At 39.9% G+C, this 144,179-nt stretch overlaps 2 protein-coding genes across 3 annotated transcripts in view; both read right to left on the reverse strand.

The window, feature by feature from the left end:
* Window positions 1–3,306: 3,306 nt before the first annotated feature.
* Window positions 3,307–52,243, reverse strand: LOC114668647 (leucine-rich repeat-containing protein 43-like). Its single transcript, XM_028824520.2, has 12 exons — window positions 52,011–52,243; window positions 46,925–47,176; window positions 45,236–45,346; window positions 44,682–44,818; window positions 37,919–38,157; window positions 33,323–33,525; window positions 17,790–18,021; window positions 13,467–13,606; window positions 10,985–11,071; window positions 7,079–7,282; window positions 5,718–5,823; window positions 3,307–5,377 (listed from the first exon to the last, which is right to left on the reverse strand). The coding sequence occupies exons 1-12, from the start codon at window positions 52,095–52,097 to the stop codon at window positions 5,235–5,237; spliced, it is 1,941 nt and encodes a 646-aa protein (XP_028680353.1). The 5' UTR covers window positions 52,098–52,243; the 3' UTR covers window positions 3,307–5,234.
* A 45,889-nt stretch (window positions 52,244–98,132) lies between these two features.
* mlxip (MLX interacting protein) overlaps window positions 98,133–144,179 on the reverse strand; it is a 59,046-nt gene continuing 12,999 nt past the window's right edge. The window contains exons 2-17 of one of the 2 annotated variants that reach the window (XM_028823956.2): window positions 132,929–133,035; window positions 131,975–132,060; window positions 128,025–128,114; window positions 125,818–125,859; window positions 123,749–123,920; window positions 121,643–121,729; window positions 119,769–119,860; window positions 118,452–119,067; window positions 117,589–117,698; window positions 114,857–114,974; window positions 111,961–112,085; window positions 111,108–111,224; window positions 104,765–104,892; window positions 103,686–103,809; window positions 101,589–101,718; window positions 98,133–101,257 (exon numbers count right to left, since the gene is read on the reverse strand). In XM_028823956.2, the coding sequence (XP_028679789.1) occupies window positions 101,145–101,257; window positions 101,589–101,718; window positions 103,686–103,809; window positions 104,765–104,892; window positions 111,108–111,224; window positions 111,961–112,085; window positions 114,857–114,974; window positions 117,589–117,698; window positions 118,452–119,067; window positions 119,769–119,860; window positions 121,643–121,729; window positions 123,749–123,920; window positions 125,818–125,859; window positions 128,025–128,114; window positions 131,975–132,060; window positions 132,929–133,035 (2,257 nt within the window). In that variant the 3' untranslated portion in view covers window positions 98,133–101,144. Of the gene's footprint in view, window positions 101,258–101,588; window positions 101,719–103,685; window positions 103,810–104,764; window positions 104,893–111,107; window positions 111,225–111,960; window positions 112,086–114,856; window positions 114,975–117,588; window positions 117,699–118,451; window positions 119,068–119,768; window positions 119,861–121,642; window positions 121,730–123,748; window positions 123,987–125,817; window positions 125,860–128,024; window positions 128,115–131,974; window positions 132,061–132,928; window positions 133,036–144,179 lie in introns of both variants that reach the window. The other variant, XM_028823954.2, reaches the window with a different exon arrangement.

The following is a 144,179-nucleotide window of genomic DNA, read 5'->3' on the forward strand; positions in this document are numbered from 1 at the left end:
TCGGCCATCACAACAAACCACGTGGGGTAAGTAAAATAAAAAACAAATAATTTGTTGGTGGAGTATTTCTTTTACATGTCACAAAGAGACCAAAACTGTTAACAAATTAAATTTAAAAAGTATATGGACAAAGGTCTGTTTTTTGAATATAGTTTTTCCATTGGTGCAGTACAAAAATTATTGAATTTTACACAATTTGAAAATTTTTTATCATAGAAAAGCAAAGCTGACCCCTGCTTTGTTCAAGCTCAGGTTTATCGTCCCATCAACAGAATACAATGAAAGTACAGGCCTGATTAGGCAAATGGCGGACAGCTGTGCGTTTATAAACTAAATTAAATTTAAATAAATTTTACAGGTCAAAATTGTACAGTTTTCATTTAAAGATTCTAAATTTTCACTTTCAGCGTTTCAGTGCGCTAGAGGCAAATCTATGTTTAACCCAATTGGTTTTTGCTGATTTTTTTTACAATTTTTGCTCTTTAATTATCATTGAATGGATGCGTGTTGTAATTAACACCTGAAGGTCTTATAAAACATACAAAACTCAAAAAAAGTTTGCAAAGAAAACAGAATAATTAAAATGAAGATATTGAATAATAAAATCAACAACAAATACAGAAGTCACAAAAGGTAATCCAAAGGCACTTCTTACTAAATAATTAAAGAAAACTGAGAAAATAAGTTAGAAAATACAGAAAAGGGGGTAGCAACCAAAAAAACGAAAAGGGCATAAAGAAACAAAAAGGCACACAAAGATCCAAACAACTCTAGAGAAAAAGTCGCAAAGAAAAAAAAAAACACAACAACGGGGAGAGTAAACGCTGGTGCCAGACAAGAACGACATTGTGGTGACTTTCAGACGCGAGTCTTCATTTACATAATCTTAGCGTGTCGTGAAAACGTTCACTCATGATGGATACTTGTATAATTCAGCACGGGATTCTGCAACCAGCCATGACAAAGACATCGTTGATCTTGTCTTAAGTCGTGAGACGGGATTGTGTGTGTAATAATCCAAGAACCGCCGAGCGCTCTGCTGGATGTACAGGGCATACAATGCGGACTCAAGTTAAGAAGAAAAAACAAACAGGAGACCGCCTTGTGTTTGTGGTAATACGACAGAACAGAAATAAGGGAGAGATGGGCCATGAGATCTCACCATACCTGGAAAACACTGGAACAGCCACCGGCAGCATGTTAATTGGAGGTGAAGATGTGGCAAGCTCTTCGGAAATCTAAAACTGTGGTGATAAGTTGGAAATGAATGATGTTAGCAGTCATTCCTCACGATTCTTCATGGAGAGGAGATCCAGAAGCTCAAGTCCGAGATGCTCTGCGACTTTTGTGGTTGTGTGGTGTGCTGTTCGCTTTAGTCTCAAAACAGAACACTAACTTTTATAACTAAAGTAAAACCAACCAGTGCTAGATGTGGGGAACACCACACCTAGTCCTGCTAAAGCCATAACAGCAGGTAGACATCTTAAACGGACCTCTCAAGTGACTGCAGCCTCAGTGTCAACAGAAGCTGAAAGTTGTCAGAAAACACACATGGGTTGGGAAAACATGAGAAACACTCCAGAAAATGTCGACAAGACAACTGTGAGGGAACAGGGAAGATTGACAAACCCAAGACAAAAGAGGGACACCGTGAGGCTCTAATATGATAAGACTTTTTAATTATTTCTAAAAATATTTTGTAGAGAAAAGCCAAGCAAAATGACACCTTTTATTGGCTAACTAAAAAGATTACAATATGCAAGCTTTCGAGGCAACTCAGGCCCCTTCTTCAGGCGAGATGTAACAAGGGGCCTGAGTTGCCTCGAAAGCTTGCATATTGTAATCTTTTTAGTTAGCCAATAAAAGGTGTAATTTTGCTTGGCTTTTCTATACATTCATAATGGCTAACACGGTACACCACCCTAGTACTACTCAAAATATTTTGAAATTCTTCCCAGACAGGTTGCTCATGAAATCAACAAAGGGAGGATAACAGGAAAATGCACAAAAACAAAAAAGATTATAGTTTTTGACATTCCCATCCAAATCCCAAACTTCTGAGGTCAGGGCTGTTCAGGGGCTCTTGGAGGTTAAAAAAGAGGGACGGAGCTGCCGCTCTTGTTTATAAACATACAAAGGAGGCTCCAAAGAGACGCAGCTCTGGTGGGCCTCGCACCTTTGAGGACCTCAGCTCTGCTGATACCCTCTTGCACTCTCTCTGAGCTGCCCACCCAGTCTGTCCCTACAGATGAACGGCTGACAGCCAGTTAGTAACCTGGATGGCGTCCATCAGAGGAGGTCCGAATGAGCAGGTGAGTTAAATGAGGGAATGCCTTGGGAGTGCGGACTGGCGAGTCACAGCAAATCCAGGCCAAGAAATGCCAGCTTTGTGTGTCTGCACAGATTTGCCCAACGACGCGCTTTTTTTTTCTCCCCTCCCTCAGTATTATGAAACCACCACTGGTGTTTACCACTTTCAACTTTTATCTTACATCTGCGTTGTTTTCTCTAAGCCTTCCTCCATGTTGTGTCCTTAAAAGGCCACATCAGAGTGCATTGTTATGCATGCCATTGAGTGAAAAGCTGATCATTGTCTTCTGGTGGTAATGATGGAGAGCCTCACCCATTTCCCAGCAGTATCTTCATTCATTTTGGGTTGAAACAGGACACCGAACATCAAGGGGACTTGTAATTTGTTGAATTAGGGACAATTGTACTGACATTAGTAAGATTGGTATGCAGTATGAAACATACTGGAGCCTCCGTTCAGGCCAAATGGCAGCCGCGATGACACACCTGCAACCAGAGCCAAAGTGAGGAACAAACCACACCGCAGTGAGACCAGCGAGTCAAGGCCACGGAGAAGAGTTCAGCAGGCACATACCTCAAATTCTCAGGAAAATCCTGAAAAACCTGACAGGCGGGGAGAACGAAACACATGCTGGCAGCAGCTCACAGGGCAGAGAGGGGACACAAGTGGGGCAGTTAATATGGACAGCAACTGCCCTCAGTTTGTAATAAAATAAAACTCCCCAACTCTCTTCATCCAATTTTTATAATTTGTAATATTCAAGTAGATTATAAACGGCATTCATTAGAGAAATGGCTCTAGCAAAACGTAACACCTCTGCCACGCACAGAACTTCTTGCTGGAAATTGTGAAAAACTCAGAATACATGAGACCCCCAAACCCAAGAGGAGTCCCTGCCCAATTAGCACAAACTGCGCAGGTCACTTCACTGTGCTACTTGTGGTCCATGTTCAAGTCTGCCACCTTTAATCGTTGAAAGGTGACAAAGACACACAACATGCAGCAACCTAATATGGGTGGTCGCTAAAGGACATCAAATGTCTTGTGAAGTCTTCTTGGCCGTGGCACCTCAATGGTGGGAGTGCACCTCAGGATGGTCAGACTTTAACAAAGAGCTTCAGCACATTTTCCAAAATGACCGAGGGTCCACTTGTTCAGATCCCTACTTACATCTTCAAGGCCTGACCCTAGGCACCTACATCTGATGAACACCTAGTGTGCCCTTTTGACAACCACAGACTAACTTAGTCATTTTTTTGTGAGCTGCTGATTCAGTGTAGGCGTCACTACGTGCTTTGATTGCTATTTAAACTGGCTAAGTTATCAACTAAATAAACACAAAAGTCGCTCTTCAAGTTTCCAGGAAAACTGGCAGGTCAATGTGGAGAGAAAAAAGGCACAAAGACGTCAAGCCCAGGGGATCACATCAGGGACACGTGTCACAACTGCTGCAGGAACACAAAGGAGGTCCCAAAGAAAAGAAAAAAAAGACCACCACCCACTCTATCAGGGGTCTGAAGGTTACAGACAGGTGGGGGGAGTTGCTAAAGGAAGTACTGAGCCTGTGTCACGTCGAGAGCAGCAAAAGGGTCCTATCTATTTATCAGTACTGCGTATATAGCTCCTTTCACATTTGTCTATCCATTATATGGTGCCTTTCGTGTCTCCCATGAACTATCAGTTGTATAGAGCCTTTAATGTCCGCCTATCTAGCCACTATATAGTGTCTTTCATTCATGTTGATTATTATACAGAACCTTTTGTGATTGTCTGTTGATTCACTGGTGCCTCTCATTAGCTCTCTATTTACCTTTTGTATAGCGCCTTTCATGCCTGTCTGTCTGTCTGTGTGTCTGTCTTTTCAGCAGTGCCTTTGGTGAACTCCATGTCTTTCTCTTGACTGCTGCCTTTCATGCCTGCCTATTCTACAGCGACTTTCCTGTCTCCCTATAGGTCTTAATATTGTAGACGGTTTTTCCATCAACTTGCTATCCATTGTATAGTGCCTTTCACCTCATACACTGTATACACTCTACTTTCACATGCCATTCCTGACCCCCTCATGTTGGTTGATCTTTTTATTAACAAAAGTCAAACATTTACAGGAATAGCAACTTCTCACAAGTGTCCACCTCCACAAAATCAGCATTTACACAATTTGAAGGCGACAATGTCCCCCCCCCCCATCGTGGCACACCGCAGCCCGGATGTGACGTGTATGTTCCGCAGTCACTTGTGGCTGAGCCGAGTCACCTGTGTGAAAGGCACTTTATAAATAAACATAAAGCCTCGGGGCGACTCAGGCAGCCGCATGCCAACAGGAGCTGCCTGCCCGCACATGGAGGGCTTTTCTGTGCCATGTCAAACTGCTGCATACGCAACACACTGCACCCCCAGTTTCACTACTGAGTCCCAGGGAGTGGGCACCTGTGCTGGCGCCACTGTATTGGAGACAAGGAATTGACACAAAGAATCACCTGTAAGTCCTAGTGAACCTAAACTGCATGCCAGCTTACTGTGGAAGTAAACAGGAGGAAACCCACAGAGCCACAGGGAGAACATGCAAACATGACACATAAGACACCTGAACCCAGGAGCCATGGTCTAGATGGCTGAGGGTGGCAGTGCTAAACACTGCGCCTGCCAATGCATTTGTTTCTGTTTCAGATTAACAAATGATGCCCCAGGAATGCAGAGACGCACAATGTTTAGCACTCCTACCTCTGGAGCACCAGGATCAACTTCTGGTCCAGGGCAATGTGTGTGGACCTTTCTCTTGCTCTTCTACATTCCTCTCATGTTCCAAGGATTTGGATGTCTGGATTCCAGTTGTGTGTGCCTGTGCCCAGTGCCTGTACAGATGTGGTGCTAGGATGTACACAGAGAAAGACAAAGCTGCCTCATGTAAGCCATGGTGCCCCCTTCATATTTTTCCTGACTCCACATCTGCTGCTGTCTGCCACTGGAAGAGCTGCATGTGAAATGGCACGCTGAGAGGAACAGGTGGGCTGGCAAGCGGCTCTTCTTCCAGTTCTGGCATACTGCTCTCCTTCGCCTTTCTCTTCGCTGAAATATAAAAAAATACCAAGATGGCATCAGCCAAGTCCGTATCAAATGCTCATGGCTTCCAGCACTGGTTACTGCACCCTGTCTACAGGAAAGGTGATGCGAGCACCACCGAGAAATGGCACAGTTGGCAGTGCTGGGCTACACACCAACAATGGAGGCTTTGATTACAGCCAGAGCTCAGCTCCCGGGGGGCCCCGAGACACACCTGCCATCTGTGCAGCCTGCCGTCTAATTGGCAAAGGCAACAGCGCAGGAGACGATTAACACAGGGTGGCAGCCCAAGGGGCAAAAGGTGGCAGGCGAGTGTCAGCAGGGCAGACACAACACAATCACTTACCCTTAGCTGAGCCTGAGCCCTTCGAACTCCCAGGACTGCCCCGTCCAGCCTTTGGCGTCTTTTTGTCATCCTTTTTCTTCTCCTCCTTCACTTTCTTTCCTTCCTGCTAATAGATTTTAAAGAGGATTTCAAATCACACGGTGAAAAATGCAAGGGACCACTCTCAAGCAGACCACTCAAGTACCCAACATATCATAGCATGGAGGAGCTGCACCTCAGGCCACCAACACACACGCCATCTGAGAGCAGATGAGAGACCACCAAAAGGATGAATGAGCCACCCAAAAGTCTCAAACTGGTGACAAGATTGTCATTGTGTTAAAGAGACCTAAAGGACAGTCCACCCTCCTAATAAAGTGGCCAGTCATGTTTGTCCACCTTATATTGGGCTCTGGGGGCGGAGCCTCTGCTGGGGTGTCTACGAGCCTGGAAAGGACACCCGGCCACCAGAGGGCGCCTTCACCAGGCCAGTTTAATGGAACATCTATCTGTCATACAGTGCCTTTCTATTTATTAATCTATCCTGTATATTGTGCCTTACACATCTGTCTGTCTTAAACAGATAGGACTGGCATTGCATATCTATCAACCATATGGGGTTTTTTCTGTATATTATATGGTGCCTTCTCCTTATTTCATACAGTACCTGATGGACGTTTTATACAGCATCTGTCAGACTTATTGGACCTATGAGAGATAGAGAAACCAACAGACAGACTGACAGACAGTGTAACGCCACATTCTTGATCCTTAATTAATTCCTTTCCTTATGTTTCCTCTGTCTCTTATTATTAATTTACAGTCTATTATTATCTTTTCACTCCTATGTCATTATTTTATACTGTGCCTTTCTATTAATGACTTCATTTCATATTCTACTGTCGTTATCACTTTACTCTTCTCCCTCTCTTTATTTTACGCAGTGCTTGTTTTTCTATTTTCATCCATTTCAGGGTCACGAGGGGTGGCAGTACCGGGCACAAGGCAGAGAACAGCGCCTGAGGTCCATGATGGGCGTGTTGAGTTGTATTTTATGTTTACTGTATATAGTGCCTTTGCTCTCATGCGCTGTATAGCTCTGCCACATGCATTCTGTCCGTATGGCTACCCTACAAGCGCACACCAATGCAGAAGTAGACAGAAAGACTGCCATCATGGACACCCTTTCGGCCCATCAATGGTATATAGTGCCTTTTCTGTTCTTCACTCCCTGTCTGAAGTTTTGCCAGGATCTGCTCAGCTTGTTACTGTCTCATCAAAGTGACCAGGCCCTGGTGACACAGTGCGGCTCGTTCTTTAAATCTGAAGGCGTCCAGACGTCACTCCGCTCCCCTCGCCCTCCTTGTCCCCATCCCTGGTACCTTGATGTCCTTCACGGCTGGTGGCTCCACGGGTGGCTCACTCATCAGGATGCCCATGTCACAGACGACATCAAGGTGCTGCTCGCCCGTCAGAACCCTGTCCAGCTTGATGGTGACTGAGCCCAAGGTCTGCAGGATGGGAGGGTCATAGCGAAGCTGTAAGGGGGGCTCTTTCTTTTTGTCCTTTTGTTTGCCCCTTGCAGACTGAAAGAGGAGAGATGAGGGGGAAAAAAACTATGAGTGGAGAGCTTCAGGAAACCATAAATTGAAGGACGTGATGTGCTGAGGAGAGCCATGGAGGGATAGCAGGGCAGGGGGGGGGGGGATACTGGAAGGCCACTTTGTCCCAAACTGGGTTGTGTGATGCAGGGACAGGTGAGTCTAAAGCAGCCCTTATTTGGAGCAGTTGTGGGCGAGTAGGTTCAGGGACACTAAAAGGGGGGACATCACTGGTGTCCATGACAGAAGTCAAGAGGGGGAGCTCAGCACTGCCACCTGGTGTTGAAACTAAATAACGATGAATAGAAGGGAAAGCGGTGGTGTAGGGGACCATGGTGGGTGGGTTAACACCGTCTACCACTATTAAGGTGGAGGTCTGTGAGTGGAAGGAGGGCAGAGATTGAGATCAGTCTTGTGTGAGGTTACCACCACCCCATCCTGGAGATGAAGAGGAGTTGAGCTGTAGGGGATCAGAAGTTGAAATCAGACTGGTTGGTCTGTGGTGAGGGAAACCCAAGTTTTAAGATCAGCCCGTGCTGCCCCCTGGAGGAGAAGTGTATGGCACAGGAGACCCAAGTTTTAAGATCGGACTGTTGTGGAAGCTCAGTGCTGCCCCTCCTGTAAGTGGTGCAGGAGAGCCAAGGTTAAATTCAGTGTTTTGGTGGTGATCAGTGCTGCCCCCTTGCTGTTGAGGCAATAAAAAAAACTTTTAAAATCAGGTTGGGCTGCCCTCTTGTGTTGGGGTTGTGGAATTTTAACTGGAACAGAGTTTCACACTCAGATTGGCCTGGAAGCTCAGTGCTGCCCTCTGGAGTAGATGTTGAACTGTAACTTTCCAGATCAGTGTGGTGCAGCAGCTCAGGGCTGCCCTCTTCTGCCCAGGCAGTGGAACTGTAAGTGGTGTAAGACCAGATCAGTGAGGTGGCTCAGTACAGCCCCCCTCCTGTTGAGGTTTAGAATTGTAAGTGGTGCAGAAGACGCCAGTTTAAGGTCAGTGTTTTATCGAGGCTCAGTGCTGCCCTCTCCTGCTGAAGTGGAGACACTCTGAGTTGCACTGTAACTGCAGGCTGTCCTGCCACCTCTGAATCCTTCCACAAGTTTGCACTTGTAAAATTCATTCCAGTAACAGCCAGTTAATAACAATCTTGCATGCAGGGTGTTTCTTGCCAAGGACATACAAGTCATCAGCCCAGGCTGGTTGGCACTATTTGCATGGTCCTCTTCAGTTTTTGCATACTGCTCCACTTCCTCTTGTAGTCCAATGAATCCACTCATTTATCTTAATCTGTGCCATGACTGTGGCACCTAATAAATAAACAGATGGTAACATCCCGGTATGAATTAAAGTAGGTGCTGCATGGAAGAAAATGGGGGAGCTCACTTACCTACCGGAAGATCACAATTCACTTGAACAATGTGCATTTCATATAGTGCCTTCAGTGGTTAAACAATAAAACGTACACCACAAAGGGAGGCCGCCAAGGCCAAGTGGTTTACCAAAAGGCAAAGGTGCTTGTGGTGGATGAAGCTTCATTTTGGACAGAAGTGTTAGGGTACTTTGTGGCTATTGAAAAGTAGGCACCCAGAGGGTAGGGTACTGGCACTGGAGCGGGTTCAGTAAATAATAAATAAATGGAAAACTAATTTTATGTTATGAAGCCACACTCTAAAGTGAGCACCATCGTCTTTCAAGCCAGTGCTGGAACACAGAGACAGGATGGTCAATGCTAGTCCAAGCTGAATGAGTTAAATAACCGAGGAGCTTCATTGGTGAAATGCTTGTAAACATCAACACCACAGGACTGGCAGAGAGCTAGAAGCAGCCAGCATTCTGTGTGCACAAGTCAAAGTCCACAACGCAGTAAAATGACTTGCTTCTTCTCCGCTTCTGGAACATTCACAAGGCCGCCTTGTTTTATAAAATGTTAAACTTGACTTGGACTTTGTAATGTTACCCCCACCGCCAAAAGTGCCAAGTAATTTTTATTGCTGGCCCACATAATGGCATTGGGTGAATACAGTCACTGCTGTACTATACCAATGTCAGTTTTTTTTGGGCATCTCCCACCAGGGATGGCTTGTCATTTTGAATTGGGTATAAGTCACATTTGGTTCAGAAGGTGCCGAAAATCAGGAGGGAACAGCAAATGCAGCTGTTTCACAAAATCGATCCCATAAAGCGCTTTTCTAGAATGAATCCAAGTCATTTAAGGGTGAAGCCGTATTCTGCCCTCATTTCTACCATGTACTGAACCGATTCTGGGGTGCAATGGCATCCAAATGCTTTCACCACTTGAGGGCCCCTCTGTTGACCTTGCAATGGTTATTCTATATAGTGCCTTTCCATTCTTACAACCTGAATGGCTGCTGTGCACACATTTCTAGCACGCCAGGATACCATACATTTGACCACTAGAGGGCCCCACTGTTGAACCTACAATGTGCATTCTATATAATGCCTTTCACCATTGTTACAGCCTTTATGGCTACAGTACACACATTCAGTGGTGCCACAGTGAGTCGGAGTGCAAGACATTTGACCACTAGAGAGCAACACTGTCAATTTCTCAATTGCCATTTCCTTATTAGGTAGAACACTCACATTTCTACAATGTGGACACTCAGGGGTCTCAGAGAGTGAGAGTCAGGGGGGCATTGCAGCTAATCATTTGACCAAAGGCCCCACTGTCGACCTTACAATGTTGATTTTATATAACGCTTTTCCATGCTGAATACAATTGTTACGGCCTTTATGTGTGTGCCGTACACACTTTCCTACAGTGGGAGCATTTAGGGGGTCACATGGTGATCAGGAGTGCATTGTAGCCCAACTCATTTGACCACTAGAGGGCCCCGCTGTCGACCAAGCAATGTTTTCTCTATATAGTGCCTTTCCTTTTTAGCTGCAGTACACACTTGTCTACAAAGCGAGCACACAAGGGTCACATAAGGAATCTAGGGAGCATTACATCCCTCAACATTTGACCACTAGATGGCCCCACTGCCTGCCTTTCCCACTTTAATGCTGCATTACTGGATAAAAAGGAAGCTAAATTAAAAATAAAAACAAAAATCACACAAGCCGGGGACACAGAAACATTTGTAAACATTTCCCTCGAGGCCATGTTTCCTTAGCATCTGATGACAATTGCTGCTGTTCTCCTTTCAGAAGGCTCAGCCGTGGCCTTCTTCAGGTCTATCACATTCCAGCAGCTTTCAAAAGGTCACCTAATAAGACATGCAGACTGAAATTACAGGAGAGGCAGCAAAGCAGTGGCAGCCTTTGTGACCAGAACCTGTTGGCAGAAGATCAGCGGTCATACAGTGTCACCACCTTCGGTGACTCAACACGTCACACTGCCAACAACGCACCCTTCGGGGAAAAAAGCCAAGATGGTGATAGCAGCGAGAAATTTGAAGCCATTATCTCTGGCTTTTGTTTCAATTTAGATAAAAACAGAAATACAACCTGACCTAACTGGCTACACTGATTTGAGGTTCCGTGCTGTTTGTGCTCCCTGCCCAGTACCACCATCCCTGTGTCCACTTGCTCAATGTGCTTTGTGATAGCGGAGACACTCCACCCTCAGCCATTACACAATGCTGGCACTCTCCTCTGCCAATTGTAACTGTGCCACCCCATTGGAGGCCGAGGTCCCGGAATAGAGTGGGAAGGCTTTGGCCTACCTTGTCCCTGTCACCTCCCTTCTTGGCAGATGATGTCTTCAGAGGTGTGCTCTCGGCAGCAGCAGGAGAAACCGGCCAGGCAAGGACCTGCAAGAGAGGAAGAAGGGGAAAAAAATTCAACAGCGGACTTGTGATCAGATAGGGACGCTTACACGAGTGGCAAAGACATGGCACATACACAGCTTGGATTTGGCTGTGTGCCAATGGCCTTGTACTTTTATAAATATAAGAAGATAACACATGTTCTAATTTGCCTAATCCAATTTAGTGTCATGAGGGACTGTTGCCAATCCTATAGCCGGGTGCCAGTTCACTGTAGGTCCTTCACACACTCACAGGCGGTCATGTCAGGGTGAGAACTTGGAAATTCCACAGGGTGTGGGATTCACGAGGAGGCAGTGCTGCCTACTACGCCTCCATGCAGCTACCATATGGGCACTGAAGTATTACAACATCAAAGGGATTGTGCAACCACCATTCTGTGGCAGCTTGGGCAATCATGATGATGATGGATGTCAAACAGTGCTGGGATTCTTCAAAGGGCTTTGAGTCACTCCTTTTTTCCTTTTCACACTTTTTCTTGTTCAAATATTCTCATCAGAACAGCATGTGACGGATGGTGCTCCTGAAGGGTAGGCCACCTGCAGGCTTCTTAGGAGTCTCCTCGATTTCATTACACTTGCGGGACATTTAGAGCAAATGTAATGAGAACAGGCCAGTCGGCCCATTCGGCTTGTCCAAAATAACATTTCAGAGCATTTGAACACTAATTATTATGACCCACCCATCCATCCCTCATTCTAACCCATCATCTGGGCCACCTTGCCTGTCTCAACAAGCATCAGATGCGGGGCAGGAAGAACATTTGCATGGAGTGTGAGTCCTTCACGTGCTAACTACGATGTGACATTAAACCTTTATTAGGCAGGCGGCACAGTGGGCAGCACTACTACTTCATGGATTCCTGTTGTCCAGGCCTTTAATCCTGTTCTTTCTCGTTGTGTGTATTGAGGTTGCACATTCTCTCCATGTCAGTTTTCCTCTCACATCCCTAAAGACGTGCAGATTAGGCTGACTGGTGATTCCAAATTGTGGGGGGTGTGAGTGTGTCATACCATGTTTCCCGCTTTGTACCCTACTGCTGCTTGAATAGCTTCAAGGCCCACCCCCCTGATTTGCCTCAAGTGGGTCTTACTCACCAGATGAGCCTGAAAGAACCTGTTGAGGTGAAGCCAAAGGACAGCTGGGCAGGAGACACAAGTGGCCTAAAGCCACACAGGCCGGAGGAGATGCCTGGTCATTTGGGTTAACTCGGTTTATTTCTGTATAGCGCCCTGCACAGAGTGAAGGCTCAGAACATTGTAACAAGTACCCAGGGAAACTTTACCAATTAACAATGAGGACATAAAGACACAGATTGGTTTATACAGACAGGAAACAAAGTGGCTAAAAACCGATTAACAGAAAAGAACTGAACAAACTCCCATTCACGGTAGGAAGGTGACGGCCACTAGGGGGCAGCAGACCTCGCTATGCAGGGTGCCTTGGATGCGATTGCAGGGATTCAGCAAATCTAAAACAGTACTGATGTGGTCAAACTTGAGCTGAGGTCGCATTCTAGTTATGAGCACCATAGCAACTTCTAAAATGGCGGCACCCGTAAGAAAAACAACATTGACATAGAGGAATAACACTGTCATCCTGCAAATGAGAAAGACATGCCAGATTCAAAACCCAAAATATACACAACTAACTATAAAAACACCCCAGGAAATGGGGAAATTAAACAAAGATGCCAATCTCAGTGAAGTTTATGACACATCCTGTATGACACAGCTGGACAGGCACGCTTTGAGCTCAGACAGCTTTGTACCACACCGGGGTTTTCTAACTACTTTGTGAGCAACAGCCTTGCTGGTGTACTGACTGCATGTGGCAGCAGTTGACTTATTAATGGAATCAGGAGATGGAGCAAAGTCGGGGAAAGCCATAACCAGGTGATCAAGAACGCAAGACAAAGTGAAAGATGGAAACAAACGCTGGAATAATGAATTTAACTGGACGAAGATCGTAGTCAGGGACGGCAATGATTTTTCAAAACCAAAGAACCTTGCAAGTCAAAAAAACAGAATGCGGAGTCTTTCTAGTGAATCCAAACTTGGACATCCAGGAAGTCCAAGAGGTCTCGATCAGTCACACCATCCATGCCCCCTGATGTCGCCCCTAAGAACCAAACAACACACAAGTCGCAAAATAGCATTGCAGGATAATGGAAAAAATAGGACGTGCTGAAACAAAACACATATGTGACCATGTGGAAAACCCTAAAAAATGATATAAAAATTATATTTAGAGCCCCAGGAACCACTAAGAACTAAAAATGAGAGTGAAATTATAACAACCCTGGCTCTAGGCAAAAAGGATTGTGGGAATCAGGAAGAAATGAGCACCCTCTTCTGCCGTGGCCATGCACTGCGTTTACCTTTTCCTCCACGAGTGACACCTGAAGGCTTCCAGAGAAGAACTTCTTCAGAGCGGCGAGGTCTTGTATGACATGCTCCCTCCTGTAGTTGGTGTCGATTACTGTCGCCCATTGCAGAGCTTCGGTACTATGAACGTCCACTGGTTCAGGAGATATGGGACCACCGGAGCATGAACAAAGGAGAGTGAGAGAAAGGCAAAGTAAGCAGAAGCCAAAGTGTGCGTAACTGATTCCGCTGACGGCAGTCGTTCACAATGTCTCTTCACCACTCTGTGAATGGTAGCAGAATGTCTCTCAGAAACAACTCTCGGGTGAACCTGGACTACTACTACGACTTCTGCATTACACAAGTGAGGACTGTAAGGGAGAGGCTAGAGCTCAGTCAACTTCAGATCTGAGAGGAAAAACAACTCGGGTCTTAATTTGGTTTTTGACTTATGATTCTATTAAGTATTTGGTTTTCGGTAGAAGGTGTGGTATCGGCTCTTGGTACGAATCTGGTGATCCTCTAGTCAGTACCCGTACAGGAAATGGTCGTGCCACTTTCTTATTTTAAATCTCATCCAACTAGACTCGGACGCAACACTTCCAAAGACAGCTGTAGAATCGGGACGACTGCCTGGTATGTGTGAGCACTTCATGACGCGATTAGATTTTCAGTCTGCAAGGACATACGGGTGGATGGAAACTTTTACTTTTATACCGTGTTTAATTTTAACGAGTGCCCTTGGGATCTCCTTTACGTTTGCTAAGCAACATACGTCTGGTCAACAACGATTTTGTCTCAAGGATTGTGGTGGATGGCCATACTTTATGATGGTGAACCCAAATATGAAGACAGAAGCTCAGTTTCCTTGTAACCCAACCTCTATATTTTCATCACTTAGATAAAAATATTTTTTAAATATATTTTTTAACACATTAATTCAGTTATGGAGACTCTTGCCCATGAAGACAGAGTGGATTGAGTGGCGCTTGTTCACGGACTCCTCAAAAGTCAGCTTGAAAATTGTCCTCTTCCGTAACAGAAATACATTCTCTGCTGCACCGACAGCACACTCTACTCACATGATCGAGTCATATGAAAAACTGAAGTTACTTCGAGAAGACATATCTGTAGGGAGGAATTGACTGCATTTTTGCTTGGCTTGCAGCTTGATGACACCTGATCCTGTTGTTTTTTTTGTGTTAGTGGAGCAGGAAGGTGACCTTCCTCCTCGGCAAATCAAACCTGGACTTGGGAAAAACTTTGTTTAAGCGATGGACGAAACACAAACGGGACTCATGAACTTGGGAAATACATTTCACCGGATCAGTGATTCCAACATTACCGAAGGCATTTTTGTACATCCTCACATCAGAGGTTTGAAGAAGAGTTGAATGAAGCGGAGACAGCAGTTTGACAGACCTTCAAAAGTGTCTGCACATACCCTTTGGGATACCCTAAAATAATGAGGGACCTCAAACAATAAGGTGCAATATGTCACTGGGGAATCAATTTCTGGACTCCAACTTAGGACGTTGTCACTTTGTTGATAAATACAGCAAGCCATTCCATTAGGACAAGAAAAACAAGGAAAAGCCTTAGTAAGCCAAGTTGACTCCCAGCATGTCAGTTGGCTACTGCTGGACTCTTAACAGAGACATTCCTCAGGAGAAGTAACAGCAGAAAAATCTAAAATGGTCAAGTCATTTCAGTAGGCCCGTAAAGATACAATATTTTCAAATTTAAGTTGCCTGTCACTCAAGAAACTTGCCTGGCAGATAAATTCTAAATACATATTTGGATTCGGTACACGTGATACGTCCAGTTGTTTTTGTTGACCAGTGCATTATGGGATACACTTAAGTACTCGAATTTCCAGAACCGTCAATGTTGTGGTTGGAGGAGATTGTGTAAGAAGAGAATCGCTTGCACCAACGGACCAAATTTTCATAGAAACACCAGAGTATCTATAATAATAAAAGGCAAAGTCCTCACTGACTGACTGACTCACTCACTCACTCACTGACTGACTCATCACTAATTCTCCAACTTCCCATGTAGGTGGAAGGCTGAAATTTGGCAGGCTCATTCCTTACAGCTTACTTACAAAAGTTAGGCAGGTTTCATTTCGAAATTCAAAGCGTAATGGTCATAACTGGAACATATTTTTTGTCCATACACTGTAATGGAGGAGGCGGAGTCACGTATCGCGTCATCATGCCTCCTACGTAATCATGTGAACTAAAAACAAGGAAGAGATTTACAGCACGAGTCACACGCAGGAACGAAGGTAAATGACGTTAATTTTTGACTGTCTTTTAATACTGTGTAAGCATACATATTAACACATGTGCAATTAAACGTGTGCATTTACGGGGTGATTTCTCAGGCTTAAAAGCTCACCTTTTATCAAACGCGGGAACAAAGGTAACTGACGTTGTTCACTGTCTTTTAATACTGTGTAACCATACATATTAACACATGTCCAATTAAACGTGTGCATTTACGCTGTGATTTCTCAGGCTTAAAAGCTCGCCTTTTACTAAAAAGGTAAATGCAAAACTATTTTCAATCAGTTTATTGAAACGCTCCCGTTAAGGATTGCAATAACATATTCGCGAGATAAAAGAACGAAGTAGGGGGAAATGGAGGAACAGCCGCAAACAGTGAAGAGCAAAAAATTTATTAAACAATTGAGAACGGAGCGAGTTAAGCATACAAGCATGTTCATAAGGGAAACAAAGCACGGTGTAAAACGTAAGTTTAAATTAAGTTTATAGAAACGCTCCCGCTGCGGATTGCAATAACATATTCGCGAGATAAAAGTTTAATGAGAAGACACGAGGTATAAACGAACCACACGCCGTGGCGCAACGTTAGGGGCAACAGTTTCAACCATTCTATGATCTGCTTCTCGCAACTGAAAGACGGCACATGGCGGATGTTAGCCGACTTGCTGACCGCAACGTTAGGGGCTTCAACTATGGCGCTGACGCCACATCTCAGTGCCAACACTTTGCAGACTGTACTTAAAAGACACGCCCTCCTCACTGGACAGTTAAAAACACCAATCAAACTAACGATGACATCAAGTATTACCCAATCAAAACTAGGAAAGGAGGCTTCTTCATAAAATGCGTGTGGGATGATTTGCATGAGACGCTGCTTTAAAAAAAAAATGATAAAAAAAATACGGGATAAATCCCGTCCAGTATTGATTCAAAACGGGACGCGCAATTTCATTCTCAAACGCGGCACGATTCCGTATTTTAAAGGACGGGTGGCAACCCTACAGTGCCAGGTAACCACCCATACAATCAGATTGTGATTCAGACTAGGAATGCAATGAATGTAATTACCCCGATCTACATACAAGGCGAAAGTCTTGCAACATTCAAAGATGATGGTTTGGGATAAGTACACCATACAACATAAAAGAGCTTATGAAGCCTTGAACCGAAAAAAGCAAGATCTCAGAGATCGTAAAAAAAAAAATAGGAGGTAATGTTGTTTTACTCGCTGTAGATTTTAGTCAAACATTACCAGTTATTCCACGAGGGAGACCAGCAGATGAACTCAACGCGTGTTTAAAATCCATGCTTCTCCCACGCTCTGTTATATGTCGCGTGTTCTCGGGTAGGTGCACCAAAAAATGTATACATTTAAGCATGTAATGGGCAAACAAAAAATGAGGTATACCCGAAGGCACTGCAGTAGTACTTAATGTAACTTTACTTCTTAAATGTTAATGTTTTACTGTTTAATAATTTATACGCTTCTTATATGTTGTTCAAATTCTTTTATCAAAATACCACTGACAGCGCAATGCACGATAACATGGCGTGAATACACCATACGCATCCGCCCACGGCCGCCCTGCTGTGCGCAGATAGGAGTTGATTCTACAATAAAATAAAATAAACATAAAAAGAGTAAAACAATCATCACCCATAAACCGTGTGTGTGTGTATATATGTGTATATATATATGTTGATATGTGGATGTGAATATGTATATATATATATATATATATATATATATATATATATATATATATATATATATATATATATATATATATATATATATATATATATATGTAGATATGTATATATATGTGTATATGTATATGTATATATATGTTTATATGTGTGTGTGTGTATTTTATATATATAAAACACAGCAACACTCATAACAATGACAACACAATTACATTGACAATCATGTTACGTTATTTTTAAAATGTTTCCTTTTTTTTTCATAACCTCTTTAACACACTACTTCTCCGCTGCGAAGCGCGGGTATTTTGCTAGTCAATTAATAAATAACACATTCACCTGGGACAGGAGTAGGGCCTCGATGCTCAGGGCCTTTCCCATTCTTTTCAGTGTCCCATTCCTGTTCAGGAACATTTTGGTTCTTCCCAGTCCCTACTTGATGTTCAGGTCCTTTTCCATTCTCCTCAAACTCTGTTTGCCGTTCGGGTTCTTTCCCATTCTTCTCGACCACTGCCACTATGTTCTCTGCTTGAACAGTTGCCACTTCTGCCATCTTACTGGTGTCGAGGGCCTGCAATAGAAGAGAACATGAGGCATTGGGTGACATGATGCCACCAGAAGCCAATACATTGCTAACAAACATTAAAACGTCTTTTCAATTGAACACCCTTTTTTCCACTCCTTATAAGGTCATTTGGAAGATTTAAGTTAGCCTTTTAGTTATATATGAATGAATATATATTGTCATAAGCACGACTAAAGAGTCACAAAAAGGTTTGGGGCAGCCACCCGTATATTATTCTTGGCTGCAAATTGGATATTATCAAAGTACAGATGTGTACAGACTGGAGTCCACAGTAGAACTAGTTTGATAGCACAAAGATGGCAGCTTTAAGGGAGAGCGGAGGAAGTGACGCCACCGAGCCTGGAACTGGAATTGACGTCATTGGGGCCAGGCGGGATTTCCTGTAACTGGTCTGCAGAGAAGCGAGAGAAAGAGTCCATGCACTATGTCTACTCTTGGTCTGGCATGGAATTGCTCTCATTCAGGCCCTTTAGCTGCCTCCCATGCGCATGTGTGTGACAATACATAAAATGAGCTTGCTAAGTGAACACCACCGGAGACACAATCCATCTCCAATGAATACATCAGCCTCGTCTGTACCATCATCCCGAACACATCTACCACACCACCACCAATGCCATCTCCTCTCTAGGGAGTCCTCCATCTTCTGCAGACTCTGCCATGAAGGTGCCATCATAAGAGTACCAGGAGAGGAAGTTACTAGAGCATCTAAAGGAGGAAGGCAGAACTGGTTGAGGCCATCTCAGTTACATCAAGACCAGCCATGAAGGAAATCGTTGAGGAATTCTATAGTCCCCTGTTCTCCCCTGTACAGTCCTCTGTTGACTTTCGAAGGATTGAAGAGCCAGAAGAAATACTGCCAACCCTAAAGTCAGACATTAGAAGTGCCATTGTATCAATCAAGAGTGACAAGGCACCAGGATGGCACGACAATATCACCACTGACATCCTGAAGACCAGTGACTCTATCTCGAACCCCCTGTTGGCACACCTATTCACCTGAGATCAATTAAAAACTTTTTCTTCTTACTCAAGGGTAAGATGGGCTATTCATGAAGTAATACCCCATTTGTCTCCTTCCATGCATCTCCAAGATCTTTGCAAAGGTGATCTTCAACTATATTCAGACCCAAGCAGGATGCTCCAAAAAATATCTGCTGCACTGACCACATCCAGACAGCCGCAGATCGAGACCAGCCAGGAGTACCAATTTCCACTGGTACTCACATTTATCGACTTCAAGAAGGCTTTTGAAAACGGCAGAGAATGGAATGCCCAGGCACTCCAAAGGCAACGAGTCAGGTCCATCTATGTTCTGGCACAGTGCTACTGTGACACCAGCACCACCATCCAGCTGTTCACACAACCTGTCACAGTACACATCCAAAAGCAGGGTAATGCCAGGTGGATACCATCAGCCTCCAACTCTTCTTGGGATGCCAGGTTTATGACGGAGATGACTTCAGAGTCAACATTGACAGGTTTGAGCTGAACCTTCTCCACTTAGGTGACAACATAGTCCTAATCTCAAGCACATCTATAGAGGCCTCAACAATACTCTCCCTAGTTCTGCCAGGCAAGCTCCCTTCGAGGACTGCACATTGACTGCTCCAAGATGAAAAAGATGAGAAACTGCTCTGCAGATGCCAATGTAGTGACAATGACAACACTGCAAACAGATCTGTCTTGATCAGTGCCTCGTGATGCTCAAAGAACTTGATGGAAAGATTAGCAGATGTGCGCTGGTGATTTGGACATCCATTATAACCACTGAGGACAGCCTGAAGAAGATGAAGAACCCCAGACTATTGACACCAGGAGGACCTGTGCAGTGACAACAAGCTTCTCTCCATCAATTGCAAACTGGAACACCAATTGATAAGTTCCATCACCAGAAGGCAGAACACAAAAGGCCTGAGCAGGAAGACGTCTCTACTGGCAGACCCCATTGTCTATGCAAAGAATTATAAGTACCAATGCGCTGGCCATGTCATGCGTCACACCGATGAAAGAGGAGCAGCTATGAACCCCATCCAATCTCCATCCTGCCACCAGATACCGTCCACATTGGATGAGTTATGCTAGGAATCTGGTGGTCTGGAGGACCACAGTGGGAATCGTACACTTGATCTGAATAGTGGATCATCTAACTAAGTGCGTGTAGATATTTTTTTAACTGTAATGAGGCATGCATTGGTGACACTGTTAATACCCCTTTGTGAAGGGAGGTTGCTAGGCTGGCACGTGATGCCCGATGTTGCGCATTCCCTCCAAGTGTCCATCATATTTAAGGTCAAGAGGACTTTTCAATTATCATCGGACTTTGCCGTTTCTAAACAAAAGATCTGTGGCTAGAGAAATCTACAAGGAGACATATGAAAAAGTAACCCAAGGTACAGTATGGGGGCTCCACAGTAAACGTAGTCAGGTGAAGGTAGCAGGAAGCCCCCTATGCCCACTTTCTGTTGTTAGCTCTAGGGTCTGAGAGTGTGTTGGAGAGAATACATGCTAGACTCAATGAAAGGGCGCAGTTCAATTGTGCAGCTGTGTGTCTGTCCAGCTCATGAGGGTTTTGTAGAAAATCATGCCGTCATGAATACTCCTGCAATGCGTACAATTCAGCGATTAATGGAGAAGTGGTGGCCTACTGGCTCTGCGATTTGTGCCATCGAAACCAATAAGACCCCAGAGATGGTTGCACACATTGCATATCATCTTGGCAACTCGATGTGGTTGTCATCACATGGCAGCAGTTACTCCATGGTGTGAGGTTATCTATCAGTGCCACCCCAAAGCTTCCCTGACAGGAAACTTAGAGAGCAGATAAGATCTTTGCCTGTCTAGACGTTTGAGTTGGCCTGTCAGCCCTCCATTAAGTGTTCCCTACAACCTCTGACTCCAGTCATCGGACGTCACCCCTTCCCTAATTTGATGGTTCTTTCATATTGAATAATTCAACTATAAGACAGGAACCCATTTCTGAATCACCAGCTATCTTAATCTGAAGATCACTACAAAGTCTCATAGTCCCTGTGGCAATTACTGGTCTATTCAAAACCAGTTTGGAGTGCAAGACCACCTGCTTCTGCTCCAGGCAGCTAGTTTTGACAGTTATCTGCCCAAAGCTGTGGGTGAAGGCTAAGGAAAAACATAAGCGACGAGCTTGGTGGTCAGCATTTTTCTGGTTGGCAAAGGAGCATATTACAGATTCCTAAAAAGTGGGAAAACCAGAATGACGAGAATAAGAAGTGAAAACAAATCTCTACGTGAAGGAGGAAGAAATTCCTTTACTGGAAAATCTGAGAAAGAACAAGAACTCAATGACACTCTGGACTTGCAGGTTTAACTCTAACAAGACTGGTGATATGTTGAAAAGGGGGTGTGCACACCAGGGCTGCTGTAAGCCGGGGGTCTCAATGAGGAAGTCACAAATAGATCGGTACTTTTCACTGCCACACGCAGATGTGAGGTCCTATGATGACTGGTTAGGCGGAGTGGCAGACACATTCATAAAAGTGACCCCGTTAGCAAAAGTGGAAATGTGTCGCTCTAGTAATTCCTAATGAAGCCGGCGTGAATGCTGATGCAGTTTTTTCCGTGCTGGGTAACAATGAGCTGGCTGCACGGAATAGGGAGTTAGAAATTTAAACCTGCTGTTTAGTTGGACCTTCCCCCAGAAATAAAAAAAAAAAACAAGGAAATGTCACCTCAGGCTTTTCTTCAAGATCTGCCTGCTAGACTCACAGAAAAGAGGGGAATGAACGTGCCAACCCAATAAATATTTTACACTCACATCTTATTTACAGGCATCCGATCGTCACAGCAGTGCTCACCTGTGGACTCCTCTGGGCCTCAAAGACGACTTCCTTACCTTTCATGAGGCTAAAACTCCGCTGCCTCATTCCATGAGGTGGATGCTGCGGTTAGGTGGGGCGCCAGTGAGTGTTAGTGGCTCTACTTGGCTGTGCCTTACATCTCTTAAAGCGAATAGGAAAAGACCCTCAGGAACTCCGGAAACTGACATGTACTGTATGATGAGGCAACATTATGAAATAAACGCGTCCAGACATTTACATCACACACACAACCGGCGGATTCAAACGTGACAACATTACGGGATAGCAGGGCTCTGCTCCAGGCTTCTGGTGGAGGTTTATTTATACGTTTTGCTATTCTTTGTTGGTTAGCTTTGGTTATTTTGCGATGTTAATGTTTTTCCCTTTATTATTTTATAATGTATTAAGTGTTTTCAGTTCTGTGTGTCATGTTCCTTGTCTGTTGAACTTAGGGGGGTGGCGCCCCCTTTGCTATTTAAAACCCAGCACTGCAAGTAATGGCTGCTGCCTCAGCACTATAGTAAAACTTGTTCTCTGCAATTCAACTTCTGTTTACTTTAAGTGCTTTTTCTGATTATTCTTTGTTTAATGGACTTTGTGGTTTTGTTTGTTTTTTAATTTAGATTTCTTGGATTTCCAATTTCAGGTTTGCCTTCTGGTCACACCGGATTTTTGATATCGGTGCTGCACATGAAGAGGAATGCAACTAGAAGTTCCATTCATTGGATTTCTAAAAATTCATGTGGTTCAGGGCAATTAGTGTGGGTCGATGACGCATATGTAAATGATTCTACCGTTCGAGGATCTTTGTTTCAAAAGTTTTAGTTTAAAATTCAAAGCAAGAGAGTTTACACAAAAATCAAGGGAATTTGTGATAATACAAAAGTTCTTATAGACGATGTTTCTGCTGTTAAATTTCTTCCAGTTACTGTTATACGTTCTTTAGAGTCAGAGGTTCACATGTCAAACATGCAGACGTGATATATGAACAGTCAGAAGACGGCATGCCCTTGTTATGCTGTCGAAGAAAAGGCAAATCAGCCAGTTCTGTTTCTAGTGTGACTAAAACTCAATTCCTGCAGATCAGATAAAGCCGAGCAATAAAGAAGTTCCATGACAAGTTAGCTCGAGGGGTTAAACAGAATCGTCCTTTATCTCTGCAGCTATCAGAATCTCACATTTTAAACAAATTAAGCAAACACCCGTGTGAATTTCCACATTATCATTAAAACATTCTAAGACTGGCGCTTACACTACTTTGGCTATTTCTGGGCCAGAGGTTTCACGGTTCCTCTCTCTCAACTCTTGAGGTTTTGATCTTGAAAAATCTTAGCCCCATTGTTGGCTCTGTGCTGGCACACTGGTCTTTCTTCTTTGCTTAGTTGTTGACGTGCCATCTAACATTTTTAAGAGCTGGGAGTGCCCTGAAGACAGCAACTCCGTAACCTTCGCCCTAGGTCAACCCTCTTTCTGGTTCAAAACATATAAATTCCTCTGTTATATCGAGGCCTTGTCATGGCAGAAGGGCTTGCGTGGTCTAGTGATCCTCGGAGCTATGTTGTCGGGAGCTACATGCTCCTGGTAGGGCTTCCCAAGGCAAACAGGTCTGAGGTGAAGATCCAGACTAACTCGACCCTGAGACCCCATATGGATTTAAAACAAGGATTGGCGTTTCCCTTGCCTAGGAAAGGGTACCCGGGGTCCCACCATGGAGCCAGGCCCGGTGGAGGGGCTCGCTGGCAAGCACCTAGTGGCTGGACCTTCGACCACGGGGCCCAGCCAGGCTCTGCCCGAAGGAGCAACGTGGTTCCGCTCTCTTGTGGGCCCACCACCTGCCAGAGAGGCCATAGGGGTCGGGTGCAATGTGATATGGGTGGTAGCCGAAGGAGGGAACTCTGGCGTTCCGACCCTCAGTTGCCGAAACTGGCTTTTGGTCGGGGCCCTCCCAGAGGAGCTGAAGGAGGTGGCCGGGGAGAGGGAGGTCTGGGCTTCCCTTCTTAGGCTGCTGCCCCCGTGACCTGACTTCAGCTAAGCGGTGGATAATTGGATGGATGGATAGATGGATGTTAGACGAACTCGGTTGTCAATTGTTTTCATTCATGTGCCTGACCGTTTTTTCAGTGCATACTGAACCATTTTTTGGTACAAGAGTACATGGGGACGGTTCTCTAAACCTTGATCTGTTTGCTTCTTGCATTTATTTCTTCACTATATATATATATCATATATACAGGTGCTGGTCATAAAATTAGAATATCATGACAAAGTTGATTTATTTTAGTAATTCCATTCAAAAAGCGAAACTTGTATATTAGATTCATTCATTACACACAGACTGATGTATTTCAAATGTTTATTTCTTTTAATGTTGATGATTCTAACTGACAACTAATGAAAGTCCCAAATTCAGCATCTCGGAAAATTAGAATATCAATTAACACCAATGCAAAAAAAGGAGTTTTAGAAATGTTGGCCAACTGAAAGGTATGAACATGAAAGTATGAGCATGTACAGCACTCAATATTTAGTTGGGGCTCCTTTGGCCTGGATTACTGCAGCAATGTGCCGTGGCATGGAGTCAATCAGTCTGTGGCACTGCTCAGGTGTTATGAGAGCCCATGTTGCTCTGATGGTGGCCTTCAGCTCTTCTGAATTGTTGGGTCTGGCGTATTGCATCTTCCTCTTCACAATACCCCATAGATTTTCTATGGGGTTAAGGTCAGGCGAGTTTGCTGGCCAATCAAGAACAGGGATACCATGGTCCTTAAACCAGGTACTGGTAGCTTTGGCACTGTGTGCAGGTGCCAGGTCCTGTTGGAAAATGAAATCTTCATCTCCATAAAGTTTATCAGCAGCAGGAAGCATGAAGTGCTCTAAAACTTCTTTCAAGACGGCTGCGTTTGACCTTGGACCTCAGAAAACACAATGGACCAACACCAGCAGATGACATGGCACCCCAAACCATCACTGACTGTGGAAACGTTACACTGGACCTCACGCAACGTGGATTCTGTGCCTCTCCTCTCTTCCTCCAGACTCTGGGACCTTGATTTCCAAAGGAAATGCAAAATTTACTTTCATCAGAGAACATAACTTTGGACCACTCAGCAGCAGTCCAAAGGCGAGACGCTTCTGACTCTGTCTCTTGTTCAAGAGTGGCTTGACACAAGGAATGCGACAGCTGAAACCCATGTCTTGCATACGTCTGTGTGTGGTGGTTCTTGAAGCACTGACTCCAGCTGCAGTCCACTCTTTGTGAATCTCCCCCACATTTTTGAATGGGTTTTGTTTCACAATCCTCTCCAGGGTGCGGTTATCCCTATTGCTTGTCCACTTTTTTCTACCACATCTTGTCCTTCCCTTTGCCTCTCTATTAATGTGCTTGGACACAGAGCTCTGTGAACAGCCAGCCTCTTTAGCAATGACCTTTTGTGTCTTGTCCTCCTTGTGCAAGGTGTCAATGGTCGTCTTTTGGACAACTGTCAAGTCAGCAGTCTTCCCCATGATTGTGTAGCCTACAGAACTAGACTGAGAGACCATTTAAAGGCTTTTGAGTTAATTAGCTGATTAGAGTGTGGCACCAGGTGTCTTCAATATTGAACCTTTTCACAATATTCGAATTTTCCGAGATACTGAATTTGGGACTTTCATTAGTTGTCAGTTATAATCATCAAAATTAAAAGAAATAAACATTTGAAATACATCAGTCTGCGTGTAATGAATGAATCTAATATACAAGTTTCACTTTTTGAATGGAATTACTGAAATAAATCAACTTTGTCATGATATTCCAATTTTATGACCAGCACCTGTATATGTGGCAGGTAGCAGGTAGACGGATAATTCCAGGTATGCAGGTGGGTTGAGTTGCAACATTGTTTTAATTCCATGTTTGTGAAGGGGCTTAAAACTCTGCGGGTCAGGTGGGCAGGAACACATTCTGTGCATTCCATTGTTTAAGTAGCAGAGTAAAGCCACTCAGCTGAACACAAAGAAAGGCATCAAGGAGAAGAAAAAACTGGGAGCGTTGCTGGCTTTAGCACTTATTAGGGTCTTAGTTCCCCCAGTGATGATGCCGTTACTCGATCAAACACGTTTGAATGAAAAGCAGTGGTGAGTTTTCGTGCAGTCAAAGAGCTGGGTTTCCCACGTGGAGTTTTCATGCGGTCTTTCACGAATGTCACAACAAAGAAATTGGGGAAAGGGGGCGCTTGGCTCTTGAAGATCAGGAGCTCTGAAAGCCCTTCCAAATAACACCACTGGTAAAATCCTTTGGGGTCCGGGGGTTATTACTGACTTAACGTTGCTTTCAGTAATATGGCAGGTGCCACTTCAGCGTGTGAACGTAGAGCGCCTTTCAAACAACTATAAAAAGAGACGAGCTGCACAGACAGTTCTTGACTGCGAGATGATCTTAACGCCGACTTTCATTTGTACGCTTGCTCGCTTTCTTTAAAAAGCAAAAGCAGGACAACACATCACTAACCCTGGACCAGCAGTGTGGCTCAGTGGCTCCGGACCCTGGCTTTTACCGCAACACTGTGGGTTCAGTGCCAACGTCTCAATCACCGTGTGACTCCCGGTCAACCACCCGTTAAAAATACGTCTTGATCGGTGACGCCCCTCCGCCACAGAGTTCCAGGTTCAAATTCTGCCATTTCTCCTGCCTGTGTGAAATCCCTGCCTGCTCCATGTCTTATAACTATGGGTGGGGTCCTGAGTGCTCCCCGTGATCGACTGGCAGCCCACCCCGGAGCTCCTTCAAGCTCAGCACTCAGGAAAGGCTGCAGCCCTCTGAGACCCTAAATTTGGACTCAACAGCTTCTGAAAAACAGGGGGATTGAGGACTTTTGGGTGTGGAATTGAACATAACAGTGGCGGCTACCTGTCACCAAAGGGAGTTTAACGCTGTGTGTGAATAAGAAACAAATAATGCAAACGAGGGCAGCACGTCAAAGACGAGGTCTGGAATACTGATGATCAGGACTCCAATTTTGAGAAGAAAAATAAAACTGAATTTAGTTATTAGTTAAAGGTGAACAATGACTTGAAGGATCTTTAGTTCAAAATTTCATTTAGATTTTTGTGGATTGACACAAAACAGACCCCACTGTAAAACCTTTTTTTTTTTTTAAATTATGAATGCTGTTTGTTGTTAGTCTGGTTAGCTACGATGGGCAACAACCACACCGACCAGCCAAACTTCTCAAGCCACATACCATTAAGTTGCTGTGGACGCTGCGTCTTTTAAAAGGTTACAAGTTAAAGTTTCCATACGACACGTCTTTTTCCGTCTTTACAGCGTGGATATAACCTTTAACTTTTCCTCTTTTGCAGCCTGCACTCGCTCCATTACAACATGGATGTGTCAGAGAAAACATAACTAGAAGGGCCGACAGTGTGAATTTCCCATTGGGATTAATAAAGTATCTATCTATCTATCTAAAGTCCAGACAGAGTTTTACCCCAAATTTGTGAGTCACGGGGGAGCTGAAGCCCCCAGGAGCATCAGGCATAAAGACAGAACCAGCCCTGGACCACTGCAGGGCCAATGGAGAACCGCCAACTAAACTAATACACTGGGAGAATACGTGAACGGCGCACCCAGGGCCGGCTCGGCCATTTAGGCGAAGTAGGTGGTCACCTAGGGTGGCACTTTTACTAAACAATACCTGACTTATGACTTCTCAGATTCAACACAAGTGTCCGACTGCTTTGTTTTCTATTTTTCTCATATGTTTGATCTTAGTGTCTGACAACTTATATGCAGTTTTCCAAATTCCAGGATGCACAGATTCTGATGCTCTGCTCCTCGGCCTCTGTACATTTCTTTATTGGCAGATTTGTGGCTTTAGTTTTGTTTTCTTGAACGCCAATAACATAAATAATAATCTGACAATTACGTGCACAACAACAATAATGATAATAATAATCCTCAAAGTGCGCCAGGCGAGCACCTACCATTAGGGTGTTCTAGATAACGGCAAGGGACCTTTTCACCAGTACATGTGGGGGGTGTTAAGGACCACAGAGGCCTTGGCAGTGCCCTCAGATCCAAAGGGTGTTGACATCCATACTATAACACCCTAAGCAACAACTACTCGATCGATCTACCGTATCTAAATGACATTAAAGGGATCACGTGAAATCCAAAAATATCTTAATCTGTTTTATAAAGAAAGTTGTGACAGACGTTGACATGGAAGGTTTATTATTAATTGTCATTTCAAACAGAGTCACAAAATCCTTGAAGTGACCCCGAGCCCAGGCATTGTGTCTTAGTGGTTAAAACTTAAAACTTGGACTTCAGACAATGAGGTTTCAAACAAATCCCACCACTGACACCATTCCACCTGTCTGTGCTCCAAATGGAAAAACAAAAGAAACGTAACCAATTGTTTTGTAAGTTAGACAAATAATCTACTGTATAATAAAATACTATGGTCTGTGTGTCCAGTCCCTCAGAGCATTCTGATTGGTCAGTTTGATTTTGGTAACACAAAGTAAAAGGAAGAGCAAGTGTGACATGCAGGAGGAGGAGGAGGAGGAGTAAAGGTGCACGCTGAGGGAGTCACCTTGAAAGAACCAGAGAGGAGGTGAGAAGCAGGCTTTAAGAGAACCTGCTCGCCCATCAAGAGAGGTTCAGACATGCGGATACCAGGAAAGGCGCTGAAGGGACAAGCTGGGCATGACAGTGCAAAAATGTTTAAATAATTCTGTTAATCGTCTTTGACAGCTAGCGTGGTAATAAAATGATAAAAACGTCAGAAAAATACTTTAGTAATACCAGCCATTAGTTAGTTAGACTGAAACAGGAGGGGGGGCGGCGGTGCAAATGCAAACAGACACGAGGAGAATGAGCAAAGACCCCCACAGAGAATGGCCGTTTTGAAACTTGCATCTTGCCTGAAAAGGGATCTGAGTTGCCTCGAAAGTTTGCATCTTGTAATCTTTTTAGTTAGCCAATAAAAGGTGTTATTTTGCTTGTGTTCTAACAATAGTGTTTAATAATAAAAGCTATTATGAAATAAACCGATCAGTTCGGTGCGTTCATTTGTGTCCAACCTCATTATGAAAGGCGCAATAAAATGAACTGCTTTGCGGTTTATGCTATCGAAGCCCTTCTTAAAAACATGTCACGCTGTTTCCGGTTTGGCTTATTCTTTCATTTAAATGTGAATCGTCCTGTCGCACTGGCCACGAGGCAGTTTGGTATACCAAGCACGGCGTGCGTGTCTCCCACTCATTCTCTACGGCCTTCTAAATCTGGAGGAGCACTGCTAGCCGGGCGTGAAACTGACGGAAAAAAAGGAGACTGTGGAGGCGTTACGAGCTCAGTGAGAGAGAATAATGACAAAGAGGATAATTAAGATCAGCTTTCATCATTTGATACTCTTCACCAAAAGAGTAAATTCGCCTCCGTGAACGCGAGAGTCTCGGCGTCGACTGGCGGGCGTGCGCGCACTTCGCTGGACAAGTGCTGCCCTCAGGTGGCCACCGACCACTATGACACTCCAGCGGCGTCTCCAGGATTGCGCAAGCAGCAAACGGCTTCATCCACCAGCCAACTGGAGTAAACTGGCTTAATAAAAAGGACTGGAGGGTCACAGTCCAGAGATGTGGTCTTGGTTTTATTTTATTTTATGGTATTTGGACTTTTCTTTTAAAATGTCAAAGATGTGACAGGAAATGCAGTGCAATGCTACCTCGATACTTCTGTGATCCTGACTTTGTCCAGCCTGTTAGGGTAGCGCTGCTGCCTCGCAGTTGGGAGTTCTGGGGACCTGGGTTCGCTTCCCGGGTCCTCCCTGCGTGGAGTTTGCATGTTCTCCCCGTGTCTGCGTGGGTTTCCTCCGGGTGCTCCGGTTTCCTCCCACAGTCCAAAGACATGCTGGTTAGGTGGATTGGCGATTCTAAATTGGCCCTAGTGTGTGCTTGGTGTGTGGATGTGTTTGTGTGTGTCCTGCGGTGGGTTGGCACCCTGCCCGGGATTGGTTCCTGCCTTGTGCCCTGTGTTGGCTGGGATTGGCTCCAGCAGACCCCCGTGACCCTGTGTTCGGATTCAGCGGGTTGGAAAATGGATGAATGGATGTTAGAAAAAGAGGGTGGCGCAATGGTGGCGCTGCTTCATCGAACGAAGTGACAATGCATGTTCTCCCCGTGCTCGCGTGGCTTTTCTTTCACAGTCCAAAGACGTATTGGTTTGGTGGACTGGAGGTGCTAAATTGGCCTTTCAGTGTGTGTGTGTCGCCCTGGCCAGGTGGTACTCCTGCTTTGCGGCCACAGGATCTGGATAAGGGAGTTAAGAAAACGGATGGATAAACAAATTCAAGCAATGGAGAAGTGACTGTATGTGTCTAATCAAATGGTCTGAGCTATGCGTATAAAAAAACCTGGGGGTTGGTGGCAGAACTGGCACTGTAGACACCATAAAAAAACCTCACACTGGTTCCATTCCATGTGAACTAGTGTGGTGCTGAGATATCACCTGTTGCATGGCTGCACTTGGGTCCTAATCTGGGATCCTGAGGTGGTTTGTTATGTGGCGGTTGCGGCAAGGCGTTGTATCAGCCAGCGTGTGCTCCTAACCTCCTCCTCTAAAATGTTATTAAACGGAATCGCCCCCATTACATCAGATATGCCATCTCTTACGGCGACTCGAAAAGAAAAAGAAAAGCTCAGGTTGTGATTTGAGGGGGTGTGACGAATTCGGTAATTCATCAACAACACATTAAATAAATAATAGAAATGAGCTTCCGTCGGCCCTTACTCTAGTCCAAAAATGGTAAAGGGATCATGGTGTGATAAAATCTTAAACATTCAAAAAGTGACACACCCGACAGCAGGGCTGGCACGATAAATAACAGAGAAGCAAGCCGACCTTCCGCCATTGAGCGCCACGATCAAGACTTCCCGGGGTAAGGGGCATTTTGGTGCCCCCTTATATCCTTATTAGATATGAGACGATAGCACATAATTCACATATAATAAGCATTGCTGTACAGGCTTCGCAAAACAGTTCATTCCCTGAACATCGGTCAAATATAAATAAACAAAAATATTTCTGAAAATTTTAAAGCAACAAAAATACTTAAAACTTATAAGACTGGTATTAATACACTACAAATGTATACCGTGAAGCCGACTGTGAAATGGAACTCGCGCTCGCACGCTGTGAGAACTTTAAACAGACTTCGTGACTGGCACCTTCAACAGAATGGGATAAGCCTGCCATCTGCCGGCGGCTCGATGCTACTACAGCTCCCTCTTTTTCCTTTTCTGTTAAATGAAAGTTGTAGCAATTTGGACGAAATCAATTCTATTCGCCGGATTTTCCACAAAAAAATCAAAGTCGAGTTTTAAAAGTTATGAAAAAATGTACAATATATACAATAAGTTAGGAAATATACAGATGACATAACATTCAGATGCCTTCAGAGAGTTGGTTAACTGAATTAATTAAAAGCATGTCTCACAAAAAAATGTTAACTAAAAAGTTACTTTATCCAAAAGCGAGTTATCACATTTTTACTTATTGCATATTTTTGTAATAGTTAGTTATATTCAAAAATAATCGATAATAAAACGTAACTACAGGTAAACTCTTCCGATTCGCAGGGGTTTGGGCTCGGGATCCCCGCGAAAGCAAAAATCCACGAATACGTTTTGGACCCACGATTACTGTACACTCCAAGTGTATTGCACTAAATTAGACGCCAAAACTTTTGCGTGAAAAGCGAAGTGGACGATCACACGGCGCAAAAAGATCACGTGGGTGGGGCGGGCTGATGAGACAAAGTGAGCAGATCTTTAGTGAACTGTCACTTCTTACAAAACGTAACCTATTACAATAAATCTGCGTGTATATTAATGGCGATAACTCATTTACGTTTAATGGGAATGATACATTTTACATATGCAAAAAAAAAAAAAAAAAATCCAACACAACACTACGCACAAAATGATAAACACTCGCGACATGGTCCATTTTCGAAGATGCAGATGCAGGCGGTGTAGTTATGAAATGAATTCCCCCGTGTGCAGCCCCCTGAACGTTAAGTAAAGTTTCCTCCTACCGTGATGCCGATGTAGGTGAAGATTTGTAGAAGTTGACGAAATCCCACTAGTGGTGGACACAGAAACATAAATGGCGAGAAAACTGTAATCCAATGGTGCAATGATGTGCGACTGCGATCCAAACGGGCTTTTTCTGGCTTACTTTTAAAACTTGCGCCCGCATCTTGTTACACCCAGCAGCCCTCGCGGTACTCCCGGGGTTGCTGGGATTTGCAGTCCATTTAAGTAGAAGCTGCGACAGCGGCGTCTGTGCCTTTCCGAAACGGGTCGCAAAACTGGCAAAACAATTTCAGTGTAATTACTGATGGCAACCTCGTGATTAGGCGGACCCGCAAACTGTAAACCTGCGAATGGCAAGGGCCGACCTGTGTATGTGTTTAAATGCATGCTTTTTAACATCCATCCATCCATTATCTAACCCGCTATAGCCTAACTACAGGGTCACGGGGTTCTACTGGAGCCAATCCCAGCCAACACAGGGCGCAAGCCCACCGCAGAGCTTTTTAACAGCTCTTTACAATAACTTCTAGTTGAGAATGTAACCCAAATATGCTCAACAGAGTCCTATACAAGTGATGTAAAAAATGGCATCGATTGATGTGCTGCTGTTACTTTTTGAGCGTATATGAAAACTGTGCTTCAAATTATTGAACTATAACATTTTTGAAAGTTATAGACAGTTATCATTGGAAAGCAGGTCTGGGGCTCTGCTGAAAAACTGTAACAAAAGAGAAATATCAAACTCTTATCTTATGTAAAGATTTCTGTTTAAAAATAGACAAGTTTGTTTTGTTTTTCAATAACAAAAGGGACCCCAAAAAGACACAAATCTTAATAATCACTCACTGCAGTAAATGTAACCCAGCCTTGGCCCTTTTTTGTTTGTTTTTATTCAAATTATTCCAATTAAAATCAAAGGAGATCCTTTCTAGGAAAGACGTTACATTAAATAAAGGTCAGTAACGCACTTATATGCAGGCTTCCTTATCTGGGCAGAAGTCACTAAAAGCCAAAATGGCCGCCATTGCTCTAGGAAGCACTTGGTGATGGTGGCGGATATCAAACCAATCATAAAAAATCATGGGAGCAACTCAAGTGCTTTAGCAAACTGAAAGTCTGGGTCAGTGCATTGTACACCAAGAGGTGCCAAACACCTCTGAGCAGCACCCGGGTGGCCGCCTTTTGTTTTTCTAGCCACATTTCCTCAGATGTCCCTCAGAAAACATAGATGGTACTACACCTCACAACTCCAGTGGACCACTCGTCTTTTCTTGTGATCCTCCAACGCAGCACACAATGGCAGGAATCAGCTGGTCAATTTCATGTGTGTGTCAGAGACGGAGATGAAAGGCATTTTAATAAAAGTAGCTTACCGTGCCATCATGTGACTCGTCGGTCTTCTGCTCACACTCGGACGGCGGTGGACGACTGCAGAGGAGCTCATAGGTGACTCTGTAGCTGTAGCTCACCAATGGAAAGGCACTGGCACTGTCGGCATCTGCCTGGCACACTGGGTTGGGCAGGCCTTTAATGCTCCCCATTTTGATGATCATTACTGCTTCAGCCAAGGGCAGATCTGAAATTCAAAAGGGGCATCAGCCATGAGCCGGACACTGTTGGCATGTCAATTTACAATGCAGAAGAGGTGGGTGAATTTACTTCATTAATACATCCATAAAACAGTGCTGGGAAGTGTGGCTCACAGGAAGGGTTTCACTTTTTTCTCTGGATGGTCTTTCTTTAACTATTTTGAATGATCTTTACTTCAAGTTGATTTAATTCTGCACGTCTTTGGTGTTTTGTGGTCGGTGAATCAGTGGCTCCACTGTGCCAAGGCATTAGAGCCTGGGACCTGAGATGGAGCTCAATGGCGTTTGTGTGAAGGAGCAGTCAGAGTGCTGCGAGGACACAGGACACATAAACCCTCCGACATGAAATGCAGTGACCAGCAACAGAAGCCAGAAACTCGCACATCCAAACAAATTCAAGCACTTTGCCACTCTCTGCTTCCACGACAGACAAGAATGTTGTGAAAGGTGCGTGTGGTTGTCTGAGCATGTGCATTCTGGACAGACGGACTGGCATCCGTCACGGATGGACAGAGCAGGTGGGTGGGCATGGGCTGTGATAGTTCTCATTCCCAATGCCAGTTGGGAAGGTAGTGTAATAGAAGGACGGGGGAAGACCACCTCCAGGGGCCACATTTTCTCCAGAAGAAAAGATTCGGCAGCACCACTCTGGAGTTGCTCCTATTTGGAGACCAGGAAGTTGTAGTTCTGGTGGGCAGGTGCCATTGAATAGACACTTGCTCAGAAGAGGTCAGCTGGAGGTCCTAACTGACCTAGTGGCTGCTGGATCTGCCCCAGGGTCCAACTTGAAGAAGAACCGTCCACCTCACCCAGGTGAGTCCGAGTCGGGGAGATGGAAGGAAGGAAGGTACGGGTTACTGCAGTGCTGCCCATTAGGATTCAGGAGTGTGCTGGCCGTAAATAAGGAAATGTGTGGAATTAAAGGTTCCATTTGGACCAAATCCCGAGTGGTGGTCTGGCGTTTGGAGTGCAAAGGACCCTCTTACAGCCTCAATGTGCAGACGTGCTTTGTGAATATTTACTTTTCTGCATGGACACTTGATGTGTCGCACAAATATTTAAGAGAATCGAGATGTGTATTGTCAAACACGTGAGCTTAGGGAGCATTTTTTGGGTTTATGCTGGATGAATACAGGGAAGGAAATGAGTGTGACGCCACTGCTAGCTGCTGTCCCATCTACTTCCATATGAGTGTAGGAAGTGTAGAAAATGCCGGAAGAGTCTTGAAGTCCTGTGAAGTGTCTCCCCCCACCAGTATTTAAGGGAAATCTCCACCAAAAGTCAGCGCTCATATTCAGATTAACTTCACAAGAACACTGTGCCTCTGAAAAATGTTTTCTTTCCACGACATTGTGCCGGTCCCTTCATCCTTCAAACGTTTCAAATAAATGAGACCCCAAAGCTTTGTCTGTTTTGGAGTTAATGTTCTTCAATGATTTGTTTTATTTCATTTTGTTTCCAGGACTAAGGACACTCCTTACGATTAATTCTGTTTGGTTGCAACTCATCATGTAGCCCCTCACGCTACTCCACTCTTCGCTTGCCCCGCTGACGGCTGCTCGTCTTCTGGTCCTGCCCAGCTCTCTTCTTGTTTTTCTTGGTAAAACTAAATTTTTGGTTTGGGGTCTTTAGGGATTTTGTTCTTTTGGCTGACAGGCCCCACATTAAGGGTTGGTGTAAATGAGTTGGTTTTGAAGTTAATATTTCAATTTCATTCTTCTTTTGGCTGCTCCCATTATGGGTTGCCACAGCGGATCATGTTTTTCCTTATTTCGTACAGTAGTTTAGTTTTCTTTTGGAAATTTTATTTTTTCTAATTTGGTTTTGGTTAAATTGCAATGGCTCTCTTTGCAACTAACCAAACTCTTTCATTTAATGAATAAATTCTTTAAAAACAGAGGGTCCCGTGATTGTATTTTTTTGGGTAGCTGATCATGACGACGTTAAGGTGTATGCGTGCAGACGTACGGGTAGACGTGTGTGTCTGAGGTGTCCCCTTTCAACTTTCGAGGAACTTTCGTTCTCGATGTGCCACTCCTGTTCCCTTGCTCAACAGACCACACAGGATGCCAGCTCACCGACGCCGGATTTTCCACCTCCACATAGCGCCAACTCTGAAGGGAGAAGAAGAGCAAAAGAACCTGCGCCTGCCGAATGTCTACATGACAGATCATCTTTCCCTCAGTTTCTCTCAGCAGAAAGGAAGTGATAAATTCTTTTCCAAGTAAGCTGCAAAGATGACTGATTGATGGACTTGGGGGGAGGTGGGGGTTTGAAGGGGGATTTCTAAACATTTTGCCCAGTGAAATCAAATTTTTGATTTTTTTTCCTCTAGTGGAAATTTTTTGCCCACATCAGAATTCTTGTCCATTACCATCACCTACATGAATCAATCAAGTAAGCTTTATCGGGATTTAAATCAACAGTTCAAACATGGGGGAGCCTGAAGTCTTCAGGGGATTACAGCCATGCCTGAGCAATTCAGGCCGACTCTTCCTTCCACGCATGCTGAGTATGTTCGCTCATGGGCACATTGACTGGCATCATCTGGGAGACACGGTGGTCAGCACTCGTGCCCCACAGCGACAGCTGCGTTCTGGTCCAGTCATCGTAATTGGCTTTCAACGTGCTATTCGGGTGCATTTGGGTGTTTTAATTAGTTTTGTTTAACCCTTTAATCACCATATACAACTTCTTGTATTAGGAATTTGTCGTTTCTCGTATACCCCAGCTTACTCTCGTCACACACCTGCGAATAGGAGACAGTTTACGGGCTCAAATAATTGTAATTGCTCACCAGACCAGGGGTTGGCGCTGTACTTTAACTCTCTCTCCTCCTTTCCCCTGCAGAACAACTGAAAAAAATCACCCCAATGATGATCACTTCTGGGTTATGATATCACTTCCGGGTTCCAACCCTCAAAGTTTCACATCCACCTCCGGTTCCCAGAATGCCACCTGCTTAATACGTCACCTCCTGCTGTTTCATTATATAAATGTCCGCCGTTCTTATTTTGGTCAGTTGTGTGCTAAACCTTCACGAAACAGGAACGGTCCCCAACACTTTGACTTTGTTTTGTGTCTTTTGTTACACTCTCCAGAGACACACACAAAAGAGTTTTTGGAGTCAGAGCACAGGGTCGGCTATTTGTGGAGCACCCCAGAGTAACTGCAGATTAAGGGGTCTAGCTCAAGGGCCCAACGGAGTAGCAGTCCTTTTGTCACTGGCAACCTTCGAATTACCAACCCTTTAACCGGGTGAACCACCATAGGTACATCATCACCATGGAAAAAGAAAGACCTGACTTAAGACTTAGCTTGGGCTATGTGGTGTGGAGATGGCACGGTCCATATGTGGACTTTCTCCAAGTGCTCCCACACCCTGAAGGTGGCGGTGCTGGGCTACCAGTTTGTGCAATCAAAGTGGGCCTCAGACACGAAACAGTTGTTTCTTTTCAAAGGCCAGTTCAGCTCCCATGAAAATACAATGTTAAAGGTGGGGGGTTTAGCCACTGTAATCTGTGAAGTTGACTTCAAAACCATTAACAGAAAGATGGGACATAAACAGGTGGGAGATGACTCAGGCAGGCTAGTTGTCCTAGTTGATCATAACAGCCACCAGGGACCCCTCTCTTCTATTCAAAGTTCTAACTATGAACAATCCCAGGGTTAGTTATTTTCAGGACAAGGCCATGAGTGATTCGAACAGGGGGAGGTGTTATATGGGCACAGTCAGAAATAACAGACACCTCAGTGGGACAGTTGCCCATACCTAGCAAGGTTCATAAAAAAAATCTATGAATATGAAAATAAGTGAGAGTGTTTATTAACGGTGAGGATTCATCACGAAGCCAGAAGCCAACCCATGGTGCCCCCCACCCTGCCGGACCGGACTTGTATAGTGGTCAGCATTCCCATTGAAGAACTGAATGGTGACTGTACGTTCCATTGGCTTCTCTCGGGTCTGGATGTGTGTTGTATTTTGAGGGTGGACCCCACATTTTAAAGCAAGTTAAATACACATATCTCTTGTTGTACCATATTTCTCTCGTCTGATTATTCCCGCCATGGTTACTAAAGGGATGTGTATAGCATGAGTCTGTTTTGCACAATTCTAGGGAGCAAGTGCCCCCCGGCTGGAGTCAGTAAAAAGGAGAACACGGAAACACAATTAGACGGGATTACACACTGAAACACAGAGATCGCCACCTGCATTTCACAAAACAGCAAGGAGCTCAGTACAAGAGGGAAGATGAATAACTAAATCGGTGAATTGAAACAGAGATTAGATCTTTATATGTCATACTGGCAAAGACCAAAGGAGCAAAGGCCAACCATCAGTGAGGTGTAAGGCCTAACCACACACACACAAACACACACCTTGTCTTCTGATGAGCCCCGTGAAGCGGTTCCTCTCCTCTGGTGTGATCCGCATGTCATCAAGAGCGGTCAGGTTCGGCAGGCTGTCCACGAGGAATCCACGGTAGCAGGCACAGAGCGCTAGAGGGTTTCCCTGCAGGACCAGACACCTCAGCTGCCCTATGGTCCGAAGGGACGATACGAGTGCAGGCAGGCAGTCCAAGTCGTTGAAGCTCAGGTCAAGAGACAGCAGGTTGGGCCTGAAGAGCAAAAGGCAGAATAAAACATTAGAGAAGCCCTGGCTGCTCCACTGTTTAGCGGATTTTGACCCTATTTGCTCCTCATCATGGTGTGAATTTTTCCCTGTTTGTCTCCTCTTACTTTTCAATTTGCAACTCTCCTTACGTCAGCTTTACTGGAACAAACGGAGATATTTCTTTACACCACAGTCACATTCACTTGTCCATTCTTTGCTCTTTTCTGTCCAGCCTTCATTTCAAAAAAATGCAGAAATTAGTCTCCATTTTCACTATTCATCCACACTACCCTCCGAAAAATGGAGACTCTTGAAAATTCTCTCTAGAGCCGCATACACCTGAAAACGGCAGCTTGGCACTGATGTGGATGGGAGAAAACGCAGACGGCAATCACGCTCTGATCTGTATGTGCATATCATGTAACTCTTCCCTGCCTACTCCAACATCACATTCCAGGACTGCTCAACCTTCATAGAAAAGAACCACATTTGAACAAAGCTGACGTAGACGAGTTGCTTTCTGTGTCGCTTACTTGTATACATCTGAAGGGCGGTTTGTCAGAATTCTTGTACAAAAAGCAAATAATTTAGTGGTTGCTACAATTTTGTGATAAATCTCGTGGCCCACAGCATTACCACCACTATAACGTTTTTTCCGTGAATGCTCAATTTAGGCAAACATCTACGTCATATGCGTTTTCAGTTGTTTTTGAGTGGACAAAGTAAGCAATGTGAAAACATTAAGACGGACCGGGTCACGTATTGCACCTGGGGACCACCTTCCTGGTTCTGACGATTTAAGAATGCCACTCCAGGACACCAGAGGGCGCCGTCGCTAACAGAATCTTAGTTCCGACCAGGAGATTAACAAGGATGTCTAGCTCTGCCCACATTACCCTGAGTTGGCCCAGTCCCTTCCACAGTGAACGGCATAAAATCGGCGAGGGCAAGATGGTGTTCATTTAGACGTGAGCGGACTTCCCGTTTGATGGATCTTTCAACTCACAAAAGCAAGGCCGCACAAAGCCAATTTTTCTACAAAGGTTTTTGCTGTTTTTGAGTTGCTGACTAAACAGGGTACCCTGTTGGTGCCCCAACATTTCATTTTGCTACCCTCCGTCACAACAAAAATCTTTTTCTGTTTTTTAAACGTCATTTATAAAAGAAAACAAAAGTGTGGACGTAGCCGAGTGTGTGTCTAGTGCCGCTTTCGTGGTTCCAGTCAGTTTCAGGCATTTGTTTTCCTGATTTCCTCCCCACCAAATCCCATACTTTACCGCATTTCCTATGTTACATTTAGTCCATGGAGGATATCATCTAGTTATCAAAAACTCCTTCCCGTCTCCCCTTTACCGAGTTCCACACTTTACTTTACAGATGTCCACATGGCGCCATCACACACGGCACTCCTGGGGTAGCACTATGGCTGCAGGTTTCTGCTCCTACCAGTTCCACAAATCAGCGGGTCACTCTGCCTGCCCTTTTTTTGTTTTACAGGCCAATGCTCTAGTACGATATTTACATTTAGAAGACGTTAAGAAATGTCTGTTTTTTCCTGTCGCTTACAATGATTAACTTATTATTGTTGTTTTTTAACCATTTTCTTTTTAATTCACCTTTGCTCTCTAAATGTGTACCCAAATACTAACATTTAGACATGGGTACAAATAACCCTAAAGACAGGGACTACCTGGGTGTCGGGCTCAGCTGTGTGCTAAATGGTAAAAAAAAAAAAAAAAGCATAACTCCGTCGTGTGGCCCACCGTAACTGCAGCCCCTCCTGCTTTTAGCTGGCCTCCTGTTATCATTAAACTGTTCTCGTTTCCCGAATTCTGAATTTTTATGTCAATCCAGAAATTACGGTTTCCTTGCACACATGTGTTACGCAGGGGTTGAATTATTTTTCGTTTTAGGGTTTTGCTCTTGGTTGTTGGCGCCTTTTCTTACTAATTACAATGCACAATTTGCAAGCCTTTCTGAAGACCTGTTTTCACAAAGTCGTTACGGGCTATTGAGTGTAGACTGATGGACAAAGATGGGCCAATGTATCCATTTTAAAATGAAATCGAAAATACTATAAAGAGCTGGGGTCTCAGTACTTGCAGAGTCTGATGTGTAAGCAGTGGTTCATGTTAGGGAGAGTGTTAGTGAAGTTTATTTATTTATTTGAAAAGGAAGGAGGAGGAATTAGTGAGGTGAGTGCTAGAAGTGAAGAGAAGTTGTTTGGTGTATCTCAGCATTGTTTGCTCACTGTTGTGTCATTAAAAGAATTGGCAAATAGTCCACAAACTGGGGTGACTATCTCTGTGTGGTTTACTACGCAGTGAGGACTCCTCTGCGACACGACGAGGTCACTCAAGAGCCAAGAAGAACCAACACCGGATTCCAGTAAAGTGAAATTAGCGGACTCCACTCACCTGCTCTTACAGCACCACGTCCAGAACATGCAGATTTTCCAGCACCATGAGCACACAGAGCTCCTCTTTATGTGTGAAAGGTCATCAAGGTTGCACTCTGAAACATCATTGCAGTGGATTGCATCACCTTAAGTGACTGTCCCCTTCTATTTTAACTAAGGAAAAATCTCACTAAAACGAGAACGGGGTGTGGACCACTCATCTTATGGTGACAAGGACGCGGCCTTTCCTGTCTGATTCTGGAATTTCCCTTGAAGTTCATTAAAGGGGTCTGTGCTAACGTCAGTCATTCCAGACTATATCTGACTGAAATATCGACAGTGAAAATGAAGAGTCATAACCAGATGATGCCCCCACACCTCCTTCAGATATCAGATCAATCAAACTTCCTTCCTTGTATTACTAGAGCGTGCTTGTCAGAGCAACAGAAAATCAGCTCAAGCACCATTATGGTCATACCATCCATAACCCTTATTGTAGCATACAATGGTCTGAAATAACGTTCCCCAGGATTGCAGTGCAACATATAAATAAAAACAGGACAAGAACAAAGGGCAGCATGTGTGAATAAATGCTACGGGTTATTAGCTTACGATACTTTATTTTATATGCGTCACTAACTAACTGTTTGACAAAGCTTGACCATTATGGGATGGTGGTGTATGCTGCTGTCTAACAGCTCCATGCATTCCCTGTCCTATCATTGCCTGAGTAGATATGCCATGTTCCTCCCGAATCTGCATGGCTTTCCACTGAAATTCTGGCTCCATTGCACATTTCTAAAAGTTAACCTTAAATTGTAAGCGAGTGAGTTAGTTTGCAAGCTGCATGATGGCGAATCATCCTGCCCTGGTGCACTCCATACCGAAGTAGGTTCTGTCTCCCGGTGTCGAAATGATGGAAAATGATGGATGGATTAAAAGCCAGAAGTCTGTATAACCATCAGCATCAAGTGACTCCGTGAGAACCCTAACTACAAAGAGGACTATTTCATTTATGTTAGGTAGAATGCCCAAAGGGGACTGGGCGGTCTCGTGGCCTGGAACCCCTACAGATTTTATTTTTTTCTCCAGCCTTCTGGAGTTTTTTTTTGTTTTTTCTGTCCACCCTGGCCATCGGACCTTACTCCTTTTTATGTTAACTAAGGTTGTCTTATTTTAATTTCTTATTTGTCTTTTATTCTTCTTTTCTTCATTATGTAAAGCACTTTGAGCTACTTTTTGTATGAAAATGTGCTATATAAATAAATGTTGTTGTTGTTGTTGAAGAGGAAGGATGAATGTAAGTAAGCAGGAATAGATCAAGGCCTGCCGCACACATAGCCCTTCATAACATGAAGCTATTAAGAGCCTTGTGCATGACTGACGCCACCTTGAACGTGGAGTTTGCATATTGTCTTCTTAAGAATTATATGTGAATGCCTTGAAATCACTTCAGTTTTTTTTTGTCCAGCACCTTCTGACTCACCAGTAAAAGAAATCCCCCCCACATATGATATATTGTTCAACTCGGCTTGATGTCTGGTTATGGAAGATTATTGAGGTTCCCTCCTATTTTTGGCCTGAAACAACCTCATTTGCAGTCCACTTTTGGACTATATTTTGTGCAAGAAATTACTGTAAACTTTTATGATAAAGAGTAAACCAGTAGGTGTCTTCAGTAAAAATGAGCCGAGGAGGCCACATCAACCGACCCTCCCAAATTGGATATGAGGGATCAAAGTTACTCCTTTTCACAAAACTTCAAAAAAATAAATACAAAAAAATGGGGGTCAGTGATATAGGGGTGTCGCTTTATGCTATTTCAAGGTCAGTGACCACAAATATGATCATATTTTTGATATCTGATTCTTTACCGGTGGTCTCCTGACCCACTTAGAGCTTCTCTTAGAAGGTTAAAAACGACAAATTTCACACATTCACATGTGGGGTATCGTTGTAGACTATTTCAAGATCAATGATTACGGAAATGATGTGATTTTTGATCCTATTTTTGATATAGCCCTTTATATCAGAAGGTGAAAAATGACAAAATTTTTATTTCAATCAAGAACATTTAGACATCAAACATTTCAATTGAAACACACACTTTGATATTTCAAATATTTGACACAGCTATTCTTGTTTATAAAATACTTCGACCTCATGAAGTAAAACGTTGCATTTCGTTGGAACGCCCTGAACTGGGGTGTCTTACGCTAATTTGCTAAGCTTGCACAGGTTTTTGCGACTTCCTTTCTAAGTACAAAGTAAATGTTTTAGGTTGATTAGCAACTCAGAAGTACCCTGCTACAGCACATGGCCCTTGTGATCAGACGCCATCATGCGGACGGCTCACTGGTTCTAGTGCCCGACTCTAAGAAAAGGAGCAGTCTTCCTGCAGCTCGGTACTGGATAGAGCAAGATCAGCAGGACAGGACATCGTGTGATCAGTGGCCAATCAAAATTTTCTCCATAAAAAAGCTTTACAGCTCAAATAACATGGTTGAAAAAGTCAAGTCTGGTTCTGGCCAATCAAAATGTGTTAAATGTGGTGCCTTACGAAGCTTTATGGAACAACTGCCATATCTAGCAAGAGCAGTGAGAAACACTTGAATGTCACTTCAATGTAGAAAAAGGCCGATAAGAGCAAAATAAAAATATCAAAGTAGTGTTCAAAATTTTATTATATTGACAATACAAAATAAGTAAAATAGAAGAAAAAAACACTTAAGCTTCACAGCTTCCAACAAACCGGGTCTTTTCAAGTTGCAGGTTTATTTGCCACGGGTAACCTGTACTCTAAATTCTAAACCTCTGGATATTCTTTCCGGAATAAAGCAACTAGAAAAGGATGAACACACAACCTGAGAGGACACATCCAGTTTATCGATCCCCCTGTCCATGAAGTGGGGCAACTCAGACACCTCCTCACCTTCAAGGTGCCGTTCTTCATGCTTTATCATCTACAGTTCTGAACCTGTGGTGCCTCCTTCCTCAGTTCATCTTCTAATGCTTTATTTAACCAAATATCCCACCCAAAAAAAATCACATTTTTGTTTATAGGTTACTTACTAAGTGCAGTTTGTGGTGATAGCCGAGAAAAAAAATTCTAATCTCACATTTTCATGGAGAACGAACATAAAAGTTTGTGACAGAACGAGACCCAATGACAACCAACAAAGCAAACAGTATCAAATACGTCCTTGAAATGTCTCGTCACTCATGTCACATAATCCACACCTCAAGTCATCCAGTTGTATGCTCAACAACATATAAAATGTGTGTATTTTTGATAGACTATTGTTAAATTGAAATGAAAGTAGTCCACAAACAGGAAATTCTCTCACATGGGGGTCACACGTCTCTGCCCCTCATTCATTGGTCAAGAATCTCATCTTCAATACAGAAGACACAATCCCACGGCAAGACTAGTTTAACAATATTTTTGCAAAATAATTCCACGCTTTATACACATCGTGAGCACGCAAAGACATGAGTTGATGTGTGGCTTGGGCAAGATTTTTGTTTGCAGTTGCTCAGTGTTGGTCACCATTATGTCCCATTCTATCAGAACCTTTGCTATGTCTGTTCTCCATGAAAACGTGAAGTTAAAAATTTTTGTCAGCCATCACTACATACCTACATGGCCTATGGAAAACAGTTAAAAATAAAAGTAATTTTTGGGTGGAGCATTTCTTTTAGTGGTCCTGAGAGTGAACAGGTCTTTAAATCCACCCCAGGGTTACCACACTTCGAGTTACTGGTGGGTCTACACGGTCTTGAGCCTCCAGAGCCCCCTCCAGCACAGGTCTCTTCCTATAAGAACCAAGCACTCATGGTCTATTTTGGGGCTCACTTTGGCAGGATTCAAAGAATCCTTCTGCCCGGGCTCTGCTTAATGTGGATTCTATTCTGGGACACCTTGTCCCTAGACAGAGTTTGCTGTCCCCTTGGTCATGTCTGTCTGCCATAATGGCGTACATCTGCTCATTTCCTCCCTCTCTTTCTAGGTTATGCCACCCCTTGTCACTCTGCCAGCCTATTACAAATGATGGCGTTTACTGAAATCTGAACAAAGAGAACAACAGCTTCAAATTAAATACATAAAGAGACCACAGAGGTTTACTTGCCAGTAGGAAGACGTGAGGTAGCTGTACTCGCCAGGAGAAGAGAGCCGGTTGTATCCCAGGCCCAGATGGAACAAGGCTGGAGGGCCCTGGCACAGAGCTTCAAGGCTGGTGATGTGGTTGGCACACAACTCGAGGACCTGTCACAGGGTGAGACAAAGGTATCACGTCATCAGGATCAGTGCCCTCCATGCACTACAATGCCTTTTGGGCTGCAGGAAAGAGTGAGTCAGACGTTAAGTGGACACATCAACAGTGGAATTAATCAGGTGAGAAGAACCAGAGTCCCATCACAGGCTGGAACATCACGTTTGAGAATGCAATGGGCTCCATTAGCAAACCTGAAGATTGAAGAAGCGTCACGTGCCTAAAGCACCTTGCACTTGGGAAAGGTACTATATTAAATAAAATGTATTAGATAGATAGATAGATAGATAGATAGATAGATAGAAATGTATTATGACTATGATTATTAGATGAATGTCGGCGCAGAGATGCCACAAGAGCCCATAAAAAACTTGGGAGTGATATAAATGACATCTCAAAGATCTGATTACCTTCAGGGACCTTGGCAGATGAGCAGCGTTGACTTCGCTGATGTAGTTTACACTCAACGTGAGCTCCTCCAGCTTGCAGAACTTCAACAAACTTTCATCCACAATGGTCACCTGCATGGAGAAAATAAAGAAAAGCAGAAAGTGCAGTAGCGCCATCAGTGGACAACGTGTGTGAAACAAACATGGAATAGTCAACCGCTCCACAGCGGTCAAAACAGAAAATGTATGAGATCGATCTGAACATCCTGCAACCCATAGGCCCACCCATCACCTGAAGCTGCTTGAACAAGCCTATGGTGAACGAAACTGGGATGGAAGCCCCCCAATTTAAATGACTGAAAAGATAATTAGCTAATTTAATAATTAAGGGATCACATTAATTTGTTATAATAAAAGCAATTAATCACAACTCACATTGATTTGTTGATTATTTGTATAACATTTATTGAGTTATTAGTCAATTGATTGGACTTATTAATTAGCTGATTGCATGTTTTAAATTAAAACTGATTATGGGCTGGTGAATTTACACATTAAATGTGATTTGCAGTGGTAGACTGCATTTTCTTCGTCATAGTAAGTTGCAGGCACTTGCTACATAATTCCTGAGACCCTCCTGTTCAAGTAGTCCGACATACCCAGCGACTTCAGTCTACAACACGCCAAGACAAAACTTCACACAGATTTGCTTTTGTCTTTAGTCGTAGCGGTGGGCTGTGTGTGTGGGAGAGACAAGCACCCACCTGGTAGCTCAATGCAGTGATAAGGAACAAGGAATGGGAAGATATGGGGCCTCGCAAAGTAGAAAACCAGCTCCAGTGTTGGTAGAAAGAAAAACGTGCCGAGATTTTGACTGAATTTGACATACCTGTCGGTCAGGCAGCACGTGATTGGCTGTGAGTAACGGTGGTGAGCTTGTGCTGGAGAGTCGTCACGCCAGTGTGTTGTCCCCAGCGATTTCTAGTTCAGGCGACGAGATCGGCAAGTGCGGTCGTCAAGTTCGACATCCCCTCCGACTTGAAGTCGTGTCGTGTGACGCTGGCTTAAGTGGATTGGTCGGGTGCCCTTTGTAATTAACGAATCGACAGACTCCATCACTTGGTCAATGATGTACTCTGTTCATAGGCTGCCTATGTAATTAGCTAGTAATTCTTGGAGTATTGATTGGATGTTTTGCTTATTGATTCGACTGTCTATATTAAACGAAATTCACTTATTTCTCGATTATTGTACTTATTGATTTGGCCATCAATCGACGGCTTATGGTACAATTATTTAATGAACTGACTGACTGAGTGACCAGATGGGTAACTCATTGATGGACAGCTTGAAATACAATTAATTTTTGAACTGATTGATTACGAAGACCAGGATTTTTGGTCCGGTAAGTCATGAATTACTTCATTTGCTTAGAAATGTATGTCGGGGGTCCTGCCCTTGGATCAGGCTGATGGAGATGAGCTCCTGCATTTCGGTTTGCGCTCCTAACTCTCTTCTGAATTAGCCGAAAATTTAGAAACAGCCTGTGTTGCGGCCATGCATTACAAAAGTGTAGAAGCAAAGCAAATTTCTAATTTATATGACTCTAAGGAAAGTGTGTGTGGTCCAACACCCAAGGTCTGTTCCTGCCCTGCGCCCTGACCCTGCTCAGGACATAGTGGGTTTGGAGTGCCATGCTTTTTTACTTACTCCTTTATCCACAAAGCGCAGTGACTTGAAGTAGGAGAACACAAAGCTGTCTTCAATGGCTTCTGGACTGCGCACTGCCAGCTCCTTGAGCTGCCTCTCCTCCAAGCTCCAGTCATCCTCATGGTGCCACGGGGACTGCGCCGTCCTCAGCAGCTCGGTCAGGGTGTTGGGCAGCAGCTCCTTCTCGTCCTTTTCTTCCCAGTCGGGGTTGCTCTTCTTTTTAATTTCCCCCGAATCAAAACGTGACTTGTTCTGGAAGGAGAAAGGAGCAGGAATGAAGGAGGTGAATGTTCTCGAGATGGGTCTAGCTGCAGAGAGACGCCATTGCTGTGCTTGGGCACAAAAGGAAGCCCCCAAGCGAGGCCAATTTGCACCTTCTGTCTAAAGCTGTGTAGATAGGCATGGCCCCCTACAAGACCCTCTAATTGGAGTAAGGGGAGTTTGGGAAAGGATAGATGGGTCGATTAATAATGTAGTAGTATTCATGTTATCACCAGTGAAGAAATCCTCAACGGCATATTTGATCAAAATGCAACACCTTGGCACTCTCCAGCGGCGCGATAAACAAGAACGTAATGATTAGAAAGTCGCCTCACAGTCAACAAGAGGAAACTACTCTAAATCTCATGGTAGAAAGAAAACGGTGCCGAGATTGTGACTGAACTTGACATACATGAGATCAGGTACAGCGGCTGGGTTGTTTACTTCTGAGGCTTTCATCAAACCTGCAGGATTTCCTCAGTGCGCTTTACACGTACAGCCCCTTCTTCTCTTCCTGGGAAAGAGAATTGCGATAAATGACGCGCAGACAAGCACTTTGATCTCTGCGGTGACCCACAGCCGGTCAAATTGTGGCATCTGAACTCGCGGATTTGTGGTTTTCCCCTGGAAACCCTTAGCTAATTGGTTAGGTTGTCCATTGCTTTAGGGGAGCACCTGTGAATGGGGGTTTGGAAAATACCACCAAACCAGGATGATAAGAGAAATCAATAATAGCACCTTTCAACAAACTGCCAAGAACTTTAAAGGCACAAACTACGCAAGTTTCAATTGTATGCATTTCTAAATGGAGTGGATTAGACAGATAGACAGACATACAGAAGGTCGTGAAAGGCACTATATAACAGACAGATGTGAAAGGCACTATATAACAGATAGATATGCAGACATGAAAGGCACTATATGACAGACAGACAGATTATATACAGACAGACGTGAAAGGCATTATATGACAGACAGACAGATGTGAAAGGCACTATATAACAGATAGATATGCAGACATGAAAGGCACTATATGACAGACAGACAGATTATATACAGACAGACGTGAAAGGCATTATATGACAGACAGACAGATGTGAAAGGCACTATATAACAGATAGATATGCAGACATGAAAGGCACTATATGACAGACAGACAGATTATATACAGACAGACGTGAAAGGCATTATATGACAGACAGAGATGTGAAAGGCACTATATAACACATAGATATGCAGACATGAAAGGCACTATATGACAGACAGACTATATACAGACAGACATGAAAGGCACTATATGACAGACAGACAGACTATATACAGACAGACGTGAAAGGCATTATATGGCAGGCAGTGTGGCACAGTGCCTAAGGCTTTGGACTTCAAACCCTGAGGCTGTGGGTTTAAATCCCACCATTGACACAGTGTGACCCTGAACACATCACTTCACCTGCCTGTGCTCCATTTGGAAAAAGAAAAGAAATGTCACCAGTTGTAAGTCGCTTTGGATAAAAGCGTTGGCCAAATAAATGAATGCAAATGTAATCTATATAACATAGACAGACAGCTGTGAAAGGCACTATACTGCAAATACATAGAAATGAAGCACACTATATAAGAGACAGATGTGAAAGGCACTATATAATAGATACAGGGATAGACAGACAGATGTAAAAGGCACTATATGATTGATAGAACTATATATTATGTATATGCATATGACTTGATGCTACTTTGGAGGAATTAGGCGGATAGGACTGGTGAGCTTTGTTGGGCTAAACTGCCTGTTGTCATCTAAATCTTTATGTTCTAATGATAAATAAATGTGAAAGGCACTATTAGATAGATAGATAGATAGATAGATAGACAGACAGACAGACAGACAGACAAATTTATTAATCCCAAGGGGAAATTCACTTTGCACCTGTTGGGATTGAAGTAGAGTTTTCTTTATTTTTAATCCTCTTCTGAAAATCTTGTATTGACTGGATTGTGTGTATATATTGTAATACGAGCTTCATGTTCAACAGAGTTATAATGAAGAAAAAGAAAAAGAAGAGATAGTAGTAGTAGTCATTTTCCAACTGTATGTGGTAATCACTCTTAAAAGTAAAAGGTGTCAAAGTGGTTCTTTAGCGTGATAGCATAGGGGAACCATTTTTGGCTCCCAAAAGACACACCCAAATGAAGGCTCCACAAGGAGTCTCTGTTTACATAGGTCTGTAACCGGTAACTCAAACAGCCATTAAGAGATGATAACAGAATTGTGAATTAGAATTAGCAGATTTCTAATTTTAAAGGGGCTCTCCTGCTGTATACAGTCACACAGGAGAAGTTCAGGTTTTTCTAATCGGTTGTATTCTGCTAGGTGGCCCGCTATACATTAAAGATGTCTGTTTTGTCCATTAATTAAGAACCTCTTCAAAGCCCAACGGTTCTTTCCCAGAATGAAATTGTCGTTTGACAGTCAATGGTTCTATAAGGAACCGCGCACGCCATTGATTTTATTTATTGAGTGTATGTTGCTCTTAGTATCCTGGATTTCATTAATGTTTCTGTCATTTTATCATCATAACAATGAAGATACCTCCACTCTCCAGCCTACAAATAAAATGTTGCATTCTGAGAATTGAGCGCTGAGTTGGGTACCCCCCAGCAGGGGCGGCCTTAGGCAAGTGCAATCTGTGCACCTGCACAGGGCCGCCATGCCAATATATCTATAATAATAAAAGGCAAAGCCTTCACTGACTCACTCATCACTAATTCTCCAACTTACCATATAGATAAAGGCTGAAATTTGGCAGGCTCATTCCTTACAGCTTACTTACAAAAGTTAAGCAGGCTTCATTTTGAAATTCTACGCGTAACGGTCATAATGGTCGACAATGTCCGCTATGTTAAACTTTCTTATTTATGGCCCCATCTTCACGAAATTTGGTAGGCGGCTTCCCTGCGCTAACCGAAACTGATGTACGTACTTATTTTGGTGGTATGACGCCACTGTCTGCCGCCATATTGAACTTTCCAACGGTCTTTGTTACTTATGGGCCCATCTTCAAGAAATTTGGGTACGCGGGTTCCCAACGCTAACTGAATCCTACTTACGTACATATATACGTCCATAGCCTGCAGCTCGGTCGCCGTGTGAGGTGGCGTTGGGTTCCCCATCCCCACGCCTCCCACATAGTTGGCTGCCTGCCTATATAAGGCCGTCTGTCGCTCCAGTCTCTTCATTCCCTTCCTTGCTTCGCCACGGTATTCACGTCTCCCTGCTGATAACTGCTGCCTTTTTATTTAATCCATGGCTTCTCCGCTGTTTTATTGTTCGTTTATTACGATTATAGTTATTGTGTAGGTATTTTAGTCTTAGTTTACATTGTTCAGGTACCCATTTCCTTTATCGTTCCAACCGTACCCCCATTAACATGTCTATCGAGGTGATCACCATCGATCAAAGAACTGTCACTTACCGAGTGGTTTCCATGCCCGGAGATGGCGACTGCCTTTTCCATTCTCTGTGTTACATATTGCACGGCCATATCAGGCTCACTCTTGATATCCGGAGGAACATTGTGTCTTATGTATTGAATGACCGGGCCAGGTTCAAGGTGTGGACTGATGACGGTACAGGAGATAATTATACTACACAGGAGCACTAGAAGAGTGAAATGCTTAAACCCTTCACCTATGGTTCTGCATGTGAGTTGATGGCTGCCGCTGAATTGTTCGATTGTCGCTTTCAAGTGTACCGAACTGACCAAGTATTTTACACCTTTGGACAACCGCCAATGCCTCTTAAACATCTTAGATTCACAGGTGACGATTTGAGTAGTGGACACTTTGATGTTTATGAATGTTTAAACTCTCAAAAACTGGATGTGAAGTTATTGATGAAACCCATTTCAATTCAAACGCCTCCAATTTCCAGTAAGGCTCTGCTTCGTAATGACAATTAATAAGTCTCAGGGACAGACCACACAAAAGGTTGGCATTGATTTGAGGCAAGATTGCTTTTCACATGGCCAACTATACGTTGCATGCTCAGGAATAAGCTCAGTGCACAGCTTGGTCATATTACAACCGGAGGGCCGAACTGACAACGTGGTATACAAAGAGATCCTTAACAAATAATTATTGGTATATTTTCCCTCAGTTTAAAAAGGTTTACTTTTCTTCTTAATAAACATTTTAAAGAAGTACTTCGCCGCTGCGAAGCGCGGGTATTTTGCTAGTATTGAATATAAAACAGAAAGAGAAAATAACGACACAGCTGACGGCAATGTGGCCGAAAAACATAGTGTTTCTTGTTAATCAGTGCGCTGTATTTACTAATGTCGCTAGAGTCGGAGCAGTAGGCTATATGTCATGTACGCTTGTGTCATGAGCACGAGGCGGCTATGCAGTGTCCACAACGGCCGTGGCCATCCGCCGTGCATAAGGTACCATATTGACATTGGCGGGCGAAGGGGCCACTGATTCTTTCTCTGCCCAGGGCCGCCACGAGCCTAGAGCCGCCCCTGTCCCCAGATCAATGCCACCCGAGTCACTGAATGCCCTGCGCCCACACGTCCAGTTGGTGATAATGCCGTACGTCTTATTGTTTAACTGAATTATTTGAAAAAGCTGACATATTCTGCCGGGTCGCCGCGTGCTTAGAATGTGTAGGACCGACACGCCACACAGCATCTGGGCAGCGGTGTCTCTTTTTGCTCCTTTGGTGGTGTTGCTTTCTGGTCAAATTCATTAAAAGTCACTTTGCACCCCACCCCCACCCCCAGCCCGACCAGCAAGGAGATCAAGGCGCCGGATCTTTTAAGACATTTACCCAGGTTCCGATGCCACACGGGAATTCGGTGAGGCCCAGCGCCTTCAGACGTTCGTGAAAGGCTGCAGAAAGCGAGTGTTCGCTCATGGCTCAAGATGGCCCTTCCAGGTTAAGGCACCTTTGAAGTTCATTCAATAAACTGATAAAAAGTCTTTTCGAGATCAGTCGGTCTCCTCGCGCTTTTTTGTGCGACAGTCCGCACGAGCCGAAGAGTTAATATTGTTTACCTGGTTGCTTGGTAACCGACGACGAAAGGCACGTGACGCGCGGCTGACCAGCTGATCACACCGAAGAAGAATCCGAAGTAGGACAGAGCCGCGTCGATAGCCGAAGCCACTCGCGCTTACACCGTCTCAGCCAATATATTACACAACAGATTACACAGAGCTCAACACAACCGTTCATCATAAAAGCAGCCCGGGGGACACACCAGCTCGCCTCCGCCAAACACCGGCCATGGCGCAAGGCAAACAACTGAAAAGGGTTCAACTGGACACTCTTGGCATACTGTGTGGACTGGGCCGACTGAACATTTGATTTCGCTATTAGTAATACACGCTGGGACATGCTTGCAGATTACGGTGACCGAAAGTAAATTATTCTCAGTCCCAGTCCATAATATCAAGTTACTCCTAAATTATAAGAAATCAGTCGTAATAAGTAATAATAATAAGTCAAGTTACTCCTAACATTGTCAGGTATTTTGTTTCGCTCGTTTACACTCTCATTGATGTTCGCCCTCTGCACGTAACTGGACCTGCGCGTCCTGGGTGGTGGCTGTTGCTAGGAGACGCTTGGGTGTTCGTTTAAATGAGAGCATCACGGCAGACGGGGCAACAACGACAGCAAACGGCAACGAACATTTACAGGTGTGCTGAAAATTGTGTGTGTGTGTGTGTGGTCGGGGCTCGCGATGTAAAATCTCGTCTTCATCTCACAAAGCACAAAACTACAGCTGGGGGGCGCTCATCAGCACAACTCACTTACTACACAAGGATGACGTAACTGCGGCCGAGGGGGCTTTAGCATTTCACAGTGGCTACTGATCAATGGACCATACCTTTAGAGTTACTTTATGTTTACATCTGGTTGTTTTGTTGACACTTTTGTCCAAAGCAACTTACAAAAGAGGTCAACATAACTAAGTGACATCAGTCGGGGGGACTGTTTTGGAACAAGTGTGACAGGAGAAGGGGGCAAAATTGATTTCTAGCTCGACACAAAATAGAAGTGAGTTACAAAACCTAACCAAACTAGACAGAAAAGTACCAAACAAGAGAGTCTGCAGACAATTCTTAAAAAATGAAGAGGTCAGACTTTCAAATGGAGGTGGGCAGCTAGTTAATGCAGGAAAAGGGCCTGGATTGAGATCTGGCACCACGACAGTGCCGCTCACCAGCAGACCTGAGTGATCGTGAAGGAGCAGAGGACCTCACAAGCGTCTCCACATAGAAATGCTGACCCAGTGACTACTCTGTTGGCGAGCATCAAGGATCTGAACGCGACATGTGCTGCCACAGGGAGTCTATGTCGTGATCTGAAGAGAGGAGTGACGTGTGCCCACCTCGGCTGGTGGATTTTGACTTGGTGACACATACCGGTGCACCTGCCAGCAGAGAGATGCAGTAACCCAGCTGTAGCAGGAGCAACAGCTGTTTAGCTCAGATACTACAATCCACAGAAACCCCAGGCAAGTGGTCTCCACCGAACGAACCAGCTGGCTGCACCAATGATGATTTAGGGGTGTCAAGCTATGCTTATGGCATCTTGTGTTGTAATTAATCTGGACCACTAGGCAGACATCTGTGTTCACTTTGACATTAAAGCGTCCAAGTCTGTTGATCAGTGTCAAAAGAAAAAAGCCAAATTGAGCCACCGTGTTTCAGTGATTACATTTTATAGACCCCCCGCGCTTCATATCACATTCTGGGTGGACGGAGCTCAGGCAGATGTCTGGTACATCGAGGTGTGGGGGCAGACTGAACTTTAAAGAGTGGGCCACAATGCTTACAGATAACTGTATCCCATTTCCACGAGATCATCTTAAATCTTCATTTTAGCAAACGTCTGAGGGAGAATCTGGGTAATAAATCCCAGTGGGGAGAAGTCAATAAGCAAGATTTAACCGCAAAAGAATACGCATTGGGGACAATCCAGTGAATGTTAAGGCTGGTCGGTCGAGGTGCTCTCTGAAGTGGTCAGGCCGCTCCTAACGTCGTAAGCGGTGGCCAGCAGCACCACCACCACCACACAGAGGACTCCATGGAAGTTAAAGCAGGTGGCTGGGTATTCCCGCAGCGTCACCCAACGAAGGGGACCTGACAACCTCCTCTCCTCACATCCTGCACCAGAACCAGATGGAGCCTAACACCGTTCCCCTACGTCATGAGATGGAGCGATAGCGGAGCTCTTGAAGGCTCATCTGATCTTGCACATGCACCATCCACACATTTTGTGAATCTGCTGTCTCTCAAAGTTGGGGCCAAACCGGACAGGGCAGGACCCAACGTCAGGTGGGATGGCGGCCCATCATGGGGCCAAGCCTTGGGGATGTGGACAGAAACTCGAGGTGCACAGACTTGATGATCTCAGACCATACTGTAAACGTCAACACAGGAAATTTGCACAACATATACACTGCATAGAAGAAAAAAAAAAAGAAAGAAAGAAAGAAAACAGCCGAGATCTTAACTATGCCGATGAGGCAGATAAGGGGAAAAAACAACAAGAGAGATGGCCAGATAATCAAGAGTATTAGTTTGTATCTAAGTAAATGGGTTGATAAACTCCTCCAGTCCAAAAAAGCTGAAGAAATGAGTCACTTATTCCTCATACAAGAAGAAAAAAAAATTCCAAAGATGAATATAAATATGGCCCTTAAGCCTACACACGCACTTTGGTTGATCCTGAAGCAACGCTGGTGGAGATGAACGTCAGATCAGGTAAACGTCTTTCTGCTTGTTCACTTTTTTTTTTTTTGCCTAGAAGATGTCAACCTGGCGGCAGTTTGTCTTCCGACAAGAGCAGAAGGTGCCCAGCATCGCACCCTGAGGGCACACCTTACTTTATTTACCATTAGATTTATGGCTGGCAGGGATCGGTTGACTACGCATTGCTTCATAAGGCGACTCGCACATCAGGCACGAGCTGGAAAGATTTTCTCATAAGTCATAAAAACGGCCACACTGAAATTGTTTAATGTGGTGCCTTTCACAGGAAGCGTGACCACTAAGATTTAACATGCATCTTACGTGGCAGTTTTCACTTTCACACTTTAAAAAGGGACTTGGTGTCAGCACCTACCCTGACAGCCACGCCAGGTGGGACTCTGGTCCTTGATGGCACCTACAAGAGGAAACCCCAAGGCAGACCATCATCTGTTAAGTGGCCTTTACTGGAGGGTGTGTTTGCAAGCAAGACCACCAGTTGCACGTGGAGAGAACCTTCCGGCACTGTGCTATGGCTGAAATGGGTTAGAAGTGCAGATTCAAGTTAGAAGGACTCCTTGGCTAACAGCCCACTGACAGCGCATACATCAGCCAAGGTGACCGTCAGGGTTCCAGCAGGTTGGGAGACTTTTATAGGGAGGCAGCGGTGGGATTTCCAATTTGGCCAAGTTGCACTTTATCAATCCATTACAAAGCTTGGTCTTTTAGGACGCCGGGTCATGGCTTTGTTTTTCTCATTAGTGCGACTATTCGCACCGTCACGTCCAACTCCGACCAATGCCATGAAATAAAATACAACACTTTGTTATTTAATAGAAAACACAAAAATTGTTTCTATGTCACCTTCTCAAGCCCTTGAGGAAAGAAACTTAAAGTAATACAGGAGAGCTGGTATAGGGCATAAGAGGCCATTCTTGTATATTGTCCACGGTGAAAAAGCGACTGGTGAACATTTCTCCATATTGTGCTTTTCAGGCTCACATAAATAAATCCAGTATTTATTCTGTTATTTTTTTTTTTAGGACTGAGAGAGCTGCTCTTGCTTTTGGCAGTGAATATGGTTTGGCCTTCTGTAATCCGTGACTGTACCACCCAACAGTGTTTCATCATAAAAGAACTTCAGCTGATGTCCAAGTTGCTTCTTGAAGGTTTTGTAAGTAACAGCAAATTCCTTCTGTTGTGATTCTTAGAAAGCATTTGGTTAAAAAAGAAATGAAAAGACTTCAGTTATGTGTCATCTCAGGGGGCAAACATTTGTAGTAACTGAACTGGCAGCAATGAAGTTTAATGTGCTACTATACCACAGTACTGGGTGCTTCCTGCCATTTTAAAAAATATCTGATATATAAAGGAAAGGAGTGACATATAAAGAAACACACACACACACAAACACATATGTATGTAAATGTAAATGTAATAATATACAGTCATATGAAAAAGTTTGGGAACCCCTCTTAATTCTTTAGATTTTTGTTTCTCATTGGCAGAGCTTTCAAAGTAGCAACTTCCTTTTAATATCTGACATGCCTTATGGACACAGTAGGATTTCAGCAGTGACATTAAGTTTATTGGATTAACAGAAAATATGCAATATGTATCGTGACAAAATTAGACAGGTGCATAAATTTGGGCACCCCAACAGAGACATGACATCAATACTTAGTTGAGCCTCCTTTGGCCTCTAGACGCTGTCCTCCTATAGCCTTTAATGAGTGTCTGGATTGTGGAAGGAGGTATTTTTGACCATTCTTCATACAAAATCTCTCCAGTTCAGTTAAACTTGATGGCTGACGAGCATGGACAACCTGCTTCAAATCATCCCATAGATTTTCGATGATATTCAAGTCAGGGGACTGTGACGGCCATTCCAGAACATTGCACTTCTCCCTCTGCATGAATGCCTTTGTAGATTGTGAACTGTGTTTTGGGTCATTGTCTTGTTGGAATATCCAACCCCTGTGTATCTTCAACTTTGTGACTGACGCTTGAACATTATCCTGAAGAATTTGTTGATATTGGGTTGAATTCATCCGACCCTCGACTTTAACAAGGGTCCCTGAACTAGCCACACAGCATGATGGACCCTCCACCAAATTTGACAGTAGGTAGCAGGTGTTTTTCTTGGAATGCGGTGTTCTTCTTCCACCATGCAAAGTGCTTTTTGTTCTGAACAAATAACTCAATTTTTGTCTCATCAGTCCAAAGCACTTTGTTCCAAAATGAATCAGGCTTGTCTAAATGAGCATTTGCATACAACAAGCGACTCTGTTTGTGGCGTGAGTGCAGAAAGGGCTTCTTTCTCATCACCCTGCCATACAGATGTTCTTTGTGCAAATTGCGCTGAATTGTAGAACTACAGTATGTACAGATACACCATCTGCAGCAAGATGTTCTTGCAGATCTTTGAAGGTGATCGGTGGGTTGTCTGTAACCATTCTCACAATCCTGTTCATATGCCGCTCCTGTATTTTTCTTGGCCTGCCAGACCTGCTGGGTTTAACAGCAACTGTGTCTGTGGCCCTTACATTTCTTGATTCCATTCCTTACAGTTGAAACTGACAGTTTAAACCTCTGAGATAGCTTTTTGTAGCCTTCCCCTAAACCAGAAGACTGAACAATCTTTGTTTTCAGATCTTTTGAGAGTTGCTTTGAGGATCCCATGCTGTCACTCTTCAGAGGAGAGTCAAAGGGAAGGACAACTTGCAATTGACCACCTTAAATACCTTTATATCTCATGATTGGACACACCTGTCTATGAAGTTCAAGGCTTAATGAACTCATCCAACCAATTTGGTGTTACAAGTAATCAGCATTGAGCAGTGACATGCATTCAAATCAGCACAATGACAAAGTGACCTAAATTTTTGCACAGCCAGTTTTTCACATTTGATTTAATTTCATACAACTAAATACTGCTTCACTAAAAATCTTTGTTTGGAAAACACCCCAGTGCTCAGATGTTCCTAGGAAATGAAAGACATACCACTGTTATCTTTTTTGTTGAAAGTAAATTATTATGCAGTCTGAGAGGGGTTCCCAAACTTTTTCATAGGACTGTATATAATATATATTATATAAAAAAATCCTGGCACGAGATACAACTTTTTCAGAGAGATAATTTCAAAGCCAATGAGATGAGACTTTGTGCCAAGAGATTTAACCACACCCAGGGCCAGAAATAAAATACAAAGAGTAGATGACAAAGTAGAATGTCATAAAGAATTCAAAAATGTTGCCGCGGTACACATGCAGAGCAGGTTAGAGATTAGGAAACTACTAACATTCAAAAGTCTCAAAAAATGATAGTAAAGATCGCATTGTCGCAAACAAATGGAAATTATTACTCAGTGAAATAATGGAACAGTGAACAGAGATCGAATATATTGTTCGGATTTAATTTTTAAGTCAGAGACTTGTAGATCGTCTAATTCGTGTTGCCATCAGGGAAAAGTAATGTTTCTTCCCAATGAAGAGGCATATCCAAGAGAATTAAAAGATTTGTTATTTGGGGAAAGTGAAATCTACAAACACTACATGCAAAATATTCGAATCTACAATCATCTGTTCACGTTTGCATCATTCGATGCTCAAAACGTAGATTTACACAATAATGGACCAAACGCTATGAGATTCTGTGGTCTTGCAACAATTAAAGCTACAAGAAGTTTAATTTCAAAGAAACCACAATTCGGTCAGGTGTATATTTATGATCACGGAGAAGCGATGCAACATAGAATCGAAAGAGTTAAATGATCAAACGTATTAGAAACTCTACAGCCAATAATGGATGCAAATCCATACGTCCAAAAGTATCGTACTTTACACAAAATTTATCTGAAAAACACAGACAAAGAAGTTTTCTTCTATTTCTATATGAATCTGAAAGATCACAGTCGCATTTATAATAAACCAACATGTGATGAATTGTCAGCGATAATAGTTTCGAAAGACGGAGATATCAAACACAGAGTTGATATTCATGTTTATCCAAGAGCACAGCACGATTTGTCGCAAGCGGCAGATCCGAGAAATGACTGGCGCGTATGGGTTGGTGAGAGAAGCAAGCAGGGGGCAGAGCCCCCTTATATATAATAAATAATAATTGTATATTAAATGAAGTCTGATTGAACAGTGTTGTTAAGGTGCTGTATAAACACCTGACAACAGCTGGCCAGTGTTATTCTGCACCTTTTTCTGTTTAACCCCTTTAATAAATATCAATATTTTAAAAACTCACCTCAGCATATTTTCTGTGTCCCAGTCCGGCTCTTTGATCCCCTGAATGGCCGCTCCATTTTGTTGAACACCAGACCTGCCTCAATTTTTCTTTCTTCTGTTTACTCTGTAAACCCCAAGATCAAAGGTGACAGACAAAATAAAGAAATGTTCAAGTTAAGGTTGACGCTTTCCTTCTTTTCTGTCTTTCCCTCACCCAGGTGGACAGCAACTTTGAAAAGGGAGCAGAAAAAACAATCAACCCCCACGTGACCCTGCATGGAATAACAATGAGAAGCGACATGACCCCCTCGCAGATCCGGGAGGGCGCCTGCATATTTTGGGAGCTGATCAACCTTATACACCAGCATCAGATGAATAACAGTTTGGAAAACAACAAAACAAACTTCACCTACACTGCAGACCAGCTTGAGCACCTTTCATATGAAATGAAGGACACGGATACATCCCAGAAGTGTGAGAAAAAAGGACAGAATCCCTTTCGTAGTGACGAGTTTGGCAGGAAGAAAAGCGGTTACCAGATCCTGACAGCACTCATCATGTGGTTGGAAAATGTGAAGGCAGCAGTGGGAAAGATGGATGTCAAATGATGCAGGGGACTTATTGCAGGGAAGGTGGGGTGGGGTGTTGGTGGTAATGCCAAGGTGGTATGCTGCTATGGAGGGTGGGGCTAATTTGAGGAGGACAAAATGAATTGTACACCAATGTCACACATGTGACTCAGTGTGGTTAAGGTGGCTCAGGGAGGCGGTGGGACGGCACTTCCCTTACTACCCTTCACCCTTGGATTATTTCCTTTGACATATTCCCTATATATTTAAGCAGGCTTGAATTCCTCAAATGATCTTTGACATGGAAAACGCTACATGTGTAGATCAAGACTTGGGAGGCACTCCAAGACACCAGCACACACCCATAAGGAATGTGCGATGAGTGCGCCAGTTCACTTTTGTGGCCCACTTGCTTCATTCATGCACTGAACCATCTGGCAGTTCTTGTGGTGTCCACCAGAGGGCAACGTGCAAATTCAACATGCACAGAATGCCAAAGAAGTCCACCAGAAGGCGCAGATCAACGCCAAAGAACCACAGGCAGCCTGATGGTGAGGTTGGCCTCCCACTAAACGTGCCATCCATTCCTTCTTAGAGTCTCATTTAATCATGGTGGGCTATAAATGTGTTTATTTATTTATTAACTATTTATGAACTGAGATATTTATTGCTTTATTCTTATTTATTTAAATCTATAAATTGTATACTATACAAATGACTTAAGGTTAAGGAAACATTTGTTGTCTTTTGATAATTATTATTAAAGGTGGTTTTATATTGCTGAATCTATGAAAAGTGAAACTTTTACATTAAAACCTTATTTATTTATTTTTTATCAGTCTGTATGGGTTTTTTTTTTAAATGATTCATACCTTTACTTCTGCTCTAAACCTATCTAAGACAAATTGAAATCTGATTAATCAATGGAGACCTCTGCGTTAATGATTGCAGTGCAGCATCTCCTGGAATGTATTTTGTAATGGATGTAGTGATAAAATGCATTGCATTTTTCATTCCAACAGACGGTGCATCACCAACTGCATTTCATTTGTCATTCCAACAGACGCTGCATCACAAACTGCATTGCATTTGTCATTCCAACAGATGGCACATCACAAATATTGGCAGTAATAAAGTGCATTACTACAAATGTTTGTGTTGTGTCATAAAATGACAGACAAAATGTGTATATCTCTGTTATACTCTATTTGGTATGGGATTGATAAAAGCACTGTTAATGTTTGCATTAGAGTCAACTTCACCTACATGGAATTACGATGTGGAGTCTCCGGGCTTCACATATTTATACTTTTTGATGTTTGTGATTCACTATCTGTTGGAATGACATACACATGGTAACTGGACAGACATATTTTTCCACAATTTAGGGCACAACCGTTTGCTGATATTTTGCAGTTTGGACACCACCAAAACACAGATGTACGAATTGAACTCCTAGCCTTCTGTGGCCCATACAGCCCACCTTCTTTTATTCCATGCTAGCTCACTCATCCATTTCTCTTACCAGCCCTTCTGGTTCAGGCCGCCGAAAGCTGGAACCATGGGCTTAACTCGCCAGTAATGCTTAGTACGTATATTTTTCTAATAGAGCGCATTAGACCTTCACAGGGTACACCTAGAGAGAAATCCACAATAGGGGGCTCTACCTTGCTTATCTTAGCAATCAATCTATCTGGGGACAAACTGCAGGAATCCTATCTTGAGCTGCAGTTATTAAGAAAGGTTCGCTTCCAAGTCCTAATATTATGTAGCGCCTTTCACATAGTGCACCCACAAAGCAGCTACATGCGCTTCATGATGACGGTGTAATAATAGGAGGTACTTAGGGTGGAAAATAAATACTTCACAAAACAATTGTGTGTACTACAGGTCATAAGTAGAATAGATAAGAACTCAGAAACTGACTGGTCAGCTAGCCTGTGTGAATACAGGTAGGCTAAGAGGAAAGGCTATTAACTGGCCAGCACAGTATGGCATCGAAGGGATAGCTAGAATTTATGGCACCGCTACCGCCACCAGGAGAAGAGCAGTTGTGTTGAAACAGGACTGGAATGAAGCAGACCCACTGGTCTGGGAGGCAAATCATAGAAGCTGAACCAACATAAACAAAGGGGGAGCAAAGACCATGTCCTACTCTTTCTGTCTCCCCTATGCAGACAGGCCATGCTGCCCATTTCTTTCCATCCAGAATTAAGACCATCAAGGGTCAGAAATGATTTTGACATACTAAGACAGATAGCCTCCTGTAGTTAACATATTGGAGGCAAAACTGTTCACACAAAGAACCACAGAGACACGGAGTAAGTTACCTCAGGTAGAGAGTGGTACTTCACGGACCTTCAAATCTCGACTTGGTGTTATTTTGGAAAATCCCGGTGAACAGGATGGATATGCTTGTCAAATGTTCTAGAAATCCATCCAGGTTATCCAGTTGAGGGTCATGAAGAACGGCACTGGGCACAAGGCAGGAGTCACCCCAAGATTGTGTGTCAATCCATCTTCAGGACCACGGAGCTGACAATTGACCCAACACTCACATCACTGAGATGTAGGAGTAAAGGCTATGCAATATGGACAGAGGATGCCAGGTCTACATGGGCAGCGGCCAGGCACCTTATACAAATAAAGTTAGAAACAGATTTAATTAATTTACTAGAACATATTTTGCTTTCTCAAACCCACTTTAATGTCATTCAGGTTTACACTCAGTGTAGCCCACCCTGGCAGCACTGAGCACAAAGCAGATGGGGCGGGATGGGTACACGCTCCCACACACACCCTAAATGTTTTACCATGCAGGGTTCTGACAGGCTGCATCAGTCTGGTGAGGAGTCACCAACAATGTGAGTGGCCATCACTCCAATGAGCAGCTTTAGGGGAGCCTAGAAAAATGAAAGTTAGTGTGGCAAGGACAGCAGGCTTCCTAAAAGCCATTAAGTTGGCACTGGCAAGGCACTACATGGATAATTTTTTTAAAAGAGGAAATCAACAGAAACAACGTGCCCCCAGTTATTAAATGGATTACCCCGACTTCTGAATTCTTCAACAACTTCCTCTCGCTCTGCCCTGTGTGGGGTCCTCTTGTCCATCTAACAGTAATACCCCTCCCCCAGCTCTTCATTTTGCAACAGAGCTTCCTGCACCTTTTTAAAGCTTCCTGTAGAATGTTTAAACCTGGAAACAACTTCAACCGCAGAAGATCACCACACAAGAAGACTTTTATTCTTGAAATCCAGCACATTAACCTATTGGTTACATTTTTTAAAAAAGTTTTAAAAGTTTTACACATTCAAAGAGACAAGTGAGCCAGTGAGCTGTCAAGTAGGCAGAGGGTACAAAGGGCAGAGCGGCGGTGACCCTGGGCTGACAGAATTGCACACAACGCTGATGAGTCACTGCTTTTTTCTGGTACATCTTCTACTCAAAAGACAAAAGCAGTTAAAACAGAACTCGGAAGCAATGCGGGCAAAGACCGCTCTGCCTTCAGGTGGATTTAGGCAACTCCTCAACTAACCTTATTGGTTTTGGCCCCTAACACGATAACTCTGCAGGCTTGGGGAGCATCTAACAAAGGAAGCCTACCAACCTAAGAGAACATGGTCACCAATGTCAGCTTCTCCTTAATGTGAGGCAAACCCTGATGTCACTTCCGGTTTCGCCCGTAGATCCCGACTCTTGTCCTCCAACGTGCTATTTAAGGATCAGCAACAACGGAAGTGGGTGTTCAATCTGGAGCTCACATTCAACAAGCATGGAGGTCCGCAGACAAAGAGAGAAACTCACTAGGAAAGCTGGCCGAGGAAGCGAGACATTCACAACTTTTTTGTTATCTTCCTCTTATGTTAAATGGAGTACCTGGAAGGCCCCCCAACCCTTTATGATCTCTTCCCCCTTTATCATTTCAGGGTGTACACATAGAATCATCATTGTCACATGTAATTCTGTGAACCCATCTCTCCTCTTCAGGCTCTTCGTAGCTCTTATCAAGCGATTTTTCCAAAATTGCAATCAAAATGTTGTCAACCTCCTCATCTTGATGTCGGGCAGTTTTAGTGTGCAAGCTATTCGGAGTTGACTTGAGGCTATTCCCCTACTTTAGGAAAACAAGCTCATGATATCAATTTGCCCACCTAACTTCACAGTCACATATTTTTCTTTTAATAGTGAAAAGTGTTTCTTCATGCGGGCGCTTTGGGAAACACTGCACCGTCAACAATAAATCACCAGAGAAGAGTCGATCTCGTGTTGAGCTGGCAGAAGAAATCAAAATCCCAAGAATCAATGCAGCAGTTAGAGTCAGGCTTGTTTGTACCAAACACCTTCTAGGGATTCTGATCAGTGCCATCAGTGGCCCAGTCTTCGCAGGTGACTTACACGAGAACACTTTCTCTGTTTTCAAAGTGCCCACATGAAAGAGAACTTTTCACAATTACAAGATATAAAAAATGCGACCGTTCTCCTTTCAGCAGCAACCCTGAACTACCTCAGAAAATGCAGCCTCACAGGTCTCAGGATCATGCATGAGAGACAACCCACTAGAAGCTGACAAACATCTCAAGGAGGGGGGAAAGCCTGGCAAGTTCCAGAAAGGAGCTCCTTCGGACTGCTTGTGGACTCAAGTTAATTAGAAGTTGTGGCAAATCCCTGTAACACCTGACCTGTGGGGTTTAGGTTTGGGGTGTCTGCCAGTCTGTGCTTAACACAATGTCCAATTCCAGATCAGGTCCATCTTGTGACCTGCAGCACAAACAGGGGGATGAACTGTCCGGACAAAGTAAAAATGAACCCAGAGAGGAAGAAAAATTCTGACATTAGAGCAGCTGAGGAGCAGACGATGCAGATGATGAGACTGTCAAGAATAAGATTAACATCTGTACTGATGCAGAGCAAGGAAATACATTCAGAAAAATTTGATGTACTGGTAGGCGTTAGAAGATAACATCTGAGGTTTCTTTGATCTGAGTCATGAAGTCCACTTGCTTCAGCGTGACCCCGTGTGGAGCCATCAAAGAGTGGTACCAACTGAGCTCATGTCATTCCGAGGGTTATTTTTGTCAATTTTAGCCTTGGTCTCTTATGACCAGAGAGTTCCAGGTGATCAGCAACACTGAAGCACCTCACGGAACTGCCCTCTCTCTTCATCCTCATCATGTATAAGCACAAATCCAATGTATTGTAGAGTAGGCTGTCTATGGGAATTCTCAGGTGACTCCTCCATTGCAGGCCACACTGGTGGCCGAGAAGAGGAAGAGGAGGAAGAGGAACACAGGGTGGCACAGGAGGACATCGTCACGTGGTGCTGGGAGAACGGAGCTATACAAAGACATGTGGAGTTCTGGCATGTTAGGAAACCCGAGATCAGCCTCCATAATGGAAGAAGAGATATGCCAAATTCTAAACACCTGTGGGACCACCCGTACAGAAGTCAGGATGAAGTATGCAAAAAGGCAGTGAAGGGATTCATGTCCTCAAAGCTCCTGAGAATGTTGTGCCAGTCCATGATGGTCAGTGTGCTGCTGGGGCAGTAACAACGGACACCTGAAAAAGCCAAACTGACACTGACTGCCCAGACACAGTGGAAGACCAACACAGCAAAATCAGAAACCATCTTAACTAACACCCTCCATCTTCTCCTTTAGCTCATTCCATTGCCCAGAGGTCCTACTGAAGATTTATTTTTTTTTTTTACTCAGATAGACTATTTAATGTTTTTTCTTCCATTTAAGAAACGTTACACACATCAGATCTCTACGACACACCGCTAGGCCGGAAAATGCCTTCATGCTTTTATTGTTAGCCGTAAGGCATCTTGGTCAGGATTACCAAGGAAAGACCTCCATCGGCTTGTGCGAGTTCAAAACATGGCGATGACAATCTCAACCAAGAAAAGAAAAACGGACTCCACACAGAAGTGAGAAAAAGAGAAGAGGAAGAAGCAGCAGTGATGTTTCTATGTTGCTGCTAAACCAAGGGAAATTCACTTTGAGATCAATCAAGTTTTTAACTATTGTTGAGTGACTTTGTACAATATATATTCAAGCCCACATTAAGACCCCCAGAGGCCCCTTAGCAACTTATCTCCTTAACAGAGAGTGGATTCTGCTGTTAACAATGCAGCGTATGGACACCCAGTAGTTTAATGCTGCAAGGTATCTGTGTTCGGTGGGCAGAGACTGGACCATTTTTATCAAGCAGGAGGTGGGGATGGAGTGGGGGATCCCCTAAGGTTACTGGGGCACACAGAGACTCAATTGTTTCATCGTGCTGGGGGGTATTTGGTGAAAAGGACCACTAGTCTCAAGAGTCTCTGGGCACACACCCAGATGGTAGATCTGCCTCTGCATATATTATATAGTGCCTTTAATAAATATTTATATTATATATACATAAATATACATAAGCAATAACATACTGGCTGTCTAATTAGTCCCAGGGTTTGCAGTGGGAAGCCACATTCAGATCATTAGGTTTTTTTAATTTATTGTAGAGTGACTTGCAACAGTATATATAATTGTATCCAGCAGGTGGCGTTAGTTTCCTTGTTGCAATGAGTTCTTTTGTAATTGAAGAGCTCAGTTCCAAAATCAGCTACGTACAAAAGATCAATTTTGGAGATAAATAGGAAAATCTGGGTCCGTAAGCAGATTTTGAAACTAAATCCCTAAAACTATAGCACGACACTGTTGCAATTAGCAGGTTTTGAAGCTCAAACATATTTTCGGTGCATGACCAACTGCATGAAAAGTCACAATCACGTGTTCACTAAATTTTACCAAACGGTGTAATTAGCAGATTTTGGAACTCACATCTTCAATTGCGGCGTTACATAACCTGAGTCTATATAGATATATTAAAAGGCGATACCCCTTCCCTAGTGATACGGCGGCAAGAAATCACATAGGAGAAATAACTTAGCTTTCTTTAATGATGGCTTACGCTGCGTAACAGACGAAGGAAGCCATGACAAGAACCCAGTTCGGGAGTGGGGGCCCAATGTGTAGTGTCTGCCATTTTCATCGTGGCATTGGAAGGAATTTCAGGATCGGATGACGTTATCTTCCACCCGTCCGTTGGCTTCAAAGGTGTGTCGGGCAATGTTCCAAGGCTTTATACTCTTTCTTCATGTGCAGGCCCCCACTTAGGTGAATCATGCTATTCCAAACAAGGCAAAGAGGATACAGTTTCCTGCTCACTTTGACACACACAAAATAGTATACAATGCCCTTCTGTGTGACTGCCCATTTTGCAGCTGTCCCTAATTTGTCTTTTCTTAAAATGCTTGCCTAGCTGTTCTAAATGATGAGCTCCTGTACATGTGAGTAGAAAAAGACATTTAAAAAATATATTTGCACAGAGCACAGTGACAATCATATATTAGTTAGGAAAGGTACTATAAATACATACATTTATATATGTCATGCATCCCCTTGTTATACCTGCCCCAAGTTCTGTAGTGTGAATCATATTCATAGCACATAGCAAATACACAAAGTGGTATATCTGGGGTGCCTTGGGACTGTCAATCTAATATACGGACGACAGTCATGGAAAGCTTTATAGTTAGAAAAGCAACAAGTTCAAACACCTTAAAATGTGGTCAGACATGCAAGTAAGACACGACAAGAAGACTACTTCAAGAAAAACAAATCTCAGAGCAAATATTCAATAGTGGCGCTCCTTGCCCTCCAGTGGACATCACTGGTAATACAACAGAGTATGAGTGTTTTACTTGGCTGTAGAATGTTTCGAAGCGGACTACAGTACAATGCGACTATCACTCTTAAATATTTTTCTAGTGCTCTGGTGATAGCTGAACCACCCTTCCCCCTAGGAGGCAATGATCACTAGAGCTGTAATTAAGACTCACTCATGTACCCCTAAATTAACCTGCAACTGACTTTAATTAAATGAAAAACCAAAACCCCACTGCTAAGAACTGAAAACAATGCCCAACCACCTGATGTCTTCAGACACAGTGGATCCCGTGTCTGAATTTGTCTTTTACAGCTCACAGCGGACTCCTAGAGTTTCCATTTTCCTTTTCTCAGTTGTCAACTGGACGTCGCTCAATGATGTGAATGGACAGATATTGTTGGGTTGCCATCAGTCTTTAAAGCACATCTGTCTCTTTATGTGCACTTGTGACGTGATTACTAATTTATGTCAGAACATGATGGAAGCTTTTGCTTCAGTCAGCTCGCCAACCACAATGCTTCCTCTGTTTTTCTCTCACCAAGTCACTGACATATTTCCAAGATGTCCCCAATTTTCTACAACAGCACTGATTCAGTCAATTTCTAAAGGGCAAGTGACGTAAACGCTGACTGAAATAGCATCTCGCCTGCTCTTGCTAAAAAAAGATGTACTACTGTGGTACTCATCTGAAAAATAACATCAAAAATGTATTTTGCTGTGAATTAAAACACAGGTGAAATAACCCCAGCATCTAAAACAAGGCGATTTGAGCCTTTTGAACAATAAAATGTGCAAAATTCTGAGGTTACATATCCCTGAGCCGAGTGTGATTTGCTCCTTTCCTAAACTAACACCATGACTACAGCACAGGACTGGTGGGGATCTTAAACGTTTTCAAAGTCCAAAACAAAAGATGTGGTCACATGCCATTTTTTGTTTTTAATTTTTCCAATGCAAAATTAGCCAGTGGTCCTGTGATGGCTCAGCACCCCGTCCAGGGTTTATGTGGTTCAATGCGGTCATGAAAGGTGATGAGTGCCTGCCACTGGAAATTGAATGAAGTGGGGCCAAAAATGGTATGTTGTTCTAAAACAGGCTGTGAACAGCTACAGTGTTACCATTCCTGCCATCTTGTAGACTACAACATGCTTTACACAACAGACTAGCAACCTCAAGATGTGCTTGAGCCATACTGGAAAGAAAAACGAAGATGAAAAACTAAACATGGGGAAGACTGTTAAGCTTTTTCCTAGAATAAACGGAAGCCAGTTGAGGTGACACCTACTATCCGCTTTCAGGGTGATGATTGACCTCCAAGGTTTTTCCTCTTTTTATTTTATTGTAGAAACAACTCTCAGCAGAGGCCAGCTGGGTGGCCATGTGGTACATGTGTATGGACGCCATTCTCACCTCTACCACTTCCGCTACCTCTTCATATCTTAAATGACTTAATCAGTTATAACACAAAAAGATGCAGATAAAAGAAAAGAAGAAGCGGGCCACTAGAGTGTAGAAAAGAAGAGCTGCTCAGGAAGCAGCAAGCGCATCAACCTCTGAGCAAACGAATGCTAAACGTACAGAGAAAGAGGATGAAACTATAAACTATAAGTCAAGTGTATTCACTGCACATTGTCGTGCAGTGCGCCGTTACTGGTAATAAACAATAGCCCTAATTTGATTTTATAAAACTGACTTTATTTCAACTCCACAAATAAATAGGTTTATAGAAGAGTTATCCAACTCAAATAATGCCAAATACTGTACACGCCACCTACTTGGAGTTTCAGGGAGGAGGCTCTGGGCTGCAGAAATACCAGACTCCACACTAACACTGCTTTTACTGATCCCAAACAAATCAGCATTTAACAGACATATGCAATGCATTTGGCAGTTCAACAGATTGCACATCACAAACATTAACACTGCTTTCACACATCCCATACCAAGTGGCATATAACAGAGAAATGTGTTGCATTTGGCAATCCAACAGATGGTGCATCATAAACCTAAACACTGCTATTATGCATCCTATACCAAATAACATTAAAAAACAGACATATTCATTGCCCTTGTCATTCCAACAGATGATAAAATGCATTACTCCAAATGTGATGTATTACTAAAAGTGTTTGTGATGTGCCATCTGTTGGAATAACAAATGAAAAGCAGGCATTTTATTACTACACACATTACAAAATACACTAACAAATAGTGCACTGCAGATGTCGATTACTTAGATCTGAACGAGTCTTAGATGTGTAGCTCAGCTAATACTATAAATTATATATACACACACACACACATAATAAAATTGCGTGCTGAGGAAAAGGCAAAAAATGCTGACCAAGTCAAGTGTTACGCCACAGAACTCCCATGAAACTAACAATGATTTCCATCAGTGATAGGAAGCCGAAACCTCAAACAGCAACATCTGCTGCTAAACACAGAAAGAGAGACCCAAAAGCTGATTTTATCTGCAGCAGGAGCATGAGAGTCTTAACAAAAACTAGTGTTTTTTTTTTTTTTTTTAACCTTCAACACAGTGAAACATTTCAGTATTACAAATAATAGATAAGAGTGTCAATAGTCATTAGGGTTATTTGTTGGACCCAAGATGTCTGAGGAATCTAAACAGATCTAGGGATTGTAAAGACAGGAGCTTCTGCTTACAAGAATCTCCTTCTTCATTTGCCATTTTTAGTTTGTCTCAAAGTGATCTCCATCTACATCACCTAAGAAGACATTCTAGAGTTTGAACCTTCCGCTAGACAAATAGGTACATTCATAGATGGATAGAACTTTATGTATCCTCAGAGGGAAATTTCACTTTTTACAGACAGATAAGTCCATCCATCCATTTTCCAACCCGCAATATCCTAACTACAGGGTCATGGGGGTCTGCTGGATCCCAGCCAACACAGGGCACAAGGCAGGAAACAAACTCCGGGCAGGGTGCCAGCCCACCGCAGGGCACGTGCTCACACACCTACACACCAAGCACACATTAGGGACAATTTAGAATCACCAATGCACTGAACCTGCATGTCCTTTGGACTGTGGGAGGAAACCGGAGTGCCAGGAGGAAACCCACGCAGACACAGGGAGAACAAGCAAACTCCACGCAGGGAGGACCCGGGAAGCAAACAGACACACACACACACACACACACACTTTGGTCTGAACACTCACCGGAATGACTATAAAGAAAGAAAATTCAAAAGAAATAAAACTTCTTGACTTGTCAGTGCCAGTCCCAGTGAAGCACTATGCACATGTATTGCTGCTGGTACAAAGAACCCCCAGTTGTGTTTCCCGACACACTTCTGCTGATAATTTGTTGGCTGAAAGTCCTCAGTGTTGGTGCGTCACAGAGAGGATGTGCTGTATTGGTCATCATGGCATGGAATGTTTTGTTTACATTCTCTCCGTTGCTATGGCCTCCTGGGGGTCCAGAGTATATCCCATAACAGAGCCTTCCCTTTTAATTAGCTTGATTCAGTGGACCTCTTGATGTGACGTGACCAGCCCAGCACACCACACTGGCTATCACAGAGCTGTAGAAGATGTGAAGGATATCACATCTCATATTAAAAGGAACAGTCTCCTAAGGAAGAAGAGCCTGCTCTGCCCTTTCTTCTCTAGTTCCTGTGTGTCCCAGCACCAGTCCAACCTGACATTAATGTTGACCCCCAAGTACTTGTTGGAGTGAACCACCTCTACATCCACTCCTTGAATAGGGACAAGACATAGTGACAAGAGGGTCTTTTGTGCGACTAACCATTTTGATAAGGCGTGACTGCAGGACACATGGGTGTATTGAACTGGCCACCATTTAGCTGTGAGTAGACATTTTATCTGGGGAGATGGGAATTGGGAAACCTGCTGTGGTAGCAGATTCTTGATTGCCTTGATTCAGGTCAACTTTCCCTCACGAAGGGTGCTACAATCAGTTCAAGTCACAACTCAGGTGACACACAATCTTCTGGAAGCAGTGCTAATGGAACAAGTCAAGAGCTTTCAGGTGAACCACTAAGGTACTACAGAGAGGCAGTAGAAGTACTATAACGTGCACGGAGCACAACAGAATTCTTACTTGCATGTCCAACCAACATGAAACACATAAACAAGACTGTATTAAAATAGAGAACTTATTTAACAGAAGGCACTAATCATCTTACCTGATGCGCCCCTTACTCCCATTTCCATACAGCTTTTCCTTGCAAAAACCCCCCAGCGAGAAATTCCAGTATGGTTTGCATAGAACAACATATAGTCCAGGCAGACCATTTCTGTCATCTTTCCATACAAATGAAAGAGTCCACAGTAGACATTAACCAAATGACAACTGGCAGAGATTTCTTTTACGGGTGAATAACAGAAACTAGGCCAACCGAAAGTGGAGTTCATGATACAAGTGAAACAAATGTTAGCTTTGTAGTTCAATAGGCAAAACACTAAAGGGGCCAACAGCCAAACTGCTCTAGGAATAAATGTTTGTCCCAAAGGCTTCACAAAGTCCAGACACTCCCCTGAAGCACGTCTTTGTCCTTAAAGAACATGTCCACCATGACGTCTCATGCATGCAATGGTACAGAGGCATACCCAAAAAAAAAAAACACTCAAAAGGGACAGGCTGGGGACACTGGCCAGAATACTCAACAAAGAACTTGCAAACAAAATAACTAAAAAAAATATTTCTAATTAAATACACTGAAACCAATAGGGGGTGTTGCACCACCCCAAACACAACCACCACAACACAAGCCCCGGTACAATAAAATGTTTTACTGTCACAGAATACCTTACAAAAGGCTTTGCAAATGGCAACAATCCTCATTTTCTTCTCCTTCCACTCTTCCAGGCAAGCTTTGTCCCCACAACAACCCGCTCGACTCTGACCAGCCTGGATGCAGTTGTGCAGCTTCTTTTATCTGGGACCCGGGAGTACTTCTGGTGCTAGGGCATAATGCATCAAACAGAAGCCACACAGAGTAGGGGTCACAGATCCTTGCAGCACCCCTCTGGTGGCACCCATGGAACCTGACAAGGCTGCCCCTGGGAACTACAGGGTAGTTGGAGATATTGGGGGAGCATAGTCCTGATAGGCCGTCTCCTCCTGTTCATGCATCACACTGGGCTCCTGGCTGGGTATTGTTCCTTGCCCCATCCCGGCTGAGACACCCACCCAAATGTGCCATCCATCACACACAGAAGAAAAATAACAAAAACTATTAATCGAGTTCAGGTCCCAACGGCGTTTACTTCGATTCCCATCTCCATGTCACAGTTCTTAAAATACCAAAATGGATATTTCCTGAACTTTAAAAAAAGCTGACTGCCAAGGCAAGGAGTGAGACTTTAGTGAAGTCAATTGTGCAATGGAGAAAGAAGTCTTAGTTGTTTGCTTTATACCATTCAAATTTCAATAGCTCATTTGCATGCAAAAGTACAGTTTGTGCTACACAAATAATCAGCATCTTAAAAAATAGTTGAGATTCAATATCTGGTTTCATTTTTGTTTGGTTTTAATAGGACATATCTAAAGGTGTCAACTGACGTTAAACATATTTTCCAGATTTTATTATATTTACAGTTTCTGTGACACAAAATTAAACTCCATACTATAATAATAAAATGAACATACACACGATATATATATACAGTATATACACACACAATTATATATATATACACATACATATATATATATATATATATATATATATATATATATATAGGCTTGAAAAGAACATGCACATAATAAATAAAACTTCTCATCAATCCCCCTTCTCTCCTCTCCTGATTTGCTATATATTGTCATGGATTCCTCTAAGTCTAATCATTTTCTTCTGATGATGACTGCTGACAGGAAGGTCATTGCGTGAGGTAGAGGCAGCCGATTGGGTTGGGGTGGGGGTCCTTTGATAGGCGATCCCTTGTAGTTTTCAATCAGCAACATGCCTAGGATTGGTGCGCACCATACCTTTGCTGTCAAAGCGTTCTTCAAAAACAATGAATCCATCATCACTACGCAAGGCACTTTCTTCTGAACGCACTTCAGCATTCCTCCTAGTGGTGACGTCCCAAATCAGAAAACAATTCTCGGACTGTACAAACACCTGAAAACATCCAAGCTATAAGGGCATCAATTTTGCAGTCTCCTAGACATTCAACATGCAAATTTGCTTCTGCCTAAGGCATTTGAGGAGGATTTTGCCCGAGGGCTTTAATTTCCATCCATATAAAATGATAGTAGTGCAGGAAGTCACCGAGAGAGACTAGGAGAGCTGTAGAGAGTTGTGCGCAAACATTCTGCAAACCGTTCATCGAGATGCCATCGTTATGTTCAGCGATGAGACACATTTCCATTTGAATGGTTGTGTAAATAAGCAAAACTTTCACTATTGAGCTGAAACCAACCTTGGTGAATTTCTTCAGTGAGCGTGTTACATTCTGGTGCATTGTTGCAGATTTTGGCATTGTAGGCCCTTACTTTTTTAAGGGGGGGGGGGGGAAGAGCAATAGTCACTGTCACTTCAGAATGTTACATTGAAATGTTAGATAACTTTTAATGGCCCCAACTGGAAGAAATGGATGTGGTGGATGCCTGGATTCAACAGGGTGGAGCAACAGCTCACACGGCGCGGAGACCCAAGCAAGTTTTGCGGGAGATGTTTCTGGGGAAGCCGATACACACAGACCTTAGTGAAATAAAAACTAAACTAAAACTATATAACTCCAGATGAGGCCTCACCATGTGTTATAAAGCTCGAGCAGAACCTCCTTGGACTTGTAAATTTGCTTAGTTTAACATATTACTTAACTGTGCACAACGAGAAATATCCATTTTATTTAAAAGTATATTGACACAACTGCTGCAGTGGGCTGGCATCTGCCTGGGAACTGTTCCTGCCTTGCACCCTGTGTTGGCTGGGATTGGCTCCAGTAGACCCCCGTGACCCTGTGTTAGGATGTAGCGGGTTGGATGATGACTGACTGACACAACTAATAACTGACAATTGAGTCTGTAAGAAATTTCACAAAGTTTAAAAACTGGCAAAAAAAAAAAAAAACAAGGCCTCTGACAACAATTCAACACAAATGTTTATAGATTAAGTCCAACAAGTAAGGTTGTTGTCCGTAACAACTTTCAGTATCCACAATGAAAGGTAAAAAAAAAAATAAAAATGGCAAATTAAGAACTTGGGTGAGAGAACTTTAGATGGTGATGCCAGCTTTAAAACGCACCTGCATGATGCATCTGACCAACGGTGAATACTACCTTGAGATTGTCAAGGGAATAGATGTTCCCATTGTCGGAAATGTCAAGTGTATTATGCTAAAGTCAGCTGACTGTCTAGACAGAGCTGCTGTACACAAAGGTGAGTAGGACATGAATCTCAAAGGCCTTATATAAACTTCCTTAAAGTCTTGCAGAGCAAAATACACAACTGTCTGCAAAACCAGATATACTGTATATCTGATCTAAACTCATACCCAGCATAAATAAAAAAAGGACTGGACATTTATAATATATTCAGAATAAACTCAAAAACCGTACAGACAAATACAATTCACCACTGTGAGGAGTGACAGCAGACCCTCACATCATCACAGCAGGTAATACAACCAACCACATCACACTACACATCAGCAAAATTGGACCCTGTTTAGTGTGTGCTGTGTCCATGACTGCAAACAGAGGAAAACCAAAAATAAATGCTTTGTTTAGTTGGCACTTTAAAGACAAGTAAAAACTGTGGATTTTCCAAAATGAGAGAAGCAATTCAGTTCAAAAGGTAAGACCTTATGATTGTTTAACTTCTTCCATGTCACCAATGTGCCCCTGATTAAATATAGTAGGCCAACTTCATTGAAACCCTTTAACTTGAAAGTTAATATGGTTTAAGTAATCACCTTCGGCATTGCACACCAAGGTCATTGGCTCCCACACTGTAATCACTGTGATTAGTTTAGCTATTCCCAGAGCATTCTGGTGCTTGGTGGAGCAACTGAAAGTAAACAGTTGACGATGGGTGGCAAGTCACTGTCAAACGTTCTCAGGGATAAAGCTGTGGACTGACAGGAGATAATTACAAAAAGACTTTAAAAGCTGTATCAATCCTTAGGAGCAGAGTAAAGTCCATAAATAAGAAGTGGAAAGTGTTTGGTACTATTAGGACCATCCCCGGATAAGGCCGTCTCTCCAAACTGGATGGAACAGCGAGGAGGAAACTGGCCCTGGAGGCTACCAAGAGGCCAATGGCAAATTTGAAGGAGACACAGGACTTTATGGCAAAGAGTGGTCATTGTGTGCATGTGACAACAATATCACAAATGTTCCAGACATGTGGCTTGTATGGGTGGGTTGCAAGAAAAATGCCATTCCTCAAGAAAGGCCACATTAAATCTTATTTTGAGCTTTACCAAATGTACCTTGAAGATTCTTAAGCCAAATTTAAAAAGGTGTTATGGTCAGGCAAGACCAAAATCGAACTATCTGGCCTCAACACCAAATGGTACACCTGGCGGAAAGCCAATACAGCTCACCATCCAAAGAACACACCAAACCTACAGGAAAGTATGGAGTTGTGGGGATGTCTTTCTGCAGCAGGGGGCTGGGACACTTGCCAAGGTGGAAGGAAAAATGGATGGGGCAAAATGCCATCATATTCTCAAAGAAAATCTGCTGCCCTCTGCCAGAACATTGAAGAAGGTTCACCTTTCAACATGACAAAGACCCGAAGCACACAGCAAAACTGACCAAAACTACACAGTCCACTGAAGTTCTCAACATTGGAGGATTTTATCAGGATATCCTCAGAAAATCTTTCACTTGAATAGTTTGACTTGGAGTCTTGTGTGTGGCGCTTGCTCAGCTACAACAAGAGGAAGAGGTGGCCTCAGGATACCGGATGGCTGGGTGACAGTGCAGTTTTGATCGTCAGGCTTAGAATCTGAAGAGTTAGACACCAATGTTTCCTCTAAACGGTGGCCTGGTACATGCAAAATATTTTTTAGTGAGAGCAACAAGCTCTAAAAGCAAGCCATTTTTGAGCGTCAGAAATTAGCATTGCATTTCTGTATATGGTCAAATTTCACACTATTTACTGTACTGCATATTTAATGTTAAATATCAAAAAATTAACCAAACTGGTAATTACTTTTATAAATTTACTGAATATTTAAACAGTTTCTCTTCTAACCTTTCCTAGTCTTACATTAAGTTCTAAACTCTATGAATAGTAACAGTCTGCCTAGAATTTAAAGAGTTTAATTCTCATTAGGTTTTCCCAAATGGTTTGCATCTAAACAATTCATAGATTTTGGTTTTTATATTAATCAAAAAATTAAGGGGAAAGTTAGGGGTCAGGTTTACAAAACAGTTATATTTCCTGCACCACAAGCTTCCTGTACTCCGACTTGTCTCCATTATCAATGCAGCCTACGATGGAGGAGTCCTAACTGGGCATTCTACCTAACATAAATGATCAGTCCTCATGCTTTTCAGGCTTCACGTGAAAGAACTAGATGATGATCTAGATGATCAAGATGTTCTGAACCATGGGGCCAGAGCTGTTTCAGGACCAGTAAGAGCAACTCGTCTGATATTCCAACAAAAAAGTACAAAGTTTTAACAAATGACCAATAAGTAGTCAGAGGTCAGCACAGGTGACAGAAGGTCTTTTTATGTTAAGACAATTTGGTTTCTGTAATTCAGGTAATCAGGCTCCTAAATGTTTTATTTTAGGAGCCAGCGGGTAATTTATTGGTGGTTGAGGGTTCAAGTGACTCCCTGGAAGAACCCGCTACCATGGGCCTGACCCACACCATCACAGTGGCATAATGTACCTGTTGAATGTGTTTGTGGACAGCTTGATTCAGACGTTGAAGAGCAAACTTAATCAGATTTACACTGGTTATAGCTGGGCTAAGTCACGCCTGACAAACAGTTCATCCAAATTAGGCCTTGATTTGGGCTTAATACCAATGTAAGGCCTCATCTTTTTCATATCTGACAGTAGTAGACTGTATAACCCTCCACAGAAAACAAGTAACACAACACCATCATTTGGTATCATTTTTAAGTCTCAAGCTACACCCACACTACTAAATTTTCATATAAAAATTGTGTTTTTAAGGGATATCTGTGTCTGTCCACACCAGTGTTTGCTCATCTTTTACTAAAGATCTTGGTCTACACTAAAATGGCCAAAAATACATATAACGTAGATGTTCACCTAAACTGGGTACGTGTGTATTGATGGAAAAATCTCTGAAAGGATGGTAATGTCACCAGCCAGGAGATTTATCCCAAAATTATAGAAGCCGTTAAATTATTTGCCTTTTCTGTATGTATACAACATTCAAAACTGTACAAAACACAATTTACATGCATACAGGTAAGAAACGCAACAAGTGCCATGAAAATGGAACCCTTCTGTATCCACAATGTGGGGACTATGATTATCTTCCGCAAAAGGAGACCAATCAGGGAATGAGACATTATAATAGCAAGTCCAGTCACAGAAGGGCTATGTAATAAGCATGAAATGCAGTTAAATTTTCAAAAACACTATTTTAAGAAATTTATTTTAAATAATATAGACAAGTCCTGTCACAGAAGGGCTATGTAATAAGCAGGACATGTAGTTAAGTCTAAATGTTCAAAAACACGCTATTTTAAGAGATTTATTTAAATAATATAGACAATAGTTTGATTTAATACATTTAAGGTATAGATGTAAAATTTTGCTACTGAATATCTCCATTGTCTGTGATCTCTTTAATTGATTGCTTTTTCATTGGGCAAGGTAAATGTATTAGTTGGGTCTGGAAAGGAAGAGCAGTGGAGAAATAAAAGTAATGTACACTCAGTGCACAAGGGGGGGAAAAAAAAAAAAAGGAGGGTAAAGGTTGAGAAGGAACTCACAGATTCAGTGTCTTTACTCATCTTTTACTATTGGCAGAAGTTAGATATGAACCAACGCTATCCCAAACTGGTGTTTACAGAAGAATACAACTCTGGAGAGCACTTTCAAAAGTCATCATTTCCAGGAGGTAAACACGCTAGGGTAGTGTAGACGAAAGGCAAAAATGGTGATGATGTTATATACACATCCATTTTATATTATATATATATCCATCCATATTACTAACCGAGAATGCTAAACCGGATGGACGCAGGGACATCCGGCCATGGATCCGTAGCCGCAAAAAGATGTACTGCGCAGGCGCCCCAAGAAATGAGGGGCCGCGAGAGGCGGACAAGACCACAGAAAAAAGGAGTGAGCACAGAAAAAAGGAGTCAAAGAAATGAGGCGCCGTGAGCACAGAAAAAAGGAAAAGGCACAGAAAAAAAGTAGTCAAACGCAGGCGCCGCACGAAACCCATTGCACACGAAACTAGCACACAAAAAAAAAGAAGACGCTCGCGCACAACAGCAAGGGACCGACCCACCCCCCCCCTACAGGCACCGGACGGGACACACACCAAGAGGGGGATTCAACAAGCCCCTGGAACACAAAAAAAAAGAACACAAAACCACCCCACACACCCTACAAGCAACGGACGGGACATACACAAAGAGGGGGATTCAACAAGCCCCTGGAACACAAAAAGAAAGTTTGGTTTGGTCCGTTTATAGGAGATGGACGTCTGAAGCAGAGCTCCGCTAGCAGCGGCTTTATTTTCCCACGTATTTCATATTATTTAGAGGTATCCTGTATTTAACCCGACCAAGGAACATCCACTACAATATACAAGCATGAGTAACAAGAAGAAAAGTCAGAAAGAACCGGAAAAGAAACTTAAAGCTGCATCGAAGTCCGGACAGACTTCCGGCCTGAGTGCAGGTGTAAGGTATGGCATCACGGAGACTGACCTGGAACAGGCAGAAGAGTGCGCAGAATTCCTGGGGCCCCGCTCCATTGTATCGTCTCCAGTCGAGAGTGAAAATGGGAGCGAAGGCGCAAGTGATACAGGTCGCGAGGGATCGCCGATTACTGAGGATCATTCGAGACTAGAAAGGGCTCTGCAGGACGTGCTCTCATCTACTCATCGCGAGCCTGTAACAGGAGCTGCATTTTCACTTGCGGAGCACGAAAGCAGAAGCGAACTGTCCGAACTGAAAGAGATGATCGCTACACAGATAGCTACACAGAAAGAGATGAACACTACACTGGCCACTGCCATGGTTACGGCCATGAAGGAGCTTAAGAAAGATAACACAAATGATCTTAAGAAGGTGGCCACTGAGCTCAAGAAGGATAACAAAGATAAGGAAACGCGTCTATTTGAACGTTTCGACGTGAACTTTAAAGGCATGTTGGAGAAATTAGTGGAACACATTGAAGAAACTAACTCCAAACTGAAAAGGCTTGATGATCATATTAATGACGTTTCAGACCAGCTGGAAGACGTTAAGCAGGGACTCACGGCTCGAGTGGAAACAGCGGAACAAATGGCATCTAACGCCGATGAAAAAGCCACAGTTGCGAACTCGGAATACAAAAAACTTGGAGACAGACTTGCAGCCCTGGAGGATGGGTGCAGAAGAAATAATATAAGAATTGAGGGTATACCTGAGAAACGAGAAAGCTCAAGCCCAGTGAAATTTGCAGTAGAATTACTGTCTAAAATAATTGGAGATGACTTTAAACTCGACAATGAGATAGCCACGGCTTATCGCACAAAGATACCAAGCGCCTTTAAATCTAGGTCTTTTATTGTCCGCTTCGAACGACTAAGATGTAAGCTTGATGTGATGGCACTTCTCAGACACAAGCAAGAGATTATATTCGAAAATAATCTTATTCGTATTTTTCCCGACTTCTCACCATCAACAGCTGCAAAACGCAGATCCTACAACGACATTAAAAGGATGCTACGGGAAGCCGATATCAAATACAGCCTCTTGTATCCTGCCAAACTGAAAGTGGAAGTTCAAGACGGACATTATATTTTCTTCAGCAAAGAAGAAGCTGAAAAAGAATTAAAGAAGCTGTTTCCGACACTTTTTTTGAAAGTTAATTAAAATTAAAGAGCCGTATTCTATCAAGGCACGGGAAAGACCCATGATCTGATCGCTGGATCCATGTTTAAAGAGACTGGTATTATAATTATACATCTCTAATTCTCTTTTTTTTAATTTTTTTTTTTATCTGGACTTTATATGTTTATGTTTTAATCAGAGTTATAGAGTTATAGACGTGAGTGTGAAAATGTGGAAGTGATTAAAGTAGGATTCGTTTTATTTATTTATTTTTTTATTTCTTTTCTTTTTTTTTTATTATTTTTCTTTTTTTTTTTTTTAATTTATTTATTTTTAAAATCACTCCCAGGGTTGTTTTTTTTTTTTTTTTTTTTTTTTTTTTTTTTTTTAACCTTAATATCTTAACTTAAAAGCGCTGAAGATTATTTCAAGCTTAAATATTGTTAATGAGAACATTTTCGGCAGATAGTATTAAGGATTTAACTGTAAAAGATATCTCTGTTTTAATTCTGTAACGCCGCTGCAGGGTGGGGTTTGTTTTGTTTTGGACGTGCTCTGTCTCTTCGTATGTCAGAGGACTGGAACATCGCGAAGTGGGGTCTAGCCTCATGTGGGGAGGCAAAATGGGGGGGTGGGGGGATAAAGGGGGGAGAGAAGGAGAGCAGGTTATATCTAATCTATTCTTATAATCCTTATAATTATAAATATCAATGCAGCAACAGGCTAACATGCAACAACTCCTGGGGAATCTTGAAACTAAGATTAAAACTGCCATATTACCAATTAAAACTATAAAATGACATTAAAAACTCAGAATCAATGTCTCCATGATGGGACAGTTAACTTTGTGAGCTGGAATGTCAAAGGCCTGAATCACGAATTAAAGAGAAAGAAAGTATGCTCTCACCTAACAGGCTTAAACGCTAAAATAGTATTTTTACAGGAGACCCACTTACTAACCAAGGATCAGTTCAGATTACAAAAAGTCTGGACTGGCCAAATGTTCCATTCTAGCTTTATAAAGAAAACTAGAGGGGTGGGAATTCTCATACATAGAACAGTTCCATTTGTAGCATCAGAGGTAGTGTCGGACCCTGAAGGGAGATATGTGATGGTCATGGGCAACTTATATAACAGTAAAATGATTTTGATAAATGTTTATGCACCCAATGTTGATGATAAGGAATTCATGCAAAATCTATTTGCATCCATTCCCAGTGTGAACACTCATAAAATTATAATGGCTGGGGACTTTAATTGTGTTTTAAATCCACTCTTAGATAGGACTCCTGTGACAGGGGGGACGACATCTAATACTGCAAAGATAATTACACAGTTTTTAAATGATCACAACTTATCAGACCCCTGGAGGTTTCTTAACCCAAACTCAAGAACATACTCGTTCTACTCACCAGTGCATTATAGCTACTCAAGAATTGATTATTTTTTTATAGATAATAATTTCCTGCCTACAATTAAATCATGCAAATATGACACAATTGTTATCTCTGACCATGCCCCTCTAGTCTTGGAGCTAAAATCAATAAGCCCCTCGTACTCACCTCGCAGATGGCGTCTTAACCCTCTTTTATTGGCAGACGAGAACTGCACAGAATTTATATCCAAACAAATCAGCTTCTTCCTAGAGACAAACACGTCTACAGAGGTTTCTGCAGGAACACTCTGGGAAACTCTAAAGGCCTTCCTAAGAGGCCAGATTATTTCATATCTTTCCCATAGAAATAAATTAGAAACCAAGAAAGTGTCAGAGCTAAGAAATGAAATTACTAGAATAGATGAAGAACAAGCCAGGCGTCCAAGTGAAGCTCTTCACAGGAAAAGGCAGGCCTTGCATACAGAACTTAACATCTTAACAACTAAAGAAACTGAACAACTTATTTATAAGTCTAGACAGCATTACTATGAACACGGAGAAAAAGCTAATAAGCTTTCAGCTCAACAAATTCATAAACAAGAAGTTCACAATGCAATACCAGTAATCACCAACAAGAATGGAGAAGAAATCATCGACCATAATAAAATAATGCACACATTTAGAGATTACTATAAGTCTTTATATTCCACTGAGCCCAAAGAAGACAACACGCAATCTAATGCATTTCTGGATAATTCACAAATACCACAAATAGATGCTTTAAGTGCTGAGGAACTAGATAAACCTCTAACGCTAACAGAATTACTAGACGCTATAAAGTCACTACAAAGCGGGAAATCATCAGGCCCTGATGGTTACCCCGTAGAGTTTTATAAGAAATTCTCCACTCAGCTAGCTCCACTCTTATTGGTAACATTTACAGAAGCTAAAGACCACCAAATACTACCCCAAACATTTCGACAAGCATTAATCACCGTCTTTCCTAAACAAAATAAGGACTTGTTACAATGTGCATCATATAGACCAATTTCACTCCTGAATAATGATGTTAAGATACTCTCAAAAATCCTAGCTAGAAGGATGGAGAAAGTGCTGCCCTCAGTAATATCACAAGATCAAACTGGATTTATTAAAGGCCGACATCTATCTTCAAATCTCCGACGCTTGTTTAATGTTATATATTCACCAGCAAAATCAAACACCCCAGAGATATTACTATCATTAGACGCAGAAAAGGCATTTGACATGATCGAATGGAATTACCTTTTCACTGCATTGGAGAAATTTGGGTTTGGCCCGAATATTTGTGCTTGGATTAAACTACTGTATACCAGTCCAGAAGCTTCAGTTTGTATTAATAAAATTTGCTCAGACTACTTTAAACTAGAACGTGGTACCAGACAAGGATGTCCCTTGTCGCCACTGTTGTTTGCAATCGCTATTGAACCACTGGCGGTTCACTGCCGAAATTCTCATCAGATAAAGGGGATTGTCAGAGAAGGACTGGAACAGAAAATTTCTCTATATGCAGATGATATGGTCTTATATATATCGGACCCAGAAAACACTGTCCCTGCTGTTTTAACAGCACTAACAGAATTTCAAAAGATATCTGGTCTTAGAATTAATCTGAATAAAAGTATACTCTTTCCAGTGAACTCACAAGCATATAATATTAAATTAGACACCCTACCTTTTACCATAGCAGATCAGTTTAAATACCTAGGGGTAAATATCACAAGTAAACATAAAGCTCTTTATCAACAAAATTTTGGCGTCTGTATGGAAAAAATTAAGCAAGACTTGCATAGATGGTCAACCCTTCATCTCACTCTAGCCGGAAGAATTAACAGTGTTAAGATGAATATCCTTCCTAAACTTCTCTTTTTATTTCAAAACATTTCAATATATATCAATAAATCGTTTTTTAAACAGTTAGATTCAATAATAACCTCATTCATTTGGAACTCAAAACACCCACGTATCCGAAGAGCGACCCTACAAAGACCTCAGGCAGAAGGTGGCATGGCTTTACCTAATTTTCAGTTTTATTACTGGGCAGCAAACATACAAGCCATAAAAACCTGGACACAAATAAATGCACATACACAGGCTTGGTCTGCAATAGAAGTAAAATCCTGTAGTACTTCTTTATATTCCCTGCTTTGCTCTCCAATAAATGAAAGTTATCGCAAATATACTAATAACCCAATTGTGCTTTACTCACTCAGAATATGGAACCAAATTAGGAAGCATTTTAAGATGGAAAATCTTTTATCAGTGGCACCTTTGCAAGGGAACCACCTCTTTCAACCTTCGCAAGTATATCCAGTTTTTAATACCTGGAAAAGTTTTGGGATTAAAATGCTCAGAGATCTTTATATAGACAACATATTTACATCTTTTGAACAATTACGTTCAAAATTTAACCTCCCAGCTACACATTTCTTTTACTATCTTCAAATTAGAAATTTTGTTAAACAGAAATTGCCCGATTTCCCCCACCTTGCACCCTCCACAATGCTGGAAAAAATACTGCTCAATTCCGAGGAAACAAACACTATTTCCGCAATATATAAAATCTTATTAGAGTCCCTACCTTTCAAAGATCCAAGAGGACATTGGGAAGAAGATCTCTTAATCAATATATCAGAAAAGGAGTGGAAGGTAGCAAAGCAGAGAATTCACTCGAGTTCTATATGCGCAAAGCATAGAATTATTCAACTAAAAATTATATATCGAGCTCATCTGTCTCGCTTAAAACTGTCCAAAATGTTTCCAGGCCAGGATCCAACCTGCGAGCGCTGCAACCAAGCTCCTGCCTCACTGGGTCACATGTTCTGGGCCTGCACCAAACTAACATCATTTTGGACAAAAATTTTTAAGTGCCTCTCAGACAGCCTTAGTATCACAATCCCTCCTAACCCACTAACAGCTGTGTTTGGTGTCCTTCCAGATGGACTTGAATTGGAGAAGGACAAACAAACGGTGATTGCATTCACTACACTCTTGGCACGCAGACTTATTTTGTTAAATTGGAAGAATCCTAATTCTCCTCTTATAAGTCAGTGGGAAACTGATGTTTTATATTATTTGAAATTGGAAAAAATCAAATTTTCAGTTAGAGGATCTGTACAAAATTTTTTCAAAACTTGGCAGGATTTAATCAATATTATTTTAGAATAAGAGAATTAACTATTATTGTATTTAACTCCCTTCTCCATCTCTTATTTATATAGATATTTACTTCTCCCCTTCTTTTGTCTAATGTTGCCTTATTAAAAAGCTTAAAGAAATTTTCCTTTAGCTAAGCTCTCCTTCTCAGGGATGGGGTTTGATTTGTTTTCAAATTTGTTGGGTTATAAATGGATCTGTTTGTATGGAATGATTACAATGAAAATTAATAAAAAAAAAATATAAAAAAAAAAAAAAAAAAAAAAGAAAGAAGACGCTCGCGCAACAACAATCCTCACCCACTACACACATCAATAAGAAGTGACACCCAAAGCCACATATCTAAAGGAAACGTCCATATTAAACATACCTCATCTCAAAACCTTCACACTAGGCAGCATAGGTGGATCTCCTTACAATAAAGCACTATTAACCGTTCAACTGCAGAAAAGGCTCCATATTAACAGTGAGTGCGATCCTCCTTATTACTTATCCATATTTTGCACGCTGAGGAACAAACAAGTCATGAATACACGGTCACGGGTACAAAACGATTCGGATCGGATAACGGGACCAAACACACGAACACGAATGAAACAACAAAATACACGGCGGCGCATACAACGCGCATCGGAAACTCCGGGAGAAAAAATGTCTCGGATCAAAAAACGCAAAGCTCAAGTAACCCTGTTACAGAGACGTGCCCAAATGGACAGACACAATGAACGTAGACGCATACAGCGCGCGTCTCAAAGTGCTGCATCGAAACAAGCACGATTTCAAAAGAAAGAGCTCGCGTCTAAGACATACAAAAAAGGGAGCGAAGAGACAGAATAAATGAACGCAGACGTGTACAACGCGCATATGACCTGCCAGAAAACAAGCAAGCAAGACTCCAAAAGCAGAAAGCTCAACTGACCGACATACAAAAACGGACAAGGCTCGATACAAACAATGCATGACGTAGACTGAAACGGACTTTTCGCAAAGCGGAGGCGAATCAATTAAAACTCCAAAATAGCGCGTTCACAAATAATGGACATGCAACAACGCGGCACTCAAACGCCACAAGCAAAACATGCCCGTCGCGGACATCAACGCCAGACACCTGCTAAACGCTTACGCCAGTTGGCTGACAACGCCTTCAATAATGATTCCACTATTGAGGAAAATTCATTGGGATTAATGAATGTCATTTGCAATCATTGTCATTCACTTAACTTCCCAGAAGAAACAACTGGCAATACAAATAATGAATTTACACGTTGTTGTCAAAAGGGGCAGATTAGACTGCCTCCTTTACATTCATATCCTGAATATCTACAGAAGCTTCTAACTAACGATGTGCCTGAAAGTAAAAACTTTATGAACTGCATTAGATCCTACAATAGTTCATTTGCTTTTGCATCTACCGGAGTACATATCAGGCCACCAAAAGGCAATGGCCCATACTGCTTTCGCATATGTAGTTAACACAACGCACTATATTATGTCCAAAAAATATTAATGTTAATCACATTAATAACCAGGTCATTTCATTACTTCCTGGAGAGACACAGCTCTTTCTAAGCTCTGACAAAGTTGACTCTGATGACGACAATGAACCTCTGAATTTCCCCTTAGAATATTTGAACACTATTAACCCGGACGGATGACCACAACACCACCTTACCCTTAAAAAGGGTGTTATTTAAGCAACAGTTCTTACAGAATCACATGCTAACAATACTGTTCTCATTCCTAGAATTGACCTTACGAGTTCTGACCTAGAATTACCTTTTACATTGAAACGCCGACAGTTCCCCATTAAACCTGCATTTGCCATGACCATCAACAAATCACAAGGACAAACCATGGACAAGGTTGGCATCTACCTCTCTGAACCCGTTTTTGGACATGGACAACTTTATGTTGCCGTCTCACGTGTTCGACGTTCATCTGACGTTAAAGTTAAAATTATAAATGATCCATGCCAAGGAAGACTCATTCAAAGACAAGACTAGTATAAACAGATTCAGAAAAAAAACTGTATAATTCTTGTCACACGTGTGTCAGAGAATCTTCCCTGAGGTACAAAATACCACTCTAGAACAAGAGGGGGCACTGGCGCTAATCATGTCCTCTTCCATTCCCTCCATAATGCCGAGAAGACACCCAGTGAGGGCAGCTGACTCCACGCCTACCGGTTCTTCGCTCTTTTATTTGAACAAATGCTTGGAAAACTTTGGTCAACTTTTTACAAAATGCTCAATACAGATTTGACATGTGAAAAATGTCAAGAAATGAATGGTATTTTTTCTGTTCTAGTCCTTATAGTCTAAGGTGTTGCTTTAACAATTGGTCAAACCACACTTCATTGGTATAACATCAAAGAGAATGGAGATTTAACTGGCATTGAAACACTGGTCTCTTTATGTCACAATAGCAGATATTTCTCAGTGACCTATTCAAGGATCTTGATGTTATCTCATGGATATATAACACATTGAGAAGACAGTTCATTTAAATTAAGACCACCAATGATGTATGGAGCTGAGACGTGAGCAATAAAGGGAGCAGAGGAGAAGTTGTTAGATGTTGCAGGAATATGAATGTCGAGAGGGATTTGTGGAGTTACAAATAAGGACAGAATAAGAAATGAGACAATCAGAGGTACAACCAAAGTGGGAGAAATATCTAAGAAAGTACAGGAAAGTAGGTTAAAGTGCTATAGACATGCGATGAGGAGAGACCATGAATATGTAGACTAAAGAGTGATGGGAATGGAAGTAAAGGGGAAGAGAGAGTGAGGGAGAACAAAGTGGAGGTGGACAGATAAAGTAAAAGCAATGCACAGAATTTACGAGTTCCATATGCGCAAAGCATATAATTATTCAACTCAAAATTATATATCGAGCACATCTGTCTCGCTTAAAATTGTCCAAAATATTTCCAGGGTAAGATCCAACCTGCAAATGTTGCAATCAAGTTCCAGCCACACTGGGCCACATGTGTTAGGCCTGCACCAAATTAACATCATTTTGGACCAAAATCTTTAATGCCTATCAGACAGCCTTGGTGTCCCAATCTCTCCTAATCCATTAACAGCTGTGTTTGGGGTACTCCCAGATGGGCTTAAAGTGGAGAAGGACAAACAAACTGTAAATGCCTTTACTACACTATTGGCATGAAGACTTATCTTGCTCAACTGGAAGAATCCTAACTCACCTATTTTAAGTCAGTGGGTAACTGATGTTATATACTATTTGAAATTGGGAAAAAAAAAATCTAATTCTCAGAGGATCTGCACAAAAACTTTTTCAAAACCTGGCAGGATCTAATCAATAACATTTTAGAGTAAGCATTTACATTGAGGAAGCAGATTCTCACACCTCCTTTTTTGTTTTTTTACTCTAGTTATCTTTATTATTTATTAATTTATCTATTTGCTTATTTTTACTAGCTTAAAGTTTTACTCTGTTGGCCTAGCTCTCTTTCTCAGGGGTGGGTGTTGATTTGTTTCAAACCTATTTTTGTAAAACTTGCCTCATCTTTATGGAATGTTATTTGATTTTAATAAAATCAATAAAATAAAAAAAAAAAAAAAAAAAGAAAATAGAGAGGAGCTACGGAATCGAACTGTTTGGAGAAGGTTGATGAAACATATCAACACCACAAAGAAGTGAGAAAAGATGAAAATGAGTAACAGGTAGTTAGACGTGGTTTAAGCAGAATGATTGGGAAGAGCTAGCTTTTCTACCTTTGTGCATACCTTAAATTTTTGGTAGACCAATAACTTCTTACACGATAAACAATTGCAGATCCAAAGAATATTCAGCAGCCGAGTTAAGTCATTTCCCTCATTACTACCCAAGTCCTGTCTTTACCGGGTTCAATGTCGAAAAACCTTCCAACCACCAGAAGAAGATGATCATTGCTGGACCAGAGAGGACAGGAGTCAGAGCTCCTACCTTGCAATAGTGACAAGCCACAGCACTGGCATAAAGGCCACATTCACAGCACAGTTAAAAGTGACTTCGTTATTATTTTTTTACATGTATATGACACAGATCTAATCATCAAGAAGTGTGAAAGCAAAAAATGTCAAGAACTGCAAAATTTCACATCAGATTTTAACCACATTTGTATGTGCCACTGAACACAAGAATGTCAAAACACGTATGAATTTTGTCTAAACTAACGCATTGGAAATGTCTTGTAAGTAACTTACTCCAACTAACTTTACGTCAATTTTTAAAATAGCAAACTAAGCCTAAATATCATCCACATTTCCTAACCACAAGTAGCAAAATTAGCACCTGCCTACCTTCTGATATATAAATTGACTACAATCATTAGTTTGTGGAGTCAATGATTCACATCAATGACACAAGCATGCAGTGGAAATCCCAAACACACACAAATAAGCTTTAGAACATGTCCTTGAATCATCCTGATGAAGTCCAACATGATAGTGTCACATAATGACTTGAACAGCCAATGGACAACCAAATATGCAAACACAACAATGAGCTTGGACAGCGTGAGATACTTGTACATTCTGACCAACATGACGCACCTTAACCGCCTAATATTGCACACTGGTATTGACATATTGAAATCGACAAACCACTGCTTGTCATAACCCACCATTATCCTGCTTCCACACTTGTGTTCATGTTTCAACAAACATCATATTCAAAACAGTTAGGATCTTTTGTTTTCTGTCATTTAACATCATGAGCCAACAAGTTCACCGACTGCCATCACTGAAAACAAACTAGTGTAGTAACCTTGGCTTTGGCGTTCATAGTAGCATATTGGGTTCTGCTGTTTTGGGGGATTTGTTTTTATATTACTTTTGCTTATGTGGGCCATATTCAGGGTAGATGTCTACATACACTCATATTGAATTTAGGTTACTTGCAAAAAGTAACTTTGAACAGTTAACACAAAAAAAAAACCTATGAGTCACTTTCAGTGTCTGCTTGAAGAGAGGTCAGCACTAGTTTCTGTATGATTAGAAAAATTACAAAAATGCTACAAATACTTTGATGCCTTATTTTTTATTACCATTTCACCTTTCTTTTCTTGTTACTTGTATTCATGATCAGCACTTTGTGCTTCTCTCTTGTAAAATGCTCTCCATATTAAAATAAGTAAACTAGAAGGATAGGTCACTATCCATTTTACACCATGTCACAAACAATATGCTGCAAATGGCATTTCGGAAACCTAAAATCTCAAGCCTTGTACCTGTGGGGCTGTGGTGGGTATAGCAGTACAGGTGAGCTTTACTTCTAAGAAAAAATAAAATAATAAAAAATAAAGTTTCACTGTCACAAGAATACACAGGGTATTCTTGTGCTTTAATGGCAATTTGCATCATTTTGACAAACAAGGAGACAAAAACGACCATGGCAGCTATCCCAATGAGAACTTTTTTCCCTCTCTGTCATCAAGATATAAAATTGTCATACCTGACTAATTCAGTTAAGGGTTGTGGGGACCTGGAGCCTATTTTGGCGTATCTAGGTGCAATGGGATATCTGCCTGTCACAAACACATCTACACATGACCAATGACCCTGACCTGGATATCTTTCTACAACATGGGTAGAAAAGCTGGGCAGACATAGGGCAAATGCACCGGCATGGGCGTTGTACCCAGGACACCAGATTTGTGATGCAGCACCCATATCACCTTTCACATCAAGTATCCTAATGCCAAAATGGTGAAAAATGTAACATTGCCTTCACAGACAGGGAGTAAGCAGTGGACGGGCTAAACTGAAAACAGTTAGAAGCCCCTTTGCAGATGCTTTCAAGTTTAATTTCCTAGAAAGGAAAGAAAAAAACCAACTATAGTTATTTAGAGGCATACATGAACGGAAGTAACAGGAAATAATTAGAAGACGTGCGTATGTGTGGATGAGGAAAAGATGCCCATTTCCATTATGACTGAGAAGCAGCCTTTAAATATGGGCATCAGAGGCTACTCCTTCACAAACATTTCTGACTGCCAAAGACACATTTTAAGACTTGTAGAAGAGAAAACTTTGCAAGATGAAACTCTCTCGTGGTAAGGCAATTTCTTTTTTTTTTTTTTTTTGGATGAAAGTGAAGTCTTTGCAGCACACAAAGTCATTGTAGAGATTTGCCATGCAAGACAAAGCATTCTTAATGGGGGAAGACTCGAGTGAATTGATCAACATTTTTGCCTATGATAAAAGGTTGACATTTGAAACCTCAAAAAAGTAGTGCAACAAAATATAACCTTTAATTGCATGCCAACTATTCTCTTCTAGGTCTTCAGATGCTCCTCATGTTCATCAGTGCTGGTGTCGTCTTGACGGCCTGTGAATTAAAGAACATCACAACTCTGCTAAAATTCATGAACAGCCATTCCAAAGATCTTTTAATAAGCTATGTAAGTATTCTATCTTGTGTTTTATATGCAATGGGAACTTCATCTACAACACACACATGTACTGCTAGCATATTTTGGTTTAAATAAATCATACAGTACTTAAATATTTGTGTACATAATGTTCTTATTATTATTACCTTGTTCATACATCTACCTGAGCTAATGCCTAAGTGCAGGACTACCGCACTTAACTGCTGGAGCACCATTATGGCCAATAGCTTCCTTTTCAACTAGCTTCTAAATAAGAATTTTATTTATTTTTTTTTTACAAACAAATCTTTTAGCTTTCACGGCATTCATACAGAAATTGGATTTTACTAATTTTAGACACCTACAGTTTTGACACATCATTCATGTCTGTCTGATTATTTCATTTAATAATCTAGTTTTTCTGTTCGGAGATGGCCATTTAAAACACTTCTGTCTCTTCTGAAAAAGCGACAATTCAGTACAGGTTGCTAAGAATATCGACCTGCATTTGAGAAGTTCGCTCATTGTCATGACAGATTACCACTGATTAAAACTCCCAAAATGTAAAATTTTGTTGCAATGTTAAACACAGTTGAGCAGATGATTTCTATTGGCACAGTGAGTACAAAAACAGAAAAAAGGGAAATGATTATTAAATAGTCAAAAACAGACTTAACGGCTTCTGGAGGCGTTCCTGCTACTGTTTAGTTTTTATTCCAAAATGATTTCAAGTTATATTATACATAGTATTACTTAAGACAAAGTATCAGAATAAATATACTATACAGTAATGGTGACACATAGAAAACATGCAAACAGATCATCATATAGTATTACTTAACAGTGTTAAGATGCTTTATTCATAGTTATTACTTTTAACAGTACAGAGTGGTAGGATGTAGGTGCTCATATTTGGAACAGTTTACCAGTTGACTGTGCATATCTGTTTGATGAAACGCAGTCACCAATTTATGAAAACACGACAGTGTTAACAGTAGTTATTGTATTATGATAAATGATAAGGTTTCACGTAAACATGAGTAAATTTCATAGACCTGAGTAATTACAAGGCCTCAGTTTCAACAAGCAGCCATTGAGCTCTTCTCTACTCGATTGTCTATTTAGCCCACATCACATGAGAAATTAAGGGCTATTTACAGTATTTGCATTGAGTAGACAACTTCCAAACTAAAAAAAAGTAAAAGCAGCCTTATAATGGTCAGAACAATTTCCTACCAAAATCATTTATTCTACATAAAAAGGTCAATACTGGATAAAGTGCAGATGAAACACCTCCACTGAATCTATTTAAGCATGCAAGCAAAGCAATTTAAAAATGTAGAAGGCGTATGTTTATACGTCTCTCCTAAAAACATACAGCTTTCTTATTCTGAAAAATTAGGCATGAACATGCAGAAATGAGAGAACAATACATTTTAAAATTTCAACTTTGTTTGATTCCTTAAAATACACAATTGAATATACTTACACTAGTAATAAATTTAATTAATATACAGTATATACATTTAGTTATATACACACATATATACAGTATATTATTACATACCTACACACACATATACATTTATTACACACATGCATATGCAAACACATTGGCTCAAATAAATGTATGAACATCGTCCATTAATTAAGTGTTCAGATAAATTTAAATCAGTAACTGGAACAACACCTGCATGAGTAACCTCTCTCTTACAGTAGAGCTAGTAGTGTGGAGTGAATTGAAAAGGCAACTCTGTACTTTAATCTTTTTTTATTAACTGCAGAACAACAAAACAATCTAAACAAGTAAAACATACATTATAAAATAACACATTCTGACAAGAAATGCAAAATAGAAAAACAGCACTTAACCCTCCCAACCAAAGTTCCTCAGAGACATAGAGCGAGTCTGTGATGTGAACTGAACAGAAACCCATTAGTTTAGTTTACAATGCAGACAGTAAATGTAAAAAAAAATAAAAATACACTTTATTTATATAGCGCCTTTCCCATGCACTTTAAGAGTGCCTGTAGGATTTTTATCTTCAGAATGGAATTCAATTTCATAATTTCTTCTGCAGAGGAACAGTGTTCTAAATATTAGACCATATATAAATTCACTGTGTAAATTCAAATTTATAAATCTGCGTAAGTATTCCATATGAATGCTTTAATTTACTTTAAGCTGGCACAGCATTTAGTTAAAAAAATTACACTCTGTAAATACTCCACAAAATAAAATCACCCACCAATCAAGACCCTAACTGATTTAAGAACTGAAGCATGAGGTCATTTGAAGTAGACAGAAATTATCTGATGGCAAACCTGACCTTCACACAAGCCATTAAGATGTTGCAGTAGAGTGCTGGCCAGATGCAGATATTCGCCAAGATTCACACCAATGCCACAGATGACGATATGAATCTGCAAATTTGGGGTCTGTAAGTTAATTCCTTTGGCATCTGAATTACAAATTCAGATCAATTACATTTACCATTAACTTTGCAACTTGTACTTATAAACTTCTAATTTAGTTTTTTTTTTGCTTTTGCCATTCCAGGCTCAACTATTTAATTCCTCCCAGATTACTAACTACCGTGCTGGTGATATCCCCAAGCCACCCAACAGCAGTGATTTACTAAACGTGACAGAGATATATCGCGTTCAACTGATATTCAAGCAGCACCTGAAAAGACTGAAAGACTTTGTGGTTAACACGACAAATGACTCCGACAAAGTGAAGCATCTTCTAGATAATATGATAGCTAATGGAGATTGTTTAGAGAGTTCCTTAGAGCACATGGTAAAGGACAGAGATTTACTCACAAACAATGTCAGCACAAAACATATGAAGAGATACTTCCATCAGAGGTTTGGCTACCAATTACTTCACATTTACAGCGGCTGGATAGCCAAATTTGAACATACAATGCAGCATCTGTCACTGAGGCGAAGAAGGGCTTTGCTAAGAAATACAATTGGCCCTGTAAACTCCGGGGAGTAACAACTTTTAACCGTGTATGCTGCTATTTTTTGTGTAATAAAACTATTTATTTATTTATTTTAGATGATGACCTGAAAGGATCTATTTATTATTATTATATTATTAATTATTATTTATATATATATATATATATATATATATATATATATATATACACACACACACACACACACACAGTATATATTGCACAAATAGAGTATATTTGTTTATAGCAAGTTTTAATCATATTTTGTATTAGTTTTCAGAAGATGTATTAGTGTGTTACAGGAATTTAAAAACAAATAAAACTCATTATGAAAGATCAAACAATTCTCAGATTAATTTGTCCCCAATTTTTTTCCAGACAGCATGTGTAACAGCAAAGGACAACACTTACAAAGCAAAGGGATGAGAAGTTTAGTTAACAACTCAACAAGAGTTCCATCTGCTGTGCCTTTTAAAAAAAAATTATATTCACATGCTCTACATGGATAGCTTTAAGAATCAGTTGTTTATCTCCATGAGTAGAAAGGCTGCTGCGCACCTATAACACTCCCACCACCATGCCTGACAGATGGGTCAACATTATGTTGGAAGTATGCAGGCAGGCCAGTGGTGAACTGGTTATCTATAATGCTCAGGCGGATAGTCTAGTCAATGCGCTTATGGAATTTATACACGCTCACCAAGCCTGTGTTGGTTTTGTTCTGGCACTTTAGTTTCCTCCTACATAATTTACAGCTTTAATTTGTTAGGGTGCTGGTATTACCAATGGTGTCCATTCCTTCTTTGGAAACAATGATGTTAGGATGTTGTTTGGCTCTCCATGACCCTGTTATAGACTACCCAAGATCAAAAGATTCAAGGAACAGCAGCTCTAATTATTAGACCAAATGACTAATTGAACAGAATAACAGTCACCTATACAATCTTCTGCAACAACAATTAATCTCCAATTTCATTGAACACATTATCATTATACAGGATATTTATGAAGAATTAACACAGGCACCTGTAACTGTGTCCTTGTGATCCAAAAGACATTCTCTTGAGGTTTATATGTACATTCTGTAGAAGACAATATACTGCTTCATGAGATCATTCTTAAGGATCTTTAAAACAAGAGAGAGAAAACAGTGTCTTAATTTTTCTTTTCCATTTTCGGAAAAAAGCACTATACAGATGAACTCCAGTATATTTTGTTGTGTTTTTTCTAATTTCCTCCAGACCAGCACATACTACTGTAACCCAGAACTGTGTGGTAGAGACATGGTGTATTACACAAAGCAGTAACAGTGAAACAAAACTGAATTTCGTCCTTAGGACAACAAAACAAGTGGCATATAAAACCTGGTCTTACATTTGGTTTTTTGACTTGCATTAAAATTAGTACTTGGTTATACTTAGCTCATTAATTGATGTATTGCACCTAGTGGATAGTTAACATTTTCTTAAAAATTAATTCTATATAATCTTTTGTGCTGAATACATTTTTCCAATAAATGATACACAATCAACAGAAATGTTTTCCTCTTTAAAAATGGTTACTTTTAGTTAAATACTGATAAAACAGCAAAAATGTAACTTTAAAAAACCTTCAAAATGATCTCACAAACAGCATTGTGTTTAATGCTAAAGGCATGTGAGTAGATATGGCCAAGAGTTTTAACTCTTACAGCATTTTCCAAATGCATTTGGCACTCTCTTCTACAGGTTGTGCAATTCAAAGTGACAAAGACTTTGCAGTAACCACCATTATCACTTAACATTTCCTAGAACTACTTCCAAAAAAAAAAACTTAGTGCTAAGGGTCCCTTAAGTCGAAGAACCAGCTTTCTCTCATTTGAGAGCTGCGGATATTATAACATTCGTCAAATTACTTCGAGAACACACAGTACTGTAGTATGTGCAGTATGCTTATCTCGGGTAAAAATGGTAAGGGGGAAGCATGAGGGGCCTTTTCTGTTAAATACAACTGTTGAGAACCTTCTTCTACATTGGTCCCTATAAAATATGATTCTGTAACACTTTTTAAATTGATAATGCAAGTGCAACTAATTGCAGCTTTTAAGGACATGGGTACAAGATTACAGGAGATGAGAAATGAATATACAATAATGTCCAATAAAACAATTCAGCAAGTATACTTTAAATTCAGAATTGCTGTAACTAAAAGAGCACTTGTTTTAAAAAAATGAAAATCTAAAATGTGAATTTTCACAATTTCTCTCATAATTACGTAACGCCATAGACTGAAAAGTTTTAGGAATTGTGTATAAGTTAATGGTGTGTAAAGGTAGTGCTTCAGTCCCCAACAATCATTACCTGTGTCATTCAACATAGGACACAAACTTCCAGGAGTTCAACTGCAGAAACATGGACCATGGGAAGGAGTTCACTATTAAAGTGGGCTGTTTAAAAGATACAACTAAAATCTTATTGCCAGCATTACAACAGTATTAACAGTTTTTAATATTGCCGACAGGCAGAAGGTGAACTAAAGCAGTGTGACATCATGGAAATATCTGATCACACAAATCTGGTCATAGAGTAAAACAAATATGCACTATAAAAAACTACACCAAATGTTTCAATGACTTTCAAACCTTCTACTTACTAAGAAGTGCAAACACTGAAAGTGCTGCTTAAAAACAAGTTTTAAGTCGTCACAGTGAATGTGTGGTAAGCCAGATTCAGCAAGTTGTTAGGACTCGCATGGTATGTGAAAAGAAACTAAAAAGCAGAATAAGCAGTAAAAGAACACAAGTATGAGTGAAGTTCTTGCTTTTCCTATTAATCCACTTAACTCAAGAATAGAAATTGAGTAAGTGAACAGCAGAGAAAAGCAAAAGAATGCTTACGATTGCAAATATCGGTGGTGTGGGGAACATACTGATAAGATGCATAAACTAATGTAAAACAAAATTCACACTGGTAAGAAATAGAACGGAAGAAACAAAAAAAGAATTAAAAATGATGGGACACACTGGTGCACTCTCTCAAGTTTATATCCTCTCATGTGTTATCTGTGGAGTTTGTGTTCTCCGCATGCCTTTGTGATTTTTTTCCCCTGTAGGTACTAGCTTGTTGGATCTAATTTAAAGAACAGGAATAAACTGACTGACTGCTTTTGATTGGTTTTACAAACAAGTGTAGTGCATTGTCTAATATAGAGCACTAAAGAGCATGTTACCAGCAGCTACTTCATATGCTGAAGTTCATATTCTACAGTGCATCACAAAGCACAACCTTACTTTTATCAAGATGGAAGTGCTATTAAAAAACAGAGGACAGCAGGTTCTTTAAATAGTAGCATAGAAATACAATACTACTAAAGTGTAACATTTCAAATACAAGTAAATCAGGGTCATTGCATTGCTTTGCTGTGCTGCTACAGAAAAGAGAACAAGTAATTGATTTTTTCCCTTTGTGAGAGGATTTTAACTAGAACATGAATCACACTCTTTCAACCATCTTATTTTTATTAATCTTTTTTGGTTCTGTAGCACATGCCCAGATGACCAGATATACCTGAAGTAAAGGGAGCATTACTCTTGAAACAAACTGCAAGTTACACACTTCTTACAGCTTAAGTGCCCATGTCAAATTTTACAAACTTGTTAGTACCAAAACATAGAACAGTGCAATTGTAGTCAATATTTAAAATGTCGATTCACTTTTTACAAAAGTACTGAATTTGAAATATTTGACAGTATGTCAGTGAAACAACGAAACTGGACCAAATATTGGTAAAAACAAAATGTGCTTTACTTATTAGGAAAAAATATTTACATTTTAAAATCCAAAAGAATGATCATAATTTCATACAGTTTTTACATGAAAAATATACTTTAGTCAAATAAGTTCATAACTCAACCTCCACCATCTCAAAAATTCTTAACCCAAGACTGACAAAAGAAGAAATGTACATTTTGTAACATTTTACACTTACATGCTTCTAATGAAGATATTGTACATATTACTTCCAAGGTGCTTCTTAGGCATATTTATCCAGATATGATGCACACCATCAGTGAAACAACCACACCAAATAACTTGCATTCTGAGTACATTAAACAACACAGGAACAGAAGTTGCTTGGCTAAGGGATAATACTGAACAATCTACATTAAAAAGGAGTTACACATTAGTATTCTTTTTCAAAGAATGCATAATTTTTGCATCCATTCCAAAACAAACAAAAAAGACAGCAGGTGGTTTCCAAGTGTAAAATAAATTCAAACAGCCAATTTATTGACAAATCCTTCTTTCAGTCTTACACTGGCAATCTTTATTCTATCTATTAGCTTATCAAAAGGCAATTTCTATAAAAACAGTTGATAATAAAGACCCCCCCCACCCCGAAACAAACAAAAAAAAAAAGTTATTATTGTCAATTTCTACTTTTTTTTTTAACCTACATTTTTTTAAAACTGCTCAACAGAGTAAATACTGGATAAACCCAAAAACATAATTTGGAACAAAAACATGTTGATGAAAAGAAAGAATAATTTCTCAATAAGTGACACATTTGTTGTTTGCTAAAGACCTAAAGGCTCAAAATTGAGGATAAATAATGACCACTAACTGAAAATCTTTTAAAATATTTTACAATCTGTTTCTCTAACCATTTTCTATTCAGCTGTATCACTATCAAATACATTGAGAAGGATAAATCATACCTCGGGTATAATCAGCCTCTTTGAATTAAAAGCAATATTCAATTATAACATTCTAGGCAACATAAAAAATGTAACCCCAGTGTTGTTGTAAATTTAACAGCTAATCTAAACAGGAGGCAAATAAGCCAAATTCATTTACAGGCTCTTTTGGTAACAACATAATTAAACTATCTTAGAATTAACCAAAGCATTAAGAAAATGTTATCCAAAAGGACAATGGAGGAAAAACCACCAGCATGTTATGTAATTGAACATGAACACTGGAATCTACAACTTCTGTTGTGCAGCTAAAATACTACTCAAGAGTTATTTTTAAGAAGAAAAAGAAATGACATGCAGCAAGTAAAGCTCATTCATTTAAAACAGACTAAGAAAAATGCACAAGGCTAAATTTCCCTGAGCACTCAAATCAGGTATTTGTTTTAGATGTTATCTATGCTAACTCCTGTAATATCAAAAATAAAAAGCATTAAATAATAATTCTGACATATTTCACAGTATAGTGTACAGAGCAATACATTTTAAGGCAGCAATATTTGCAGAATATGAACAACTTGCACATAACTAATCTATTCCCTTTCTGGAAAATAGTCAGGAAAATAATATGCAAAGACAAAATTAAGCTTCATGCATTGCATATCCTCAGTGTCTTCTTTAAGGTCTATGTGCATTGTTTTCGCTTACATACAATCTTATTGCGCGTATAAAAATTCTCTTACATTAACTGTCCTTAGCCTTGTTGTAATAACAGGATAAGTATGACTGATTCTGATGCATGATTAACAGAACTTGACAATAAAAACACAAAAATGCATATAAAAGAAAACTGAAATTACAGTTAACTATCTGATGCACATTTAAACAAATGATTAACTTTTTTATTTTAATTATATCACATGATTTTAAACAACATTGAAGATAACTGAAATACATCAGAATTCTGAATTCAAGACCTGTTTGTTTCTATTCATACAATGAACCTCTAGAGACTTAAAAATAAAAAAGTAGAGCTGCAATATCTTTTAAACGAAACACAAATTGTTACTTCATATTACAAAATTGTTTTTCAACAATATGTACCAAGCAGAGCAGTTATAAACTTAGCTATTCAAAAAATACATTTATGCAAATACAATAAAGGTTTACACAATCACAATTTTCTCCAACAAACACATACACCATCAACTATAGTATTTACTCAGTAAGCCTACTGTAGCCCTTCTAAACGCAAGGTGGGCACAAAATTTTGCCAAAATGCCCTCCTTAGAATGCATGTGCTTTAAAATAAGGTAAATTGTGCTTTGGTTTTTCTTTTTTTTTTTTTTTATATAAATGATTTTGATCTTTATTTTTAATTATTAAAAATCTATTGCTTGGTCTAAAAGTAAACTGCAGAGCAACTGGATGAACAAGTGATGAAAAATGTTTCGATCATTTTCCCATCAAAGAACAATAAGCAGGAAAAAGTTTTTCGTTAGTGTGATGACACAAAGATGTAGCGTGATAACTATTAAGGTATTAAAGAAATGCCTCAGGCAAAAGAATGACTCAAATATGATATCTGAAGACATATTTAATGCGATAACATTTTCTTTGGTTTTGTATTTGACATATCTGTATATATGCTCAGATCTCAGAAACGTACAACTTACACCAGTAATAATATGCTCTACTTTTTCAAACTGCAAAACCATATGAAATGTGTGTTATTTTCTTCATGTTATCCTGGCTGTAATATTAAAAAAAAAAAAAAAAAAATAGTCCAGCATATCTGTTGTGCTTCCAGATATGGTAACTCACTGCAGATATTGCACCATGGTAAGATTGTTTCCCCTGAGATTGAGCTGCACTGTCCTGTCGGTCAAAATAGAGGAAGAAAAAAAACAAAAACAAAAACAAAACAAAACAAAAACGGATATGTTTCCTTTAGTAAGGTAAAGCCAGACATCCAGCTCAGCTCATGCAATTACCTGAAATAAGTAGTGCAAATAGCCAATAAGAGAGGAAACTCCGAATAATAGTAAATGCAAGATTTTCAATCTCCCTATGTGCACATAAAAAAATTCTCAGTTTATATCATGAATTTCCACTTCTTCTGCTAACGGCTTGTGTTGCTTGCTCAGGCAAAACAGAGGGGTCTGACAGGATGGACGAAGTTTTGCTGAGATGTCGAAGAGCACCTAAGACAACTTGACAAAAAAAAAAAATTATTATTTTTGTTAAAATATGATAACCTCCAGAATTCTGAGATGAACACATTTTATCTATATATTAGGTAGAAACTAAGTTCTTAACATCCAAGTTACAGAAAAAGTAAGTTTTAATATATAAAAACAATGTCCTTTAATAAAAAATGTTATTTATATTTAAAGATATTTATTTTGCATTACAGTGCAAGACTACACTTTTTTCATCCTTTAACACATGCATTCTACTTTTTCCACTTATTAAACATTACACTTCTCCAGGAATACTACATTATTAATACAACACACTGACACAATGTATATTTACACTTACGTGGTCGGAGAACAGGTAAGGTACAGTGCTGATCCAGCCAGGTCCTTGTCGATTGGCACAGATCTTCCATGTTGTTTGTAGAAACTATTCCATTAAAAGACTCAAACAGTGGCTTGATTATGATGCTAAACTGTAAGCATGAGAGTTAAGATCAAATCATGGTAGAATAAATATCAAATTGTAGTACATACATTTATTAAATGTCTGCTGTAAAAGTACAAGACAAAGCTGTACTGTGAAGATTATAACCTTACCAACCTTATTTAAAAAATACTTTTAAATATCCTCAATGTCTTTTACTGCCAAAAAGAAAACAAAAACCTAAGCCACATGTCACATTTAGAAATTAAGCACATTATGTAATAACAATTAAAGCAAAAAATGTTAATTCATAACACTAAATTCTCGTATCCATCCAAGGCTTGCAGAAAAAAAAACTATTTCAAAGTACAGATTGTTCTGATGTGCGCAGTGTTGTTTTTTGCCACCATTTTCACCCTGCATCCTTTAAAAATCTCAGTGTTTTGAACACCTTGCCTTCACTATGCTTTTCTGTATCGCTGCTGAAGGCACTCGTGCCTTTTCATTTGCATTTTCAGCCTGCAGTGTTCCAGAAACAATTTGCTCCAGGTAAGACCAAAGTGTATTTGCCTGTAGTACAGCGCTATGTTTAAATGTTCTTGAAAATGTGATATTACAATTGCACTGATGCTTTTAGTTCCTTCAAATGAAGATAAAATGTTCCACAGAAAGAAGGCAACTTGTACAAGTTCCCAAAGTTTGGAGGAGTGCAGACAGAATTTTGGTATTAAAATGGTTTTCAATAGCATGTGAATGTAAGGAGTTGTAAGCTGCTTTAACATAGGATATTTCGACTCTATATTTTGAATTTATTTAAACATCCTTTGCCCTCACATTTTTATATAAGAAGCACTTATTTTGCATTCAAACAAGTTATATGCTGTAAGCATCTGGAAAGTGGTTTTTTTCTTTTTCTTTAACTTGGCCTATTTAACATGGTGCACTCCAATTTACAACTCCTTGCAATAATGCATTCTTTCATGGTGGAAGAGTAAAGATGTGAAGGGAGTGAGACAGGCCAATGAGCAGTACAGTCTGAGTGATTTAAGACTCAGTGACACTAAGTGACATCAAAAAATAGAGACTGCTTTTGTTTTTGTTTGTTTTTTTGTTTTTTTTTAAACCCTTGCACAATTGACAAATGCAACAGTCAGCGAGTAGAACATAAATATTAAAGAAGATCTAGACCATGAAAAGCAGCAGCCCAGCAGTAAATCAGACAAGTCAAAGGGCACAAGCCTGATTTCCACATCTCATTAGCTAGCTAGAAAGTGAACACAGCTAAATAAGACAGACAATCACAGCTATACAAAGGGTTAAGCATTACTCAAGAAAAAAATACTTAAGATACGATTTGAATTAAACAATATTTAAATGCAAGACAGATACAATTTATATTCTACAGAAAACATGGAGTAAGATTTTAATGGTGGGCATTAACTTTGAAACATCAGAAGACCATGTTAATAATGGTCAGTTACACAGATAGGAACTGACTGCATGTTCAATAGTTTGAGGGGGAAAAATAAAAACACCACATAAAAAAAACATTATGTGAGCTTTAATATTTACCAGTTGTTCCTTTTAAAGTTGCAGTGTAAAACCACAGACTGCAAATCTGTAAAAATCACAAGGGCCCCGGTTTATCTATGAGCATATTTATGATCCATATACACCTGGCACCTATGCCCCATCTCCATGGGTGGTTTCACCATGTGCTTGACTATCATTCCACACTCAGCAGCAGCAGCCCTGCATGTTAGGTTAACTGGTGATGCTAAATCATCCTGGTGTGTACGGACTGATAGCCCACTTTACGGTTGGTGCTGGCATGTGCCTGATGCTGCCTGTAACCCTTTACTGAATAAAGCAAGCTCTGAAATTGAGAGGATGAGTGAAACTGACTGATATTTAACTAAAAAGTAAAAAAAAAAAAAAACTTGATTTTTCAACAATAAAAAATATATTCCTGGGGCAGATTAGAAAAGAAATTCTGTCTCATCACATGAAGGATACTATCCAAAATTTCCAGTTCTGAAGGGTTCGTTTTTTCACATACTCTTCAAACATCTCCTGCATGTGGTCAAACTGTTCATGCTTTATAGGAACTCCGGTAGCAGGCAACTGCAACTGACAAGTGCTAAATAAAACAAACATAAAAATACTCTAAGTGAAATTCACAACAAATTGGGGGGGGGGGGGGGTTAATAGGTGTGAACAACCAATTGCGCAATTGTAAGAAATGTGACACTTAGAAGTTATAAATCAATCAGCTAAATGTGGTTTCATTGAAAATATCACAATCAAACTTTTCTTGTTAAATTACAAGAGATATAAAGAAAATGAGTTCATTTGTTTCCAGCATATAAAAGATATTTGGTATTGTCAATCAGAAAATTGCCTCGTAGTGGATTGGTTCCTGTTTTGCACATAATGCCGCTTATGAAAAATGCGTTCAGCAAACAAAATCATAAAGCTATTGATTATATTAAAATTGAAACATCCGATGACTACATTTTTGGGAAAGGAAGAAAATACTGCAGCTGATTCATGCAAAACCTAAAAAAACTGGAACATCCATATTAATAATCATTTTCATTGGGGTGTCTTACAGCAACAAACGAAAAAATGCACTGAGAGACGGTCTTCATACAACATATAGCCATATAGGCAGAGAAATAAAATTTAACAGGAATGGTGTGTTGCTGCTAAAATATGGCGGAAAAGGAGTTAACCTTAAGGGGATTTTCAAACTTCTGAAATGGTGGTTAAAAGTGCAAGATCAGTGTGGGGATTTTGTAGAGAAATGTTTATTAGTCACTAATTTTGAATAAGGTGTTTTAACTTTTACATTGACATTATTTGCATAGCTGAAGTTAAAAAACAGCAGTCCTCAAGGACGAGGACTGTGATACCCTGTAAAGGTAAACAACACACCTTCTTTGGTCCCATGTCATTTAAACCATTGGAGCACAAACTGCAGCTGGATCATGTCTTCTGTTTTAGCCACCAGGAAGCACATTCATGGAGAGAATGATGAAAGGCCTGGGTAACAATACTAGGTATGAGGCAGAGAGAGAAAAATAAGCACTTACTTGATAGAGGCACTTAGCTCCTCAATTTCATCCTTAAGACGTTTAGCTTCCTCAAGCATTTGCAACCTCTCTTCTTGGAGCTTGCTAATATATTCTACAGTCTTCTGAAGATTAGCAGCAATAGTAATCTAATAATAATAATAATATAAAAAAAATAAAATAAAAACTTAAGATATTTTTAACCTGCTCCCCCAAATTGGGAAAACAACCAGAGAAAGCAGCACCTTTAAAAACTACACTGAAACTAGGATAAACATGTGAATACTGAATCTAAGAACCTACTGACTGGCAGACAGCTTTAAGTTTTGATTAACTAGTGTCTCCAATGAAATTCTTTTAACAACCCCCCCAACCCCTTTTTGGTAACGAGGGGCTGTTTAATGAAATTATTAGTACAGGAATTTCTCTCCATTCAAAAAAACAGTACATTTGAAGCGACATATGTAATATGTAATAAAGCCTACCAACATACCCAAAAATAAGAGTATATATTATGTCTTTGATCTGCTTACAGTAAAAATGGCTAAGAGAATCAGACTCAAATTCACTTGTTTTAGAGAGGTTTATTTTCCTAAGGATGGATTCAGATAGAAATAACAGAATAATAAGAGGACAGAAGAGAGTATTGTTTGAATCTTCTTATATAATACACTACCGTGGCTGTCTGTTGGCCTGTCCAGGATTTTAAATCACCTGTAGCTCGCAAACTGTTTGAACTATTGACCTGAAATTTGGTATACATATACTATGTGACGTCTACTATCCGCTTACAGGGCGATGATTGACCTACAAGGTTATTCCTTTTTTTATTTTTATTTTATTGTAGGATCAACTTTCGGCAGTGGCTAACAGGGTGGTGTTCTCATCCCTACCGACATCGTCATCACTTCCCCTACCTCTTCATATCTTAAATCATTCTTGCAGCAGATTGAAGACTTAAGTGTCAGGTTAAATGTAAAATGAAAGAAAACGTATTAAGTAACTGCAACACAAACACTGACTTAATCAGTTTTAAAGTGAAAAGATGCCGACGAAAGGAGACGAAGCGGGCCACTAAGGTGGAGAAAAGAAGAGCTGCTCAGGAAGCAGCAAGCAAATCAACCTCTGAGCAAACGAATGCTAAACATACAGAGAAAGAGTCTGAAAACTGGGAATGCTCAAGTCAAGTGTATTCACGGCAAGTTACTGGTTCAAAGATAATCATTACAACAATGTATCTCTTGCATTGCCAATATGCATCAGTGGGCTTTAACAGGCCCTAATTTTTGACAGCCACCCACCCCAGCCATGACTCTCTAAGAAGATAAGAAAAAACTCCAAGTTTCGTTTAATTTTATAATTATATGAAGTTTGTCAATTTATTTTATTATTTTTAAATGACACGCATGTGTTATGGAGCTGCTTTGGTAAAGCTATAAAACTAGGCGGTCACCATCACCAAAAAGTACTTGTTAGGCTGGAGGTTTAGACACTTAGAGGGCATGTAATTGTAGCTTAAATGATAACATCATGTAAATAAAATAAAAGGAAAACTATGAATGCTCAAGTCAAGTGTATTCACTGCACATTATTGTCCAGTGCGCCGTTACTGGTAAGAAATAATGCTGCCATTTCATGTTGCAACAGCATAGCAGGTGTGTTTAGAAGACATGGAGCCGTTTGTGTCCAATTTAAGACCATGCCATTTTCACAAGAGACGTATCGGATTAGACTTTTCAATAGTTACAGAACCACTTCAGTTGACACTCAGACTGCCACTGCTGTTATTCCTGAATTAGTGACACAAGCATAAGCTGAAGCACCAAACCTCAGCCATGTTAATTGTTGGGAGAATTTAACTTCTACACTTGGGCAACTACCTACCGGCCTGGCTTTACAGAGCACTGAAGACTGTTCTAAATCACTGGCATTATCATACTGAGGGTACCAAATCACTACCAGGTCTGGCCAACTCCAAAAACAATGTGTCAAATTATTCTGATTTATGAGTTGCATTCTGACAAATAAAAAGTAAAAAAAAACCAAAAAAAAAACCTGAAACTCAAGAATGTGGTCCTCTGGAGTAATTAGACTGTTCTGAATGTATTAAATGAGGTGTCATCACTGATATCATAAAAACCATCTATGAGTCAGCGACTGCCATCTCTGGATAGAGAGAAACTCACTGAACTCTAAGTTAAAACCAGAAAAAAACATAGTACAGGTATTCAAGCTGAAAGCAGGACAACTAGGCAGAAAAAGGTCAGATAAAAATGAAGCTGCAAGTAAACATTTTAAAACATGCTTCAATTTTTTTTTAGGAAATACGCAAAGAAAAGTCAGGGAGGAATAGCAATTACTGGCTATAAACCTAACATACACTGTGGAATGTTTTTTTAAGCAAATTACCTCAATAACTTCTACTCAAAGGTTTGATACCATTTATTTTGCACAGACAGTTCAAGTTGAGCACAAAGCAAGGAATCTTTTCAGTTGCCAAAGACACTGAAATAACTGTTAATGTTACATTTCAACATGCCAAATCAGAGTAGGTCCTTGCCTTTAGAAACCAAGCTATGTTTTCATATGTGAATTGAACTAATTCAGTGTTTGGTGCTAAACACATCTATTAATCTATAATAATGCAATGCACTATTTTTGTCTTTCACTCTGATATACGATTTCAGAAGCATATATACTCTTAAGACAAAACTAATCTGCAATGTGCAATTAAAACAAAAATAATTGTCATCTTTGGAATAATCAAATGGTGATCACCTACAAAAACCCTTCAAATCAAATGACAGGGACAAATAAAACAGGAAGAAAAAGAGCTGAAAGAGAAGATCATGCTAAAGATATCTACAGGAAGCAGTTAGAGGACAAGGCGAGATGGAAAATGTACAGGAGGTTTGGGAGGGTCTGAAGGACATCACTGACAGTGAAAGACACAGCCAACGAGAATAATCAGTTTGTCAACAGGTTTGACAGAGAGATGCTTATGCACCTGTCCTCATGTTCACTTGTCCACATCCCTGGATATCATATGTGATCACAGCCATTCCCTTATTACAGGCATCAAACTACTCTGCCATTAATGCCATCACTCCACTTGCTGAGTACCACAATACTACAAGAACTCACTCCTTCCCTGTACCCCTTCCATCTTCTCCTCTTCACTCAAAATTGGCCCTCACTGCAAACCAGGTGATAAGAGAGCTCAGGAAACTCCATCTGAGCAAAGCTACATGGCCTAATAGTAACAGCACAAGGGTTTTAAATGTGTTAGCAGGGCTTTGTACGGTTCTCCAACACATTCTGAATCTGGTCATCAAAGAAACAGCAACTGAATGATTTATCTGACATTGCACACTATGTTGACCACAGACAGGTTAGTCCTGGTTCACCTGGATTGCCTACCAGGATTTCACTGGAATAGAAGACAAGTCTGTTTAACTACTGAACAGAACTGACCGTACTCCAATTGCAACATTCTGAGGATCATGTTTTTTTGGCTCCTCCAGCATCTTCAACAACATATATACGTGTTGTCAGGGGAGAAGATAAATTCATCCATGTTATCCTGTACTATAGGCAACCACTCTGGCAGATGACATGTCCCCAGGGACATCAATCACACATGAATACAGTATATGAAGCACTGGTAGTGGACTGTGACAGAATTCTACAGTGCACTGCAGAAAATCCACGTTAAAACATGTTTCTATCTTCACTAACAACAATGCAACAACAAGGCGGAGTGGTGGCTCTGAGGCTAGGGATCTGCACTGGCAATTGGAAGGTTGCCGGTTCGAATCCCGTAAATGCCAATAGGGACTCTGCTCTGTTGGGCCCTTCAGCAAGGTCCTTAACCTGCAATTGCTGAGCGCTTTGAGTAGTGAGAAAAGCGCTATATAAATGCAAAGAATTATTATTATTAAAGAATTAATGTTTAATGGATACCATAAGGTATTTTATTTTTCAAGTTATCATTCCTCTTAACTTTACTGGATATTCCCTCTCTTTTGGCAATTTTCCCCTGTTATTTAATTATAATACACATGACCAAGGGAGGTTACTTTCAAAGATGATAAAGTTGACCTTAATCTTGAAATGCTTTATAATTTAGGCTTAGTTCTGCATCAGGAGGTGACTGTGTGCACTTAACATGATCAATCATTTCAAAATACTTTCTACTTTATTGTACCAAACAAATTAGATTAACAGCATGCAAGCTGACAATGCATGCTATAAATGATCCACTTGGAAAGTGATTCACATTATTCTGTAGAATAAAGCTTATTTATGTTACTTGTGGCACAATACAACTATATCAAGAGGTCTGACCCACTGGAAAACTTGCATAAAAATCAAACCATGTAACTAATGCTGTACAACAGGATACTCTTTGGCAAATGGTACTTCACTTAAAAACTGCAGTCAAGACACTTATCTTCTGTGATGCACAATACAGCAATCAAAAGGAATATTAAAGAGAAAAAAGTACTTTGTTTTTCACATAAAATACTAGCTTAACCTTTATAGGCACACAGGGATGCATTGCATCATAGGCTTAAACTGGAAAGTGTTGTGTTTTGGGTTTTTTGAAACACTGCAATAAAAGGGAATACCGTTTTCATTAAAATGTAGCCCAAAACCATGTTGTGGGGTAACAGCTTCCTCATGCGAATGAGGCCTATTTACAAAAAGTCCTCCGGTATTATGAGTGAAACAAAAGTATCCTAAATTCTATCAAAAAAAAAAAACATTAGGTGAAAGCCTCAAAATCATCTGGGCACGCAGTGCTTGACCGCGGCCAAAGCACTGCATAGAATTCTGCATTCACCTTCTGCCTCTAACTTCCATTGTGAGATTGTGCAAGACAACTGACCTGTCTGTGATCTAAATATGAGAGAGAGAGAGAGAGAGAGAGAGAGAGGGAAAGAAACTAGTATTATATTATCTTGGATAAAAGTGTCTGATAATTGTCTGATAAAAGTGTCTGATAAGTAGTAACAAATCATTAAATGGTGCCTGTGAAACTCTGGCTAGTGGACGTAGTCTATTTTAAAATTGTACATTAGGCAAGGGTTTTTATTTTTCATGACTCAATAGTATTGAGTATGATTGCAAAATACAAAATTGCTCTCAGAATTAAAGAGTAATGATGGAAAGAGAAGAAAACAGAATTTAGTCCTCAATGTCAAAAGAAAAGCAAGGAACAAATTACAGTACAGTGAAGAAAACTGCCGCAAACATTAAGATTCATAAAGATTGGTAAATATGTGTTATGGTTCTTTAATAAATGACTGAGAAACTAATATGTAAATATGGTTCTATGATTCAAAAGAACACCACATTTATTTGAAAAATTGAAACCACCAACTAAGTAATTTATATGTCTTTAAATGTTCACTTATATGAACCAACAGTCCAGCACACATTATTACAGCTATAAATTAAAGCTGACTTCCTATTAAAAGTGGTAGGTGAAGACCACAACTTTCTTAAACTCAGTCAGATGTGTCTAACCATACAACTTTGCACAATTTTTTATATTAAATTCTAAATGTACATTTTGAGAACCTAACCCATGGTATAAGCCCACAGTCACCACCACCTGTACAATGAAAATTGTTAAGTTTTAGCTTGATGTTTTATACCTGTTGAAATGCAACTTGATAATTACACATATTTCAAAGAATGCTTAGTGGGTTTAACCACTATACAAAGATTACTTCAGAAATTACTCAACTAGCCTTGTTTAGAATGGACTCCCACAGACATTGCTTCACTTGTTAGATATCACTTGACTTTGTATGCCAAACTTTATTAAAATACATTAAAACCATTTCAACAAAATTTCAAGTAGTTTTGCTTTCTACTAAAAGTAAGTAGAAGAATAAAAATGAAAGCAATATAATTTTAAAAAATGATAATGTACCGTTTTAAACTCAAGCACTTTAAGTTAATGATGTAAAAAGACAGGCAACATTCAGCACTTCCACATTATTATTTACATTTACTTATTTAGCTGATGCCTTTATCCAAGGCGACTTATAACATTTATGACACAATTGACTACATTTCTTTTGTCTTTTCCAATTGTAGCACAGGCAGGTCAAGTGACTTGCTTAGGGTCACTAAGTGTTAGTAGTGGAATTTGAATCCACAACCTCAGGGTTTGAAGTCCAAAGCATTAACCACTACGCCATACTGCCTGCCCATCAGACATCATATCAGATACAAATATAGACCAATCACAAGCAGTTTTGGCTACTACACATTTTCCTTTCCATAAGAAATTAATGCATTAACTAAACACACTGCATGCGAGAGGTAAAATAAATTATTCACAACTTACTGGTTTGGAACTGGGTTGACTTTTTAAAGGAGAAATTAAACTATTTAAAGTGTTAAAGCCACTTTTGATGTTGAAACGTCTTTTCTGCTCTGCAGCAATGTGAGTTATTCTTTTACTCTGATAAATGAAGAAAAATTAAAAATACAAATGTCAAAATGAAAAATGATGGAAATAAACAAAATCTTTAGGAAGATATTTTGGTGTCATAATGAATTAAGTTGTATATTTACATGTCAATATTTGCAAACATTATTCTAACTAAAAAAAAGCACCTAGATTATAACCCATTCAGTTTATATCTTTAACTTAGATTATTACAGGTTTGTTGTCTAACAATCACACAGCAATTCAAAAGGACAATGTCTACAACTTCACGTCCCATGCTACTATTGCTGTTCTAACAGCCTTTGTCATACAAATTTTTATTGGTTAATTAAATGAAAGTGCATCCACAGACTTTGATTTGTTTAATAAACCCAGTTATTCACATTTTCAGCAACTGGAAACCAGAGCCAACTCCGAAAACAAAATACTATACACAGAAATTAACCTTAAATAGTGAGACAAGCCATCACAGGACAAACTCAATCGCAAAATAATAAAATTCAATTATAGATCTACAGAGTAAAGATATAAACAAACTATGTAATTAAAATATCATCAAGTCAATATACTTGCTAGAATTCAGTGTTTTTCTAAAATGCCAATGATAAATAATTAGTCATTGAGACGCATCACTTTTTCATCAGAATTTGTAACTTAATTTGCAAATTTCAGCTCTCTGTAGAACAAGTCTATGGATTCAACACTAAGTGATTAACAAATATTCTAATATTAGGAAAAATTTTCAAACCTTTGTGCAAACCATCTGTGAATCTGGTTTACTTTTGTTGGTGAAGCTGTCCTGTGGGGATTGTGGATTTGGGCTTTGCTCTGATGTACATGAAGATCCATGGCCTGAATTTTGACTTTCTCTGCCTGTTTAAAACGGAAAATGTGTATAAAATGGTTTCATTTTTTTAATCAGCTTCTGCATTGTGTCATGACGTCTGGAAAACTGAACAACCGATTTAATACTGGCCACTTCAAGATGGGAATATTGCTATATTATAGAAAATACTGTGTAATATACCAGATTTAAAAAAATTACACTAACGTCTGCACTATTTTCCTGAAATCTATTTAAAACTGAAATGTATAGATGTTTTTTTTTAAGTACTAATAACTGGGAGCTCTCAGACGTTTACTTGAACAGCTGTCAGATTATTGAGAGAGAGAACACTACTCCACATTTAGCTTCCCACCTTTCCCGTCTCCCATGTCCATTTTGACCAAATCTAAAGCAGTACTGTATATGATAATCTTATGTTCAAAGGTCTTAGTAAGCTTAAACTTTGCACATGTAATTATTATTTTTGTTTTTATTTGCAATGAATAGAAACCATTTTTATAGATCTAAAAATATCACTGCAATATTATTACAATGTACATGCACAAGTTTATATACAGTGCCTTCAGAAAGTTGTCCTTCACTTTTTTCCCCATTTTGTTATGTTGCAGCCTCATGCTAAAATCACTTAAGGTAATTTTTTTCCTTTTCTAGCAACACTCAAAAGACAAAGCAAAAACAGAATTTTAGAAATGTTTGCCAATTTATTAAAAGTAAAAAAAAACAAAACAAAAAAACACTGCACTGACACAAGCATTCAGACCCGTTACTTAGTACTTAGTTAAAGCCTGTTTGGCAACAATTACGGCCTGGAGTCTTCTTGGATATGACGTGACAGGCTTCACACACCCAGATTTGGAGATCTTCTGTCATTCTTCTTTGTAGATCCTCTCAAAATATGTTAGATTGGATCGATACTGCAAGTGGACAGCTATTGTCAGGTCTCTCCAGATATGTCTGACTGGGTTTAAAAGTCCAGGCTCTGGCTGAGGCACTCAAAGTCATTCACATGGTTGTCCCTAAGCCACTCCTGTGCTGTCTTTGCTTTGTTCTTTAGGAAACTGTCTTGATGGAAGATGAACCTTTGGCCCACAGAGGCCCAGAGCACTCCAGAGCAGGTGTTTATTAAGGGTATCATTGGACATTGCTCTGGTGATCTTTCCCTCAACCCTGACTAGTCTCCCAGTACCTGCTGTTGGGCAGGAAAAACAACCCCACAGCATGATGCTGTCACCAGCTTCACTGATGGAATGGTATTACGCACTGCCTAGTATTCTCAGACATGACAGTAATCTTGGATTCATCAGACCAGAAAATCTTGTTTCTCACAGTCTCAAGAGTCTTTTACATGTCCTTTGCAAACTCCAAGCAGGCTTCCATGTGTCTTTGACTGAGGAGAGTCTTCTGTTTGGTCACTCTACCATAAAGCCCAGATCAGTGAAGTTTTGTACTGATGGTCATCCTTCTATACGTTTCTCCTGTCTGCACACAGGGTTCTCTGGAGTTCACCCAGAGTGGCCATCAGGTTATTAGTCCCCCACACCCCCTCTTTATGATGGTCCATCTCCCACAATTGCTCTATTTGGCTGGGTGGCAAACTCTATAAAGAGTTGTGGCAGTTCCAAGCTTCATCCATTTAAGAACTGTGAAGCCAACTGTGCTCTTGGCTCTTCTCCAGATTTATTCCACGACACAACCCGGTCTCCAAACTCTGCAGGAAATTCCTTACAGCTTAGTTTTTGCTCTTACAAACATTGACAACTTAAGGATCTTGTATAGAAAGGGGAGTTCCTTTCCTAATCATGTCCAATAAACTGAACTGTCCACAGGTGGATTCTAAACAATGTGTAGAAACAACTCAAAGACGATCAATAGAATGAGATGCAAAAGGTTCTGAATACTTATATCAAAGTGATATTTAATTTTTTTTTCATTTTTAATAAATTTTTAATAAATTTTCAAATCCTGTATACATGCATATGTATAGTGTGTGAGATGATGAATAAGTTAGGAAAAAAAGATGCACCATTTGCAATGTATTTGAAGTCATCTGAAAAGACACTACAGGTGGCACAATGTCTTAAATAAAGTGGCTCAACTAACAGCAGATATTTGGGGTGCACATGTTTAGCCAAGTTTTTAGCAGAGCTTGGTTTAAAAAGGCTGTCTGTGATCATCTGAGTTTAATTCAATAAAAATCTACACTGGAAAGTATGCTTAAGTATCATTTAAAATCCAGCATCATTTGTAACTTGTAAAGGATCTGTGTTTTTGCAAGGCACTGTATACACTTCTTATGGACTGTAGTCACAGCAGCTGTAATTAAACTACCACAATGCCTAACAATAACTCATATTTAGTTACTCAGGCATCATCTAAAATTTTAAATGGTCAATTAAAAAATAAAGAAACCTTCCCAAAACCACTAAGTTTCCGATAGCACACTGCTGGCATATTTTCATTAATTTCCAGTAAGCATGTTATTTCATGGTCTTGTGGAACAGACAATATATGGAGAGAAAAACCCAATCTAGTACCAACAAGCTTGAGGCAAGGATCCTTATATAATACTAGCTAATGTGTAGGATTATCCTAACACCGCCACACAAACAGTTTTTAAATAAACTATGAGGTAAGAAACTACCAATTATGCCACAGTGTCAATATATAAAATATTTTAAGTGAACAGATTTACATTTAAGCCAATGTCCCTTAGCCACATGTCACATTTAGGATAATCAAAAATAAATGGCAGTAACAGTAAAGGCAACAGTTACTCAATAAAAATGTAAAAACTCACTTGGAGTGGAACCCTGATGAGTACAACTCTGTAATGAGGAGGTCTCTTCTTTTTTGTGAACGATAGATGATGGGCTTTGTGCTTGATGCAAAATATGAAACTCTGTCAGAAGTGAAACCTGTAATAGAACAAAAGCATACAAAATATTAGTCATGTATATTAGTGCTTTCCATTGTATGAGCTGTTACAAAGACTACTGTATATATGTAAAGGGATTTAAAGCAAGTTAAAATAAGAAAATCAGAGTCAACTCATCATCACCTCCATCATTTTAGTAACAGTATGCCAAAATTTTAACAGTGGGCAAACGTCATGTTTTGATACTTAGCTTTCCAAGGTAGCATTGTTTGAGACTAACACCATAAATGTGGAAAATATGGAGTAAGAATTCTAAAGTAATTAGCAGAACTAAGTGCAAAATCACTTTAATGAACCATACTAGAGTATATTGCTACATGTGGTGGGAAATGAGCATTATACTATGCAACAAAACATTTTTTGTCATAAAACTAGCAAATAAATAATATAAACAACTTTATTGGGTATTGTCAAATTAACAGTCATTTTTTCCACAGATTAACACTTTAGAATAGGTAATATCCATAAAACATCTCTTACACATAGTGTTATGTAAAAAGACATTAACAAAAGCTTCTTTGGCCTAAATACCCCTTTACAAAGCATCAAGAATGTGGCTGTGTTTCTCTGTGCAACGTGGTATACTAAAATAGCCACTTTGGTGACTTGAGTAGGTAGTAATACTGTACTTCTCTCAATATTGCATATGTCAGTACAAGGCCTGGGAATCACTAATGATTAATAACACCTAATGAAGCTTCCATATTCACAAAGAAGTTTACCACCAGATCACCAGCTCTTGGAGGATACTTTACTTAAGGATACTTTAAGTTATTAAAGAACAAAGAAACCCTTTTTAAGGTCTTATATACATAATGGGAAATCTACCAACTAATCTGCCAACAAAAACATCATTTCTCGTTTAGTTTAATAGCCGAAATTTGGCAGGATGGTATATCTAGGCCAGTACGTATCCACTATGACAGGACATTTCGATATATCAATACTGATCAAACTTCCCTAAAGCAAAAAATTTTTAAAAAAAAATGCACATTTGACTGAAATTTGGTGATGCTATTGAAAAAATTTAATTAGCTGACCTGTGTGTTTTTAATTTGTGCATAATAACACTGCACCAAATACACTATGCTAACATATTGTGCAGTGCTGGCAGAAGCCCAAAGAAAAGGAGTAGTACCTGTAGGAGGCAGGCCAGTATATAGCAAACGAGTCGTATACACACACAGTACCACTCAGCAACAGGGTGGTCTGACAAGTGAACAGTTGGGGGTTTGGGGGTGTCTTAGATAGGAAAAAGACAGCACTGATGCATACCATGTAGACAAAGCAGTGAAGTAAGTGGAGGGGAGGACAAAAGTTCTGCTAAGAAATTGTTGTTTCCATACACAATGACTATTTCAAATTGTATATTGGTTTTGATCCATTAAAATGAAATCCCTTTTGAATGATAATGTACCAATTCCACATTGTATAATAAGTATAAAGGTGACTGGAAATTTTTTATTTTATTGTCTATCAATATGCGAATATAGTACAGTTGTATTAGGTTTGGAAATTATGCATCAGATTGTCCAATCTGTAGTTAGACAGTGGGTGTGATACAAAGTTTTCTCATATAAACCCAAATGGTGACAAAGATGAGAATGCTGTAATGTATATGAATTATATACAAAATCCCTCATCCCACACTACCACTTGCAAATTGTTAGCTGCGTCAGAAATTTTTACTACTGTATTTGAAGTTTACAGAAATGGTGTATTATTGGCTCGATTTGTGCTAAATTTTTGGCCAAATAAAAGATTCCGCTTCACAGGAACTTTATGTGGGGGCCATTTTGACGTTTACAGACCTAAAAGTACAATTGGTCATGGTCATACTCAAAATTGTTTACGCCAAACATCACGATCAAGTACATTCTCTTACTTATTTGATATGACCAAATTATCCCAAAACTATACTAATAAAACAGGAAGACAACCTCCCGCCATACTAGTTATGTAAAAAATATCAATAAAAAAATCAATAAAAAAATAATCAGTGGGTAAACATACACAAAAAAATTCAGAGAGCAACAGAGTTGCATTTGGTACATATACTGTATACAGAATAATCTCAAAGTGAACAGAACTTGTGGTTTCCTATAAATACACAAAAAAGTTGCACTTCTGATAAGGGCTATCACTTGAAGCGTTGTGTCTTTAACCTTCTTTCCATTTCGGTATTAAGATAGTCTTGAACCTTTTGTTCCTTTGCAAATGCACGCTCCTCCATTTCGGTATTAAGATAGTCTTGAACCTTTTGTTCCTTTGCAAATGCACGCTGGAGCAGACCTATTCTAACTCCACTGCCAACTTGAGAATGGGTGTAAGAGCCAGGTTTAATTCTAGAAGTGGAATATACCAAGTGTTTTACAGTCTCTGCTCTGTAGTCAGAACCTTTCAAAGGAAATCGAAGTAGGAAAATATCAGGAAAAATTACTGATCTACACTCTTTAAACGATTTAAGTGCAATAAAAGAAAATCATTCCAAAACTTATTTATACAGTAAAAATAAGAAATTCCAAGTGATAATTGAAGAGAATGGACAAGAGTACAACAACAACAAAAAAAAATAGATAACAGGTACTTCTCACCGTTCCAAGAGCTGTGGGTGCAATGACCACACCTGGTGAAGGTACAGGTTTTCCTTTCAGAGCAGCTGGAGCTACAGCGACAGCATTGGGTTGTCCACAAATAGAGGTTGCTGGTGAAAAACACATAAATATAAATAATAAATTTCAAAAAATGCTATTGTATATATAATTGTGACCTGAACCTCAACTGTAATTGGGTTATGCAGCAGAAAAAAAAAAAGAAAAAGAAACACAGTGGGACAAAATTCCGCCACAGGGACGCCAAAGACTGATTTCCTTCTATTGGAAGTACATGACTGCAGTTGCTGCAGCTAAGTTTAACGGACAATTACAGTCAGAGGAAAAACACAAAGCCTCTGTTTATTTATCAGGGCTATGGACGGTGCTGTTTTAAAAGACAATTAATCTGGCTATTTCAGCTCCCTCATTCAAAGGAAATTATAGCTAGTGCTTGACACTTCACAGACCAACCCACAAATCCTTGAGTGATATGCATACCACAGGCTGAGGACCACTGCTTTAGATGAGTAAGGGGTAGTATATTCTATTTTGTAAGTCTTAATAGTTTAATAAGAGAAAAGGCTTCTGAATGGTAAACAGTTATTCAAAACATGTGTACTATTAAATCAAGATGCATATATAAATATACATTTTTCAATATATACTTGGTTACAGAGAAAAGTGCACTTAAGTTTGGTATATACAAAAAATGCTGACAACAGAAAAAAAATTCTCAATAAAGCTACTAAAATAGAAAGAGAGAGAGAGGTTAGGAGCATGTACTGATAGAGCGCATTGCTGCACCAACCACACGACAAACCAACTCAGGATCTATCCCCCAAACTCTTAAGTATGTATTTTACCTTGTGCTAGAAATGCAGGTTTAGGAGCTAGTGCAACGTTGTGTTGACTTCTTGGCTTTTTCCCTGAGAATGAAGATGCTGGTTTTGGAAGAACAAAAGGATGACTTGTCAAGTATGAAGGCTGCAGCAATCTGGACTGTACTGTAGGATTACAAGGGACTCCCGGAAGTTTTGTAGTTAAAATAAGATTTGTACTTGGACTAAATGTTGTTGCAGGTACATTCTGGGTATGTGTTGCAGATGCAGTGTGCGTAATAACAGATGCTGGCAAAGAACTATTAAACAATGGCTTGGATGTTTCAGGTCCGTGAAATGCAACCTGATCACTTCCTTTAGCAGATGTCTGAGGCACAACAGTTTGAGTCAGAGGCTGAGATGAGTGGCAGGCAGGGTCAGGGGTTGTAGAAACAGTAGAAGCCACCAAATCAGGAAACGCAGTAAGAAATGTTTCTTGAGCAGACAGAGAAGGTGGCGACTGAAAAGGTGCAGACTGTCCAAAGGCAGAGATTGCACCACAAGTGGAATCAATGCCATTGTTTGTGATGGAAGTAGAAACTCTACCAGACACAGGAGAAGAGATTAATTCTTCGGAAATATTTACATTCATGATAGATGTCTGTAAAAAAAAAAAAAAAAGTACATAAATATTTTTAAAACTATTAAGGATCAAATATACTGGACATGGAATGTTGACTTATTTTAGCAATACACAATAATAAATACACTTGCTAATTGTTAGGTAGTGAATAATAGACCTCTCAGGACTAACTACATCAACAACTTAAGAAATTGTTACACAAAATATGTTATATGAATAATAAAATCATACTTTGTGGAGTTTTTGTAAATCTGTATCTGATTAGGCATATATAGAGAAAACAGAACAACATACAAAAACCAACCAGGAATGCCTCAGCAGTAAAATTAAATCAGATACATAATGTGTTGTGATAAGTCTAGTGAAAAAAAACTAGCAGAAATTTTGCAATGTAGGGCCCATGAAAGCCTAAAATATATATAAAAAAATTTTTTTTAAGCTTAATTCATCTTCTTGTGATACAGGTTACGGCACAGTGGGTTGTCAAAGAAATTTCATGCAAATACATAGCACAGCATAGCCAGTACACAATGAACAAAAGGAAAATGGTTAGCAAGTCTATATTGACATTAATTTTTGTTTAAAGCTTCTCACATCAATGCTGCCCTCTAGTGGCTAGTTTTATTTATTACTTGATTTTATAGTGTACTGGCATCTTAGTTGTCTGTATTACTGTCTGCTCCAACTTCCTCCTTTTTTTAAACAAATGATAGGATTACCTGAGTTGGTGAAGCATTGCTTGCTAAAGAAACTGAAGGGACAGAAGATGAGCCAGAATGAAATGGGGCTAAGCGACTGAAAGGGAAAAAATCTGAAAGAAAGAAAGGAGTAAAAAAAAAAAAAAAAAAAAAAGATGTAAAATCATTTATTATTTGTTCAAAATATTGCTCGGCTAACAGCCAAAGGAAGCTTCCAGCAGACCAGGATGTGCTGGCTTAAGTGTACTAGTTGTTGGCTACTGGACAAAACATTTATTGACCAAAGTTATGAGCTGCATACATGTCACCTCTCAAAGTTACTAAATAAATAAATAAATAAATAAATAAATAAATAGAAATTCAGATTTGGATACAGAAATCCAGAAACATTTTCTGTAATAATGTATTCAAACAAAAACAAAGTAGCATTTATAAAATGTTGTATAAATGAATATCGTAAAACCTTAAAAATTAACGGTTTTAAAACTTTTACTAGTTAGAGGGAGAGCTTAACAGCTACCTAGACAAATGAACAGACAGCCAGCACTTCACTTGTCCCAAGGAAGAAACTTAGCTTTTTACAGAAGTAAGCTCAATGAATAATAATGAAATTAAATAAATAATATAATTAACACCAATAACAACTCTCCCCATATACACACCAGAATTATTAATAAAAGAAAAACTTCTGACTTAACCAAGGACTAAAAAAAAAAAAAAAAAAAGGAACAGTCACAATGAGGCATTTTTAAAGTGTATTACTGTTGGTATAAAGGAGCCTCACTAGTATTTCAAGACACTCTTTTATTGATTGCTTCCATGGCTGAAAGTCCTCAATGTTAAGAGTGTCACAGACAGGATGTGCAGAATTGTTTATATTGGCACAAGTTTCTTCCTCCTGTCTCTTTCGCTACTACCTCCATTGGGTCCAGAAGGTGATTTTCTTGAAGTAATCTTACTGCCCAACACACAACAGCGTAAAAAATAGCCCGGACCTCCACACAATTATAGAACATGTCAAGGAAGTCAATTACTTTTGAGCCCCTGAAATGAAGGGATTGTGTTAAAAAAATGCTTTAATTGCCTCACATTTTTATGCAATCGTTTTGTTCACCCCACTGAATTTAAGCTGAAAGTCTGCACTTCAACTGCATCTGAGTTATTTCATTTAAAATTCATTGTGGTAATGTACAGAACCAAAATTAGAAAAAAGTTGTCTCTGTCCAAATATTTATGGACCTAACTGTAGATCACTTAGATAGCCGGAGTTTTATAGTAGCTTGCACGCTTGATCGTGTGTGCGGGATGACCCATGTGTTAGAAGAAAAGAGATCTCAGACTGGCCGCCCTGTCAATCAAGTAGCAAATGCCATAGGGAGGATATATGATAGACTAATACCTAAAAAAAATTTTTTTTGAATGCAACGCAATCTACTTGCACTACCTTTCTAATTTACCAGTCGATCGCGATCGACGTATTGGGCACCCCAGATAAAAGTTAATTAACTACAAAAGAGTGTCAAGAAACTTTCCATGTTGTCATGAGTTCACTTACATGCTGATCTTGCAGTTATCATCCAGGCAGGCTAAGTGCATAGTAACTAAATAACAAAGGTTATCTGCATAGGCAGTGCTCTGTGTAAAACAGGTGAACAGGCATAGAGCCTTGGAACTGGAACATACAGCTTTTCATTTTGTATACTCCTTTTGACAATTTGCCAAATTATGGGAAAACACCAACATATCAGAGTTAATTAGAACTGGCAAAAAGGCTAATTTGATCTCCACTCATGCCTTATGGATTTCTATGATTAAACCACAAAAATCATTTCACATAAGGTATTTGAGACAACAAATAAATCCAAACAAGTAAATAACACACTTATACACTGTACCTTGAAATTCTAAGGTATCCATGAAATCACAGTTAGGCTGAAGAGGAATTAATCCCGGCTGAATCATATCTGCATTTCCAGCATACGCTTCACAAAATGAGAAGGTAGATATTATGATCTACATATGTGCAACAGTTTAAATATGAAATCATTTCTTCTTTATGCAATACAAAACAAACATATTTAAAAAGAAAAGTTTGAAAAATAAGCAATAACTGTCCAAAAAGGTGAACTTTATGACTGCTCTAATAAAAAATGATATGCATGACGATATATACTCAATACACTCAAATAGCTCAGCCTGAATTTGTGCTTGGTATCACACAAATTTGACAGACACGGCTCATTAGTATTTGAGGAGCTAATAAACAAGTATTTCAATACAAGTGATTTATAGTATGAAAAGGACTGCTCAATGCAAGAAGAAAAGCATTTACATGTCATTTATGTAATAAAAATCAGAAATAAACATTTAAAATAATTATAGAGGAGTAATCATGAAAGATGAACATAATGTTCAATTAAATTTAATGGTAATTACAAGCACTGAATCTTTCAAAAGTTCCTCAAATGTGGTCCACTCAGCTCTCCTACTTTTGGCTGCAACTAAACTTATTTGCTGAATGATTTTGTAATTTAAAAATGCAAAATGTCTTGTTGTGTGTGCTAAGGTATCATGAAGAAAATATCGATGAAAGACAGAGTTCCAGAACATCTCTTTAGGCAAGGGTGTCTTTTGGAGGTAAAGACACCTGACATGACTCTTTGGACAGACATGATTTGTAATATACGTAAACAGTCACTTAAGTGGACTGCTCATCAAAAAATGGCACCACACAATTAGATTATCCACAACAGGACCATTCTTGAGTAAGGAAGGCGTTCTTTGTATTTTAGCAGCAAGAGTCGCAATGCAAATATTGCAGTCACCCCATGTACTACTTGCTAGCAGACCATGTTTGAGATTAATCAAAATCTATTTCATCTGTGAGAATGAAGACAACTAACACTTTCATTAAATTCAGGGACCTGCAGGTATATGCACATCACCTCTATGTTTTACACTGCAGTGCTCAAGTAACTGTAATGGGTGAGTGGAGTGATTTCTAAAAATAAATAGGCAGAAATTCTCTACAAGTCTTGATACATACCAAAACACATTAATTATAATTGCATTTATAAAGCGCTAAGTCAGAGGATAACTACTTCAACCACCAGTAATGTGTAGCACTCACATGGATGATGTGACGACAGCCATTATTGCGAAGTATGTTCACCACACATTAGCTGTTAGGTGGTGAAGGGGTGAGAGAGATATCCAATCAAAAACAGGGGATGATTAGGGGGCCAGAATGAGAAATTTAGCCAAGAATTCAGGATAAAACTCTTTATCAAAGATGCCCAAAGATCTTTAATGACCACAGAGAGATTGGATGTCCGTTTTACTGCACATCCGAAGGACGGTTGCATATTTACAGCACAGTGCACCTGTCATTGCACTTGGGGCATTGGGATCCATACACAGACCACAGGGTAAACGCCCCCTGCTGGCCTCACCAGCTTCAAGTGAATGACCAAATGATATGGTCATATAGTTCCTCTGCAAAATGAGGAATAAGGTCTGCATACCCATTTCATAATCCAAGTTACTGGAAATCACTAATAAAACGCCAGAAATGAGCTCCCAAGAATATCCAAGAGCTCAGCTGTTGTAACAAAAAAAAAAAAAAAATATCCCTGATCCTAAATTCCAATTCAACTTCAAGGATATCCTTTCTGCCCTCCTTTTCGTCAATGTTCATAGGACTCTAAATACCTAACTCCAGTTTTTCCTTTTGCAATTACTTCATACTTTCATTAATTTTAGTATGAGGATGTAAATATGCAATACCAAATCAGTTTATAACTGCAGCCTTGCTTCTTCAAACAAAATTTGAAAAATACAGTGCCAACCGCAAAAACATTTCAGTGAGAAATCAGTGTAAACACAGTTGTATAATTAAAAAATAAAAATAATCTCCATCATCCTTATGATCTGTTCCTAAAATATTTTAGGTTCAATTAAGCTATAAATACATGAAATACATTGCAATCCAATGATATTACCAATTTCTCTAGGATTAGGCCAGGCAACTGATGGATGGGAAGTCCGCGTCGTGAAGAGTGTGTCGGAGATCTCTGACACCAACATGTCTATGTCGAACATTGAGTCCTGGTCCATGGGCACTGGAGTCTCCCATCCCTTCCTGCCTGCCCGCCAAGCTGCCACCTCATCATCCTGACAAAAGGGCACACAGAAGGGGTCTGGATAGCAGTCAAACATGGAAAGTTGCTCTCCAGTGCCCTTTGTGTTAAAAATGCATACAGCCAGTCAGTTTTTGGCATGCAATGGCCACAGCTCAAGCAAGACATTACTGTTTACCCATACTTTTTGTTAAGCACTTATGTACTATCAGGCTAGATATAAAGGTTAAGTCAACTCTGTAATTTTCCTTCTTAATACTCAAACATATGTAACAATTTGTTTTCCCCAAAATAATTTGAAATAACTTGCCATATGTAACAACTTAAAACACACATTAATAAGAAACAACACCTTAAATGCTTGGTTCTATTAGTACCTCTGCCTATCTTAAGTGAGGATATATTTATAAATTGAATTAAACCAAACACTCACTTGCCCTAGTTTCTCTTCTGTTAGACAGATCGAGATTGGTGTACCAAAAAATGCTTATTTCACAAAATATCCACAAAGCGGCCCATTTGCAGTAAAAACAAGTACTTTGATTTACTGCCCTAGAAATTTATTAAATGTGGTCAAAGTTATTAAATTTACAGCTAAAGGCACTTCATTGACATGGGGAATATTGCTCCTCTGAATCAGTTATATGTAGTTTTATTAATAGAATGACATTTGAAATCTTTCTTCATTATTTCACTATGTTGAACTGAATCATCAAATATTTACTAGAACACTACAATTAAATACAATATATTACTCTCAAACTAGCTTTTTCGTTATATATAATGCAACTAGTGCAGGGTAAGCAGCAGTCAAATATTTAAATGGTTGAACCATTTTAACATTTGACTCTTCACTATTAAATACAAAAACAAATCACACATGAGTTACAGCAGCATTTTTTTACTATTTCATTTAGTGTATTAATTTAATGGTTAACACATAATTAGTACTTTCATTTTCTCTCTTGGATTGTTACAAATTAAAATAATGGCATTTATATGTGATGAGGAAAGAAAATAAAGACGACCAGTGAGCTTATATTCTGTAAGATAAACAAGATGGCATCACCATATACCACGTTCAACCAGAAATAGATAGATAGATAGATAGATAGATAGATAGATAGATAGATAGATAGATAGATAGATAGATAGATAGATAGATAGATAGATGTGAAAGGCACTATATGATAGATAGATAGATAGATAGATAGATAGATAGATAGATAGATAGATAGATAGATAGATAGATAGATAGATAGATAGATAGATAGATAGATAGATAGATAGATAGATACAGCAGCCCTAAAACAAATCACTAAACTTTACTCAAAAAAAATATTTAAAACATTATTGGCTTAAAAATATATAACTTATTTAGCCTGTAAAGAACCAAAAAATATCTTCCAGTAAGAATGTTTAAATCTCTTCCAAACAGGGGAAGTAATGGGGGTGGAAAATACAGTACAGCAAATATGAAATAACCACTTTGGGGTGGTGTTGTATGACCATGAAATGTACTCTAAACAGTTCACATACAGTAGTTTTAAACATAACTGTATGAACACTGCAGATTAAGGTGAACAGTGCAAAAATGCACAAATTTTTTTTAATGCATAAGCAAGTTGATCACATGTAGCGTTATAAGGCACGTAATATTGAAACATTACAATCTAGAGAGAAAAAGTCATATGAATGCATGTTTCAGTGCAAAATGTCTTATTTCTTCATTTTATTCCAAGCAAGTAGCTCATCAGTTTTATGAATCTTGCAGCACACTTGCAATCATAACAATTTATGTTAGTTATGAAATTTCACACAAATTAGTTTGTAAAAGTAAACACTTACTAGAAGGGCAATGAATAGTATCAGCAAGCAAAAGAAATGTACTTTAAATGAACTTAATGTCCAAGCTTTCAATAAAGACTGACCTTGACAAGGCTGGACAGGTCTTCATCTTTGTGTTTCTGTAACTGTTGATTAAGAAGATATTCAGAATAGGTGCGGTTACAAAATGGGCCAAGGTTTACTTTAAAATATACACAAAAGGCAAAGGCATTATATAAAAAAAAAAAGATTAAAAAACCTCACACGACTAATACGATTTTTTTGTTAGTTTTCAAATAGTACTGCATTAGTGCGACGATGTTTTCCGATGGGTACTATTCAGGTCATAAAATGATTTCTTCAAAATGTCACATATATTTGTCTTTCTTTTTTGCCCAGTGCTACGTTGACATCGTGCACCAGAAGGCGTGAGCTTAATCAGTGCGAGCAGAAAGATGCTGGTGGCCGGCTGATGGCGCTATAACAAGCTTGACCTGGCAGCGATGAACGCACATGTGCTGTGCAAGGCATGCACGGGGTCCACTGAGAAAAGAAGAGTGTTCATGGCTCACCTTGCAGAGGAGCTTCGTCGTCGCTTCTTACTAGAAAAGGCGATGGATAAAGCAAGAGAGGATGCAACATTGACAAGCTTCTGTTCCAAGACCGCCGCTTTCCCAGCCCCTTCAGTGTAATAGTAACCACAGCACAGAGAGAAGTGTGTACATTGCAACAGGTACACATGTTGTAAACGTACAAAGGACGGTCCTTGGGTGCGTGGGAACTGTTAACATTTGAATCTGATGATTGCCTATAGCGCGGAACTGACCTCTCTGTACTATTCTTTACTCTGCATGTCCTGGAGTACAAAAGAAACAGCACCATGCAGCAACACGTGAAGACTGGCAAGATGGGGGAAAAAAAACACGGTCACTGATTACAAGCGCAAGAAGGCGTGCGAATGAATATGAATAATGTTGCATCAGTGCCACAGTGTTTTCCGATATGTACTATACAGATCATAAAATGAGTTATTCCAAATATCATATATACCTATGTCTCTGTTTTTTGTCAGTGCGGCTTTCACATCATGGACTATAAGATGCATACTAATTCAGCGTGACCAGGAACACTCAATAAAACTGAATAAAAAAAAAATTCAAGTGACTGTGAGAAACGAAGAAGGTAGATTCACCAGCGCTTGTGTGTCAGCTTTTATCCCACCAGATCAGAGAAATTCCAGTTCCATTGTCTCAAAACACCACTTACATCTATAATGCAATTTCAGATAAAAAGTGACCGTGTCAGATCTAATTGGAGTTCGGGTGGGTGGGTGTTGTATCGTGATCGTGACCGAGACTCTAAAAGTGAAAAAAAACGCTAACATTTACAAGTTCTATAAATTTACACCAGCTGTTACAGACAAAAATCAAATGTATGTTTCTATTGCATAATGTTAACAATTAGAGCAGCTCACTACTCAAAACGGTAAATTTGCTGGGGAGCTGGTTTCCAACTCACAACCTCTGGATTATAATTCAGTGGATCTTACCACTGCACCATGGAAGCTGTCGTATTGTACTTGTACCTTTTGTGAAAGTGTTTATTTGATATTTGGCCATCAGCCTTCACACATTATACAGTTCATGTCTACATTTTGTTATTTATTACTAAAACATGAAAAACGTTTCTGTTTTAATGATGTGTTTACATAGATTGTTGTAGACACAAAACACACATCAAATTATTTCCCCTTGCAATTCTGGGTAGCTCACTCCCAGATAATCAATCAAGGCAGGAACTGGGAGAACATCTTGCCCATTGTGAGGCGGTGATGGTATAGCAGGCTGCTTGCTGCTAGGGCTTATCGACACATGTAGAAGACAAAAGACGCTAACAGAGAGGTGCGAAGGGATTTAAGGTGGGCTGGATTTATGAGTTTTTTTCTAGTAATTCTAGTGTTAAAAACATGAGAAAAACATAAATAGTGAACACAAGAAGGATCTGGTCCCAGAGCACTGAAGGCATGACTGAGAAGTGTTAACTACTGCAATAGTCATGCCAAGCCATGAAAAAAGGAATTGCTCCATTCAAGTTGTTCAAAATAACTATTTTCAAATGTTTTAAACAAGCAACATGACTGGTGTCATACAAAATGTAAAACAACATTCACTTAATATTGTGCAAATTTGCTGTAAATTAGAATTTCTAGCAGCAGGTTTACAAAAGTATCCTACACAAACAAAAGTGAAATATCATGTTAAAAAATTATGCAAAACAGTACTCAGAAAAAAATTTAAACTAAGCATCTTACTCTTTTTTTGAAATAAGTCCGCCACTTATGATATTCTCGAATAACTATTTCAATTCTACGTTTCCAATACTTTCCTTCGGTTGCTATTGCCTGAGGGGGAAAAAAATAAAATAAAAATAAGATATCAATCACAATTGCATTCATCCAAGTGCATAAACTGAAACTTCCAGTTACTTTAATGAACTTACAGACTTAATGCAGAAAGTTAACTACAATCTTTGTACTTTTATTACTGTTTACTAAAATAAAACTTCACAAAGTATTATTTATTAAGTGATACTTAGTTATTCAACAACAAAATGTATTTATCTGCGCATTCATTACAAATTTGTAGTAAACTGTCTAATTATGAATAGCCAAAACCAAATTGAAAAATAATTGTATACAGCAATGTAATAGCTAAATTAACAAATGTAATACACACAGAACAAGTATATCAGAGAGAGAATACAGAGCAAAGACACCGTATCAAAAAATGTAGTAGCAGACACTGTCAGTCATCTGAATATAAAAATAAAAATGCAGCCATGGATAATTTTGCTCATCCATATAATGTATACTTTTCTATATGGTTAATTACAAAGATTCAAATAAAGGGAAGGAAGATGTGCACTAAATTATTCAAAAGTATTATAATACAGTTAGAATGTGTCTAATTAGTGATGACATGGCAAACCTTCTAGAATAATGTTATGTCCTTCAACTAACAAACATAACAATGGTTTGGACTGCAGTCAATTTATTTCCATAATAATGGTTTGGTGACTTAACACTTACAATGTGCTCAGGTCAAACTTGATCCAGCTTTGTGCTTTAAATCAGCAAAGGCACCCTAAATTTCAATTTTTCAGGATGAAACTTTGTTAACTGGAGGATGTACCAAAATTCAAACAGTAAAATGAACCACCATCCTCCTAATTTAAATACAAATTTTACCTTGTTAAATCTCTCGTCAGTTTTGACCGACCATTGGCTTTAATGGATTATCTGTTGAATTTAATGTGCTTTCTTTGTTCCCATCCCATAATAGCACCCTAAATATCTTTTTAGCTCAGAAATAAGAACAGTTTCAGTAAAGTGACCTAACTTAGCAAAAAATGTTCCAAATGTCACGTTTTTGTACAGTATCTACACACTTTGCATACTGCCATGTCCTTTGGGGTCAAATCTGACTTATATACTTAAGTGGGTTCTTCTCTTGATTTAGAGGATGGTTTGTTTGTTCATAACCAATAAAAACATCCTACATGTAACTAGTTGTAACGCTTAGGATTACCAATAGTACAGGATAAGATAGTCAATCAGTATAAAATAGGTTCAGGGTGAAACATTTGAAGTCCATGGCAACAGAATGAGGGGGTGTCAGAATCGGGTCAAAAGAGACCTGTAATGTACAGCAATGGGTCAGCAAAAGAAGACACTGTAATGGTTAAACATTTTATTGACAAGTACCGTATGTCTTCTATGTGCATATAAAATTTTGCTGGAAATTGAATTAAGTACTTATCTATGAAACACCCTAAGACAAACATACATTTATATATATATAAAAAAAAAGAACAAATGAAAGGTAATATGATAAAGATCAGAGATCTTAACTTAAAATATCCACTCAAACAAAAAGCGTATGCAACTTAATTCCTACAAAACAGGTTTGAAGCACAATATAAGGATTAAACAATTAGTTTATTGTGGAGAAGGATTGCTTACAGCTCACTAGAAAGCTAGAGTAGTACAGTACTGTTGGACAAAGTAAATTTGCCCCTTTTTTCTGACAATGGTATATTATACTTGAAATGTAACTTCTCAGACCTAAACTGAAATATTTGACCATATATGTCATCAAAAATTACTTCTCTGTGGAACTGCTTGGGTGAGCTTTTCCTGACAGTATAAATCATCCAGGCCTCCCCATTTCATAAGGAAGTACATACCATTGTCATTACTGCACATAATCATGTCGTCCTCAAACTTGCTTAATCGAAGGCAAGGCAAGTCACAAGTCCATTAGAGGGTCCACTCACACACACTTCCATAAACGGACATCGGGCAAATTTGCAATCACCAATTAATGTAACCTGCTCATCTTTGGAGATGAGGGAAGAGAAGTGAGATACCCAGAGGAAAACATCAAGGAATTCAAACCCTGGACACTGAAACTGTAAATAACAGCATTAACTACTGTATTAACGATAATGCAATAATTACAATCAAATAGCAAACTTGCTGGCACATCTCAGACACTCAGGTGAATATTAGTTGTCTATTTTACTGCCTGACCAAAAGCGGTCTTTGCAAAGCTTGATAGACAAACATAACCACCAATTATTGAGTATAAGGCTGGACCTGCAAAAATGGCAAATTGACTAACATGTGTTTTGTGTTTTTTGGTGCTGCTCAAGCTAAAAGTTAGAATCTTTGTAGTGGGAAAATCCTTACCTTCAACTAGATTTAACAGGATAGGAAAACACACAAGAAAGTAAGCCTCTTCCATTACACTTTTGGACTATATGCAACATAACACCACCTTACATTCAAGTCACATTCAAAGTACACAGGCACTGAGAAACACAGCCAAGTGTTACCCATTTAAACGGCTAATAGGATAGAAATCTTGAAAACATTTAAAAGTCGGAGCACAAAGAATAACACTTTACACTATATTTTCCACCTTTACAAAAGAAAAAGTAAGAAACAAAGTGATCTAGATTTGTTTTTTTTAATTGTTTAATGTTTTATAATATAAGAGGGGGAGTCAAGCTAAAGTTAGAAAATGGGATTTATTAGAAAATGGAAACAAACCTGGTAATGTCATTTCTCCATGTAGTCTCCGCCTTTCTTAATGCACTTGAGCCACCTCCCTAGAGACGCCTGGATTCAAGCAGAATAAAAAGTTTTGTCTTGTCCTTGCAACAACTTGTGCACCAGAGTTATTGTTGAACACTACAGTCAATAGTGCAAGTTACTGTGACTTGCTAGAGACTAATGTGAAGCCTGCTATTTGATCCAAGCAGCGGGGACTTTTGCTGCAAGACAATGACTGCCTGCTGGCCTACACATTGCTAAGAACACCAAGGCTTGTCTGGAGAAACTAAAGTTTGAGGTATTGCCACATCCTCTTTATTTGCCAGATTTGGCACCATGTGATTTCCACCTTTTTGGACCACTAAAAAAAAAAACACCTGGGTGGTTGCTGACTCGAAACAGATGACAATGTGAAGAAAGTGGTGCATGAGTGGATGCGAGGACAAGACAAAAACTTTTATTCTGCTGGAATCCGGGCACTACCAGGCAGGTGGCACAAGTGCATCAAGAAGTGTGGAGACTACATTGAGAAATGACGCTATCAGTTTTGTTAAGGTTTGTTCCATTTTCTAATAAATCCCATTTTCTAAGTTTAGCTTGACTCCCCTTCACATGTGAACATATTTATTTACTATCATCTTTGTGTTATAAACAAACTGAATTATTTTCTTTATTAAAGCCAGTTTGATTCAATTATCCACCCATCAATTATTTCTTAGGAAAAAAAGTCTGAAGCCTTTCTGGTCCACACAACAGTAAAGACTCAAATTAAAATTGATCCCGTTCCTGCAGCTGGTTAGATTTCTAGTTTCTTTTTTCCACCCCAAGAACATCAAAAACAGCTGAATCAGTCTGAATGCACATATTAGAGGTTTAAGTGAGCGTTAGCACAGCTTAACATTACTGTTTTTTAGGAGATTGAAAAGTGATTGTGATGTGGTTACTAATTAATCTTAATTTAACAATAAAATGTGCTTTTGCAACATAATGGTATGCCAACTGAACATTCTGAGTATCTTTTATACAAGAATTATTTCAAGGCGTGCAATCAGCTGTAAGATTTGAAAAAAAATGGGATGCGTGTATTTTAGAAAACAGACATTTTAAATCAATTTCAAGAATACAGTATGCAAGTTATGAGCCACCTCTGGTCTGCGATGCTCCTCCACATCTATCGACCCATCCAAAGGAGTAACAAAATGACAGACTGGGTTTTCTCTTTTCTCTACATCTGGGAAGAAAACAATACCCTTTAAACCATCTACATAAAATCGACAGTATGCTTATGTTTAAACTTTTCCAAAAGAGGAAAAAAAACTCAATTTTTGGGAAAGTTCAACATTAACTTTCTACACATATTCCCAGACAAACGCACAATACGTTTTATATTCAGGGTAATTCTGGCCATACAATACAACTAAGAAGAATACAAGTGCATTTCTCATGTTTCATTTTCTGCAATATTCAAACAATTTCCTATACTTGTGCCATAGGTATTTTTTTTTTCCTAAAGAGATCTCTGTCCACCATTTTTTGCTTTCTAATTATGAAAGAAAATGTACAACTTTGACTTATAGCCACAATAGCAAGGCACCCTTCCCCTTCAACCAACTGACCTTGTTTGGAAATAGTAGGCTACATCTTCAGTTATCAAGTTATGTAATCAAAATAAGACGCATGACTTGATTTTGTCACACAGGAAGCAGATAAGTATGAAAATAGTAGGCAAAAAAGCTCCCTTTCGATTGTCTTGGTACTGCAATTGTTTATTGTCACAAATGACTTGTTCTGATCTAGATCAAGGCACATTTAATACATACATTAAGTTAATGTAACTAAACCTTTTCAACAATATTCAACTGTTGCTTTTAATGGTCAAAACACAGTTCTACATAAACACAATAACCCATTCTCAACATTAAACATTTCATATGTACAATGTCTACATAAATGCTTTACTTCTAATAAATATTTGCACAACATTCATGAAAGAAACAATAACTCATGCTCAAAGTTATTCACTCAAATCTTATTATCTTTACAAACCACATTTTTAGCCTAAAGGAGAATTTACTGACAGAAAAGGCATTGTTACCCACATTGTATGTACCATGCCCTCCAGATGGCATTGTTGAGTCGAATTTTGTCTCTCCACAGTAGCTTTAACCCTTTGAAGTTTTTCCATTTTGGTGACACTAACTTCCCACTAAAGTGAACAACAAAGCAAAAGCAGAAGTTAAATTAAACCCTTTACTGATCGATGAATATAATACACCAAAATAAGTGATCATTTGTTAAAAAGAAATGAAGTAGTGGAGCAAAGAAAATGTTCCTTTACTCATCAAAAGGTGCTATGACAAAAGGTAGGATATTTTACATTTTGCAACTCCCGGTCTTGGGTGACACCTCTCTCTCTCTAATTCCAGAATTGGGTGTTTAGGTTGTACAGGACAAGGCTCTGCTTATGAACCAGCAGTGTACAGCAGTTGTCCTTTTGTCTCACTGCCTTGTCTCGTAGGACGTTAAAAGTGTCTCCGAGAAAATCATGTCTCGTCTCCTTCCAAGATTTTTTGTATTATAATAGAGAGATTATTGTTGTTTTTTTAATTATTATTCAAAAATACAGCTACAAATAGCTTATTCTGAACTGGGCATTCGCCTCCATGCACATCTCTATTGATGTGCTTGCTGGTGAAACTAATAAAGCTCAAGTGACTTTAGTACACATTGCTTAAAGATTAAGGGTGTCTGATGTATGGTGGGATTTTTAAAAAATAAAGTTAATTGTATCAGTTTAATACAAGAGAATAGTTAAAATAAAAATTAAAGGGTTATTAAAGTATTAAAAAATTAAAATTTGTGGCAATCTGTCATGTAAAGACCCCACTGAAGATAATACATATTCCTACAATAAGATTAATAAAAATTCAACCAAATGGAATCCATGTCTGAACTTGGGAGACCACTGTCTTAGTTTATGTATTAGTAGTCTTAGTGACGCATCTCTGCTATGTTCAGGGCTGCTTCCGATTTTGACCCTAAGGCAGCTGGAATGAACTATGGCCCCCAGTGACCCTGAATTGGATTAAGCAGGTAAGAGTAAGATTGTATATTAAAAAAAAATACCAGCCACTTGGACTCTGGTCTACAGAATAAGTTCCCACAGACAGCTGCCTGAAAAGGCGCTTACAATAAGCTAAGCTATATATAGGCTAATCAACTAACGGAGAAGACAACATCCTATATCAAAGTCTCACACAATTACTAATTATTATGAAAAGGTAAAAATACTAAATAAAAATGTGCTGGGTTTCATGAGTCATGAACAAGGAACATTCACTTGATTAGTTTTATTATAAAAAAATGCATTCAAGGTGGTATATTAGTCTATCTGGGAAATTATGTGGAAGATACATGATGAAAATGGATACTGAACACTTCTTCAAAGGAGAAAGAAGCAAAAAACTCTACCAGCAGCCTTCACTGATTCAATTGATGTTACTTCAACTGCAGAAATGTAGTTATTAGTTAGGGAGGGTGACACAGGCTTCCAGTTGCCACATCTTAAGATGCTCCAAAAGAAGAACCCAAAAAAACCCTATTAAATTGTTCAAACCCTTCTCTGGAAGACTTTAAAATTTCTAAACGTTCCAACCCAAAACTTCAAAAAGGCATTACTAAATTATGGTGGATATTTCCAGAAAAGGAACTGAAATTCTATTTTTTAAGGCAATATCAGATCTCAGTTCTTAAGAAGTAGTAACATTTAGCAACTACTTCTGTCGTGGGGTATGTCAGACTTGCTGATCACAATGGCTGATCTTGTGTGCCAGACCATATCAGTTTCAACAACTGAAAATTGGTAGGAACAACAAATTAAGCAACTGTATGCTGACCCTTCCAGCACAGCCATACTTGCCCCTTTGTGTAAAGCCAATAACATGCTGCCTGATGGAGCCGCTGTTGCAAAAATAATTAACAGCTATGGAGAGTTCAGCTGCAGTTGCTGTCCTTCCCCATTCTGCTGTGGTATGTAAAACATTTGACATCAGACACAAAAGCTTCTTTTCAGTTTGTGAGGTGCCAAACACCCACATTCTTTATTCCTTGCAGCAACATTCTACAAATTGTAATTTCGGATGAACACTCATTGGTTATCAACACCCATGCACACAGAGCCTGGCCCCTGTGACTAAAGACAAAAATCAAGACTGTGTGGTTTTATCAGACCACATCAATGACTAGTTGAAGTGAGCTACGGCATCATGGGAACATGTCACTGACAGACTCCGACTCACCAAGATTAGGTAAATATACAACTGAAAATCGCTGGAAGTCACATTATGTCACACAGCCTTAAGATTTACACTGTGAAGGACGGCCGGCGGTTCAGTCCGGCCAGGACGTCCTAGAAGAAGGGAGAAGAGCAGCCTTTTCAGGACACTGCCTCCCCCAGGACGCTAGGTGGCAGCTCCCCTGGATGGCAAAGGTTCCTCGGATTTCCTCAGGGCATCCTGGGACATGGAGTCCGTTTCCTCAGCCCTGTTGGGTGCCGCCAGGGGGAGCTCACAAAGAACCTGGGGACTCCTACTCTTACTACAACCCAGAAGTACTTCGGAGTCACAAGGACGGAAGCCCGCAGTACTTCCGGGCTACTTGAGGACTGAAGATGTGGCATTTAACCGGGAAGAGAGAAGGAGCACTTCTGGGTCATGGACTATTTAAAGGACTGGTGAAGACCCAGCAGAGAGCCAGAGTTGGGTGGTAGAGTGACGGAGCTGCTGGGAGGAGAGGATGATTATTGTTATTGATTATTTGTATTGAATATTATTGGAGAATTGTGGAGTGTGTGGTGCTGTGTGCATTTTATTGAAGAAAAATATAAAAATTCTTCTTAGTGCTTTTATACGTGCATTGTGGACGTCTGTCTGTTGGGTTTCCCGGGGCAACAGCGACCCCTAGCGTCTACAACACAAAAAAAAAAAAAAAAAAAAAAGACTACAAACCCATTGTGCTTTGCTATCCAGGCAAGTTTATCCTGTCCAGACATTGTATTTAAATGGAAATTATGAAAACTATACAGTTACACAGATTTGAGAATTGGGTATCTTGCAACACTGGAAGAAACTGGAAAGCAGTCAAGGGAAGCTATAGAAGATGACTGGAATCTAATTTGAATGCCCGATTGCTTATCAGAACATTTTAAGGGCAGGTTCGTGTTAATCAAAAATTGACAACTCACTGTAAGACAGTTCAAATTTAATTAATAAGCTGAGGGGAAATAGTTAAAGTGCAGTATAGGTTCAGATCGAATAACAACCAGAAAAGAACATTCAAAACGTAAACACCCTCCATGGTCACCGACTACACTTAATGCAATCAATAGGGCAGTGTTAAACCACGGAGAAATCAATACCAGGCCTAGTCAATGTCTCGGCAGAAAAAGGTTCAGCTCTGCTAGTTAAGTGTTTCTCCTTATTACAAGGCTGTATTACTGGAGAGCTAAAGAGGCAATTCTTGACTGTAATTTTCAACTGCCAATACTAACTGCTCCAGTAATAAGGTGTGTTAAGCAATGCATTATACTAAATACATGTCCAGATTAAAAAAAAAATTTCAATGATTATTTGCTCTTACAGAAATTGATATTTACCAAAATGAGGAGCACATGATGATCTTCAAAGTGACCAATTACAAGCTTGGGTAGAATCCACCAAAGAGTACATTTTTTGTTTTGTAGTATATGACACACAAGAAACTGGTTGCATTCCACCATGTCAGAGGATAGAATCCTCATACCTAGGGTCAGACTTCATGGCGTAGCATTCACAAGAGAGCATTAGTAGCCTTTATGTATTCCTGGAAGGTCCATGCATCTCTGCCTTGTGGTCTGCAGCTGCCCACTTGCTTTCCTCTATACTAAATTGTAAAATTCTTATTTCCTTGAATCATTCTCTATGTTAAAAATTCTTCTCTTTCCTTTATTATGAAAAAGAGAGTCTTCTTATTAGATATTGCAGCTGCAGAAATCATTGTATCAATGAAAATCCCTAGAACTGGTCTTCTAAACACAGGGTTGTTATATTCTTTTAATTTAATCCATTTAGAAATGTCCATGGCTAGAATTAATAATGCATCTTCTAAATCTATCATATCAAACTGTGGGTTGTGGCGTCTGATGCACTAAAATCCTGTATGTACTCTGCTCAAATTATAACCTTTTTGGTTTTTTTTGCACTTTTCCAATCCTGTCGGTCTCTTCTGTGGTCTTCTCTATCTGTAGTTGAAGTTCCAAAGTCTGGGTAGAGAGGTTTGGGTTTGTTTTTATTCATTTTGTTTGGTGGTGTGAAGTTCATGATGGGTCGAATGTGGATGTATGCACTGGTTGGGATGGGATTTTATTACAGTGGTACAACTTTTTTTTATCTGATACTTTGTTACTGTTTATTTTTATGGGTGAAAAAGAAAGAATTTGATCAAAGTTATTCTTTAGTCCTTGTAATTTTCAAAAATTATCATTTTTTTTTTAACAAATAGGGTATAATTTATAAATTCTCCTAAATTGTTAGCTTTTCCAAAAACAAAGATGGCAATAAAATAATCCCTTCACAAACCCTTTGCAAAAAAACAGCACAGATAACATGACCCCCAACACCCCTGGTATCATCTCCATGTCAGAATTTTATGCAGTCAAAAAAAAAAAAAGTAATTTGGCTCATTTGTGTGTTTTGGCAGAAATTACAAATGAAGTGGCCCTTAGGTTAGGGTTCTCCCACAGGTTGGCCTTTACAAAACGAAGTGTACAATTGCAGTATACTGTACAAAATTACACGTTATAAAAACAAAGATGGAGTTAGGTCTGCCAACAGGTTCTGTGTTGTGCAGCTCTTGCTTTGGTGTTTTATTGGTGTAGATGTTTATATCTCTGGCAGCTCTGTTAAACATGCACAACTCAAGGTACTCAACAACCAGACTCTCTCAACATGCCCATTTCCTAATCATTCTTTTGTTTGAACTTAATGCATACCTTGCCAGGGTATTAGGAACAAATTGAATGGAAGCAGATATTATTGAAATAATCTATAATTTCTAAGTACCACTTTAGACATAGAACAAGTACTTTATCAGGTGTCAAGTGGTAGCTAAAGCTTAAACATGTTCAAGACTGATAACCAAGTCAGCTGCTCTCTCCTAACAGATAAACGTTTTTCTGGGGCTTTTGTATTATGTATCCTGACCTGACAAGTGACTGAACAGGCCATAGTTTATTTACTGATTACAGGCCTCTTGTGCCCAATTTCAAGTTAAAAATAAATTAAAAATCTACCAATTAGAAAAGGTATTTTAAAGTGAACACAAATTATGCATCTCTCTATATCTAAATCTCTATATATTGGAACATTAAACAATCTAGATAAGAACAGGTCATTCACCCCAAAAAAAGCTGGCCATTCCTATCCACTTAATTCTTCAAAAATAACACCAAGTCCTACTGTCTACCACACTACTTGATTATTATCCAAGTGTCTATGGAAAGAAAAACCTCCTAATGTTTGTGTGAAATTTGATGATGAACTAATTTTAAAACAACCACACCGATACACTGGACTAATTCCCTTAATAAGTTTAAATACTTCAATCATGTCATTTCTTATTCTGCTTTATCTTCAACTGTAAAGGATCAGCTCTTTTAATCTTTCCTCAAAATTCAACCCCTGTAGCCTTGGAATCAGCTCTTCTCTGGACCTTTTCCAGTGCTGCAATGTCCTTTTTGTAGCCTGGAGACCAAAACTGCATACAGTACTCAAGATGAGGCGTCACCAGTGTGTTATAAAGTTCGAGCATAACCTCCTGTGACTTGTACTCAACACATCAGGGTGCTATATAATCTGACAATCTGTTTGCCTTCTAAATGGCTTCAGGACATTGTGTGACAGTTCATAGTGTCGGGCCCACTACGACTCCTAAATTCTTCTCATAAGGTGTACTTTTGATTTTCAGACCTCCCATTATGTATTCAAACCTAACATTTTTACTTCCTATATATAGTACTTTACAGTTATAGACATTGTATTTAATTTATACACACACACACAAACACAATCAAAGATACAAATTTATTATGTTATTCAAAGTAGATGTTTTCATTTGCACAGACTTAATAGGTAGAGTTCAGTAAGCAAATCACAAACATTCTCAAACCCTCTTAATCTGATTAAAGTCAAGGGGCTACCAGAGCCACCTCTGGTAGCACCCGAGGCAAGGGAGGAAGCAGTACACTGCAAGGCCTGCTTACATATATATTGGGCCAATTTGTAATAACAATAGCAATGACAATAATAATCTCATATATATTTCCCTTCTGGTTCATCCTGCTTCCACTTCAAAACCGGTCCCACCCACATGCAGCCAACACGGCATTTCTTGATTCCTATTCGTCCTCTTCCATGTCATGCACTATACTGGCCTGTTGAGCGCAATACATCCAACAAGTACACGAGGTGCTGCCACAACGGTAAAGTAGCTTTACCACCTTTGCGGGAGCTACCTGTGTCTTTACAACAGCTTCTTAAACAGCAAACATCAGAAGCTAAAAATTATCGTGAACACATTCGAGAATATAACCCTTCTCTAGCGTTTGCTTCCATGGGTGCACAGATAACTCAACCTCCTGGCCACGGACCATACTGTTTTAAAATACACAGGGAAATTTATCTCTCCACTATACACTAACACTTCTACCTCTCCAGGATATGGACAGTTGTATGTTTTTGACACAGCGCAAGCTACTGAAGTACGCTTACAAAAATAAAGCAAACTCTGCATGCAGCGAAAATTTACTTCTCCAGCTAGATTCCATGCTCAGAACCATCAACCCCTTCGCTAAATTATACAAACACATGCACGAAAACGCTCATTCCAATCCAATGTAGGAATGGTTTTCAAGGAAAACCCTAGGCAGGATTTACGATGATACAATGCCCCGACATGTCACACCGATGTTGCAGCGATTTTCATTGGAAAAGATGGCGAAACGCCTGCCAAAAGGGACATTTGCATCTATCCCATAGGCAACTCCTGTAAACAGATTTCCACGCTCAATTTGAATTGCGATCCTATGGTTTACCCACTTTTATTCCATTACAGAGACATTGGTTGGCACAAAGACTTACCACATGTTCCCGATAAAAGAACCGCCAAGCGAATAAGGCTTACTCAATGCCAATTTTACGCATACAGATTAGCAATGAGGAATACATTTAGTATTTTGCACTCCAGCGGCAAATTATTCCAAGAGTTCGTCGTAGATGGGTACATTAAAACAGAGGACACGCGTCTCAACTATCTCAGATTACATCAACAAGATCTGCGCATGGAACTATCAGACGCATTGCAAGCAAACGCTGAAAATAACAGCGTACATGTAGGCAAAATGATCATATTACCGTCCACATTTCCAGGAAGTCCAAGATACATACAACAAAACTATCAGGATGCCATGGCCATAGTACGTAAATTCAGAAAGCCCGATTCATTTATCACTTTCACATGTAATCCTACTTGGCCAGAAATTCTACATGCACACTGCGTCTTTCAAGAAGTATTTATTTCTTCTTGATTTCTGAATTCCTTTCTCACTTTTTTCCGTTCCTATTCTTACACCGCTGTATGCTACGGCGGGCATTGGCTAGTACATTTTATTTATTTAGAACCTTTCATATACTCAAACATCACAAAAAATTTAAAAAATGAGCAAAAAAGAAAAAGAAAAAAGATCAAAAATATTAGTTCCAAAATAACAGCAGCATAAAACACTAAATAAACATAAATGAAGGACAAACAAACAAAGCTTTAAATTATAATAAGGGACAGTAAATCAGAGTAAATCTACAACAATACAAAATACAATATGAAGAAATAACATGATTTATGATACAAACGCACAGCACATCATGTTGAGCATCTAGACAAAGAAGGTAAATGGGACTGAAGGTCGGGCCAAGTTAATTCATAACATTTATACTGTATCTTATGAGATGTGGTAGTTAAATCAGGGTACCCAGAAGAAAACCCCACAGAGTTATGGGGAGATAGTGTAAAACAGACAATGAACTGTTGAGGGATTTGAACCCAGGGACCTGGCTGAGAAACATCGCTTTCCACAGACCCAGCATAACGCTTTGGAGACGGGAAGATTGGTTTGTGTTACTCCACAACAGCAGTTACTGCATTCATACTGGTAACCATCACCAGACCCACAGAGCCTCAACTGCAATAATCTGTACACTTTGTGACCAACATTCAGTCAATTGGTTGGTCCCAAACGGGACCATGACCACAACTTGAGGAAACCCACAAGCAAATTCCATGTGGACAATGACCAGGCGTGCACTCGATCCAAAATAATGGATCCATGAAGAAACAGAATTGGCCTTTACACTAATGTTTGTCAAGCTTGTAACTACACCACAGAAATAGCCACGTGAACATAATGGCTGGTGCTTTTGCATAAAATTAGAAAGAACATATGACTTGAGCCACATTGATGCAATCAGATTTAAATTCTTTAAATTCTTTACATTTATATAGCACTTTTCTCACTACTCAAAGTGCTCTATACACAGGGAGGACCCGAGAAGCGAACCCACATTCTCCTTACTATTTCACACTTAAATCAACATATCAACTATTGACATAATTCAAACATAACTCTGAAAACACCTCAAAAGAGGGAAAATGTTATTTTATTCCCAAACAGCTATACCTATTTGAAAAGGTTCATTTTGGCTTTCTGCTTAGTCACTGCTCCAAGATATTCTAAAAGGCTTTCTTCTACCCTTTACTGTTCTCCAGCAGAAAAGGTAATGAGGTGATGCCTAGATTAAACTTCACTCAGTACCCTAAAAACACATACTCAATTCTGTTAAGCAGGTTCTCTGAGGGTTCTAATCAGCTCATATAAATTGTATAAATGATTTAATAAATACATGATTTACTAAGACAGAAGGCAGTTATACAGTGGGGGAAATAAGTAGTGAATGTGTCACTTGTTGCAGTAAATGTTTTTCCAAAGTGGCTATTTACATGAAATTCTCACCAGACATTGGTATTAACTCAAGCAATCCACAAGTATAATGAATTCACAACATTAAAGGCCATGAATAAAGGTATGTGTAATAAAGTGGAATGACTCAGGGAATAGGTATTGAACACACCAATTTAATACTTAGTGGAGAAACCTTTGTTTGCAATGGCAGTTTCAAGACACTTCCTGTATGTAGAAACTTATCAGTTGATGTGCCCAGGTATGACTTTGACCCACTCTTCTAAAGTGATCGTCTTTAAATCTTGACAATTACGGGGGCCCTCTTGTGAACGCGGATCTTTAGTACCTTCCACAAATGTTCAATTGGATTTAAGTCAGGTGATTGAGTGGGCTGTTCATTCTTTCTTTACAGGAACTGTCATAATCAAGTCTAAAATAAAATATATGTATTATTTGCTAATATATATAATTTATATTCTTATTTTGAACAAGTGATTATATGGACAATGACAGCATATATGCTAAAGAGCACAAAAACTCCCCTAAATTTTTCTTCCCCTATAATGGACCCTATGTAAATAGGATAATTGGCTTTCCATCAAATTAATCTAAAGCAGTAAGCAAGTACCTGTGTAGTATTATAGATCTGCCAAAGTAAACTAAGATAAACCTCATCAGAGAAGTTGAAACTCAACCGGCACCTTACTCGTCAGGGTTATCCTATTTTTAGAATGCAGTTAGAATTTCTTCCAGCTTCTGACAGGCTGGATAACTCACAATAGAAACTCTGTTTACTACTGCACAAAAAAATGCTCCATATTCATAGCTGATGAAGTGACAACTGACATGTGGGGTATATCAATAGTACTTTAAAATCAGATACCAAGTCACTCTAAATTATACTATAAACATGAACCGTGCACCTTTCACATTAGACCCTTGCACTTTAGTATTTGCGTTCATGACATCTCTGTAAAAATAAATAACTCTGCAAAAGTGTTTTTCATTAGCTAATATGACTCAAATCATTCAACTAAAATGTGGCACTAACCTAAAAAGTTCCTCATGAGGAGCCAATAACTAACCAATAACTGAACACATTTCCCACCAGTAAATACTGTACATACAGACAGCTTCACCCAGGTCTCCACATCTAACATTTAGGTTTATAGCACTAGACCTGATTACATTTAAAAATGGCAAAAAATTCTGTTATAATTAACTGCACAATTCTTTGCCACTGTAACAAGTGTTTTCAATAACATTTACCAGTAATTTAGATACTCTTTTATAAACCCTTGTTAAATTAACAAAGTGTTTACCACAAAAAAAAAATCCAGATCTGTCCCACATTAAAACTTCACAAAGTCATTTTGCCACAAGTTGCATTTTATAGCCAGCTGGTTAAGAGAATGACAGGCTGTTGGTACTAAGCGCATAAAAAGAATCCTCAAGTTAAAGCCTTCCAATATCAACACCTCTTTGTGCCTTAAAATTTTAATTACAAAATTTAAATTCAGTTCAACAAACCATTACAAATTCTGAAACTCCCTGTTCATTCACTTACATCTTTACTCAGTACCTATCACACCAACAACAAATGGCAATCACCAACTATATTATTTCTGTACTGAAATACTGCTACCTTAGGTCTGTATTTTAAGGATAATAAACAAAATTGGTCTAGGGGAGAGGGTGGTTATCCACACTCATTTCATCTTCACTGAAGGCTTTCCTCTTCCCCTGTATTGTTATGAAATGTTGATTTTAAATATATTTTGCAAATTCCTGTGTGACTGCTCCCAACAGTCAGGCCCATGACCTTAGCAACAATAACATAAGAAAAAAAAAATATAGAAACTCTACTGATAGTAAATCATTCTTCTCTGTAAACTGTAAAAGTAACAGTCTGGATTACAGCTGGTCTTTGGTACAAATGCAAAACATATTCTGTTTATGACACAACAGTTTTCAACTCAGCGTTTCTTTGTGTATCACCAAACTGTGGAAAAGTATAAACTGTATAAAAATCCACTGGCAGAAATTACATCCAAGGGCTGCATGCAAAATACATTGTTCATCAAATCTGACCATGCCTTGCCTTTTGTACAACTCAAGGTTAAAATTATGTTGGCTGTGCTTTTCAATAGTATTAGTAGTTAACATAATCCGGTTTATAACCTGGTGATGATAAAGGGGACAAAAAGAATCAGAGATCCATAACCCCACAAAAAACACCATTACGCTTCCCACACTGGCTGTACAATCTTGCTATAGCTATATATATCACAGTTTTTCTTTTT

The sequence above is a fragment of the Erpetoichthys calabaricus genome, chromosome 18 (assembly GCF_900747795.2).
Source record: "Erpetoichthys calabaricus chromosome 18, fErpCal1.3, whole genome shotgun sequence".
NCBI lineage: Eukaryota > Metazoa > Chordata > Cladistia > Polypteriformes > Polypteridae > Erpetoichthys > Erpetoichthys calabaricus.

Coding starts and splice junctions, on each gene's coding strand:
- LOC114668647 (XM_028824520.2), bottom strand. CDS start 52,097: ATGAGCGAACACTCGCTTTCTGCAGCCTTTCACGAACGTCTGAAGGCG. Junction 33,526..37,918: donor GGGGCTCATCAGAAGACAAG/GTGTGTGTTTGT, acceptor TTTGAATTTCAG/ATCTGCCCTTGGCTGAAGCA. Junction 5,378..5,717: donor GGGCTCAGGCTCAGCTAAGG/GTAAGTGATTGT, acceptor TTTATATTTCAG/CGAAGAGAAAGGCGAAGGAG.